This window comes from Sylvia atricapilla, chromosome 5 (assembly GCF_009819655.1).
Source record: "Sylvia atricapilla isolate bSylAtr1 chromosome 5, bSylAtr1.pri, whole genome shotgun sequence".
NCBI lineage: Eukaryota > Metazoa > Chordata > Aves > Passeriformes > Sylviidae > Sylvia > Sylvia atricapilla.
The window spans coordinates 8,500,247-8,626,279 of record NC_089144.1 but is presented as its reverse complement, the minus strand read 5'-3'; the positions used below and the strand labels follow the sequence as shown (position 1 = coordinate 8,626,279).

Below are 126,033 nucleotides of genomic sequence, written 5' to 3'. Positions count from 1 at the left end.
AGTAGGTCTATATTGTTAGAATACTTACAAGCAAAAAAAAAAAAAAAAAAAAAAAAACCAACAAAAAAAACCCCAGCCCAGATTTTTGGATGCAGCATTTAAATTTGTACTCTTATATATGTGAATATTGATTCCAGCCTCTCTGGACAAGGCTGAGCTCTCCCAGGAGGCTGGGAGCTGAGTGTGTGCAGACTCTCCCTGAAGGCAATGAGATGGGACTGGAGTGAAGGTTCACAGCACAGCCTCTGCCGCTGGGATTTCAGGGTCATGCTGTTTCAGAGTAAAAACATTTTCTCCTTCCACCTTTATTCCCAAACCAGAATTTTCTAGCCTCTCTTTGTCCATGAGAACCCTTTCAGCTTGGAGGCTTTGGCGCAGGAAGGGCCAGGGGAGAGTCTCTGCTGTCGCTGCTTGTGCAGGACCAGGTTGGGTTCTGCAGCCAGGGACAGCACAAAGAGCTGCAGGGGGATCTCAGCGCCACCAAACAGCCTCGGGTTTAATTTTAAAAACGCTTTCTTTGCATTTCTATGCATTTACATGCTTTAAAGCATCGAAGAAAAGGAAATTATCTGTGATAAATGCGATAATCACACCAACACGGTACGCACCAGTGATGCAGGGAAGTGATGTGCCATTTCCAGCTTCAGCACCAGGAGGCACCAGGGCATCACGGTCATCCCTCCCAACCCTGGGCAACGTTGTTGGGAGATGGTGGCAATTAGCACGTCTGTAATCGTGAGTTCTTCCCTTTTGTTCTAGATTTTTGCTGAGCCAGTCCATTGGAAGAGTTGCTCCTCGGTGGGTTTGCTCAGGGCAGGGATAAAAGCTGCCCAGGCATGTCAGCACAGCCATGAGCTGGCGGAGAAGCAGCAGCTTTTAAGAGCCAAACTCTCACTGGGGCTGGGCAGAGACCGTGGTACAGGTCAGCCAGAAGCAGGGAAAACATTTTTGTCAGAGTTCGGGTCCTACCTGCCCTTTTTCCCCTGTGCCACACTGTGCAGTCATTTGTTTCCTGGTCATGCTCAAATTTCATCTGGTTCTTGAATGGGTGGAGGTAAAAAGGAGATGTATTTTTTTTCTCTTGAGAACTAGTACCAGATTCTTACACTTCTTTAAATATGTGAGGGTTCTGATCAATACTGACTTTTGGGGTTTTTCTTTCCTAAAATGCCTTGCTTTTTACTACAGAAGCTTCAGAAAGCAACAAGTGAATGGACTCCTCATTCTATGCAGGTTTGCAGCATACAGAGTAATTTCTTCAATGCAAAAGAGTTATCCAACCCATTCTGCAAGTTTAAGGTGCTAGAACCAATGAAATGCATGGACAGCTACCCCTTAAACAAGACCCTACCAGGTGAAATTAAGGGGGGTTTGAGTGGCTGCCCCCTCTCTGGACTTGGATAATTCAGTGGCACCTTTCCCATTCAATACCAGTCTTGTAATTACATCATTTCAGTCCCTGTGGTGGAAAACAACAGAAGACCTTCCAGTAAGAAGATTCATCAAGTGAAAAATGACCTGACTACTCTGTCCTGGGTTTCTCTAGAAGTGCTGTGGGAGCTCATGGCAGAAATTCCTCTGGTGCCTTGCATTCCTGCAGGGCTCCTGTGTTTTGTGTCTCTGGGGTTGCAGGAGCTGGATGTAGTCTGCAAACAGCGTTGGTGGCAGTTCTGGCTGGCAGATGGGACATCTGGGTTGTATGAAAAACCTTCAGGTTGGACTCCTAGACAAATGGTGAATTCTTCCTTCAAGAATGCCCTAGGGAGGAAAGAGACTCAAGATGTATGTAGCACTGAGTTTGTGGGAGCCAGCTGTTTCATCCCTCCGTGCAGCCAGATCTCTATTTCAATGAAATGTGCTCAGAGCAGAGACAGGAAGGTCAGCCGTGTCCTTGGGAGCAGGGAAGATGCCCCATGTGCTCCTCTTCCCTGTGGCAGGTACTGTGGAGATTTCCTGTCTGCCTCCCAGTCTGCTGATGAACAGGGCTGATGAACACCAGCCCAGCAGGAAAATCCTGGGCTGTGCCCACTTCTCAGTGCAACACAGGAGAGACTGAGTAAAAACCAGTGATGGAACATTTCTCATTTGAAGGACTTCAGTGAAATTTGCATCTAAAAAAAGGTAGTACAGATGTCTTTGGAAGTCTGTCCATCTCAAAGGATCTGTCCTCAGCCTTGCTGCAGCTCCTGCCTGGGGCAAAGCAAATTCAGGTGGTCTGGTCTGGTCTCATTACACTGGATGAGGCTTTGTATGAAACTAGAAACATCAAAGATGATGGATTGTCAACACAAAATGGACTGGTATGCAAAAATAGGATAAACTAGCTAGGTAGCATCTGCTGGATTTCAGATTGGTGCTGGATTAAAGGTAGCTTTTATTTTAATCTAGTCACTTGATTACTCTTCACACATTTTTATCTCTCCTGTCTGAGAGTACACTAAGGACTCTATAAGCCATGTCACACTAACAGCTCCATGGCTATTAGTAAATTTGCTATATAGAGTAAAACTGTGATCAATCTATTACAATCACTTTACGTACTACTAGTACTTATTCATATAGTAACACCTTTAGAAATCAATCACTGAATAATCTACACTGGGTTTGAATATTAAAGGTGTTTTATGGTACAAGATTGCTACACTAAATTAGTTTTATGCCTACCTTTTAGGGTGAAGTGGACAGCACAAGAAGAATCTGTGAACTGATTAGTAGCCAGGTGTTTAGCCTTATTTAAGACACAACTATTTCATGGAGCAGAGACTGTCCTCATGTGGTGTGTCCCCTCTGCACTGCAATTCAACAGTGATGCTTGAACTCCAGAGCAAGCAGGGGAATTCCATACTGAGAGGAGAGCTGAGACTGATGACTTGGAGAGCTGAGGCTGATGACTTTTTAAGGTGACTCCCTGCAAGCTGCCTTCTTTCTAAGGCCAGAGGAGACCATCACTGATGGATCAGGAGAAACATGTAAACACTGTCTAATCACAGTAGATTGATCCTGGGAATTAGAACAGGCAACTCTGCTCCGGTGCTTCTTGCCACAACTGCCCAACCCTTTAATTACAATGGACTTCTGTAGCTAATGCTGCTGTACTGAGCACCTGCCAGGAAAAGCCAGCCCACTGGAGGCCAAGCTTGAACCTCCTGTGTTAAACCTCCTAAGAGGCATGTTTAATACAGATGGAGCTTGCAGAAAATCCCAAGGGATGCACAGTGTGTCTGTATCACCACAGAGGGAAACTGAACACTCTGCAAGAAACAGGAGTGCTTTGTTGATGGTCTGCCCAGCAGAGGAACAGCCTTGGCAGAAGCCCCTTTGGGTTCACCTCAGTTGTGATGGCACTGGCTCTGTCATGGCTCTGCCCAGAGGGAAGTGAGGCAGACTTCCCTGTGGATGACTGAGGGCCTGCCCTGTCACTGAGTGAGCAAGAAAGAAAATATACAATCAGCTTTTGGGTTGTGGTTGGCATAACCTAGGTAAGATCAGCCAGGAATGTTTTTCCTTGGACAACCTGGTGGAGAAAGCTGTGTGTCAGGTGTGCTTTGATGGCAGCTCAGTCTCTCCTGACCACCTGCTCACTCCCCTTTCTTTGGTTGTTTTGTGCCAGCAGTATGAACCCTAACCCCTAAAGCCCCTAAGCCAACTAGGCTTTTCCCTGATCCTTTCCATCCCTGAAACCTGTGCACCTGTAAGTGAAGGAGTTTACCATTCTAGGCGTTTCTGTTTGTTTTATTCAGGAAATAAACCTGTAATAAAAGGTATTGATTTTTCTCAAAATTTATGCCAAATTCACTCTTTCCCCTGGAAACTTGTTCACTTTGCTGGCTCCCAACCACAGCAGCTGCTGCACTGTGTGGAATTTGGTGGGATGTTCCTAACCTGAAGTGAATGGATTATTCACAGGGACCCTCTGCTTCAGCTGCCCTGTTTATACATACACAAGATTTCCCATGCTCACTGTTTTCTGGAGTGTATGAATATCTAACAAAAACACAGACCCAGCTCTATGTCCTCCACTTGGAAAGCACAATACAGGCTGAACATGCAAACAAGATCATTCAAGATGAACTTCCCAAGAGCTTCCATCAAATGACCAAAAGCAAGAGGTTTTCCTACACACTAACCCAAGGAGTTGGTGGTTTTGCAAACTGTTTTATCTCTAGAGGGGAAAAGCCCTAACCTGTAAGAAATAAATACAACAAACCAGCTGGTTGCACTGCAACTATTTTAATGAAAGAGTGGCAGCACCTGGAGAGCCGCAGCTGTGAGCTCATTTCTATTTCCTGGGTGCATCTCATGTGAAATGGAGACTTTGTGGAGGTCAGGAGGGGCTCCAGAAGTCAGGAGGGCTGGGCAGGGCAGGGCAGGGATGGCCCTGGGACACAGGGCAGCTGTCAGACAGAGCACCTCTCACCTGAAGCACAGTTCTCTCCCTGAGAGGTGTCTCAGCTCTGCTCCACCTCTGCTGTGTCTCCTGACCCAGTGCAGAGGCTGGGCTCTCACAGCACCTCCATGAACCATCAGTCCACAGGGAAATCAGTCTGGGCCTCCCTTCAAATAAAGACTATGTTCAGACTGTGCAAAATTAGAGTTTGTAGGAGAGGATGCTCTATTCAGAAGTGTCTTTGAGCAGGGGGATGGCAGCAGCAGATGACTGACCAAGGCAGATGGGGACACACCAGCACAGAACAGAGCTCCAGGGGGCTCCTGGGGGCACTTACAAATGCTCTGAAGTATTTAGAGGACAATCATGAATTAACACAGTCTCTTTGCCACACACACTTCAGATTAATGTAGTTTTCTTTAATACAGTGCCTGGACGGTGGATAAAGGCGTAGCAGCAGCAGATGGAACGTGTCTTCAGTAAAAGGTTTGATACTGCCTCACACTCTATTCTCACACACGAAACACTGTCAGTGCAGCTGACATTAATCAGTATGAGGTAGGTGGAAAACTTGCTTGGTGAGAAGTGTCACAAAAGTCCTCTTGGGCTTAGTTTTATTTGGTATTTTCATTCATGGTTTGAATGACAAAATAAAAGGTAGCTTGTAAAGGTTGCAGATGCTGCCTCCAGGTATCCTTGTGGGCAGGACTAAAATCCAAAATGACTCTGAGAAACTGGAGGGTGGATCCAAAAATCAATAGACTAAAATGGAAAATAGTTCCAGTACAAATTGCTTCTTTTAGGGAAGAAAAGTGAAAACGTGTGCAAACAGGAGCATAAAGGCAAGGCAGAGCCTCTGCAGAAGAGGCTGTGAGGCCCAAATGCATCCCAGACTGCTCCTGGCACTGCAGCTGGTGTTGGTGAGGACAGTGGTGATATCTCACCAGGGCTGCTGGGGGTCTCCTTTCTGTGATCCCCCAGACCTTGGCAGGAGCATCCTCTGCAGCAGAGAAGGCTGTGTGCCTAAGCATGGCCTCAGGATTCAAACAAATGAATCATCATCCTCAGAAATACTATTGCAGGCTATTGGCAATTCTACTGGAATTATTGTTTAGGACTGCTAGACAGAGCCCTGTGTGTATTTGAAGATGTTTGAGTGTGCTGAGTTGTTGAAGGGGCTGGGCCACATGACTGCTTATGTTACTGCAGCCTTAATATGCCAGGCTGCTGCCAGTGGTGCATCTCCCATGGAATTTTTTTCTACAATTTGCTTAGGCCAAATATCATGGTGAAGATTAGGACAGGAAAAGTGAATGAAATGGAGATTTTTTTTTTAATTATTTATTTTCTTTGGGGGTGCTGGCAGGCCTACTGCTTGCATTTTGTGGACTGCTCTGGTCTCTTCTCTCCCTGCCACCACCAAAAAGGCTATAGTTTACCTGGTAATGGCTTGAAGCAGAGCAAGAAGGAAGGCTAAAAGGTACAGCAGTGTTTCTGCACATGGAACTGTTACAGAGATCCGAGCTGCCCAGCTGGAAAGAGGTTACTCAAGTGCTCTAGAGTCTGTCTCTCTCTTTGACCTGGAGAAGGTGACTGAGATGATTCTCACTGCCTCTCCTGCTGCAAGCAACAAAGGTGTCCATTGTAGGGGACAGGAATGAAGCTGAAGGAAGAAATTTTTCTTGCTGCTTGTGACTGAATCAGGCAGCTCACTGTGTACTAGAAGTTTAAATGGATCCAATACAACATGAGAGATGTATGAGGGAAGTATCTAGGCTGCTGGAGACAAGCACAACCCCTCCCTCTGGGCAGCCCTGAGCTGCAGAGAGCTGGGGGCTGTGGGCCCTGCTGGGGCCACCTTGCCATGAATGTGGGGCTGATAATCCTCTTTTCCTAAACATATGCTGTAGGTTGCTGCTGGAGACAGGATCACAGGCTGGTCTCTCACGTAACTAACCTGCTTATGTGAAAGCCTGAGGCTTATTTCTGCTTCTCCGCAAAATGGTGAACTAATACTTGAGACAAAAACCTCAGTGTTCCACCAAATAATGCACTTGTAGGATAAAATTAAAACCAGTTTCCCTTTGGGATAATTGTTTGAGTTTGTTTAGTGGCAAGTTTTGGCAGAGCTGTTTCCAAACTGAGGATCCTGAAGATTTGATTTTGCTCCTAAATCAGTAGCCAGGCTCTCTCCACCTGGCTTCCCACTGACCAGCTGACACTGAGGAATACTTTTATTTCCAGAAAGCTGACAAGACACGTGCAGGTCACTGCTGTGCCTTGTGAGATGCATGAATGAGGACTTGCACAACAGCCTGGAAAAGACTGAGTGAGGACCATGGCTGGCCTCAGCCGGCCTGTGAGAGCTAAGGATGGAGCCCAGGCCATTGGAGAAGGCTCTGGTCAGTCACTGCAGGCTGTCGTGGGCTGGGCTGGCTGTCACTCCCCTCGAGCTGCTCTCACGTCGCCTTTTCTAAATCTGGTGCTTTCCTGGACATCTGCTTTGCTCTGGGTTAGCAGAGGGCATTTCTCTTCCATGGGCCATTTCCCACGTCTGAAAACTTCTGCAGGTTTGGATGGAATGCAATGCTGGCATCCTGTGCCAGCACAGGGCCCTGGGTGCAAAGGGGGTGTGCACTGGCTGCTTGGTGCATTACAGCCTCACTGAGAGATGGGTACCTTTATGTTCCTGCTCCTGCTAATCCCCAGGAAATGCCATTTGGACCCTCATCATCTGCACTGCACTTAAAAATAAACCACCAGAGGAAGAATACAAGTTCAAAAAATGTCTTAATTTATTGTAAATTCTCCTTTCATCTGTGCTGCAATTCCAGTGTTCTGCACATTAATAAATATACATTTGTTAAAAAAAACAAACAAACTTCCAGTGTCTAATCTGCCATAAAGCTTTTAAAAAGTCATAAAAATAGGTTTTAATTTTTTTGTCATTAATACAACTGACCCTCATTTACTGCAACAATTCTGATGAAAATAAAAACTACCTACATCTCACTGGGACAAAATATACATACACAGATGTAAGAACAACTAGCATGGGTTATACACAATGCCTGAGCACACAGCCAAGTGCCAGACCCTTAAAACATTCAAAATTTTTTTCTGTCAGAAAATGTCACACAATATGTTGCATAATTTTTAAAGGAACAGCATCTTTCTTCCCTCCCCCCTTCCAAAGGCCTCCTTGATACTTTGAAAATGCACAGGAATATAATGAAACTGAGATTACAGTGTACAGCTTCTCGTCTTTTCCTCAACTCCCGCCAAATTTTATTGAGCCCAATTTTCTGTTTCTTCCCTTTCACACACATTTGCACAAACAATAGCCAATATTTTCCCAAAAGGGCTGCTCTGGTGAGCAAGGAGCTCCTGAAAGCCTTGTCACGTGTTCCCACCACAGCAGCCACCAGCTGAGCTCTGCCTCACACTGTTGGATGCAAACTTTCACATCTCACTTTTCCTCTTCTTGTAAACATTGCAGGAAGGTAATAACAGCAGACAGGTCACATTTAACTTTCCTATACACTGAAACCAGCACATTTTGTGGGAAACATGAAAACTTAAGCCTTCCATGAGCTTTTTGAAATATCAAGAATGCCAGGGCTTTATCAAGAGCTGGGCAGTCAAATCTGGACATCTTTTAAGTCTCGTATTTCTGCTTTGATTAGCAATGGGCTAAATCCAGTGAGCAAAAAAGAGAAAAAAAAATGCTGCACCTGAGTCAGAACTTGAGCCACAAAAGGAGGGCCCGCTCCTTGGGACATGCAGAGTGCTGGTTTGTTGCAGAGCCAGACCAAGGTCAAAACCTACCATATGATCACACCAATTATTTTCTTGTTCTTGGTAAGGGAAATACTGATTTGACTTCTTCCAGACAAGGTCTGTGTTGAAACCTTACACAAAGATATGTGTAGTCCTGAAGTTCAGTTCCTGAACACTTCAATGCAGTTGTAAAAAGAGATCAAAATATCAAAAAATGAAAAAAAACCCAAAGTTTTGTGGGTTGTAGAAGAGGTTATGAGAAAAAAATGTACTGTGCCCTTAAGTGTTCCAAAATCTGTTAACAAAACTTATAAATTATAGTCATGGATTTTGATGTAATCTTTACTGTATTACTTTGAAAATTGCATTGTGTCTGAAGGTGGCTTCCATGCAAACCTCAGTTACTTATCAAACGCCAAATTCAAGTAAAATTGTGCAATGTTCATATAAAAAATATCAAAACATCTTTTTAATTGGTTTCCTATTATCAAATTAAGAAGATCAGTATAAATGTAAAATATACAAAGGAACTTTTTTCTTTAGCAACACCATACAAAATATATAAAAGTATCTACACTTTTTATATATATATATAAAGGATTTTTTTTTTCTTAAGACGACGTGTCCATAAGGGGGTGGACAGAGATGCTGGCGTAGAAACCAAAGGACACTTGTTGCAATATTCCTCCCTAGAGCTCAGCAGCCTCAAGGGTTCACGCTGTAGCCATCAAAACTCCACAAGAGACACCTCCTAGTGCTTGTCTTCAAGGCTTATTGTAGGTCCACTAGGAAACAATGTGTTTTCCCTTGGTTCTCCCTGTAACAAGCAACCCCTGCAGCAGAGTCTGCACCGTGCACAGGCGTGTGTCCATCACAGTGCATCCCTGTGGCCATTTCCATGCTTTCAGCACGGGTTCCTGTGGGAGGAGCGTACCACACAGAGCCCTTACAGCGAGTGCAGCCGGGCACTGTGTCCGCACCAGGAGCAGTCAGGAGTCTGCCAGAAGGTGAAACCACGTGGGAATGGATGCCCACCTCCTCCTCCTCACCGTGTGGCCACTGTGATGAAGTCTGAGGCTGGCAGGCGGTGACCCCGCGGCGAGGAGCCGGAACCGTGCAGAGCTGATCACAGTCTCCTGATGGTTCAAATTGAAGTTTCATTACTGCCGCTGTCAGTGAGAAGAAGTGACCATGCAGGTTTAGGGTTAAACAGGCACAGGCAAACCACTCCACCCAAACCCACCTAGTCGTTTTTAGTAAGGGCTCATGCTCTGTGAAGTTATTATGCCTTGCCAATCCAGAGCTTGCAAGGGAGGTGCTGTCCTGGAGGGGAAGACCAGCTGGGAGAAACAGTTTCAGGTAGTACACAACAGAAATGCTTTGGAGGAAGTTCTGCAGAGGGCTTGTATTTGTCTAATGCTTTGCTGAGGATGCAAGGTTCACACACAGATCTTACAAGCTGTTAGAAGCCTGGTGTATCAGATGGATTCGTGCAATCTGCTGCCAACAGCAGAGCTTTCCATTATGGCAAAGCTCTGGAGATAACACAGCTGCTTAGTACAAGCTGGCGAGTTAAACTCCAGTAATTGACTGTGTTACCTGGTAGCAGCTTATTCAGTAATGGCTTATTCAAAAAATCCATGTTTCCTGGCTAACCAGGATCTATTTCATCAGCCAACTCCCAGCAATCCAAAGATGTGTTTTTATAGTGAGGTGGGAATGGTCTGTGCACCCAGACAACAGGGGTGTTTAAAGCCTGGTGGGATAGTGCCAGAGTTAAAGCTGGGTGAGAAATTTCTCTCAGTTTGGTGAAAGAATAAGACTGTTATTCACATTAATAAAAAATGAGATTATAGGCATAAAATGCCTGGAGAAACTTTACATATGGCTGTTGTTTTAATTTGAGACGCAAGAATTATGATGAGTAATGAAGTTTCTGAAAATTGCCTTTGGCTGAGAGCTTGCTCAGCCTTTTGTTTGTATTTGATTTAGTTTACAATGGTAAATTCACACACTGATTGCCATGCAGCAGGTGGGAATCACATGCCTGGTAATTTAGGATCAGTAGCTTGGTTTTCTCTCCAGCCTTGGGGTCTCCTGCCTCAGCCATGGCTTCCCTCTGTCCAGATGGACACTCACTCCATGCCCCCCACAGCCTTGTGGCTTTCCCCACCTCAGTCCTGGCAGGGTGGCAGGGCAGAGCGAGGCTGCTCCTGTCCAAGTGTGCCAGTACCACATCAGCCTGCCTGTCCAGAGCATGCCAGGGTGACCCAGGAGCAGGTGTCTGTCACACCTGTGATACCTGTTCTGGCCTTCTCATGACTGAAACACCACGGCTTGGGCACATGGGATGGGCAAACCATGAACACAGTCACTGGTGAAGGACTCTGGCCACTCACCAGAGGAAAGTTTTGCTCATGTGTGAGTCTGGGGTTAGAAGGTGAAGGGTGAGACCACAGGAGGTCAGCCAGGGCACCCCGATGTGGCACTTACTCTGAGTCTGAGGTGTCAGCATGTCCTGTTCCCACGTGCAGGCTCATGGCCATGCCATTGAGCTGGTCTCGAGACTGCTCCCTGCGAACATTTTTTACTGTCACCCCTGAGTCCGACGGAGAGCGGACCCCCTCATTTGTCCCTAGGGAAGTAGTCCTGGATGAGACTGTGCTCTGATTGTAATCCGACAGCTTCTCCCGCAAACGATTCTTCATATTCTTATCCACCAGTGGCGGAGGGTAGGTAACTTTATTTTTTAAGATGCCTGTTAAGGAAAAGAGGGAATAATAAAAATTTTTCAGTGTATCAGTTATTTCATTTATCAAGCGTATCACATGCAAGATGTTATATTCTCTATTTCTTACTAAGACTTCTAGTTTGGCACTTCATTTCATAACTGAAAGATCAGACTTCAGCAGCTACCTACTAACTTCCCATGGTGTATCTGGCCACACAGGTTGGAGCCATTTGGAAAGTATTTTTCCCTGACAGAGCTACCTTTCAAACTAATTACTGCTCATTAACCCCCCAGTCTCCCAATCCAACTGTGAGGCTGGGTTGGCTGTGCTACCTTTCCTCTGTTCCGGCTGCTGGTTATTCTGGTGGGCCAGAGGTCTGTTCTCCTTCTGCTGCCCTTCGTTCTCCTTGTCCTGTGGTGCTTCATTGCTGTGGTTCACCTGGTTTTCCCTGTGAAGCTCTACGTTGACCTTGGTCTCTACTTTGAGTTTTTGTTTCCTACCGGGGTCCTCGCCATCGCTGGCTGTTACGCACTCTGTGGGCCAATAGGGTTTCACATGATTGGGAAGGGTATCAACTGCAATGCAAAAAAACACTAGCTCAAAAAACACTTTTGATATGTTCTCTCAACCACTGCCTGGCCTCTGTGGCTGGAGAGGAGCTGTGTGTCAAACCAGAGCAATCCTTCAGTCGGTCCTTGCTGGACTGCACTGCCCTCAGGGTGCGTTAAATCCCCAAAAAAATCACCTGGTAGGATGGAAGGGTGTCTAAACCCTTCCCAGAGCAAGGTTGCCAGCTCCATTATGGAGAAGTGAGGCAATCCTGTCCTCTCAGCTGTCCAGAGTCAGAGATCCCTCCTTGGGGAGGTTGGTTTCTGAAGGCTGAGGGCACCTCTCAACCTTCAGAAATGATGTTTATGATTCAAAGTTGTCTTTCATTAGGACAGGATCAACTGTGTTCAGAAATGCCTGCACCCTGCCACACAGAAATTATATTAATGGCCAATGATTGCCAACTCTTTAGGTCCAGGACCTCCTCATGCCTTTATTGCATGAGGAGAGACAGGCATTTCCTACCCTTGCCCTCAAAACAAGTGGCTTCTTTCTCCTCTTTCTCATATGAGATTTTGCTGGCTTGGTAATACCATGTCCAAGGGCTTTGGGGACCTGCCTGGAAAGCTCACTCTGCCTTAAGGCATTCAGCATTCTGTGTGATTCTGTGTGATTCTGTGTGATTCTGTGTGATTCTGTGTGATTCAGTACTCAGTCACCCCTATTAATCAGTCTTTGGAAGAAGAAAGGTCTTGAAGCTGGAAACTGTTGCCTCAAGTTTGCTTGCTTTTCACTGTTTGCATTTTGTTCTCACGCAGCTTCAAGTAAACAACATATATTTTAAAAATTTATCTGTTTTGTTTACATATTTCTCCTCTGGGAGGAAAAAGATAATTAATGGTGATGCTCACCAAGAAGGTTGAGAAGGTGGCTACCTGTGTAGCCAATCTGACCTACTCGTCAAAGTGTATATATTGAAGTCAAAGAAACAAAGTAGAGAGCTTTCCTGCTGACCTTTCTGCTGCCTGCTTCATTCTTTCGTGTCCCTAACAGCAACAGGAAACAACAAGGATCTCTATAGAAGCATGGCATAGAGGTAGAGATGCTGCCTCAGTTGCATGGCAGTGTGGCAAATTTATCCCATCTATTCTAAAGCTGTTTCAGAGCACCCCTGCCCTCCCCTCGCACTGGGGGTACCTTTGGGTGTGCTGTGGAGTGGGCCATGTTCATTGTTTTTGGAAGTAGATGTGTTCCACTTCTTCTCTGTCTCGAGGCCATCCTCCTCGCTGTCCGATGAGTGGGAGGAGGCGTAAGAACTGCTGTGTTCATCAAGGGACAGCTCGCTGTCAGAGTCTGAGTCGTGCTCTGCACATGTGGAGGGGGAGACACAGTGGTCAAAGTGTAAACAGGAGCTGAACAAATCTACCTGACAAATGCACAAGGAGGAAGGAAAGGCTGACATCTGGTTCAGGCCATGACAGGAATGAACTCTTACATGTGTAAGTGTATGTAGGATAAATTCAGAAGGACTGCAGCACAACCACTCAGTTCAGCTAGTGGGCAGGATCTTTTACACGTACAGGATGTGCAGAACAGAGAGGGAACATATATTTCCCTATTTTACATGCAGCACAGTAACTCTATTGGATCTCAAGGAACACAAAACACAGGCAAAACAAGGTATCTAGAAATATCAAGAACTCGAGATGCACTTAACTTAAAAACTGCTACAAGGAAACAAAATGGAAGGTCAAGACCAAAATGAAAGGAAATCAGGCAAGAGGCACTTCTCATTTTTTGTACAAACCAGAGAATAGGAGAATATTGCCTCAAGGTCTCAAACATTAGAATTTCTCCAACTAAAAATCAAGAGCAACAGTATGTAATTTGTGAGAAAGAAAGGGGACTCCATCAACTGTCAACAATTGTGATAGTATCAGATAAAAATTAAACTATCACAAGCAGCAGATATATGATACTTCCATTCTAGGATTTTCTTGTAAGGCAGCCATCCCATAGCTTGTTATGCCAATAGTATAATGAGAATGAGAACATCTAATTATTCTAATTATTCTTCCTGTTATAGAAGGCTTCAAAGAAAGCGATGAGAAGAAGGTGCACAAATGGGCCAAAGCATTTAGAAATTACCCTTACCATTGGATTTGGACGGATTTCTATGAAAAATGGAGGAATCTGCTTCAGTCTGACCAGCCCTTGCTTGACTTGAGGATCCACTGAGTTTATGAGCAGCCTCATCCCTTTGAGAAGAAAAACAGAGGACAACCTTCTTGGTCACTTTACTGTTCTTAACAACAAAGCAGACATGCAGACAGCTGCAGGGATGCCAGCCAGCCTGTGCTTGACTGCACAGTCACTTTATGAAGAGACAGAGGTTATCCTGATGTAGCTATCTGCCTTCCACCACATGAATCCCACCCTGAAAAAGCCTAAATATAATGAGCTGAACTGTGCTCCTTGAGACACATCTGAATTATAAGAGGCAAGCAGCATGGCCCATACAGGTAACATCACTCTTAGGTTAACCACTGTGCTGTTGGAACCCTGCCCTGAAGACACATGCAACAGAAAATGCACCAAAGAGATCGACAGTCACATGAAACAGAACTGTTAAAGACATAAACCAAGTAGCATTTGAACAAGAGCAATAATAAAGGGAAAGGCAAGCACCTGAAAGCCATGCACCTGCCACCGGATTACCTGAGAATATAAGCAAGGTAGCTATTGTGGCTCTTGGCTGACCTGACGGTGCTCTCTAGGGAGACAGTGGATTCCCCCATAGTTGTGCGATACATGTTTGGCTCTTCTATATATGTGTTGTTACAGTTCAGAGATCGCTGGAAGGGAAAAAAAAAAGACATAAAACAATAGTGAATGATCCTTCCAGAAGCTCAAGTTACTCACGAATGTATTAAATTTCAAAGAACCAAATGGGTTTTGATGCCAGGGAAAATAATTATTTTCTCTCAAATGTTTAAATTAAAATAATAGTCCAAACTTTCAAGAGAAGACATCAGTAATCTTCATACAAGTCACTGAAAGCAATCATTCAGTTCACTTAATTACAGACAAGCCACCTATAAGTTTATTTTAGGTAACTTCTACCAGCAAGAGGATGTTTATTCTCCCAATGCTTTTTTCCTTACAGTTAACAATGTAGCTCTTGTTGCAGTGGAATCATCTGGAAGAGGTTTCTTTCCAGTTAAAGTGTTCTTCAAGTGCTTTCTCACTTCTTTGTTAAATACGCAGTGGAAGAAGAAAATGAACAGCCCCTGGATAATTTTAGAGAGAGGAAAATGTAAATGCTTCACTACTACCACATTGCAAATATGGATATTAGAGAACACCCTCTAATTGTTTTGAAATAATCCCTGAATTCTAGTTTGTAGTCCATGATGGTGTATTTGAAAAACAATAACTATTTTCTTTCTTGACAGAAATGGCATTGACTGATCTCCTAGCACTTCCTCATAATTTGATTCCAATTTCAAATGTGCATTAAAGGCCTGGGAAAATATACAAAACTATGCATTTCTCCAGAATTTACAGAGCACAGCTTGATTCGGGAAGAAATCCAAAGGGAACCTCAATGTCCCACAAAAAACATTGCAGAGATTTTAGAATTTGGGATATTGGAGCTTTTACACAGATATGAGAAAAGATCAATAGCAGCACAGGAGAAATATCACAGCCTTTAGTGAAAGCCTCTAGAAATAGTCAACTTCTGTGAAAGGAGCCCTTAATACTGAGTCTAAGAGAATTTTAGAAAGCCTTGTGAGATGTGAAGAGGTACTGGGATCAGAGAGGTCCCAACTTCTGTCACCAAAGTTCCTTGGTTAGGCAGTAGCTCTGGTGGGAAAATCAGTGAAGTCCCCAGGGCTGGGCAGTTGTTGGCTGCCAGGAACACACATTAACAGCTTTTGCTGGGGGCAGGGCACACACACGTGTGTGCCTTCAGATGTACTTGCTCTGAGGGAATTAATGCAGCTGCCAAATTGTTATCAGCTTTGCTTGGACACACTGTATAGAAAAGCCAATACTCATGAAGTTGCAGCTGTACCAACATCATAAGAAGCCTGAATTTCAGGATTTCAGCCAAAACAATTGACTTAGAGTAACTTTAAACTTCAAGCTCACTTTCTTAACATTCAATCAAATGTGATGCTAGCTGGCACTAGCACTTTGGGATTATTCATTAATAAAGTTCACATAAATGTCTCTTTAAAAACACAAGTTCAAAGAAAGCAGTGGTGTGAAATGTCACATACCACTGTGCCTCCCTGGGCAGGTTTGGAGAATTCTGGCTGCTGACCTTCATCCCTCTCATCAGGTTGATGTTTAATTTAATTTTATTATAGATTTGTGGAAGTCTGGTTTTACAGCCTGAGTAGGTGCATTTATTTCAGAGCACACTAGTTGCAGTGGCAAAATAACCTTGGTCCAGGCTGACCTATCTGCTGTGCTTCCAGGGCACTGACAGCTGTCTCCAAAGGAGACTCATCAGACTTTGTTTCCTCCGTGGCTACAAGTTGTGGTTGTTGTGCTGTAGCTGAGTGTCCTGCAGAAGCTCTTTTAGGACTGCAGGCACCTGCTAGGGAAATTACTGTCATCCTTGGTCACATTCAAATTGTGACCACATGAAGACCTGTGACTACTTCCATGCCAGGTCTTCTACAAATAACTATTTTCTGTATCTTTAATCAATGATTGTGTAACCCAGGCAACCCAAGAAAACCCTAATAAAATTCACATTATATTTGAAAATCCTTATTTGTCTCATTTCTTTAAACAATAACTTAATTTGTAAAAGCCTTGAACTTGGACCCATTAACTTTGGGTGAAATAGAGCAGTCTCTTGTTTGTGATAGCAACAGAATGACTTAACAGTGAGCACACAGAACACAAAGACTTTGTCTCTAGAAAGACAGAGGTATGACTGCCTACTGTCACAGGTTACTGTGGTACTGCACTTACCTTTAGAACAACTAAAAGTGAGAGGCATAATTACTCAAAATTACAGTTTTGGTGAACAGAACCCTCTCCTTGAGAAGAGAAAGCAAAAATTACCCCTGAGATCTCTGTTTTTCTTAAGTTAGCTCATGCCGAGCAGGTTTTTGGAGGTCTGGGTTGTGGCAGTGTGCTCACCAAGTCTACCACAGGCAAGATGCTGCCCAGCTCACCTGCAGGCAGCTGAAAATGGCAAAGAGATAGTGAAATGTCATGACGTCGCTGTTGACTGCCATGAGCCCCAGCAGCCACGTGGCACTGATGAGCAGCAGGAGCAGGAACGCCGTCCGCAGCACAGAGCTGTAAGGCAAACACAGAGGGACATCTGCAGTCTGATGGGATACAAGAGAACAGCCCAGCTTCTCCCCGTGGATGGTGTTATGTGCCCAACAACTTGGCAACTAGGAAAGCCCTCTGGGAAAATTAGGGCAGTGTTCCCCAGCTCCCAGTTTCCAACTCTGTCACAGCAATACTACACAGCTTAGCATGTTCATGTGAAAAAAGTGATTTCTTTCCAAGTTCATTTCCAAGAATTTCTTCAAACAAATCTGGCTCTTTTACAAGCCCATGCTGTTCAGTTTTGATGACTCTGAGGAACACATCTGGTCATGTAAATGTAAATGGCCATGTCCATCTCATTTCAGCTTGTCAACTTCACTCCCACATTCCTTCCCAACTTTACTACCCAAGGTTTTGGATTGAGGGCACTCAGGGAATATTTGTTTGCTTCAAAATACAATTTCCACAAACACTTCCAAAAACAAACAAATCTAGTGGCAAAAGTTTTATATTATGAGTAAAATTGCTGCCATTAGGTAGCAATTATATTCCTTGGTTTAGGGAGACTTAGACCTCATCCTCAACACCCAGACACTATTGGGGTCAGGGTTCAGAATGCACAAAGCTGACAGCTGCATGGAAACTGGGGCTGGAAAGGGCATGCCAAGGGGGGCATGGCACTGCACCAACATTGCTCCTTCCACACTTTTAATAACTGGGCCACCCACGTTGCCAGGGAGCTCACCCTCAGATTCGTTTTCATTAAGCTTAGTATTAGTGTTACGGTTCAGAGAACCACAAAATCTAGCTCCAGGGACACCAAGGGTGGAAAAGGCATGCCAATGTGTACAAGCACTCCACAGCCAGAGCTGAAAAAAATAATGAAAAGCAGCCATATGAAATCTCATACAGCTACCTCGTTGGGAAAAAAAACCCCAAGGGGGTGTATTGCCACTAGCTAATCACATTTGAGTTCACAGGTAAATTCTGTGCTTTGGGCAAAACAGACATTAATGAGAACAGGCTGCCATGACAGCTCAGGAAGGTGGCAGGTTGCAACTTGTGATGAGCACAGGATCGAGGAGGCTGGCCTTCAGCACGGGAACATCAGTGGGTGTCTGCCATGACACACCTGGTAACCCAGACACTTGAGAGGGGGGACCTTTCTGGGCCATGGACAAACAACAGGGAGACCCAGAATTATGTCTACCTGGGCATGCCATGGGCAGAGATGAAGTGACAGTGTAGTACAGACTATAATGAAAGATCTGGAAGGACTGCAATGATACCACCTGGAGGACAGGTCTTTCCCTTCTCCCTTCTCCTGACTACATTTGGTGGTGCACAGCACCATGGTGGAAGTTTTACAGGATTTCCAAGGGAGATCCCCATGAGTGGGTGGGGTGAAGCAGCTCCATTTGCCTCTACCAACACTCTCCTCCAAAAAAAACCATTTTTATTTCCTGCTCCGAAACTTGATTTTAGGCAATTCTGTCTTTTATTATTTCTGGTCATAACTTTGCAGGTTTTGGAACTCAAACTTACGCGACTCCAGTTTTTTCAAATGAACGTTGCCTTCTTCTGCATGATGCTTTCATTGCTAGTATAAAGATGACAGTGTTTATCTGAAAGGGAAATTGAAATAACAGCATGGATTCTTTCTGTACATTTGTTACAGCTCTATTTTCAATAACAATGCAATTTTTTATCCTAAAATGGTCTGTGGCACTGAGAATATTTTTTGTTCAATTTACAGGTCTCTAAATTCCAAGATTTACCTTGTTTCAAGGCAACATAATCAAGGACATGCTGGCACTTGATCTGGATGAAGCTCAATAAGACAACCCCATGCAAAGATGCTTGAGGGAAAGATGAAAACCCAAGAATGGCTTTCCTTGTCCAAGCCAGTGTCCACCTCAGCCCAGCACCTTGTTTCAGTTGGGTCAAACTAGAATTCAGGAATATTTTCTAGCAGAGCATACAGTGATGATTACTCTGAATAAACCTGCAGCCTCCACTGATTTCCACGTCAGCTGGGATGTACTAGGTTGGTGGTGCATTTGTACTTAATCACTCACAGTGAATATTAATTCTGAGAATTTGTTTCATCATTCACTTTCCAAAATATGTAGAGATTTACCACTGCCATTGTCCTGTTTCTGCTAGATCTCCCACCTCCTGCTACTGCTTGTGCTGGAAAAGACCTTGAATGGCTGAGTCCATAGACATTTTCTCCAGACTAACCCACTGTTACAGGCTCCTCCTTCCCCCCTTCTCTGCACCTTTCATTTCTCTAGGCTTAAGACTCCTAGTCCACTTGTTGGTCCTCCAGTGAGGGCTGTCCCATGTCTCTGATGACCTGTGATCATAACCTACACTGCTTCCAGGTCTATTTTTTGAGGCAAGGAGACAAGAACTTGCATTTGGCATTCAAGATAAGAATCAAACCATGAATATTTATCTTCTGGTGTTACTTTGAGGAAGAATCTGTAAGGGAAAAGTTAAGCAGTGGTCCATTCTTTTAAATTCCTAAACTGGAAATATTTAATATTCCTTTAGGACTTCTGGATGAAGTGACTTGTTATGGCTCATTTTGTTGATTTGTTTACTAATCTCACAGAGCAGGCCTTCAAAAATGGAACAAAGCAAATGAGAAGTAGGTTTCTGGCCATACAGCCATTGCTCCACAAGCAATCTTTGTATGGGCAAGCAGCCCTCTGATTTCCAGGAGCTTAGCTCATGTCTTATCTATTTAATGAGTACATTTGCTTCAAATGTAAAGAACAAGGTTGCTTTGCATGACTACCATCTGACAAAACTTATGAGAAAAAGGTAAAGAAGGCAGAAAAGAAGAGACGGTTCTGGATGCCAACTCCCCCTACTTACAACGACAACCATCACAATGGGCCCAGCGAAACTCCAGATCAGGGTGTCATGAACAGACAGCCAGCAGAAATCAGGATTCCCATAGCCTTGTGGGTCCAGACCAACAGCAAGCCCTGTGTCACAAAACGGAGAAAAAGTAAATCAGAAAGGTGCCGCCTATAACCGAATGTAGTTTCAAATAAACAAAATGATAATGGCAAAAGTTATTCAGCAGGAAATTCTCTGAAGGCAAAAATTGAAATCAAACTTTTGTAAATCAAAATCTTTGTCCTGGTCACTTCATATCAAACAATACTCTGAGTTTTGCCAACTAGAACAAAGTTCAGCTACATAAAAATGACAAAAAATGCAAGCCCCAAATTAATTCTGTTTCAGCCCAGTTATACAGTCATTCTCACACAGCGTGAGCCTTGAGGGTGAGTGACATGTTGAGGAATTTCAATAAGCCTGAGCAGCAGAATGACATGAATCATAACTGAGGAGATGTCTATGCTATGAAAAAAAAGTGCATTCTTAACTTGCTGTCACTAAAATAACCTCAGAGACAAAGGAACATGGGAACTTATGGGAGTTAACTGCTTGATCTCAGGTGCGATTCATTTTGAACTGCCATCCCAGGTACTCACCTTGCTTTCTGCACTGTCTAAAATGGAGTTAATGCCCCAAGGCAATCGAGTTAAAAACACACCTTTTATTATCTTATTTTTCCAAACATGGCCATTTCCAAGGGGGAGTCTCTGAGCCCAACATTGACCTGCTGATTTATAATGCTGTCTGACTTGGTGACCTACACCTTGCCCATATGGTGATGGACTGGGATTTGCCTTTGACCTGCAAAATCATACCATCATAGCATTGTTTAGGTTGGAAAAGAGCTTTCAGATAGGGTGTCCCCTGAGATTTCTTTTCTCCCCAGCTCCCTCAGCTGCTCCACATCAGACTTGCATTCCAGACTCTTCACCAGCTCCTTCTGGACTTGCTCCAGCACCTCAGTGTCTTTCCTGTAGTGAGGGCCCCAAAACTGAACTGATTTGCAGAGTGGCTACACCAGTGCTGAGTACAAAGGCATGATCACAACATCGTTTTAGTCCTCCTGAATTGCCTGTTTTCTCCTCCTTTTTCCCCTGGGTTCCAGGAAAAGCTCCCTCTTCATCCCGACTGGTCTTACCCATCGGTTTGTCTTACACCACATGGGGGGTGGCCTGCTCCCGTGCCTTCAGGACCTCAGGCTTGAGCAATGTTTAGCCTTCCTGATGGCCTCCCAAGAGACTTTGTGAGCTATGCCTCTAAACAGGCCAAAGTTAGCCCTATGGAAGTCCAAGGTGGAAGTTCTGTTGAATCTCCACCTTACTCCTAAGAGAATTGAAAACTATCATTTTATATCACTGTGTCCAAGACAGTCTCAAGCCATTACATCACCCACCAGTCCTCCTCTGTTCACAACAAACAGGTCCAGTGGGGTATCTCCCTTTGCAGGCTCATTCATCAGCTATATCAGGAAGTTCTCTTCCACACACTCAGGAACCTCCTGGACTCTCTTCTGCTGTGTTGCATTCCCAGCAGACACCTATTAAGTTGAAGTTCCCCACAAGAACAAGGACTAGTGATGGTGAGACTTCTCCCAGCTGCTTGTAAAATATTTCCTCTGCCTCCTCATCCTGGTTAGATGGTCTGTAATAGACTCTCACTGTGGTATCTGTTGTCTTGTCCTTCCTGATGATTCTTATTCATAAACACTCAATTCTTTTATCACCAGCATCAAGCTCTAGACAGTCAGAACACCCCCTAACACAGGTAACCGTTCCTATTGTTTCTAACACAGACACAGCTGTGTCTTTGCTGCCACATGGATCTTCAACCCCTGCCTCCACTGAGATGGCAGAGGGAAGGACTCACTAGCACACTATCCCACAAACACTGGCATTCTGCCCTCAGTTGCCTCTAGTGAGCTTGGTTCTATCCCTTTCCCCCTCCAAACCTAGTTTAAAGCTCTTTTAATGAGCCCTGCTAATTCCTGTGCAAAGATCCTTTCCCCACTTTGAGACAGGCGTACCCTGTCTGCAGAGATCTTCCTTCCTCAGGACACAGAAACTGATCCCTGTGAGGCCTGTGGCCAGTGACATATGGCAGGTGGCTGCAGCATGCTGTCTGGGCATGGGGGACACCTCCTGTGATGAGCGTATGGCCTGTCTCAAGAGGTGGCCAAGGCTGATGGCAGGGCTGTTCTCTGCAAGGAGGGCTCAGGTGCATTAAGAGTCATCCTTTTTATGAATTGAAGCCTTAATGCTTTGATGAAAGGACACTGAGAAAGGGAAAGGTAGCTGCATTTCACTCTTAGAACTTAGAACTGGCCCACAGCCAATATTCACATCTGGTACAGGCCTATGGTCTATGAAAACTAAACTGGCTATTTGGCAAAGCAGAGGATATTGGATCTGTTTTCACTGAAATGTGGAATGAGATAGGACTGGTCTCCCTTCCTGCTCCTATCGGCCCTTCCACCACCCCCTTCAGCAGTTGCCATCCAGAAAGAATTAGCCATAAATGATTAAGGGACCATAAAGTATTTTATACAGATGTAATTCTATGCATACAGTCTGTTTCCCAGGACTGGATTTCTCCATTAATGGGGCTCTGGCTCTATGAGTAATTGGCAGACAGCATCATTTTTTCACTCCCAAAATCCTACCCTAAAGTTCTCCATTAAACAAATGGGGAAAATTGCAGTCTTCAGGTACATGGTTCAAATATTACTGCAGTCAACAACACGTGAAATAACACTTTACTCAAAGGCAGAATTAAGCCAATGCCATGTAATACTGAGAAATATTTTGGCACATCAAGTTAAATGCTGCAGCCCGGCTGCCCTTAGCAGACTGAGTGTGCAGGCTGAATGATACCATGCTGACGTTTGCAGGAACAGGGGCTGGTCCTATGGCCAAGAGTCCTGCGGGGACCAGCACCCATCCCCAGCACACACACAGGAGTGTGCCAAGGGCTGCAGGAGGGGCATGTTTTGACCCTCCTCAGCTCCTGAGGGCTCAGCAGCCATGTGTGACTCAGGCAGCTGTTGGGCAGCCTCAACTCTCTCCTGATTCATTGTTTTCCTTAGGATTTGCCAAGTGCCAGTTTCTGGAGGATATTGGTTTTAGGGGCTGCATAAGGACCTGTTTTAACACAAGTGCTGCAGTCTCCATGGCAAAGCAGTTACTGCACACATATGTCAAGCAGCTAGTGTGCTGCCACAGAGACAGGCAGAACTGGGGGGGTCTTGCTGAGTGCCAAATCCAGTCCTTTGCTCCTTTGGCAAGGAAGTCATAAAATCCCTCTCCAAGATGGATCAAACTATACTTTAAAATGAGCAAGCTTAAAGCAAATATAAAATGTTCCACTATCACTCCCAATGGAGGACTATTCCAGATCCACACTCTTCTGATGGCTGTAAGCCTTCTTCCAACTTCTACTGTACTCTTATGCATGGCAATTTGCATTTCTTTGCTGTGATTAAATGTGGTTCTTCCCCATTGGAGTGTTCCTCTGTAAGTATTTTACTACATTTTATCCCCCACTAAAGGCCAAGGTTCTCTTCTTCAAGTAGCTTGGTCCCATTATAGATGCCTTAGGACCACTCACTACACGCCAGCTTGAAATGAATATCAGTTTGAGCATAGAAAGTACAAAAAATAATATAGAAAAAGCCACTGCTACTGTAGTTTCAGGTTTGTTTGGTTTATTTTTTTTTTTCCCTCTCAGGATAGCTATGATGAAGATAAAATGGTATTTATATTTAAAAAAAAGAAGTTCTCTGCAGGTCCCTAAAATTTCTTCCCATATCTAGACTATATCACTACTAAGAAAAATAAACAATCCTTCTCTCACAAAGCAATTAAGATAATGTTTAGGATTCATGTAATGAAGTTGAAACCTTTTTACTGTTTAGAAATTAAAATTTATAAAGAAGCGTATTTAAAATATGTACAGTAACAAGTTATGTAGAAGCAAGAAATCCTACATTGTGCTATTTATGATGAAACCATTTTCTCTTCAGATGATCTATAAGCCTGGAAGGGCAAACTAAAGGCTTAGTTTTCTTTATCCTTCATTTCACAAAATCCCTTGACTTTCTCAGTAATAGCGATCTGACTTTTCATTTAAACAGAACTGCAAGTTCAGTAGATTCAGAGATTAAATTACAGGGCACGACCTGGAAAGTTTTAGAAGTGCAAAATAGTTCCATATCACAGAGAGCATATCTAAGTAGAAAAATGTAAAAATGGTATGCTTGTGATATTTAAATTGCATAATACTGCTTTTGAGAAGGTCTGAATTAATTTAGATTTCACAAGAGAAAGTAAACCTGAAGCAGAAACTCCTTCCAAATAAATTCTTCTAAAGACAATGAGTTCTGAAATGTAATTAGTTTTTGTTATTTAATGATACTTCTTTACTGCTAGAAATTATGCTGTCAAATATCTGATTGCACTTCAGGGTTCCTGAAAATACTGTAGTATAGTCCTGTATATACTGATAATAGTCACATAGGTCTGAAATGCTTCAGAAGTTCAAGGACAATTTCTATTTTAAATGTCTGGGGTATGTCTAAATTGGCAGAGCCTTCTGGGCTGTGCTTTCTACTATAAACTGATAGAAGTAGAAATTATTTAGGCACAAAATCATATGGAAAAACTTACCAGCTCCCTGAAGAGAGAATTAACCTGTACCCAGCCTACGCTGTGATTTGGAATCACAGTTTCTTAAAACATACAGAAAAAAAGAATGTAGAGTAGGTATTTTTAAATCTAACTTGTTCCATAATATTTCTGCAAGTGTACATGAGTGATAGCTATTTGTTTGATCTCAGAGGCATCTAAACCTCTGCCATTGCTGACAGTATGATATTATCATTAAAAATAAAGCTAATTGGAAAAAAAGTTAACTGCCTGCCTATGATCTGATTTCCCATATGGCAACAAATACATGCTGAAACAGTTGAACCAAAAAACCCCACTCCAACTGTTCCATGCAGCACAGTTCCTGAGGAGCTGTCTTCCTGAATTAACACAGCACCATGTGCTTAGGGTAACACTGGAAATGTCTATGGCAAAAATAGGCACGGCGAGGGCGGAGATGGATGTGCTCCTATGGATCACTCTGGATCACTTTGAAAGATTACTGCCTCCGGTTTTTCACTACTTTTCCTCAACTGCAAGTTACAGCCTTTGTATCTGAAATTAAGAAAAAGGCAACTTGAGTATTCCCAGCTTGGTTTTATGCCAAATGAAGCAGCCATTAAAATTCCCTTCAAGAAGTATTTACTGCTGGTTGACAGTAGGCAGTGGGAATGTCCAGTGAAGGGCAGTAATGTCCTGTGGGCAGGCAGCATTGCTTCTGAAGCCACTGCAGTTACCTCTGAGAGACTGTGTGTCTATATCTGGAGGTACCAGCACAGGGAAGGAAAGTTTCTGAAAACTACTGGCAAAGTTGTTAAAATAAAAATACTTATTAAAAATTATTGCCAAGCAATGTTATCAAGTCCTGATTTAATCTATGCAATTACATTTCTGTTCTTGGATAACCATCAGGATCCCTTCAGTTGCAGCAACAGGCATTTTGGTGCACAGATCTGCCAAATTCAGGCTGACTTCTGTGAGATGTGTTGCCCCATTCAGGAAAACACCCACGGCAGCCTGGGATAGGGTAACTTCCCTGAATCTGGCCAGTGAAATGGCAGGGAAACTAAGCTTTTTTGGGGTGGTTGAGGGTACCTGTTATGATGGCAGGAATGCCCCAGCCAACGACGTAGTAGAACCGCATGTGCCCGAAGTTGATGTTCCTCACTTCAGTCAGCATCCGGTAGATGTGGAGCTGCTCCACAAACATCCACGCGAAGGTGCTCATGTAGAAATAATGCAGGAGGATGGCAATCACAGTACACACAAACTGCAGAAGGGAAAGGGCAGGGAAATTAGAGTTGCTCTTCTGAATCACAACCTGGTGAGTCACCGGTTCCCCCCCCATGTAGCTAATGGCATATGAAATAAAAAGATTTTGGCAGAACAAATATACTGCCTTTAATTTAGTTTTTCAGAGTTTAAGAAGACCTGCTCATGCCATGAAAGATTTTGCTTTTTTAAAGAAATGTGGACCACTAAGCTCTGTCAGGCTGAAAGCAGCAAAAATTAAGGACCTGCTAAAACCAGAGACCAGGTCCACAGTGTGACTAAAAGTAACAGCTACAATGGGCAAACTGGTAGCTGAAGTCATCTTTGTGACCAAATAGCCACTGTGAAAACAATGACCTTCAGATACTTGCATTTCTGCAATATCTATTAACCATTTTTCTCTCCCAACTTAACAGTTTGATTGAAAACAAGTTTGAGTGAAAACAAGAATGACCACAAGCATCCGACACCTGAATTGTAATTTTGCAATTAACCTTCTCCTTTCAGAAGCTAAACAAAGAATTTGCCAAGGATCTCTTGGTAAACCTGAATTAAGAGAACTTTGTGCAACCATCCAGTTTTTGTTTGAAAATGTTCTACATTGTAACCTTTTGTTGTCGTGCAGCGCTGACCCTGCTTTCAGACTTTTTAGTGGTTTTTCATGGTGTAATGCTCAGAAATGTACATTTCCCTCTTTAATATACATTTAACCTCTTCGCTCAGCAAAGAATCATACAAAGACCACCAAATTCCTGGATTCCCTTACCACATAAGCGTTAGTATAACATCAAGTGTTACTTAAAATGTGGTTCACTAAATAAACTATCTTCCCTCTATGTAAGTAGTGCTTTTCTTGTTCCTATTCTCACGTGCTTATGAGTAGAGTGCTGCACTGAACATTAACTTTTTCAGGTAAGAAAAGAGAAAGAAAATAAATCACTTTCTATCAATACTCCATGGAAAGATTAAAACCCCACCCAGAAATGTGACTGTTAATTTACAGAAACCCATAAAAGCCAGGCTGGGTGCCAAGCAGCACTGCATTATTTGTGCTCCAGCATTCTTAACCTCTTTATGTTCATCAGTGCATGACTCGTTAGACAACTCTCATTCCATACAGACAGATGAATAATTGTCTCAAGCAGACATGGCTTACAGCCCTCCTACCTTCTCAAATTGACTGGGTAGGCTGTAAGGAGCAGCTTTCTGCTCCTTACAGCCTGTATGAAATTTAATTTACATTCTGTAAATTAAAGATCTGTGTAAATGGTTTAAAGGTCTGGGGTGTTTCATTGAGTCCTGGTAACACTACAGGACATGAGTACACCAGGAGCCCCAAAGCACAAAACTGAGAAGGAGCAAAAGAGAACAATCTCACCACGTATAACCATAAGTATTTGTGGTATTGATGTAATGAACTGTTTTACTGCTTTTATAAACCGCTGCTCAGTGCTTCATGATATGAAAGCAATCTGGAAATGAGGAGGCATCATTTACTGCATAATTTTTGGTAAAATTCTGTAGGGATGTAGACTTGACCCTCAACTCCTCAGTAGATATGTTGGAGAACTGAAATAGTATAAAGCCCTTAGCAGTGAAATGCAGTGAAAAATGAGTGGTGTGCTCAGCAAGGCGTGGGAAAGGTCAAGTTACACAGAGTACTGTGTATCAATTGGCAAGGTGAGCTCCTTTCAGCAAAGTTATTTCAGCATGCAAACATTTATATAATGAAACAAAGACAACACAAGTTCACACATGACATTAGACCATATCCCAAAGGGCAGGTCACTGCAGAAGATCTCACCACAACAGCAGATAAAGGACCTGAGTTCCTGGTAAAGAGCAATATTGGTACATGGGATTGGAACTGATGCAACCAGCTGGAAAGCTTTATCCATTTGGCATTCACAATTTTTCAAAAGGTAAAGTGGGAGAAGAAGCCCAGAAAAAAACCTGACAGACTAACCTGAATCTTAGAAGCTGAATAATTTCAGCAGCTTAATTTTGTACAGTTTTCCAAAAGCAACACTATTAAAGAGTGGTTTCCTGGCAAAACAATTTTTATAAGAGAGGTCTCTCAAATTTACTAGGAAAAGTTCTTGTCAGCACTCAGTTACTGGAAGCTGAAATTAGTCAAAGTCAGACACTTTTTAAAATGCATGTTATAGCTCAAGTGGATATTAGAAGCCAGAGTGCCAGTGTAGGATTAAGTTATACAGCAAATGAGGTTGCATGTTTAGGCACCACGGTGTCACTACCACGGTGGTGATGATATTCATTTGAATGTAGGCACATTCTCCTATTTCTGCTGCTTGGACCATGTGAAATCAGCATGATTTTTTTCTTCTTGTTGTTTTGTTTTGATCTCAATGCTGGACTTCTCTCTCAAAAATTAAATTGAAACATGTACAGTAATGGATTTCTAGAAGACAAATTTTCTTCACAGCGTTCAGATAATCCCTAAAGGAACATTTTGAATATTTTTCCTATCTGTTAAGGACATACTTTTTATTGTATGTCATCCCCCATCTGTGTTTGGCACAGGTGCCTGTGCAGCCTGGCAGTGCTGGAGCCCTTGCCTGTCTGTTACCTGTCTGAATGGTAGCCATGGCTTTTGGGATGGGTGCTACTAAGAAACAGCAGCAAGATTAGATATAATGCCACATGGTTAAGAGAGCAATGAGGTCTTAAATAAAGAACACACACACTTCATGCGTGGTTTATATCTATCTTGTTCTCAGTCTGTTCTTAACTTGCATTACTTGACATGCACAATGCTGGAGATGGGCTGAAGCCAACAAATACTGTCTGGAAGGCACAAAGCAAACTGACAGGTCTCCTACTGAATCTTGAACGTAGCAAGCTGTCCCATGCCTGGCAAGTGGCTTCCCCAGAATGGCCAGTGGGTGTACAATGTGCATATTAGCACCTGCCCAGCACCACATCGCTGACAACCTGTGAGTCAGCACCAGGAACCATTTGGGCTTGAAAGGTACCTGCTGCAGGAGAAACAGGAGTTTCCTACTGAACAGACAAAGCAAAACAGAACATTGAGGGAAAGGAAGGAAGAAATCAGTATTCAGGGTTCAGTTCCTGGGATAAACCTTCAACAGGGCTGCTGCCATACATTCTCCGAAAATAAGATATAGTCCTCTTGCCTACCATTGCTATTAATGATATCAACCACACATGGATATACTAAAAATCTGATGTTTTTCAAGTAAGTGTTGAAAGAAGCCAGAAAGAGAAGAAAGTGAAGTGAAACAGATGGCAAAAGGTAAAAGCTGCAATATCAACCCCCTGATTTAAAGCTTAGAACAACTCTAGCAATGAACACAGGGTAAGTCTTACCGGGTTTTCAGTCTGGTTGATTCCAATAAGAAACACAAGCTCAGAAAAGAACAGGGCAGCCACCAGGTTTTTGTGGATGCTGTGCAAGTTGGAACGTAGTGTGCGGATCAGGACCAGCAAAATGAAGGTGATCAGCAAGGCCGCCAGCGAGATGGACACGGTTGTGTAAGTGACAATCTTCAGAGGAAGCACCTCCCCGTTCTGTAGAAAGACAGCTTGACAGGATCTCTTGGGGTTTTCCCTTCCTTTTCCTCCAGTCAAAGCTACTACTCAGAATGCCAATGTTTTCATTACTACTGAGCCAAGATACAGATTTACTTAGGGACCAACAGGAGTGGGTGATGCTATCTCTTGAGTTGCTAAACATGTTGAGTGTGTATGGGCAGCACCCAGAGCATGCACCAAGCAGGCAAGAAGCTCCTTTCAGAAAACCCAATGGCGTGGGCAGACATGGGCAACTCTCTCCTGACATTGGGACTGCTCTGCTGACAATGCCCTGAATCACACAAAAGCTCAAGCTCTGAGTCAAAGCCCTTGAAAACCAAAGTCTCCAAAAATCATGAGCCTGACATCACCCACCTCTCGTTTAGAAATGTCCATCAGGACAGCAAAGCTGGTTATATGATTGCACTGGCAAGCAATATGGCTCTGGTTCCTGGAAAACAGCTCACACCCTCTGGAGGACCAGGCACCTGTCCCACCAATCCTGTGGGGAAAAAAGGCATTTCTGAGCACCATCCTCTGATCTCCCCCTACCTTCCACTTATCAGTGATTGATGGAGAGACGGGAAGACTGATTCATGATCAGAATTCGATTTTACTCAGGTTTTCCAAGTCTTATGTACCATTTCAGTGAGGTTAATAATTTCTACTACAAGAATTAGGTTAGAAGATCATACAAGCAACTTATGCATTTTACAACATCTTTATCGTAGGGGTTGATTGAATCCTTTCCCTTAAACGGGTTTTAATCCCATCTTCTCATAAGCTCAAAGTTCTGTTTGTCCTTGCCACGGCATCCTAGTCACCAGACTAGTTATGCTAATTATGTCTGTCTTACTCTCAGACTTGTGTATTCCCACATCCACTGCCCTGTGTGGCAGCTTGTGCTGCAAGTACCAGGACAGAATTATTTATAGCTGTCACCTGCCTGAAAGAGTATCATCAAATTAAAAAGGTCTTCAGTTGAAGCAGATTCTGATAAGACAACTGGCTTTGATGACCAGATTTTATGGAGTTATAACAGTCTGAGTCTAAAAAAAAAAAAAGAAAAAATTTGCTTTTGGGTCAGTGACCACACAATCAATATGGGAAAGAGATTGCACTGAGCAAACTGTTTGTAACCAAGGTAAATAATACCTGAACCTCAGAGGGACATGTTTTTGAGTCATGTGAAATATGTTTCATGTGAAATATGATATCATTATAGAGTTCCTCTGAAAAGTACACAAGAAAGGGTTAAAAACTTCTCTAATAAATAATATTTCATATCAGGAAATGTCTTGTATTAACAACAGGGAGGAGCTGCTGCCTTAAAATTCTTCCCTGTGCAGTTATGGTTAACTCCAGTGACTTCAGAAATTATTTTGTATCAATATTAATTATTCTGTTCTGAAGTTAATGAGTAATAAAAATAGTGTCGCACTTACTGAAAGATTTTTCAATTAGATATGACGAGACCTCTTTTTCATTCAGCAATAAAATATTTGTTAAATTTTAATATCATTTTCATCAAAAAAGTACTCACTTTATTTCTAAAAGCTCTTTCATTACATGCCACTTAAGAGCTACTTTTCAATTATGGCTGTAGGAAGAAGTAACACAGATAACAATGCCACTGAAGTTGCCAGCGAATAGCTAACAGATGAATCACTTTAGAGCTAATGAGTTATTCAAGCTCATACAATGTTCAAGAATTTATGGAAAACGACAAGCAAAAACACTACTTCACATGTAGTGAAGAGTTTATAATTGTGAGCATAAGAGATTTCTGTTGCATCTTCAACCCTTTAAATGACATAATCTCCTAAAGCATTTAACTAGGAGGCACACATTCCCTAGGTTAGTTTGCTGCTTTATTTCCAGCAAAGGATATTGCCTTTTAATGGATTTTTTCAATTGGTTTACTAGAGTTTTTTGGTTGTTAGGAAACAAGTAACAGCTATTCCCTTTTCCCTGGGCAGACCATGTCATCCTCTCCCTGTGTACCTGGGTTTGTAGCTGGAAAATGCAATATGCATGTAATAGTGACAATATTGTGAAAGCATAATATGATTGTGGTTACCTCTCAAAATGTTTTCCTTTGTTTTACCCACACTCTTGAAATATCTCCAACAGGACTGTGCTGTTTCCACATGCCATAAAACCAATGAAACATCAGCATATACAGTTCCAGCTCATATAATTTCTCATTTTCAAGAAAAAAGATGTCTTTATCTTGAACTTTACTGAATACGAAAGACCTAAATGAACCATTTTCAGAATATTTCATCTTTTTCCTAACACTTCCCTCTTAGAGAGTAATATTTTCTTCTTATATTCTGCTTCTATATTATAATTGCTTTCCATAAACTGAAAAGGTCTGATGCCCCAAAGAAGGTATTTCCTCTCCCTCCAATTTTTCACTAAAACAAATGAAAGCAAATCCACAATAGTTGAAATGAAAGCTAATTTTCTTACCAGTGCAACTGCCTTTGCATTGACTTTTGATTCAAAAATTTGTGATTCAGAAATTCATAATCTTTACTCCGAATTTTATCTGCAAAACCTCAGTCCTCATTTCTACCAAAACGAAGACTTGGTTTTGTTATTTTTTGCACTGGCCCTGGCTGAGGCACCAAGAATAGGTGCCTGTTTGCTATCTACTCTGTCCATAGTCGTTGGAGTGTAACAGGAGAAGATTCAGCCCATGGAAGAGCTGAATCATCTCCTGAAAATCCTGACTTGAAGACCTCAGACAAGCCATGAATTTAGACATTGGAGTTGGACCATGCCTGTCCAGACATACATCTGTGGGCAAAAAGCATGGGCAAATACAAGGAAATTGTGAGAGTTGTTATTTCTGGGTGAAAATGAACCTGCAGAAGGACAGGACAGCACCATGCTTCTTAGAAACTGCATGGCTAATCCTTTGTTTGAGGAGTTATGATAATTATTTTCATTTTTCTCAGGTTGGTGGGAAATGATTACATGGCTCTATTCCACCAAAAATCAGTTGTCATTTGAACTGACAGACCAAGATAGAGTTTCCTACAGAATTATCTTCCTGGGCAGGACTTTTCTGCTATTCAGACAGTTGTAACTCAGAGCCTAAAGCAAGCAGGAGACATACGTGATGGAGTGATTCCAGAAGACACAGACAGGCTTCGTTCTCTCCTCTGTTTCCAGCATGGCATACTCCACTATGATGGGCTTTTCCACCAGGTTGGGAGGAAACCCTCCATCACTGTGAATGGCTGTGCTCACTACAGGTGTGTTGATGATAGGGCGATTTGGCAATCTGCAAAAGGAGAAAAACTGCACAGTGATCTACACATCCAAATGCAAAGCTACCTTCTGCAAATGGAGGATTTCCAGTTGCTTCTGCCTTCCATACAGATGTGTTTCCAAAAACTGCTGGCACTTCTGGCATAGTTATTCTCCCACAGTGTGCCAGAAGAGGACATGAGACAGTTCTGTGGTGAGAACAGCAGCACTGATGACATTTGGCTGGTATAAAAGCAGCTCTGTCTCCCCCACGCATCCAGAGAGTAGAAGAAGGGATCTGAACAATTCACAAACATGTCTGAAGCTTACCTCAAGCTCCTTCTGTCAGGATCATAGTTTTCAGGCAGGAGGTGTCCCAGGGATCGGTATATAATGACCATGGCAACAGTATGATGTGTCTCAAGGTTGGGGTGTCGCTTCTTCCTCTTTGCAAAAGCACTCTCAGGGCTGAACACATCACTGTTCAGCTTAGAGGGTATTTTCTGATTTGAAGGTCTCATTGTAGGCACTGCTATGGACACAAATATTAAATTCTTTGCACACAGCTTCTGAGCTACCATTTAAACTGGTAATTTTGCTTTGCCAAGATACAACAATATTAGAGTTCTTACAACTCCAGGCTTACAGCACTCAGCATGCTCCTAATGTTATATTTGATATTTTTAGCAAAATTTCAGCACAGTTCATAGTTATATAGCTGATAATCAAATAACCACTGAACAGTGAAAAGCCATTTAGTCTAGCTATAAAAGAAGCAATTTCTAAGCTAAAAGGTTTGTAAGTATATAAGTACCCCATGCGTAACTTAAGGAGAGCATTAAAACATTATGCATGCTGTTAAATTGCATGTACCTTTACATATGGCAAAAATAGTATTAATGAATACACCAACTACTCACATAAGATCTCTCCCTGCTAATTCTGACATTTAATGAGCTTTCAGTTTTGGAAGATTCTCTTAAAATTCCCATTCCCTTTTCTTACAGAAAAGATACAAGCCACAGAAGCAGATGCTCTGTTTCTAAGCAAAAAGTCATAAAGCCGTATTAGCTTCATGTATTATTTTCAGAAGAGTCACTATTTCCCCATTCAGAAGACATTCAAATACATGCTGAAACAGTTGATCCAAACTGTTCAGCCATGATACATGTATTGAACTTTGAGTTACCCTCTTTCCCTTTGCTCCAAAAACTCTTGTGGTGCTTTGCAGAAATCTTGGGGTACTTCAGAGACACTGGGAAGCAGCTACTCCCGATTTATTCTCCCTTATCACGCAGCTCAAGGCTCTTTCATTGCTGCCTAGTTCTGTCAACCCCTCTCTCTGCTCCCAGATTTGTATTCTCTGTCTCTCACACCACCTCCCTCCTTCCCTGTGACTGGAGGAAGGTGGCTGGGGGACTGCAGGCGCTGGGCAGCCATCCCATCCTGTCGTGGTGGGAACAGAGGCAGAGCATTTCTCCTGCTTTGACAGGGCTTTGAGGGGCTGCAAGCAAGACCTGACAGACAGGTACAGCCAGTCCCACAGCCCCCCATGCCTCCATTGCTGCCGGCAGGCAAAATGCCTCAGAAGTATGCACAGCTGCTCCATCCCTAAATAATGTTCACTTGTGCAGGCAGTCGCCCTGCTCTCACCCTAGGACCACTCTGCTCCCTGAGGATCAATCACACTCCCTGGGAGCTGGCCATAATTGCTCACCAACCAGCAGCAGAAGGGTTTTACCTTTCCTTTCTGAAGGTCTGAATAAAGTATCAGGGAAGACAACAGATGACTCCAGATCTTTGGGGTAATCTTCTTTAATCTCATGAAATCGTGGTATTCTTGCTCCCGTGAAATTAGACTTGTCAAAGATATCAACAGCAATAACTGGGGGGGATAAAAGTTTCACATCACCACAGTGAAACATTAGAGAAAGGTTAAAATGACTGCACAATGCAGATGAAAAATTTAAACCCCAAAATAGAAAGCAAAATTTAGTTTTCTTCTGTTAACACCTTATATGATAACTAAAAGTTTATGTGTCAGCATTATGTTGTTACATTTATCAAATTATACATTTATTGTTCAGTGGAAAGGAATTCACAAGACAGTATTTTACACTATGAAAACACCACTGCAAACATTGGAAATAAAGAATTGTAAAATTGTTTAGGTTGGAGAAGATCTCCAAGATCAAGTCGAGTTGTTAACTCAGCACCCCAAGTCCAGCCCTAAAGCACGGCCCCAAGGGCCACATCTGCATATCTTAAATACCTCCAGGGATGGTGACTTCCCTGGGCTGCCTGTTACAATGCCTGAGAATTGTTTCAGTGAAGAAATTTTTCCTAATAACCATCCTGAGCTAGATCACTTTGCTGGTACTTCTCCAGTAGCAGCTGACTGGGGTTTCACAGAGGCTTTTTCCTGACTGCTGTTCAGTGAGTGCTCCTGCTTCACAGTTTCTTCACATGCTGCTGGCTTGCTCCAGTGTGTGCTGCATGTTCCAATTTTAGACTCGCTTTTTAATGGGAAGACTAAATCTACTGCTTCAAAAATATAGTTCTACATCTGTTGGATTGTGAAGTCAGCTGACCAAAGAAAATAACACACATTTTATCTGGGACTACTCCTTAGTCCTCCACTGGCAGCTCTTCCCTAGCTTACCTCATCATCTCTGCCTGTTCAACTGCCAAAATATTTAAAAGCAGTTGAGTTGGCTTAACTTTCTCATTTAAGAAAAATCACTGAGTGCCAATTTACATGTGCTGGGGGTGACCCTACACCAAAAGGTGTGATCCTCTGCAAATTCCTGTATGAAGAAATGTCCATGTTAAGACCTACAAATTCCCATTCCTTTCCTAGTTTCTAACTCACTCCCAAATGAGCCATTAGGAAACTCTATTAACACCACGTTCACCTGGAAAAACTGTTCATAAGAAAACAGACTTCTTTCAGGCCAGAGTTGCCTCATCCCTCTCAAGCTCACACCTCTTTACACAGGAAGAACTGGTTGAAAAAAATCATGATTTACCACCTGCAAGAAATTCTGGGGTTTGTTTTCATCTTAGTTCAGTTGGGTTAAAATCCTGAGCACACTTCTTTTCTGAGTATGATGATAAAAATATTTGATTCTCATAGTCCTGAGTCATAAGAAAGCATTTCAGTTTTGGTGTATTCAAGAAAAATCAAAGTGTTACAGTTTGGCTTAGTTCAACAATAATCTATGCCCCGTTGATGCAGGATGCTACAGCCTTTGTAACCTGACAGCCTCATGCGTTTGATTTTCTGCCTCTGTGATTGTGGACATAAAACATTCTTGGGACAAGGTTTCAATTCAAATTCTTATTATAACAGCAAGTGTAGTTGGTAAAATAAAGCAAACTTTTGGAACATAAGCCTTCTTTGTATCTGAAATAAACACAACAGCTTGAAAAGCTAAACAAGAGTTCAGGCTGATACAGTTTAGAGCACCTCTGACAGAAAGACCAAATAGCAATGCTGCTTGTGAGGGACTTCTGAAGGTCAGCTGGCTCCATCTCACCTCCCACTCAGAGCAGGACTATCACCAACAACCCCTGCTCACACTGTTTGTAGCTGGGAAGAAAATGAAATAGAGAGGGCAGGGGAGAAAATGGAGAAATAAGCTGACCAGGCTGTGGTTGCTGTGCTTCACCTGTATATGCACTTCAGAGATGTTTACGAAATATATCACAGTCCAAAGTGCAGGAGCTGCTATTTGTTTGTCAGAGGAGAAATTTCCTGTGATAGGTAGGAAAGATGTCTTGGTATGCCTGATGTTTTCTTCTCAGTTTAGACTCATTCTGGATATTTTGGATCCCATAGATTTTGCTCTGATTATGGGTTTTGCAAGACTGGGATGGTATTTGAAGGATTGGTGATTCTGTGAAAATACCTTTCAGCACAAGAATCTCTACTGATGAGGATTTTCTGGATAGGTTCCAGGTTAGGAAAGCATGTGAAAATCAGAGGCAGAATCACAGAATCATCTAGGTCGGAAAAGACCTGTAAGATCATTGAGTCCAACCTTTGATGGATCATTACCCTGTCAATTAGACCACAGCACTAAATAACACATTCAGTTTTTTCTTGAACATCTCCAGGCCTGAGAATTCCACCACTCTCCTGGGCAGTCAATATCTATGCAAGTAAATTTAATAATATGTAATAAAGTCAATAGTAGGGTTACTTTTGTTTGTACTGCAGTAATTCTTCAGGTGAGGTTGGTGTGATTCTTCCGAAAATGAGATCTACTACATTCAACTATATTTGCTGGTCTCAAAAGGCATTGCCTTTATTTAAAAACTTAGTTCTTCCTACTCTCTCTACACTGCTATGACTGCAACAAAAAGCCACATGGAGCAGTGGCATGGTCCAGAAGAAAAACAGATCAGACATCCCCCCGGAGGCCCCCATGGCAACTGAAAGTCATGGATCAAGGCTCGATGGATTTGAAATCAATGCAATGATTTTTCTCAATGGGTACTATTAAAATGAATAACTAGCACCTCTACTCAGCACATTTTAAAGACTTCAAGAATGGCAGTTTTCAACACAGATACTCACTCATGTTAGCGGCAACAATGACAAAAGGTCTCAGGTAGGTTTTTTCCATGTTCTGGGCCACATTGTTGAAATACTCCTCATAGTGCCTGAGCAGGTGAGCCGTGCCACCCTCCGTCCGCTGAATTTGCTCCCAGTGCTCCTTGTTGCCAGGGTCCAGTAAAGCACTACCCACTTGGATAATATTCTGAGAAATAAAGTACAAGCCTAAATTATGAAGCAAACACAGAGCTGAAGAGAGAAGCATTGAAAATGATTGGTCTGACTGCCTCAGGTGAGTATATAATGAAATGTTTAATGCAGGCATGTTCTACTGCAGCCATATAAAAATACACATGCCAGTTACTCACCCAGAGGTTTTTTGGTCATGTAAAGCAAATCTCTCCAAACTTTTTATGAGCAAAGTAAGCCAAAATTGGAGGTTGTAAAAGAACTGCCTACTTTCCTGCCCCTAATGACAGGAAATCAAGCAAGAAAACGCAGGAGGAAAACCTATACATGTTTTCTTTGTTTCTGAGAGATCAGACACATGAAAAGCACAGCTCTTAGCAGGTGCACTGAACTTCCCCAGAGAAATCAGAATTTTTTTTTTGTTGAAAAACAAAAGAAAGTCATAGATAGAAATACCACTTCCTATTTTACTTTAATTTTTTTCTTTTACTTTGTTTCCTAGATAATGAAGACAACTTGCAGGGTGAAGAATGATAAGAGTGAGTATTAGCTTGCATAGACAAACTTGAAAATACATAAGAAAACTTAAGTCATGTTATTGTCTCCCCATTTTTATGTTGCTTACAAATTGTATTAAAAAGGCATTTCTTTCTGAGGACCTGACTCTTCTGCACTTTCTTAGAAAAATATGCAAAGGGACCCTGAGGCTGGATGGAAAGAGATTGACCTCAAAAGAGAGTGCTAAATGGCTTAAATCAGAAAGATGCTAGGAAGTTTCTAATCTTGGTGTACATATGAACTGTGTTGTTGTAACAAAACCTAACTCCTAACTAAGGTAAAATTGGCATAAATGACAGTAGGAATTAATCACCACAAGCTCTAAAATAGCCAAGATTAATATTTAGGCTTCATTCAGAAGGAGTTATCTGTATCCTGTCTATATTGTTTGAGGCTGCAAGTGTCTGAGCTGAAAGAGACTCCCAATATGACCACCTCTGCCTAGGGTGAGAAGCACAACATGGTTCGTAGGAATGCAGGAGAAACACACTGTACTTGGTACCAGGCCTCCTCCGTGTTTGTGAACATTATTTATGGCTTTTATTATCTATTTTTCAGGTTTCTATGTGGAACTATAAAAAATAAATTCCTTCTCCCCTTGTACTTTCTCAGGCTAGGATGTTACCTCCTTTTATTCATGAGCTGTACTCATTAGTTTTCAAATTCCTGACCTATCCTAAAATATTTAGGGAGTTCTTGAAAACATCATCTGTATGAATTTCAGTGCCAAGTGCAGAGAACAATAAATTAAAGCATATGTCTCCAAACAAATTTTTTTTGCTCATTGTTTGTATTTCTACTCAACAAAACATGCTAGAAATGAAGTTCCTTTTCAAGATCTCAATGGCTTGCTTCACAGCCCACAGGAAAGAAAAAACTAAATCTCTTAAAATCTGGTGCATCTAAAACATAAAATGTTTCAGAAGTTCTCCACTCTCTGCTGACTGTGCAGCTTGGCTTTGCACAGGCTCTGTAATTTCACCCCAAAGTCTGCCTGACCTCTCTGGTCCTCCTGGAGTACTGTGAGCAGTGACTTGGGGGTGGCACACCTTCTAAAGGAGCCAAATGATCTTTGGCCAGCACAGATGCCAGCCTTGACCCATGGAGGGTCATTCCACATGCTGGTGCCTAAGCTCTGGGCTCTGCCAGCACAGATCCAAGCAGATGTTTTAGTTTGGACTCTGTGTTATGCCATGGTCAGGATCTCAGAAATAGTATGGGCAAGGGCAGAGAACAGTACCCCACTGTGCACATGGGATTGAGGCAATCTCTGCAAGCCTGACATGGCTCATCCAGCCTTCACATTATCAGACCACAGAAAACTCCCAACTGCCTTCAAATTTCACATTTTCCCACCACAACTACATATTTCCCAGACAGGAAGGGTGCTGCAGCTTGTTCTCTAGCCCTGGTCAGGTCTTTGGTAATAACTGGGTCTTTCATGAATGCTCTGAGTAGCAGAAGCTCTCTGGCAAACATTTTAGCATCTGCCTTAAAATATGTAAATATTTAAAATAAGTACTTAAAATACTTAAAATAAGTATCTGCCTTAATATATATTCCAATATGATATGGAATGTATTTCAATGTACCAACTCATGACTCAAGTCTTCTCAAACTGCATTAGAGGAAACCTTCAGAGTCAGTAACTGGCTCAGACTTAGTTTGCTGCACATTTAAATGAGCATGACCACATTAGGCATGTTTTACAACAAAAATAAATACAGTACACAAAACTACTTTAGCCAGGAAAAACATATTAACTTGATGATTTTTTTCATACGGGGAATATTGCTTTTGGCTGTTACCATGATCACATTTTTTAGAAAAGCACAATCTATTATATTAGTATTACACATACATCTGTGTGCATAGACACATGCATAACCAACTTTCCATTCTAATCTGAGAAGAAAGGCTTATTTGTGGAACAGATTAGGCAATGACACAATATTTGCTTCACCTTGGTCAAAGACAAATTTAATTACCCACTGCCACCTAATTTTTAAGGGGAACTGTAAGGGCTCAGCACAGCAGACAGTATTTCTCTTACCTCATTGAATTCCACATCCCTTGTGGCTGCCAAGTCAAACCCTTGCTGCTGGCTCTCATACTGGAGGACCCGGATCATTATCTGGTAGGCTGTCCTCACGTCGTTGCCATACAAGCTGTGTGTGTGTCTGGTGGCGTTCTGCAGCGCTCTCACGATCCGTATGGTTTTGTCTCCATCCAGCTTGGTCTCATTGTGGTGCAACTTCTCATTCTGAATCAGATGAAAAGGAAGAAAAAGTCCAATTATATATATATTTTTTTTTTTTTTTTCCATGCTATTTACAAAGACAATCACAATTTAGGGATTTTCAGCACAAAGGAATTGTTTCGTCAAATTTTGTTTGTCTTGAGAAAGAGTTGGCAACAAAACTCAACAGCAAATGCAACTGAGAGCCAAGGAAGCACCAAGATGAAAAATGAGGGTGTTCAAGGATGCAGTCAAAAGACCAAGTGCAGGGATATCAAACTGGAGTCCAAAGTGATCATTATTTACAAAATAAAGGGAAAACTGAGAAAATCCAGCTTACCATGTTTTTTAGATCCACAAAAGCGTGGGTGGTGCAGTTGAAAAGCTCAGGAGGCAGCCAACCCTTCTCAATGTTACAGTGGCGAACGGCGTTTCCTGAAGGAAACAAAGCATCCGTGGCAAAAAATGTTCTGAACTGTGCAGGGTAAACATTCACAGATTTCAACTATCCCAAACTTTCAGATTTCCTACATTTTTAAGTTGCTCAAAGCTACACATGTATTTCAATTTCCAAAGAGGAGATTCCTGTGAGAGAAAAGTTAAAGACTAGTAATCTTCAGGAGTTGCTTTCCCCAGGCTTTGGAGAAAAGTCAAGCCAACTCCAAGCTCTGCCCTACTGCTCACAGCCTCACTGCCTGATTGTTCTCAAATTAATTCATTCATTTCTTTATACTAAAAAAGATAAAGACTCTGCACTTCCTGAGTATTCCTGGAAACCAGCCCCTGCTGAGATTTCTGTGCAATAGCCTATATAGGAAGACCTCCTGGACAAATGCTTTCACATCAACAAATGTATTCACAGCAACACATGCCCACACATCTGCATGCTGCATGTGCTGAACACTTCAGCCAGCATGCATAATTGCCTTTTTGCCACTTGTAAACGGACTGTGAGCAGCTTACTGTTTAATTTAGCCTATTATAATTTGTACTATTTGTCAAATAATTTTAAAATATAATTCTTGGCTGAGGATCCTTCACCATGAATTGCCAGTAATCAAATTCAAATTTTACATTTGTGGTAGTTAATTCGCACATAACATACTGCATGTGTCTAAGCCATTTAATTACCAATATCTAAATAAGAACTATAATTAATTTTACTGTATCTAATTATATGATTTCTCTTCTATGATTAGGTGAATACAATTAAGCCTCAGGTTCTTAGTCTGAATATTCATTATTATAAAAGGCTTACATTTTTGAATGATCTGTAAAATTTACTTAGAATATGCAATTACTATAAGCAGCTATACTATATTGCCTGCTAGTCTATTTCCTAGAGGAGACACTTGGGTCAGCCACAAGAACAGTGCAGAAAACTCATTTTAATTCAACTTTATACTGTTTAATCATGAAAATATTATTCATCTAAAAAAATCTATCTCCTAAAATTTTTAGAACAGGAGCTAGGTTGACCACGAATCTTCTGCATACCAATAAGCAGTGGCCTCCCCCTAGAAATATTTGGGGCAGTCACATAACTACTTATAACTCCCTGAACACTCACAGCAGAGTTACCAGGTCTAGAACCAAGACAGAATTTTCATTTCCCACAGAACAGCCTTTGGAAAATATTGGGAACTCTGTTTCCAAAATCTGATACATGTTTTCAGAGATATATATAAAAAGGCAGATTGCCATTTGCCTGTTGTACAAAACAACACAGCTATTCTGCTTCTTTGTAAAAGGTGGTTTTCATCTGTTTCAGAAGATATTGTGTGGAAAAATGCGATTTTTGTTGCAACTCTTAGCCTTAGTAGGCTGCAACCCTAGTAAAGCAGTCATCAGGAATATGATTTTCCTAATTTTATCTTTGCCCAGAGGAACTGTATGGCTAAAGAACACTTATAATATGTCACTAGAAACTAAAGTGACATGTGTAAGAATTACTTGATAAAGAGAAAATAAAAAATAGAAAATTGGACTCTGCTTTTTTGAAAATAGAGAATTTCTGTGCTTTCTACATGTTTATCTGCTGTACTGTTGTATTTATTTATTGCTAGTATTCCCAGTGTATTTTAACAGCTCTTTGATTTCAGTGAGCCATACTTTTCTGCTCATGATATGCATAAGCTATGCTGCAGTCTCTACACCAAATAAATTAATGCTATTCCCGATGTACACATCTTTTTCCTTTTTTTCTTTTTTTTTTAAAGATATGCTTGCAGATAAAGTCAGTAATTATTTACCCAGGGAACTTACCCACTGAGCCCTTAGGACAAGGCACAGCAGCTGGCTGGCCAAACTTGGTCTGTGGCCACCAAATACCAGCCTCGAAAGCTTTGGGACAGCCATTATAAATCACTGAAAGCAGAAAAAGAAATGATGCAATTTTTCTGACGAGATAAAAATCACAACAGTGAGACATTTCAACCTGCCTGAAGGACCTTCCTGTAATTCCAAAGCCCTGTCAGGATACGTGTCCTCTGCAGTGCCTTCCAAGCTGTAACCAACCAGTTGCTCCTTATCCAGCAGATTGGCTGGACAGGTACAGGCAGAGGAGAGCTCAGGATGATTATGGGGCTCTGGATTTTGGCTCTGCCTATCTCTGCCTGCTCCTTTATTGTGGGGAAACATTTCTCCTTCATTTCACCCACACACTGTGGTGAGATGGCTGTTGCAGCAGCTTTGTGCTGATCACAGGAGGACGGTGGGTGGGTGAGAGGAAAGGCAGGACGGGCAAGATGGGGAAGAAAGGCAGAGTGCACGAGGTGCACGGCACAGCTTCTGTGGGCTAAAGGTGTGAGGGCTCCCACCTGCCCCTTCAGCTCAGCAATACAACTCTGCACTGGCAGATGAACTCAGGGGCAAGGAAAAGTTGGTGTTAGTCTTTTGCTCCCCCTACTCCACCTCAGCTTGCTATATTTCCATGTGAGAAAAATTAAAGCGGTAAGAGCTTTTCCCTCATATCCTCAGCCCCATGAGTCCGACTGGCACATATCTAGGAGGGTGGGGTGTGCTTAGGCTGCCGCAGTCCCCATTGTCCCCACGGCTGGAGCCCTCCGGCCAGGCTCACAGCGCCCCAGGACACAGCTGGGACACTGTTGTGTCCCTCATTGCGGTGTCCCTCACTGCCGTGTCCCCTACTGCCGTGTCCCCCATTGCGGTGTTCCCCATCACGGTGTTCCCCATCACGGTGTTCCCCACCACCGTGTCCCCCCTCACGGTGTCCCTCACTGCCGTGTCCCCCATCACAGTGTCCCCCATCATTGTGTCCCCTATTGCAATATCCCCCACTGCCGTGTCCCTCATTGCGGTGTCCCCCATCACCGTGTCCCCCACCGCAGTGTCCCCCATTGTGGTGTCCCCCATTGTGGTGTCCCCCATCACGGCGTCCCTCACTGCTGTGTCCCCCACTGCCGTGTCCCTCATTGCAGTGTCCCCCATTGCGGTGTTCTCCATCACCGTGTCCCCCACTGCGGTGTCCCCTATCATGGTGTCCCTCACTGCCGTGTCCCCCACCGCGGTGTCCCCCATCACCGTGTCCCCCATCGCAGTGTCCCCCACCGCCGTGTCCCCTCTCACGGTGTCCTCCATCACCGTGTCCCCCACCACGGTGTTCCCCCTCACGGTGTCCCCCACAGCCATGTCCCCCATCACAGTGTCCCCCCTCACGGTGTCCTCCATCACCGTGTCCCCCACTGCTGTGTTCCCCCTCACAGTGTCCCCCACCGCGGTGTTCCCCATGGCAGTGTCCCCCACTACCATGTCCCCCATCGTTATGTCCCTCACTGCCGTGTCAGGTGGGCAGCAGGTACCTTCACAGCCCCTCACGGTGACCTCGGCGAACGGGTTGTCGCAGCGGTTGCACTGCCGCCCGATGACGCCGGGTTTGCAGGGACACTGCCCCGTCTCCATGTCGCAGGCGCGCGTGTGGGAGCCGGACGGGAAGCAGTCGCAGGGGAAGCAGGTGTCGCTGCTTTGGGGCCTGTAGTAGTTGGCCTAGAAACAACAAAATGATAGACATGAGGTATTTGACTTCTAAAGTGCTTACCTTTCTGAAACCTGCTCATAAAAGGGCTCATTTTGCTGAGCACAGGTAAAAATTACATTACTATTATCAGAGACCCAGGGTTTGCGCTGCCATTTGCGGTGGAGCCACAGGGCCCACATTACTCCTCAGGCACTTGTTACAAGTGCCCACCAAACATATTCCTGCAGGATTTATGGTTTTCTCAGCTTTGCATTCCGCTCTTGTACGGCACAAATGAGCCACTACGGAAACTTCCTGCACTGTGCATTTGTGTCTCATGTAGAGGGTGGAGAGCACGCAATGATCCCACATTCAAATTTCCTCTGCACACGCTTTTGATCTGAGGCATTAGGATTGCACAAGAGCCCAGAGCTGGCACCCCACTGACTCTCCATTTAATGCAACAGTTGCTGTGTGTCCTGCTGGCGTTTTGGAAAGGAGCAGGGGGCCAGATTCACAGCCGCCAGTCTGCACAAGCCCAGCTCCTCTGATGTCATTCAAGCCAGTTGTAAAACCTATTGTGAGAAGTCCTTTGTAAAACCTTCATGACGAGGTGCCTCCCCTCCCATGTCCCCCATCTGTCCCTGCCTGTCCACGGAAAACTCAGGAGATGGCAGTGAGGAAGGCATTTAGCCCTCCAGCTCTGTCCAGCTGCCAGGCCTTTTGCTGGCCATAGCACAGGGAAGAACTTCACCCAGCTGGCCCAAATTGTTTCATGGCAATTACTCACTTGTGATACACAAAACCCCACTGACACTCCTCTGCACCCCAGTCTGATCTCCTCCAGATAAACCAGGCTGCACTTCAGAGATCAGAGCCAGGCTTTCATCCTCTCGGTTCAGTTTTCCAAACACAAATAAGATAAGAGCTGTACAGTATGATTTGGAGAAGGGTGATGCCAGCAAAATGTTTTAGGTAATGATTAACTCCACTGTGCACATACATATATATGTGACACAAAGCACAACTGTGTGTACTTTGTCTCAGATACTCACTTGTATTTATTAGTGGTACAGTTACTTTTTAAACTAAAGACATTTTGACTTAAGACTGGTTTCTTTTGCTTACCTTGCAGTGGCATTCTCCATTGGTCTTATTGCAATCAGAATCAAACCCTTTACTAGTCTCACAATTACATGGGCCACAGATGGGATTTCCCCACCAACCTCTGGGACAAGGTAGGTCGATCCTATTAAAGAAAATCAATTGCAAGAAAATTATTTTAAGTTCCCTCTTAAAAAGTGTGCAAAAAAGCTTTAGGCCAAATCTGCACTCAGCCACATCAGCTTACAGACAGTAATGTATCTCAAACAACAACCAATACATATATAAATACTATAATATGGGAAAAACTTAGAATATCAGTGCAATGAAACCCTAGAGGGAGTGTTTCTCTAAGTATTTTCAAGCGCAGGTGGCTCTGGGCCTGTGCCCTGGTTTATTTATCATCACAAACTGCCTTGGAGTATAGCTCCCCAGCACTTTATATCCCACTCCCCACCCCCATCCTGCCCCAGCCCTGCTGTGGGCAGCAGGACTTCTTGTTCAGTCCACAGGGACACCAGATCAGGTGCAAAGCTGTCTGCAAGCTCACCCTATGAAGAAAAGCTATTACTTTCAGCCAGCCTGGCTTTCTCAGAGGGTTCACTACCAGGTCTGAAAATACCTGGTCTGCCACAGGAGAGACAGAGGACCCATGATTAGGGACATAGAAGAGGGGAGGGTGGCAGCCTTGATCTGGACTAGGATCCAAGACCGTGATTGAGACTAAGTGCAGCAGCACTGGAAGCTAAGCAGCAAGCTGAAGGCAAAGCCTCATTCTCACTGATACCATTTCCCTTTGGTGAGCCTCTGAGCAGGTTATCCAACAGATGCCCCAACACTAGCTCTGGCAAGGAGATCTCTGATTCTTTGATAGCTGGGAGTCTTTGTCGAGCAATAGACTGAAGGACAAGGGCTCTGGGACCAGGATCATGGTAATGCACAAGGTATCCCCTCCACTCTGCTCATTTTAGGAAAGAAGAGCTATTTGTGTCTGTTCAAAGACCACTATCAATTTTATTTACATTAAATGCTAGTTTTGTACTTCTATGCTTTAGAATATGAAATCCACGATGTTGCATTTGACACAGTGTCAGCAGATAATGACAAGGGACAATGTCTCTGCGTCGATAATCCAGAGGAATGAACAACAAATCTGGCAACAGCATGGCCAAGATTTGCAAGCCAACACAACAAAAGGCAGAGGAAGAAGCTTGCAGTTTTCAAAGGGAAGGAAACATCACATGAGCCATTCCTAAATGGGCAGTCAAATGCACTTCATTTGCACATCATGAATGCCCCATATTGCAGCAAATCAAAGTGCCGCCTCTGGGATAAGGCTGGTTGCTGAATGCTTATCTGAGACCAGGAAGCTGCTGACGAGGGAATCAGCACGTTTCTCCCACAAAGCAACAGACATAGGCTCCCAGACTGTCCAGAAGAGATGGCTCTTTGCCAGCCCAGGGACTGGACATGAACAGAAAAGAGACTTTATCTTCCTACAGGCCACTAAACTGATGCATCGCTCTGTGTGCTGGGGAAGCTGCAGGTGTAGAGCAAACTCAGGCCAAGCCCACCACAAAGTACAGGTGAGATGCAGTGCTGTGTAACACAGCAGAACTGGTTGAGCCCCTGAGCAGCTAATGAAGAAAACTAGCTCCTGAATAACATGGAAGATTGCCTAGTCTCTGGGAAGAGCTCAGGAATGCCAAAAGGCAATGGAGCCTAAAATACCACCCAAATGGTAACAGGAAAGTTTATTGGAGCAGAACAGGAAGTGGGAGGACTGCTGCCTTAGATGAAGAGCTACCTGGAAGGATCAAGAAACCAAGAACAAAATAATTCTCTTACTTGCTTTCGCAGTACTGTCCATAGTAGCTTTGTCCACATTCACAGGTGTAGCCGTGGGATGAGCTAGGTTTGTGCACACATGTGGAGACATGCTCACATGGGTTCAAGTTACATACATCAACACAATCTCTCCCAAAGTACCCTGGGGAGACAAGGCAAGAAAATTACAGCAACCATTGTAATTTATGATTTGCATGTCTCCAAAAGACTGCCTGTCATAAGCTTATACACTAATAACATATTTTTGATAATCAGTAGATTGCCCCTGAGATACTGTCAGAAATGAAGCACTCTTTTCCCTCTCAGACAAAATGATAGTAAACCATTTTTTCTGACAGTCTGTTACCATGCTTGAGGCATCCTTGTGCCTTTGGTTCCCAGTTTTATATTCGGGGCATGTGCTACAAATAGTTTTGTATTCTCTTGCTGCATGTATGGGAGGTGACTGTGCTGGGTGCTGACAGCATATGCTGGCTACATGCTCAAAACAGAGAAAACATTCAAAGTGTCTTGATTAGGATGCAGAGTGAGAGACTGACATTCAACAGCAGAAAAGGCTGAGAAAGAAAAGTAAAGAAAAAAAACACAAAAAGAAAAGGGGAAGTGCACAGGAGTCCTTTGGACCAGAGACTGTATTTCTGTTTGGTGTATACAGATACATTGCCTGAATTCTTAGCCCAGGACTGCAGCTTCCAGGGTGCTACAGTAAGAGTGATAAGGGTAATACTGATTGGAAGGGGAAGAATCAGAAGATGAACACTTTGCAAGCATGCTGCTGCTGCTGCTGTGCTGCTTCTGAAGGTGTGATCCAGCTTCTGTATGAGTGGTCACCAGCTTACCTGGGTCACAGACACAGGAGTAGCTGTCCCAGTCGTCACTGCAGTAGCTGTGCTGGGGACATGGGTTGGAATCACAAGGGTTATCCACTTCACAGCCCTCCCTTACATTAATCTTGATAGCCTGTTTCATGTTGAGTGTCGCTATGTTTGTAGACGTCTCTCCCATTCTTACTCCCTGGTGACAAAAGACAATTGTTTTAAAATTAGAGTCTCCTTTCAGAGTACAGTATTATGTGTTTCACTATTTTCATCAATTGATGAGGCTACGTTTTAAAGAAATCACCTGATGAGCCAAACCCAGATTTTTTTTTTTAATGTTTTTTCCCTATGTGATCAGATTTGCACCTGGCAAAGTGGGTAGACTTTAATATTTTGATTCTTAGATAACTTCTTGGAGGAAACAGAAATGTTTGAGGGTGGATGAAAAAGAAACCTCCCACATTTTCACCTGGGTATCTTCTCATGAGTTCAAAATTTATTGCCACACTTTTCATTTCATACCTGCATACATCCAGAAAATCCCTGCTGAACAGAGATCTGGTCTCCAGAGACACCTCCCACAATGATGCTTTTCATTTTCAATCCAGGTAGTTGATTTCCAATCTGCACAGTGCTCTGCAAGGAAGAGGACAGCTGATAAGAAGCACTATCATCCTCTGTGACACAGCTTGCTTTCTGTAGTAATGGAGTCCAGCAGTAGCAAAAAAGTACCAAAGCAGTGAGGAGCCAGACATCAGAATGTGTCTTTTTACAGACTTCTTTGAAAGATATTTTATCATAAAGCTCAATAAATTAATATCAATGATTAGGCATAAATCACTGCAGTACATGTCTCACAGCATAAGTACTTGCCCACAGTACTACTATCCTACTTTCTCCTAAAAGCATTTGTGCAGTGCTCAGTGGCAAAGTTATGATGCTGCCTTACCTGGTACATCCCATAGTCCAAGGACATGACAGCAAGGTACTTGAGGTCTTTACCATCTTTTGCACTCTTCAGCTCTATTAATAAATGATGCCATTCCCCATCACTGACCCGTGACTGGCTCATCTTCAGACTAGCAACCTGGCTGAGGCCACTGTACACCTCAAACTGCACGTAATTGTTCAGTATCTGTTGGGGAAAAAATATTATGCCTTTTTTTGCTACATATTTGTACTTGATGCAGAAAGAGATAGAGGGTAAGATAATATCATTTCCTAAAACAACCCAAAAGGGAAAAAAATGCCCAAAGAGTAAAGATGGGAATGCTTGCAAGAACTCCTTGTATAACTTTGGACATTCAGACTCCAACTTCCCTTATGGGCAAAAAAACCCCAAAGCAACAGACCCATTTTTTACATCTATATTAATGCCCACTACTACCTCTGACTAGAAAAATAATCTTAAATTAATATGATTTTTATAATGATATTTTGATCATTCACTTTTTGATCTTTGTAAAAGGCTAAAGAAATTATTTGTTTTTATTGACATGCATTTAATTAGGTGGATGAAATGATGTAGTTCATCTGGCCATATCCACTGCTGGGGGAGTATTAATTCTTTTCTAACCAAAGGCAGCCACACTTTTACCTGAATGTTGATCTTGGATGCAGCTCCAGCATTGGCTTGCAATAGCATGCCATTGACTTTCCGGGTTCTGAACATCAGCCCAATGTACCAGGGCACAGAGATGGTAATGTCAAGGTCACTCCAAATGATAATGCTCTCACCACTGAAACGCTGAGGAGAAGGCATGGCTGTGAACCAAAATACAGAAGAGAAACACTTTTTATCCTTCAGGACAAATGTTAAGAGGAAAAATGATGCTATGTCACAGTGATGACACAAGGGAGCTAGTCCCTCTTCCACTGAGCTATTTTCAGTCTACCATGGATGAAGAGCTGGGCCAGGGGAGTTACTGTGAAGCAGTTGATAATACTGCAAATTCACAAGCTACCCTGGCTGTGGGGTAGGCATCTTGTCTTGAGGCCTGTACTCAAAAGCAGCACCTCCACACTGCTATGGCATTATCCACATGAGAGCTGTTCCTAGAAAGGTAAGCTCAGGATCTCTGCTGATAAGGTTCTACTGGTGAGTGGGTGGACAGAGCAGGAAGTATGAGGGCAACATTTGCTGCAGATGTTTTCAACATAACCCTGATTACCTGCTTCTAATTAACAGACTGAACAGAGGAAAAGGCTGGGAAACAGGATATATGAATTAGTTATGAATACTCCAGGGCCAGATTATTCAGCTGTCCCGGCTACACAGCCTTTTCGCAGGGAGATAATTTGTGTGGAATTGCCTAAATCATTGGCCTTAAATATCCTGAAGTGACAGCTGCAAAATTACCCCCCTCTCTAACCTTGCACAAGCAGAGCTCCTACAGGGTGACACCAATGTCAGGCTTCAATAGAAAACACTTTGCTGACGGAAAATAGAGGAACACCCATCCCCTTGGACTTTTAAAATTGTTACCCTGCGTAACAGGAGCTACAGTCCCAGGGATTAGTTGATCTCACTGATTAGAAGCACAAATTAAGCCATGGGAGATCTGTGCTATTTGTAACACCTCATATGACACCTCTACCACGTGTGCAACCTTGCAGTGGGATCTGCAGTCAGCCCCTGCCTGGCATCCTTGCTCGTGGGCATGTTGGTGAAGTCTAAGGCAGCTTTTTGCCAATGGAAGCAGGCCTTAGAGACTGGGTGCAAGCACCACAGATTAGCACCCAACCTTTTATTTCATCATGTGCTGAGTCCATGTTGGTCTGTGAAATGACAGGGCTTAACAGTCTTTCCCCTTCTGCTCCACACTACCATATCTGGCTGACACTTTTTGGATTTTTTGTAGTAGGAAAGATCATGTATATACAGATGCTTATGTGTTACTATGAAATGGTAAGTCCTTAAAAAAAGGTTGAGGGATGACACCATAGCAGAAAATGGAGTAAAGTTGATGTAAGGTTGCATTTTTTTGAGGAAAAAAGCCAAACCCCAAATTCTCATTTGTCTGCCTTGCTGATGTGTATAAAGGAAAAGGCTGGGGAGTGAAGTTGCAGGGATTGGAGTACAGTGCAAGCCCTTTAGCCCCTTATTGGTGAGAAACAAAAAGTCAGGGACTAGTAGACTACCACTAGTCAAACCAGAGGTGTAACTTGACTTGCCCTTCCTTAAGATGTGGTTACCCAACCAGCCCACATCAGGCTGAGGGCAGGCAGTCCCAAGGGGCAGCCTTTCTCCTGCTCCAGCCTGTGATCTCCCCTTTGCAGTCATACCACACAAATGCCAGGGAGGGCATATGGTGGAACAACTGCAGCATAGCCTGCTCTTGAAAACCAGATGGCAACTTAAAAAAAGATTGTCAACAGATACGGATGTCCTGAGGTTGCTTAAAACTTGAATGCAGTGCTTGAGTTCTGGATGTCTGGGCCAGGGCACAATTCATCAGCCCACACTGCACCACATCAATGGAAAAGCAACCAGGACATCAGTGTTGAGCAGGATTATTTTCTCTTGTTCCACCTGTGCAAAAGTCAGCCTTTGCCTTTCCTCCTCTACCCTGCTGACCTTCACAATGACATCAGATTCCAACTTTGCTGCTGGTTTTCTGGACTGTTGCTGAGATCTTTGAGCCCATGTGCCTCTGGAGTGCAGAGGCAGGATGCAAACTTGTGGGCTTCCCACCTGCGGGAGGCTGGGAATGCTGTTTACAAGCATTTTGCCTTTGCTCCTGGGAGAACTGGACTGGCATGGCAATTAGCCACCTTCTTCCTTTTCTCACTGCTGGTGACTTTCTGTACTTGCAAATACCATTCCCTTCCCACACCTTCTCCCAACTTCCCTCCCTTCCCTGGGGCCAGGGTGCACCTTCCCCTGCTGGTTAAATAGAAATCCCCATTTGTCAGCCCCCTCTGACCTCTCTCTTTCCCCCAGCCCTTCCTCATGCCTGGGAGCAGGAGTGTCCATGGAGGGGCTGGCCACATGCACTGTCCCCAGCTGGGACCTGACCTCCCCTGTCACCACAGAGCCCCATGTGCTTCCCAGCAGCTCCCTGCCATCAGCAGTGCAGAGATCCAAACTAATTAATTGTGTGCTCAGGGCTTGTCACTTGGAAGCACTGCCTGCATCTGTTCACTCTAAAGAGGGTCCTACATTTAACAGGCCAGCAGGAAGATGTGAGGGCCGTTCCCTGTGGAGATAGAGGGCCTGGGGAAACATGCTGCCAACATCCCACTGGATGTCACCTGCAGTGTGGGTGTTGGACATGTGGAAGCTTATTTTTAGGTGCAGACCTATGGTGTTTAGCCCAAGGCTAGTGCAATGACAGTGGCCATCCAAGAGTGAGTCAGACACAGCTGCTAGGTCTTCTTCACAGAATTGCAACACCTAATAATTTCGAAGAATTAAATTACAATAAAGGTGAAACTAATTTTTCCTAAATTTTATCTCGCCTCTATATATCAGCAGAGGGAGATGGGAGCTGCCAGAAAGTGAATTAACAGGTTCTAGGAGGGGGGGTGAAGGTAAAACACCCCATCCCCACTAGTGCAGACCAGATCCCAGAGTTTTTGAAGAGCAGGAAATGAAAAAAAAAAGGTTTACTGGTAACTTGCCAAAGTCTTTATCCTCTGTTAGCCTGATGCAGAACCAGCACCACCAAAGGGATCGAAGAAATGCAGCACTCCTACTCAAAAATGCAAATACTCTATCTAAGACTTTTTAAAAAATAGCTGCCTAATAATAGCTCATGCTCTTAGGATCATAGCTGAGCATTCAAATAAGCAATTTAAAAGACAGGAGTGTAGCATATCTGTGATTCCTCCTGACTTTAACTTTGGGCTCCTGAAATCTTTGGTCACATTCCATTTTTTTCTTGGCATGCAATTTTTCCAGGGAAACTGGCCCACATCTATCATCAAAGAACCAAGCAGTCTGCTGCCTTTAAAGTGTGAGAAAATCCCCACAGATTGAAGCACCAGCAAGAACACGGGGGTTTCAGTGACAAAGGGGACAAGCAGGAATGCACAGTGCTGGAGGCAGAGGTGACAGCTGGGATGGGGGGAAGGCAGTGCTGCTGTGAGTGACATCATCTCTATCACCTGAATTTAAAATGAGTTTCCAGGGATGGCTACAGGGTAGCTCTTAGATGATTTTCTAAATCCCAAACTTTATGGATTGGTCTTGAGTTTGGTATAAAAAAATAGTAAATAAAACAAACATTTGATCAAATTCTGAATTTCCTTCTGAAAAACAGAGGGAAGGATAATCTTTGCACATGATAGCAGTATTCCCCATTTACACCTGAACAGGACACACCATAGCTGGGCCCTGGCACTCCTCTCAGGATACATCAGAGTGGGTTTGTAGCACAGAGAACAGCCAATCATGAAAAAAACATAAGAACTTCACCAGCACACTTGACAATGAGACACATGGAAAAATCAGATCTTCATACAAACCTGGGAAGCTCAAAAATATTTGAGGAGCTGCTACAGAAAGCAGGTACCAGGCTAGGGGCAATAATAACAGCTCTGGGCTCTGTGTGAGGTGGAGCATAGGAAGAGGTTTCCATCATTCCTTCTCCCTGTTCTTCATTCTGCAAACCTTTATCTCCAAGACAGAAACTCAGCCATGTGTCCTCTTTAACTAATATTGCTGCTTCTCAGGAAAGGGAAGAGAAATTGCCACTACGTAGACCTGGCCCAAGAGGAGCACGTCTTCTCTGCTGGGAGCATCCAGAAAGACTCCAAAGGAGCAGCCACCTTACAGCACCAGCCCCATGGGACTCCTCACACAGACAACTCCTCACTTCCAGGGAAAAAGCTGACTGCAAGTTCTCCACACCCTGTAAAACTCACCTGCTGCTCCTTCCTTATCCTTTAGTAATGAGTTTTTACACATACATGCACATTGCGTTCAATCAAAGAGAAATCCAGTAAAACTGAAAGTGCTCTCACTTAGCACAGAATGCCTTCTTGCCAAAAAAGTGGTGATTAAAACAGCACATTCATCCCCAGTTTGAGTCAAAGCCCAGAAAAGTCAGCAGGATTCTTTCCACTGATTTAAAGGGGCTTAGGATCAGGCATTTTTTACTATACACAAATTACTAAATACAGCCAAGTTCTTTGGAACTGCTTTGCTTATGTAAGTAAATCAATGAAAGCCACTCTTATTCATGACAATATGTCACCTACTATATAGGGGATCTCTAAAATCATCCATTTCAAACAGATAATGGGTGACAGTCTCCACTGCAATCTTCTGTTACTCTCAAGCATCACAGCTGGACATGGACATGGAATGGGATGTGAATGACAGGGAGTGGAATGTGCACACATGGCAGTGCACATAGAGCTCTCTGCAGCCTACCTTGCTCACAGTTTTTGCCCCCGTAGCGCACGGGGCACTCACAGATGTACGTGTTCCACTTGTTGATGCACGTGCCTCCATTCTGGCACCAGTTGGTTTCACAGTAGTTCTTCTGGGCTGCACAGCCTGGAATTCAGGAAAACCATCACTTTGTATGGTTTTAATAAGAAAAAGGCCCCAAATGATTGTATTTGAGGTTTTATGTAAAAAAGAAGACATAACTGTTATAGGTTTGGGGTTTTTTTTCTTTTTTTTAAAAAATACTTTTGAAGCCAGTGAAGCAAAATGTGGATGGCAAAAGTTTATGTAAGGTGATCATGTGTCAAATCCATTAAGACAAGTCTGCCTATCAATGGCATATGCTATGACTCCCTCCTTAATCCACAATCAATGCAACAGACTTTAGAACTGCAATTTAGCTCTTACACAGACTTTCAGCAGCATGGACAGAAGGGACTTTCCATTTTTGTGTGTAAGAGCCATTTTAGGATGATGAGAACATTCTGTATACCTAATCACCAGAACTAATCCTGGTCAGGGATCCAAGGACTAGAAATCAAATCAGAACCTTCAATAGGCTGCTCCATCAGGCAGGTTTCACATTTGGGGGATTGCAGAATTGTATTTACAGAACAAACACAATTTATTAAAAAGTCATTGTAAGTGTAGTCTTTTTCATGAACTAATCCCACCGGCTTTCAGAGCAAAATGACATTTAATAGGTAGTTAAAAAATAGATGACAAAAAGTTAATTTAGGAGTAAATTCCTGGCTGAAACTTCCAGCAATGCAGAAAGTCTAAACAAGCCCAGCCCTTTCTGATGTGCTGCTGAATCCTGGAAGTGTGCCCTGTGCCAGGGGCTATTGTATGCCTCCTTGGCACAGGTGTGGACTGCACCCTGCTCAAACAAATGAGGTCTGGCCAGAGACACTGTGGCAGCACAATGCCATACAGCACCCAAAGGCCCTGTGCCACAGCTGCTTTGCCCTCAGCAGTGCTAACAGAGGGACAGGGGTCATTTCAGAACCCTGTGTCCCCTTCCCCTTCCTGGGCTTCCTTGCAGTGCCAGCCTCCTTGGCACCCTAAGCCATGCCACATGCACGGCTGTGGCAGAGACCTTTCTGGTGGTGGCCCTTGGGACACTTGTTGCCCATACCTGGCAGAGTACCATTATTGGCAATGAAACCAGCCATGTCGATGGGCTTGCTGTCGATGGACAGGTTCCTCATGCAGCCAATGAACTGCCTGTTGTGCACTGGGAAATCCTCAGGCAGGTTTGGGACGCCACCAAGCAGGAGAGGGCCAGTTAGGTCCAAAGATCTGAAGAAACAAAGAAATGTTATAATTTCTTGCAAAGAGTTTGTTTTGGGTTTTGTCTTTGTCTTACTGCTTTCATAAGCACATTTAAGCTGCACTTCCCTCTGCTACATGAGCACTTCCAGAGTTTGTAATCAAAGGACTGACCAGTAACACTCACTTTTAACTTAAGAGCTGTGATGTGCATACAGAATCCAGTGACCTGTCCCTAACAGTTGCTAGCATGCAGAAGAAAATGAAAATTAGAGGAAAATGTGTAGCCACAGGACGCTTCTTTCTGACCCCAGTCATGCAGGGACTGGCTGATACCGCTCAGCACGAGGTTGAGAAGCAGTATATTTTTATATAATTACTTAATTATTATAAAGTGCCAACCCCTTTTAAATCCTCTGAAGATCTTAGTCTTAATGATATTTAGTGGATGTAGGTTCTACTAAATGACTCCATGCTGTGTGAGGTGTTATCATCTGGTCATTTGGATTAGCCCCAGTTTTTATAGTGTGCCCCTCTCTTGGGATATCAGAGGACCATGTGTATCTCAGTGGTCTCTTTGCTATCACTCATTACTTTATATCCCCCCATGTTGCTTGCTGTTCCCCTCCTCTTTAAACTCAAAAGTACTGTTTTTTTCTTTCTTTCTTCACAGGAAACGTTTTCTCACACCCAATGATTTTCAATGGTTGTTTGTTTATATCCTTTATTTCTACCTTCTTTTAAGATAGGACTCAACTTAAATGATGGAAGTAATTCCATGTCCCAAATTAAACTTTGTTACTTTCTCTTGTTAGGTCATACCTGTTTTTCCAACTTACTGGTTAATCACTTAGTGCTCAGTGGTTAATTGCATACTGTTGACTGTTCACTGGAAAAAGAGAATGGGTGGGAAACACAAATACAGCAAATCCTTACTTTTTTGAGCCAGTCTGAGTCCCCTGGGCAGCGCAGGTGTAGTTCCCAATGAGGCTCCCGAAGCGCACGGCCACTGCCGTGTCACAGTCATCCACAGTCACCACAGCCACCTTCTCTCCAGAGGGCCCGTGGGGAATTCCCAACCGGCCAATGTTGGGCTTCAAAAAGTAAATGGCACAGGTTATATACCCATTAGATATGTGCATACACATGGGATTTAAATGCTGGTTCAATCAGCTCGACAACATACTTCTTACTACCCTCCAAAGGGGACAAAAAAATAGAAGATGTAAATAAAACAGCAGAAGTTAGGTTGTTCCATGATATTTAGGCAAGGAAAAACCCTAAAGGATGACTTCAGTCAGAGCCCACACATGGCCAGTATGATACACAGGGTGGTCAGAAGTGGCTTTGGTCTTTTCCACAGCTGAACCACTTTGGCCCAAATCACATCAAACAGGTGTTTTCTCACTTCTGCAAAGTAAATTCTAATAAATTATGCTCATTTTGCACCTCTTCACTTCAAGGGAATGAAAACCCCCAAAATGATGTATTATTACAACTGAGGCTTAAATTAAAGGCTTAAATCACATTTTCTCTGAGGGGTGTACTCTGTCAAGGCTACCAGAAACTGACTCCAGGCCTATATAAAAGCTGTAGTGAGGAGTTTTCTGATGACTGGGAAGGAACTTAGATTAAACCTGCTTGTTCCAGCTTTAAGATGGAGTACATGAAAAACCACTGCCCACTGCTGGGTCAGCTGAGAAGCCCCCAGTTTCTAGTTACAGGAGAACAGAGACCAATGACCTGTGGAGCTGGACAATCAAAAATAATGGATGTTTCTGTGCTTGCTCTGGTGCAGGCACACAGACTGACACTGCAGGTGCAGCATGGAGGATGGAAAGAAAGTCTATTTTAGAGAAGCAATAAAGGCTCTGGCATTTCCTCACCTCTGCTTCTCCCAGGCAGTAGGAAACTCCTGCCTAGCCAGTCACAATGTGCCCTGGTGAACATGAGCCACAAATTATCACACTCATATTAGAATTATCACACTCAGCTTCACAGCTCCACTGTTACTGGCTCACTCTGCCAATCAGCAGTTGTTGTTCTCCCCACTTGAGCACCCACTGAGTGGGGAAATTCAGTGATCCCAACAGACAGGCTTTCCTATGGGGCCACCAGGAATCCAACACCAGCCATCAAACTTCTGTGCTTCCACCACAAACAGATCCTTCACCATCTCCACTAATTATGTCACTGATGAGAGTGACTGACAGAAGATGATGTTTGCTGTGCAGAAACTCAAGAGACAGATTTGTCCAGTGGAGAAGTACATTATGACTGTTAAAAAGGGTGCATGTATAAACAGCAGCACAGCAGCAGTGAAGAAATAGCAAACCCTGTAAGAAAACTGTTTCCATGTTTAGTGTTCATACAGAGCTGAGGGGTCTTCATCTACAACTGGTGCAAGATTTCCGAGGACACTGTGGGTACAAGAGAAGCACTGGGATGAACCCAACTGGCTTTGCAAAGGGACACCCCACAGGAATGAAGTCATCAGGATCTGACCAGATACACTGAAAGTCAAAACATATTTATTGGATGTGTTCATCAACAACAACCGTATCCATATGAAAGTGAAGATGGCTGGGCATCTGTAGCTTGTTGTACACTTGCTTTAAAACATGTACTGCTTGACTGCATTCTGAAATTCCTTATTTGAACAGCAAACAAGGAAGCAGCAAGGGGATAAATGACTTCTTTCTGTTTCACTTACACACACATAAATTTGTTAAAATACTTCCAGCCACTTTCATCATCTGTATAGAGAGAGATTTATTTTTAAGGGTAATTACCCCAATGTATAAAAAACATTTTTAAAATATGTTTCCTGGTGTCAATTCCAGTTGGAAGGTATTTTCCATTTCCTCTATCAAGAACTAATGTGATCACATAGTTTGGCAGTTATTCAGTATAAGGTTTTGACCTCTCTTTAGTGATTTTATTAAGGCAGATTTTATTTTTTCCGATACTCCCTGGACTTTGCCACTGCCTAGCTTGGAAAGACAGGAAACATACGTATTTCATGTGCTGAAAATGTTATTGTAAGCACTGATGGCAATATTAGTGAGCAGCTTTTCAAAGTAAATAAAAAAAAAATAAATGGAAAACTAACCAACTGACAGGCAGACCTTCCCTTCCAAAATTAAAATGTTTACATTCTGGGTGCTACTTCTATTCATTTGGAGGAATGATTCGATTAACATTTATGTTCTTGTGCTTCACTGAAATAATCTATTGTTTCTTACATGGGAGCCTTGACAAAGGCAGCGTATTTATTCCCTCAGCAGGGGGGATCTGCCCAATGTTAATCATGATTGCAACCTGATGAGACTCAGCACTTTGCAGCTGCTCCTTCACAGTCACTAGCTGCAGTAGCAAATTGATTTTTTTTTCTACTTTTATTTAACATAGAAACTGAAAAGTGTTTCTGTAGATGTGGACTGTTCATTGCAGCACAGATCTCTGGCATCTCTTTGGCTCTGATGGCCACACATGAACAACGGGAATATTCCAGTGAGTGAAATCAATTGGCAGTTCAAACCATACTTAGTTCAAACACAAGGTGATTTTCTGACCGTGTTAAAAGGCTCATTTGACAGAACTTGACAGGCCTTTCCCAAAATGCAAGAATATGTTACTGGGAAAGAGAGATTTTCTGACTGATTTAATGGGACAAGAACTCGAAATATGAGGCAAATACCACACAATACTCATCTTCTCAACAGCTAACATAGGGTATACTCTATAATTGAAATAATGGGAAATAAATAAAATTCTTTATCAGTGAAAACCCAAGTTAGGAGCTCCTTCAGCCATTAATCATGGAAGAGATTTTATTCATTAAATACTTAGATTATTGTTAAATATAGGTTACTGGTGATGCAGAGGCTATTTAAAGTATCATGCATTAAAAAAACCCCACTTTGAATAAGTTGCATGCATGGAAGATTATTAATCCCACAACATGAAACGTGAGATCTGACGACAAGAATTCCTATTGCAGACTCTGAGACTCTCAGCACTAAATGATGAAAAATAATAAAACAACCCTACTAATTAACTACAAAACAATGAGGAACCATAGTGAGATTAAAAAGGCAATACAACACTGGGCTACTGCACAGATGCATATGAGAAAGTTTCATGACACTGAACAGGATAGAATGCTTGGGCAGTTTTGTTTTCATTTACTAAAAATACTTTCCAATTACAGCAGGTGCACAGAACAGCAGCCAGAGCAGTGCCAAGTTTACCCTATCAAACAGGCAAAATGGACTTGGCATGTTTAGCCTAGCAAAGTAAAGCCTGGAGAAGAGTTTTGGAAATAAAATGCTGTCACTACAATGGACGCAGTACAAGAATAAAGGGGTATAAGATCCCCATGAGCAGTGTAGGCTGGTAATCACCAGGTGATCTCAGCCATAGGAGGGATCATCTTCAGGAAAGTAGCAGGGGTGAAAATGATAAAAAGCCACTTTATTTGTTTATGATTATAGAAGCTGGTGTTAGCAGAGGACTGGCCTACGTTTGAAAGAAAAGAAGTAACAGTAATTAGTAACAGTAATTGGAAAGTGAATCGCCAACACTAAATGACAGCACACACATTCACATTTCAGGCATGGTCTTCACCTCAATGAAATCCTACTGGAGCAAGACTGACCCCTAACAGTAGGAACAGCTAACACTAACCAGCATTAATTCACACTATTATTTTCTGGAAATATGTTCAAGGAGTTAAAAGCCAGACTTTCATCTGGGTACTTAGCAGTCCTTTCTGCCTGTCAGACCCATCTCCTGAAACACATGCTACCCGAAAGGCAAGTTTCATTAGCTGTGCCAATTCTGCACTCATGAGTAAATGTGCAATGTGGTGTACAGGAATTTACCAGCACGACCCCCATTAATAGTAATGCAAGTCATGTAACTGAGTTCCTGCTCATGAAGCCGAAAATTTACCTTTCGCTGCCTAACCCTAAAGGCTGCCTTTTCAGTTAGTGCTTCTCCAGAAAGGAGTCAGGATTCAAATTTCAAAGACCACATGCTGAAACAGTGAGTAGCAAGAAGAGGTACCAAAAAGTGCCAGAGAGAAAACCTGGTCTCCTTTAAACAAACTATGAAAGAAGTGGATTATTTCGGGACTCAAATGAAAGGAAGAAAAAGCAGCCCTGAGTGTTGCAGTGTCTTATCACCATCACATGATGACTCTTCAAACATTCTGTACATCCCATAATGAGCTTCATTTTGTTTGTTATCCTGAGCCTTATGTTTTTATTTTATAGTCACATATAGAGTTGCTTGGAGAAGAGAAAGAAACAGTCCTGTCTCAGGATCCACGTGTGACAGCGTTAATCCCCTACCTTTTTGTCTATCTGTAAACCAAGATGAACCATATTTATGGTCCTCAAATGACAGCAATTAGTACCTGAAACTGTAAACAATGTAATGAAACTTTGCCTCACTGAGCTTTCATGAAGATCATGGTCTGATCTGTGAGTGACAATCTCCCATCTCATTTCTAACCCATTACATTCACCCTTGCCCAGAGAGAGTCACAGGCAAAATGTGACTACAGGAATGACAGCCTGCTAGTCTTTTGAAAATTGCAGCTCCCTTTCCTCCACAGCAGAGATAACAGTGAAACTCATCTCCTGTCCTCAGCAGTGACTTGGAGGAGCGACCTTCTCAAGCTGCAGTGGGGTATGGAAGTCCCTTTGGCCACCTGCAGTGACTTTCTCAGCTTGCAGTAAGAGAACACCACTGTAAAGGTGTCTGACTAATGATGCCAAATCTGATTTTCATGAAACTCAGTTAGGGAGCAATGTTTGGACTTCTCCCCATAAATTCAGCAGCAAGAAAGATGTAGCTTCTCCCAGGTGAAAAACTCTGAAAAACTTAATCTGTGGACTTGTGTATTGTAAGTGGAGACCAGACAGAGGAGAGAAAATCATCAAAACACATCTGTTTATAGTTTGCAAATCTACTGTACAAATCCACTCTGACTCCACTTTGAACATCAGACGTGGATATTTTCATGTATCTCAGTTTCATTTGGATTCTCTATTATGTTTAAGTAAATATTTAAACTGTGCGAGCCCACACAGTCACTTATTAAAGACACAGCTGGTGTAACGATGCACAGTGAATGGAAAAGACATACAGATCAAGAGACAATGGGAGCCCTTGTCCTAAACACTTAACCCTCGGATTTTAGATCATATGTCCTACTGTTTCCACGTCAGGATGCAAAATTATTGGAGAGCTTTAAGCAAGTAGTCCAATCTTTGGCAGACTTATTTTAAATTCAACCAGACTACAAAGTGTCCGTACATGTAACAGTAATACTGCAAAGTTCAAATGTTTGTTTAGTAAATCAGCAGCAGTGGTGACACTCAGATTCCTGGATCTCACCCTTTTATTAGTTAATCTGCAAGATAATAGCCTGTTCCAGAGGTCTCACAAACATTTCCTCCACCAGAAAACTTTTTTCTCAACTTCCATTCTTAGATAAAGACTCGCCACTTGACTTTTCTCACAGATAGGAAGAGGGAGAGTGGTTTTGGTCAGCCATCAGAGACTGTTCCAACACAACAGGGATATTCCTTGAGCTCAGACTGAAAGCTGTGCTCTCCAGCCCAAACCTTGGCCAGGAGGTCTTCCACCAGCTTTAGCCACCTCACTGAGTCTTTTGAAGGAGCTGAGGAGATGATTCAGCAGCAGACTGTAAGTATGGCCAAGAGTTAGAAAATGCAAACCCGTATTGCTTGCAGATAGACACAGCCTACGTTGTTCCACTTGGCACCAGGAGGAGACCTATTTTCTTGGGGGTCAGACGTTGCATATTGTAAATTCTGCATTTGCTCAGCTCACTGCACACATTAAAACATATTTATTTTAGAAAGTCGGTCTTTTAGCAAAATGTTTTGCATGGCATTGCTTAATATTCAGAGCTTGGCTTGTTTGTCTTTTTAACAAGTGCGAATGTGTAAGAAAAAAAGCCATCCTGAAGTCAGTGCCAGCCTTTCAGCGATTCCAAGAGTTTCCCTACCAGACAGTAAGTTACCCTTCTGTTTTTGTTAATTAGTAGCTAATGATTTATTAGCTGTTTGGAGTGGTTAAAGGTTAAAAAGAACCTGTTTCCTACTTATTTTTTTTTCATACTCTCCTCCTCATTGTTAACGTGCTGGTTCAGACCCCCACCACCCCCAAAAGCGCTGGGTGGAAAACGCCTTACACTAGTACCTTTTGGGGCTTTTTTAACGCTTCCAGCTCCAGGAATGAAGGGGGAAAGCGGGGCGAGGGGGCTGGGGCGGTGCTGGAGGCTGCCGCTGTCCCCTGCCCGGTGCCGGCGCTCATTAGGCCGGCCGCCAGCGCTTCGTTAACCCGCGGCCCCGGAACGGAGCGACCCCCGCCATTCCCAGGCCGGCCCGTGCTGCTTCGCTGCTCAAAAAGCTCATTAAAGGCCCACGGTCTGCCGGGACAAGCTGCCGGAGCCCAGCCCCCCTGCCGGCAAGGAAAAGAAAGAAATAAACAGGAAAAAATAAACGGGGAAAGCACGCTGCTTACAGCCCTGAGGGGAGAGAGTGGGACGCGCCAGAGGAGTTTAGCGGGGACTGGCAGACCGCTCGGATCGATCAGGAAACTCCAAATTAGGCCAGATTACAGAAACCACCGAGGTTCATCTTTGTTTTCTAGAGTTTCCCCTTACAGATTTCCAGAGCACCTTGAAAATAGGCGGTGTGAAGAACAGGTCGTGGTTAGTCACCAGGGAAAGGCAGGACAAGTCATTTCACATAACCCCCTTACGCCTTTGATGTATGTATCCCCTTTATTCACTGAATATTTTAATGGCATTTCTTTATACAAATTTGGCTCAAGTCTGTACAGAAACACGAGAGTCTGTGACAGTGAAAAGGAAAACCAAAGAGCTTCCCATCAGTGAGTAAAAAAAATGCAAATCCTGAAAAGCCACCAGACCAGTTCCTTTTCCTAGAGAAACGCCCTGCAACACCAATCATCAGGATCTGGGCTGGCCCGCAAAGTCTAGCGAGTTTTACTGGCCTGATTTGTTATCTCCTTTAGGGCTGCATCCAGAGGCTAAACTTTGATATTCAAAGCAGGAGGCTTTCAGCACAGCTATGAGACCTGGCACTAGTGAATGGCACTGCCAGAATTGCTGCTGCTCTTCCAGCGCTGGGGCAGAGATGAGGAGCAGCCCCTCCTGTCACAACATGTGGCAATGGCACAGCAGGGCTGTGAAAAGCCATGGTTACACATGCATGACAACTAGATACGCTCTTTGCCTCTACAGCATGACCTGTATCTTCACAAATATCACCCAGCTACTGCAAAGGGTATATTCTTAGCTTTGACTAATTTTGGCTGCTGTAGTGCTGATGGGAAGATGAGTTTTTCCTGCCTGTGAATGGAAATTTTATCCTCAAATGTGTATTCCCAGATGCTTCTCAGCTCTTTGATGCTGAATCAATGACACAGCAAGACAGACCTGTTTTGGCTGTCAAGAGACCATCCTCCCTCTCCTCAGACAACATTCAGTTTTCCAGGAGGGGGACAGCACTCACCACAGAGCTCTGCTGCTGTGGGTGCCCTTGTCCTTCCTCTGCAGCTCTCTCCTCGCCCTGATCTCCTTCTGTGGCTGATGTCCCTTCTCCCTGATCTCTCCTGCCCTCTGAATGCTTTTTCTGCCTATTTTGCTGTCTCATTCTCTTTGCACCAACAAGGATGTTCTCCAGCCCCCTTGGAGAACTGGGAAAGAAGAACACATCCTTTGATATTGGAAGAGCCCCCTTCTTCTCCTTCCCCTGCTGTCCTCTCCCAGTTCAGCAAATCCTCTCTTTGCCATTTGTCTCTATCTACCTGCCAAAGAACTGTTCTCAAATATTTTTTGGCTTTATATAAATCTTGTAAGCTCTGTGACATATTTTTGCATCCAGGATGTCAATGTTGCTTCTCTCAAAGTCCAAGAAATACCTGTGACACATATGCACAGCAACTAACTCCTTCCTAGAGAAATCCCTGTCAATCCAAGCAAACTGCTGCTTAGTGTGGGCAATGGAGTCACATTTCAGCCTGTAAAATCCAGGAATCCCACACTCCTATGGGCTCCCTCCCAGCCCCCAAGGCTGGATCTTTGTGAGGGTCTCCTGGCACACAGAGATTCCTGCAAGGCCAGGTAACTGCGAAGTGCTGCTTTCTCTCATTACACAGACAGATACAAAATACCTGAAGAGTTACTGTAAATCAGTGAGCTACTGTAATTCACTACATGATTTAATGGAGATAACAGTGCACTTCAAAGAACTACACCAGATTCCTGAGGTGCCATTCCAGTGAAAGCCAGCAGAGTGCTGGCTTTGAGCAAGGCTTCACCAGGCTGGGCTGCACAGCACAACCTTCAAGCACTGTCCTTAGGGCGAGCCAAGGACCATTCAGATTCTGCCTCAGAGTCTCATGGAGGTCCCTTACATCTCCTTAGCCTTCAGGAGGAGCCAAAAATCACCATTTTGGGAAGTGCCACTAAATTTCTTCAGGTTTTTGCAGTGCAGAGGTGTCAGATGGCTTGAGCAAACTGGGCTCGAAAAGCATTGCTGGGTGCCAGGTTCCCCAGGATGACCTGAGCCCCACACCAGGAGGAAAAGCCACACAGCTGACACCAAGTTCAGGTGTGGGGGGCACACTCTAGATGGGCACACAAGCCTCTAAAACCTGAGTGATGTGAGAAGAATAAGAACTGAGCAGCCTTGCCAAGGATGAGGCTTCCAAAAGAGGAGGGACTCAGGCTGGTTTTGCCAAGACACGGTCCCTCACCGTGTCCCTCCTGTAGTAAATTACAGTACCTCACTGATTTGTGAGATGTTTTCTGAAAAGTTACTGTTTGTGTTTGCATATAAAACCACCACCACAACAACCAGTGTTTTCAGGTGGTGTCTGCAAACTGTGAGAGCAACAGGTCCAAAAGCAGGCAGCGGAGAACACAAGCCAGGCACACTGGGTACAAGCTTTCCCTCCCTGCCCCAGCTGTCACTGAGAGCCCAGCTACACAGTGCTGGGGAGCAAGTCACACTTTATGTCTCAATGACCTCCAAATGACTTTCACTGCTTTACACTTTAATTTCCCGAGACACAGATTTAGAGGTGAGTTATTTGTTATTTTGTGTCAAGACAATGGAATGTGGCTCCACAGCCAAATCCTGATTTCCTTTCCCAGATATCAATCACTTCACACTTACCCTCTACCAGAAAAAAAAAAAAAAAAAAAAAAGGCAAACAAAACACCAACAAAAACAATTACTAATTGAAATCCACATGAATAAATATCGGTGGAATTGCAGGGAGGGGCTTTTAAAGTCCAGGCTCACATATCTTTGTTCCACAAGGGCAGATCAGCTGCCCACCCCCCATCCCTTTACACCCACTAACACCTGCAAAGGCTCCACAACCAGCCAGAGCAAGAAAAAGTAAATATTAGCCAGGCAGCCCTCCAGTGCTTTTCAGGAGCTGTTAGGAATGTAAATGGTTGCCATAGGCCAGACCAAAGTCCCACTGAGGGAGTGGTAGATGCTGTGGAAGTGTTCAAGAACAGGGCAAATGTGGAGCAATATTTCTGTTCTCTCTAAGCTTTCCACCTGTAATACTGCAGGCTGGAACTCAAGACAGCTTTTTACAGGATTCTGTCGTATTTTTTGAATCGATGGGACTCATGTTCTCATTTAATCAGTCTTTTGCTTTATGAAACCACAGAACACAACCCAGTGAGCTCTGCTCAATAACATCACTTGCATCCAAGTGGAAATGTTCCTTTAGAAAGGGAAATATTGACTTCATTTAAAGATTTCAAGGGACAGCAAGAACATCAGAACTGTGGGCATATTAACTCTAATCAGTACCTATCAAGGTTCAGTTTCTATACAATCTGTGGGCATACCTAGAAGAGGTCTTTTATTGATGAGCCTCTGGATTTGGGTGGAAGAGGATGAATTTGACCTCAGCAAGGATGTGAATGTCTGAATCATGAGCCAGAAAGCCAGGAAATGACTCATAAACAGAACTGCTTTTTCTGAGGTTACCTTTTCTCATGGCATTTTAAAAATTGAGCGCTGAGCATGTGGGAAATGACATCTTTTGCATTCAGACATGAAGAACATATTTTATGTGTTTGATTAGAACAACATTCTGAACTTTAAATGTAAAATGCAGAATGCATTCAGCAATGAAAAATCTAGTTTCTTTCCTTCCTCTAGCTGCTTGTAATTTTAATTGATAGGGTTTTTTTTAAAATGGCCATACCCAGTAGCACCAAAATACATAGTACAGATAAGTAATACAAATGCATAGCAACAAATTCCTCATACTCTCATATTGTACATGAGCTTCCAGCACTACCTACAACCAGTATACAAGCCTACCCACCAAAAAGTACAATAATCTGCTGAAACACTAACTTCTGTTCTTGTAAGAAAGCTGTGAAAAAACTGTTATAACCTGCTTCTAACACCTCCTTGGTGTTCCAGTCAAATTTCCTTTTCTTCTTGAGCTGAGAAGTAAATTAAACTTCAATGTCTTTCAGGATGCAGCTTAAAAATTTTGGTTGTGGCTAGAAAAGAAAGTGACTTTTACACCTGTAAAGCTGAAGAAACCCTGGTAACTTTCTCTGTGAAGAACAGGTCCCCCAGTTACATGGGTAAGTACAGCTAAGTCCTCAAAAAGTTGAGCTAAAGAATTGACTGTGGTTATGCCCCCTGTGGTTTTGTGTCCTGCAAGCTTCCCTGTGCATAAACCATGGCAGAACTTTTGATCCCATGAAAATGCCATAGAAGGAAAGGCATCCAGCACAAATTGATGAACTGGTGAGGTGCACCATCTGCACTCTGCCAGAAGTTAGCACCATCCACCACCTCCTCCTTGCTGCAACACCACTGACCTCTGGATCCTGCTGTACCTTCTGCTATTAAACAATTCACAATAAGATAGTTGGTAAAAAAATGATAAAATTGGAAGAAATATGGTTAAATCTTAAGTAAGAATACATGGTTTCTTTTAAGAGGAAACATTACATTGTCACGCGCTTTCTGCTTTGCACACTTAAGAGAGCCTTTAAAAGATATATTGGCATTTCTTAGAAATATTATGATTTTAGGTTTTTGAAATGCCACGAAATTCTATTTCTTTCTGGAAAAATATGCCCAGAGAAGTAGGTTGCTCCTAATGGAATAACATTTTCAGTATTTCCAGTACCTCCCCACCTCCACTGTTTGCTTGACATGCAATTCCTGTTCTGCATTTTTCTTTATCAGACAATGCCAAGCAATGCTGGAGCAGGTCTGTGTCAATCACAAATGCTGTAAACACAGCAAGTCAATCTGAGCCAGCAAAATCCAAACTCTGGCAGTGCCCACATCTGATCAACAGTGGCATTACCATAATCTTCAACAACTGCATTGTTTATTTAGAAAATCTCCCTCAATCCCTTAACAAATTAGTCTGGAAGCCACCACGAGGATTAACTTCAAAAATTCTCCCTCAGATCACAGTTACATCTGCTCAGATGTCACCAGTGATAGACATTTGCATAAGTCATACCCAATTGTTATTGCTAATTGTTTTTCAAGTTATTTGACTTCTGTTGGGGTCTGCTCAACACTCAGCAGGGGCAGTCCTGCTCGAGTGGGAGAGATGCTCCCCAGCACAAGGGGCAATACCAAATACCTATCAAAGAATTTAATTGCCAACCACTTTTCCTGACCGTTCAGATTAAGAAGCAAATGATACTGGGTGGTGTCCTGGATACTGTGAGGGCAGTGTCTTTCACCCAGGGTCCAATGACTAAAGTTATGCCTAGCTGGTGGCAGCTATGTGGCTTCTCTCCAAGGAGCTGGCAATCCCTATTCAGCTGCAGGCATGTGCCTGCCTCATAAATCACCCGCAGCGCTGGCAGCCTCCTTGGCAGGCTCAGCAGGGAGACCAAGAGCTGAGCAAACAAGGTGTTTGTGCTGGAATGCTCCCACGAGGTGGGAGTGGGGTGGCACAGGGAAGCCTGTGCTGAGCATGATGCTGCCTGTTGGTCCTGGGGCAACAGAGTCCTGAAAACCCAGAACTTCTAACAAGGATTGGTTCTCTTCACGGGAAAGAAAGCAGTAACCAGTGCCATCCTTGTCTTTTGGCACAATTGTCACAGTCTGAGTTTCACTACAATGTTGTAGTGAAAGGCACCCTGCCTTTTTTTTTTTTTTTTTTTTTTTTTTCCCAAGGCAAAGTGGCACAATCAATTGTCAGGCCTGGATATGGAATATATTTCCATAACAGGCGAATTTACCATCATCAGAGAAGGTCTGTGTTTTCAGAAGGAAACGAGATAACATATCTGTCAGCTCCAAAGGCACCTCGTGTGCCAGAGGCAGCAGGGTCTGTGCTTGTCTCTGCAGCAGACCATCAGAGGTTGCTGCACTCATCCCACCCTATTCAAAACAAGCTGCTACACTAACCTCTCCAACACAGACCTGCACCACTCCCACTGCCTGGGCAGCCCCTGTCACTTGTGTTTATGCCCTGGGATTAAAAGGCACATCCTGCCTGCCCATGGCAGGGGATTGCAAGTGGCCACCAAGCTTCGACTGCCCACAACTACAACACACAGCCCTGTAGATCTGGATTTTTGGTGTATGACTGTGTCACTCCCTCCTTGGTGACGGGGGACTGCATGAAACTTGGTCCCAGCTGGCTCCAGGGCGGGAGAGCAGGAGAGCAGGGGTGGACATAAGTTTTTAAAAGAAAAGCTTTGTGTACACATCCTCAAGTTGATCAGTGCTCTGCCTCTGGCCACTGTTAGGCAGTTGTGTGAGACAAGCTCCCAGAATCAAAACAGAGGCTCTAGTAAAACAAAGGCAGTGATGAATGTCAGAGATTTGCTGTAAAGATAATCCTGAAGATAATTCTGCCAACGAGTGGCAGACAGAACACGTGCAAGAGTACAAGAAATACAGGGGTTGTACAGGACTGTACTTTGCAACTGGTTGATTTTTCTTCTTAATTTAGAAAATGGGGGGATGCACCCTCAACTCCCAAGAAATGCAAAAACTCAGCAAACCCCAAACCCAATAACCTTCCCTTTATATATCCAAGCTTGCTAGGTAAACATCGCATTTTTTTATTTCAAGGTCTTTCCTTCTTATAGAGGAATTATAGAAAGTCTTTATCCACTAAGCCTCACATAGCTGATGGGGTAGAGAATCAGAAGGATAAAAGCGAGAAAATTTGTGGTTTGAGATAAAGACAGTTTAATAGGTAAGGCAAAGGCTGTGCATACATGCAAACAAAACAAGGAATTCATTCACCACGTCCCATGGGCAGGAAGGTGTTCAGCCATCCTCAGGAAAGCAGGGCTCTATCACATGTAACAGTGGCTTGGGAAGACAAATGTCACTACTGTGAACATCTCCCATTCCTTCTTCTTCCCTTCAATCATATGGCATGGGGTGCCCTCCTGGTCAGCTGTCCTGGCTGTCCCCTACCAACTCCTTGTGCACCACCAGCCTCCTCACTGGGGCACTCTGAGGAGTAGAAAAGTCCTTGGCTCTGCATAAGCCCTGCCCAGCAGCAACTCAAATGTTCCTGCATTACCAACACTGCTTTCAGCACAAATACAAAACACAGCCCACGTTGGCTACTGTGAAGAAAGTCAGCTTTACCCCAGCCAAACCAAATACACTTGGGCATGACAAAAATTTCACATGGAGATGAAGAGTGTACATGGAGTGAAGGTGGGTGGTTCAAAACAGACCGGCAGATGCTTTTTGTTTTAATATTTTAACATTTTTTAACAGATTTTATCTTCAGGTATGCTCCTGATTTTTGCTTGTTTGGACATCTATATTCACAGAACTTCCACACGACATTCCTCTTTCTGACCATCATATTGCCTGACTAGCTACAGGAACAGCATCATACGAAACCCTGACCTGGCCTGGGATTGCTTTTTTCCTTCCTGACTTTTCCTCCATGACCCTGCCCTTCCTTCCACCATATCCTAAGTCCCTAGCAAGTGCAGATAAGATCTGTTTCTCTGTTGCAAACAGCTTCATTCCAAGTTTACCTGAGCTGGCAGCAGTCCCACATCCACACCCATCCTCAAGACCCTCAGCTGCCCGCAGCTTCATCTGGATTACAGCAAGGCACACAAACTCTGTCCAACAGTGCTGGAGAGCCACCACTCAGATGGGATGAACACATGGGGCTCACTGAGGTGTCCCAGACATGGAGGTGGTGGGTTTTGCCCAGAGGCTACCCCTGGCATCAACAGCCAGTCTGTGGGCTCTACTAGTGATGCACAGGAGGATTTGGGGATGCAGACTTCAAAAACTCAGCTCTGCTGGTGCTGCAGCACAGCTGTATGGGCACAGTAAAACAACCCTTCAGGCTCAGCTTTGGCCGAGGAGCCCTCAGGTGAGGGAGGGAGCTGCCCTCCCGCCCACTGCTCGCCTGCTGAGCAGCACAAGGGGAGAGCTGCAGTACCCACCCCAGGTATGGAAAATAAAATACACTGCAGGACTTGGCACTGAAACACAGGCTGTTCTGGCACCTGTAAACAGCTCTCAGCCAGTGGATGAGGGATAAAACCTCCACAAAATGGGAAGGTACTGGCAAATTCTAGTGCCTGAGTGGGCTGAGAGCTAAATCTCTACTCAGTATCAACTCAGTCTTCGGTGATATTCAAGCTGCAGCTTGCCCCAGATGAAGGCCAGTTAACTCATTACTTACCACAGGCAGGAAACTTTTGAATTCATATGTGAGTCTAATTGAGAGCAATGCATCTCCTGTTCTTTGAATTCACAAGACACCAAAGATCAAGCCTAAGCAGCCCTCGCTTCTTTCAAGTTTATCTCTAACTGAAGAATTTGCCTGTTTTCCCCAGCAGTTGTCTTCAGGCTAAGTGCAGGTCTGGGTTCTGCCGGGTGGGAACACAGAGGGATGAGAATCAGCAGGTCCCTACTAACTGCAATCACTCTGAAAGGGTGGGCTACTCCCGAGATAGCCAAGTATCTGAAACAAAAACCATGGCACGTCTCAGTTGAAAGACATTCAAGGAGAGAGAGAGAAGGAATAGCAGCTTACTAAGGATTATCAGATATGAGAAGAAACCTCTTCCCAGTTATGGAAAAAGAGAAATATTTGTCCTGAATAGCTCCTCCCAGGAGACTGTAGGCTCAAGAGACCAGTACAGTGGAGACACTCTCCTAGGCACCCATCATTTTATACCTCCTGACCATGGAAGTGGATCCCACCACAGACACTGCCTAACAGCACACAGAAGCTGTTACTTTTGTGAGTCATTCAGTGAGTCATTTGGGGCTTTGTTCCTCCTATCCCCCAGAATTACTGTACTGCACATCAGACACTGATAGCTTGTTTCTCTAAGCTTTTCTCAGGTTTTCTGTCATTGAGGTAAATTTATTGTGTGCTCCCTTAAAGAGACGCAGAAGGAACAGTAACATCCTTAAGCAACTTGGATACCATGTGTGTATAAGTAACACATAATATACAGAGCATATAAATACAAATATACAGGTACATGCCCTCTATAATTAAAGAAACATGTCCATACTCAAAATATTTTTATGTTGTGCCAAATGATGAATTCTACCCTGAGGCAATGAGTCAGGTAAAACATTAACATAAGTTTGATGGTATATCTCAAAAATTCTGAACAAAACTGTGTTTCTACCAGAAGTTTGTTAGAGTGGCTTGAACTTTGCACTTTATTAAAAAAACACCACTCACCACTGGGTTCAGGAAAATCTGCTGTTCCAAGTACTACCTACAATCATACATGATGCTGTATGTGCAATGAATGCCAGACAGTTCATATGATGTCATTGCTACTGAGCATCATTACCATCAAACATGGGTTTGATCCTAATCCAAACAAGTATCAGCATGGCTAAACCTGGTCACTGTCACTCATGCTGGTGGGCTCAGGAGAGCCAAAGGCTGAGGACCAAACTCCATCAGAGGCTGAGCATATTCTTATCACCTGGAAAGGAAGTATGGTACTGAGGCAAACAGGGCAGCTGACATTCCTGCTGCCCCTTACACCAGCTATCCAGTGGACAAGCAGCAAGCTGTTTCTACTATTTTTTAATCAGTTTTATTTACCAGGCTGAAATCTTCCCCCTCCCTCCACCTTTCCTTCCAAAATAATTTTTAAAATTCCATTTCTTCTAAATTTCTTATCAATATATATACCTCTTGAGAAAGCAGGTCACCCATGGGTTGCCTTTAATTCAATACCTCCAATTGATTTTAATGGCTGCAAGATCAGGACCTCACTAAATAATGTGTCTGAGCTATCAGAGTCAGCATGTGGCCTTCCTCCCTGTCTTCCCCCACTGTCAGCAAGCATCTATAATGGCAAGCAACAGGTAAACTGATACTTTGCTACTGGGAAGCTGGAAAACCTCTAATATATAACTGAAACTAGATAATGGTTATAAAACACTCCTGGTTTACTTCTGCTGTGTTATAACTTCTAATTCCTCTGCCTTGGTGTCTTCCCTTCCAGAAATTCAATACAGTGCCAGCACTTAGTACAAGTTCCATGTGCTTCCCTCAGGCACTTCTACTGAGACCAAGTGTGTCAGCTGGTTTCCTCCAATGCAGGGAGCATCCATTTCCATCACTACACAGTAAATGAAATGACATTGCTTCCCTTCTGATACAATCTGTTTCCTTACTGCAATGTTTCACAGTGCTGCCACATAGCAGAATTGGCAAGAAAGCATCAAATACTTGAACTGACAGAGAAATGTTTTGATGCCTTTCTGCAAATACAGTGGAGCAAAGCAGTTAATTCATGATGTGCAGTTAATTCCAGACCATCATTTTTCAACAACACTAAAGCTAAATATTACCAAGCACATCACTTTTGAGCTAAGTACAGAAATACTTCAGAGGAGTCACTTCTACATTTGCTTCTTGTTTCGTTATGGTTGTTAGCAAACTGACTTTGTGCAGGGTGACTTTGCACATCACCAGGATGTGTCTATTAAGAAAATAGCTGCTGCTGAAATTTTTTAATGCAAGAAAGACCGATCAATAAATTGGATCTCTATGGATATCTGTAATGATGATTATGCATTTCCCATGGACAACATTGGTAAGAGATGTCTAAAAAGGAGCAAAGACCAAAAGCTCACCAGTCTAACAGCAGAATGGAAAAAGGTGCTTGGAGCACCAAAGGGATGCTGGTGGAGGTAGCCCCTGTGGCCAGGAAAAGACAGAGGCAGACAGGAGGAAGGAGAGTCCAGAAGGGCCTGAGGATCAAACATGAGCCAGAGGCAGAGAGGAGGGAGACAGCTCAGGGGAGCTCTGCGTGCTCAGAAAGGTTGGGCAGTGTCTGAGCAGAACAAAGGGGCTGTGTAGCCTTGGGATGATGAACAGACATTGCAGTAGAATTTTGGAAAGAGCAAAAGGATGCAGAACCTGCAAACTAATATGTGTGCTTAATTTAAGAAAACTCTTAAGTTTTGGTACTCCGTCGTTCAAACATCTCAACTGTGTCAAGTTTAGACACAGAATCCCATTTATCTTGGCACAACTCAAATCCCTAAATTATCCCTGTCTTTTCAACCTCCTCACAGGAACTTTACTTGCAGCTTTGTTAAAACATGAAGTAGCCAAGAAACTTTTGTACCAACAAACACCAGCTGAGGTGAAGGCTTAGCCCTGGGGCAGGGTGCAGGGGCAGCCTGGTGGGCAGAGCTGCAGCGCTGCCTCCATCTGTCACTGCCCTGCAGCACCCACTCCCCCTTTCACTGCTGGAGAGCTGGTGCAACATATGCACTTCTCAGATATGCTGGGAAGTCCTGAGAGCATGCTGAATAAGTCCTGGTGAGCATATCCCACTTGTGCCATTTACTCAATGTTGTGAGCTCCCCCCTCTAACCCAAATTTTACCATCCTGCAATAAATGCTGCTGAGGGGAAGGTGATGACCTCAGTCTGTCACACGGACAGCAAAGGGCACAGTGCTGCTCTCCACACAGTGACCCTGCTTTTCATCACTTTCATGTCACACAAGTGGCAAAGGCAGTGAAGTCAGCAGTGTTTCCTGGTGTTTCACTCTGCTCTCCCTCTCTGCCCTGAATTTTGTTCTGTTCACTAGAGACCGGCTCATTTCACTTCAAAACACTGGGGCAGAAGAAGGAAATGATGACAGGGCACATGTGTTAACAACGAGAATGCACCAGCTGCTAACATGGCTCACCTACCAGTCTGCTTGAACCACAGCAAGCCCTGAAAATGAGCCAGGGGTTTATTTTTAACATCCGTGTCAGATCTCCTTGCCTTTTAAAGAGTGTTCCTCTGCTGCTCGGCCCCTTATCTGCTCACTGGCACTTCAGTGAGCTGGTCCAGTGGCTCTCCCTGCAGCTGTGCCCAGGAGCCTGAAAGCTGGAGTGTCCCTCCACTGCCTCAGCAAGTGCTGCTCACTCTGCCAGAGTAATCCTCTAAGAAATACGCACACATGGAAACAGAGGAAGAGCTTCACAGAGTGTCCACAGATGTGTGCATGGCAATGCACCAAGTTTCACTTTTATTTCTCTGGGTTCCAGAGAGCAGAGAGTATATTATGTATATTAAGCACAAAACTTAATTAAGTTTTAATTTTTTTAAAAAAATATAAAATATTAATAGGAAGCTTTTTATTACCTTGATAAAATATCTTTAGGCTAGGAGATCCTATCTAGGAGTCAAAATAAAATTTTAATCCTCCCATTCAAACTGCCACACAAACTGTGATGAAAGGATGCAGCACTGGGAAATAAAGAACTTGCTGATCATATTAATCCTTCATCTTCCATTCAGCTTCCTACACCAGTATCCTGTTTCCTTTTTAACAGCCAACAATGCTTCTCTATTTCCTTATGTGATTCCCCAAAGAGCTATCACGTCAGACTTAAAAGCAACACTTCTTAGTCACTAAATGAACTCTTTAATTTTTGTTATAGTTTATAGAAGATCTCTGACATCTACCTGTAAATAGTGACACTGTACACTCTAAAAGCCTGCTTTCTGGTTCACCATGAAATGGCTGCTCTGCACAGAGAGCCTGCAATCCTTTCAGTTCAGTCAGACTGATCCTGTGACCAAGTGGCAGTGACCAAGGGGCAGCTGAGGGACAGGGACCCCACAGTCCAACACTGAGTGCCATGGACTGCATCCAGTGACAACTTTTCCATTTCTCTTGTGTATCTTTTTGTATAGCAGACCAAGAATTACTTAGTAAGACAGTGCTTTTATTACTGAAAGGTGTGAACCATTTAACAATCATATTTTCCAAACTGGAGAAGCTAGTGCTAGCTAAACTTCTCATCTGACAAGAAAAGATAGCTATAGGAAAGAATTTTCTTTCAGAAAATTCTACAAAAATGTTAGTAGTTATTACACTGTGCATAGCACAATTTTTTTTAACAAGATACAAGTGAATCAATTGGTTTAGATACACTGACACTTGCAACAGCTTAAAAACTGAAAATGAAAATAGTTCCAAGTACCTGAAGGTTTCCCTGAAACCTGAAAAAAATGTTTTACATCTAGTTTTGCCTTCCTGGGTCAAAACTAAAAAGTCCTATAAGAGAATTTTTGATCTAGGCAAGATAAGCAAGACCAGTACCATTTGTGCAGAGCTGTACCAACATGCCTGGTTAAACAAATGAAATTCAGTCACCTGCATATGTCAGGTCAGAGCTAGATGACCCACGCCTCTGTTGCTGTATAAATAACAGGGTTATCACCAACACAATTAGTCTTACCTTATTGTAGTACTGCACCTGAACCGAGTGCCACTGCCCATCGCTGACCCCTCCCACAATGAACGGTGCCACTGTCGTGGTTGTCTCCCCTGCAAAAACAGGCACAAGGGAAAAATAAATCACCATCACTGCAAGAAACACAGAGAGACTCTTGCTGGGCACAGGATGGACCCACCTTGCTTCATCAGGGAGGAATTTGGGTTTGTCCTGCAAGACAATCCCCAATTTCATGGGGTTACTCGGGTGCACAAAAACCAGCTTGTTGCCTGAAGCTTGCCTGCTTTTTACTGCTTGCTTTTTACTGTTTGCATTTTCTTCTCATGCAGCTTCAAGTAAACTATGTATGTTTTTAGAAAATTATCTCTTGTTTACGTACTTCTCCTCTGGGAGGAGAAAGATGATTGATGGTGATGTTCACCAACGAGGTTGAAGAGGTGGCTGCCTGTGTAGCCAATCTTGGCCTGTCTGTAAAATTGTATATATGGAGTGAGAAAAATCAAGTAGAGAGCTTTCCTGCTTAACCTGCTGCTGCCTGCTTCATCCTTTCGTGTCCCTAGCAGTGACACCAGCTTCTGGTACATTTGGGGGAATTATGTTGTTTTTTATCATGCTTCTGCAAAGCATGGTAGCAGATGCATTGGGTAGATACAGCTGTTGCTGAAGTGATCACCTGAGGGAGAAATGTACATTAATTTTTCTGCATTTTTGCCAAAAGCACCCTTTGAGGGTTTTTTAGTATGATGAGTAGTGTGATGGGATATGTTGTTAGGGAAGGGAAACGACTCCCTGCTAGAGCTGAGAAAGCAAAATCCAAAAGTACTCTAGCATAAAACCCATGGTAAACTTGGGCTCAGCAAAATTTTACCAGTAATTAATGAAATTATTGGCAGCCTTTCAATGTTTAAATTTGAAAGCAAGACTTTGCCATTGTAATTGGAAAGCTGAAGCTTTTAAGCCAGGACTGAGTCAGCAGACCCAGCTCAGTAACCAGGCATATCTGTTTCGAGGTAGCAGCAAAATAAACATTCCTGTTGAAAGTACATAATAGGCTTGGCACAGAGAAGGGATTGCTCACTTTTTTTTTTCCCCTTTTTCTTTTTAAAGTTGGAAAATTCTACGTAATAAACTCCAGGAAAAGTAACTCACCCTGTAAACTAACAAAGCTCATAGTATTGATGAGCTTAAAATGTTCTTTCAACTCTCTGTATGCAAAAAATACCTAAGTCAAGTATTATTCTTGTGTGTCCTACTCTGCTTTAACTCCCATCCCATATATTTCTGTTATTTAAACAATACATATTTCAGCTTAGCATGTATGACATCCTGCTGTGATGTTTTTATCATTTAGTGATAAAATCTATACAAATAATTGGGCTTTTTATTCAGCTATCAAGTGTCTGCAAAAGGAAGATCACTGTTCTGCAATCCTTCTGCTCTGCTTTCTGTGAAAAAGTTGTTGCGACACGTAACACAGTGAGATCAGGTGTCCAAAACTTGTACTGTTTGTTAAAAGCCACTTAAAACTATAAAACATAAACCATTCCCCTTCCAAAGAAAATACCATTTGTAATATGCAGGACCAGACCTGCTCTCAGGTGCAGCAGTGCAAATCTAAATTTAGTTTCATGTATCTTAAAGGAGTTCCTTCAAATTTAAATGCATATAAGTGCAAGCAGAATTTATTTTTTTCCCATTCATCCTCAGGGTACCTTCCAAGCAATTTGATTCAAGTTTAGACAGGTGAAGCAGAGCTACAGAAGAAAGCACATCTCTCTGCAGCATGTTATTTCCTTACACTAATCCATTCAGAAACCTGCCTTAAAATCTAATTTGGAGAACTTTGAGGTAATAAAGGGTAAATGTAACCGGATATCTTCAACCCAAAGGGTCCACACATGCACTTAAGCATTGCTGGTAAATCAGTGGGGTCACACAGGATTTACCATGGGGTCTGAGGGCAGCAGCCATCACTGGTGAGGTGTGTGCAACACCAATGTGGGGCTGTGTTTCTGCTTCTATGGCTTTACTGCTTGCAGTGTCTCACTCTCCATGAAAACAAATCAAGAATTGACTGGATCTCACGTGTCTATCCTGAATGAGAAATAGCAGGATTATTTCCTGAATTATGTGCCCAATTCAGAGGCACAAACATCTCACTTGACCTACACATAACTCCACTTGAGTAGCAGGACAACACCCCTTTCCAGGTATTTGTTTTAGTCTCAATAGAAAAACACCTTAAACCTGTGGCAACCAGAGTTTGTCTACACTACTGAGATTTCATAAAGTCACCAAAGCCTTGCCATGGAAAGCACAAATCTGCTTCTGGGCATATGTCCTGCCTGAACTTTGCTTGTCAGCCCTCCCCACACCCTTCTCCTACAAGTCACTGGCTTAGTTCTAATGCAGAAAGCAAGCAAATGCCAAAGCTGCAACTTGCTGTTTCCTGTAGCAATGAGCATGCAGTTCTCCTAAATTCATTGTTGTTAATGGCTTCTTCTAAGAGGAGGTGCTTGTCCAGGGCAGAAATGCCTTCTAGAGACACCACTGCTCCTACCCAATCCCTACTGAATGGCAGGCAGTTTTCACTTCTGCTAGCTTTTCCTTTGGCTTGCATAGATTTTGTAGATAACATTTATGCTCCTACATTCCTCTGATGGTGTAGCGTAAAAACGCATAAACACACAACATTTATCACAGTATGATAAAATGAAGGCTCATTTAAGCAAACATTGGCTTGGAGGCCAACACTCAGGCTAGTGCCAATCTTTTATAGTAGTCATAAACTCTGGCTTTTATAACTGATATGTTGACAAGCTCCTGCCCACGACAGTGAGTGTAATCACCACAAACTGCTACAATCTGGAGTACACCCGGCATCACTTGTTTACTGTGCAATGTCAGCCAGTAAATTAATGAGGCAGCAAATAGCCATATAAAATCACTGAAGTGCACTTCCAAAGAGCTTAAGAAGATCTCCTGACTTCAAGCAGAAAACGCTTGACTCGAGTGAAACCTCACCTGCAGAGAAGGTGAGCTGGATCTGCTCCTCAATGATCTCCAAGGCAATGAAGTCGTGCTTCTCGTTGAAACGCCCATTGTAGAGGAGGAGAGCATTCCTCTCCCTGGTTGCAAACCTGGAACACAGAGACATGGAGTTAGTTTGTGCTCAACAGCTTATGGATTAAAGACTGACGGTCAAGTCACCCAGAAGAAAGACAGCATTGTGTTTAGCAGATAAACAAGCCTTTGAATCCATCTTCAGACAGAAAATTGTAAAACTGGGGAGTCGGCCTCAGGATAAATCTACTCTTTCACAAACGAGATGGAAATGATAGAAATCTACTCTGCAGAGATCTGCTGACCCTCACGAGGGCTAAAATTAGGCAGACACAAGATGCAACAGCAGTGTCTGACACTGGCCAAACAGCAGCACTCACTACACTGTGCAAATAGTCTGACAGCTAGAGAGCATTTTCACATCAAAGGGGGGATCCTTGCTGCCTGCTTGCTGTCCAAGTGCCACAGGGTCCTAGGACAGTGATCAACTGATGAAAAAAGCCTGATGGGAAGGTCAGGGCAAAGAAAGATAAGGGTTACTTTAATAACACCATGTAGAAAATCAGAGTTAGTCAATCAACAGGTTGAGAAAAGAAAATAAACATTTAAATGCTCTCACTAGATCAGCACCAATGGGTGCATTTAGGTTCTATTTTTCTTAATATGGGATGCATCTTTCTTGCAGAAAAAGGGGCAACCTCACTTTTAAAAAAGCCTTGTTTGGGTTTTTTTTGTCAGCACAGATAATTTTTTTCAAATTTCTGCTTGTATTTTATAATTTTTAATTGAATTGTCTTATCTCTGGAGAGTTGCACACAGCTTTCATCTACTCAGAAATGCAAAAAAAATTATTACACTTCACATAAACATTTTTACGAAGATTAATATTAGATAAAGAGTGAAAAAGAGAGAAACCATGGGAATTTCTTGCATTTCCCAATGGCAATTTAGTCTGATTTTGTATCTTGAACTTCAGGAAATATGCCTGATTTAAATTAACCCACTTTTCCTACAAATGAATGAAATACTGAACACAGCTAATGAAAACTGTCTTCCAAGGACACAAGAAGTGACTCTTGTGCCTGTCATATCATGTCTAATTGCAAGACTCTCATTGATGCAACAAAACCTGCACTTTGGAGAATGGGAATGAAGCAGTATTTTAGAATACCAGGGTTGGTATTTGAAGAAAAAAGTTTCAAAGACAAAGAATATTTTTTACCAGAAGGTGTTTGTCAGACACATGTATTTTGTGGATCACACTGAGTAGAGACCTTTCAGAATTTGACATGGAAATGGGAAATTTTATTCATATATTTTTAATGGTTTTGTAGGATAATGAATTGTTCTGGTTCAAAAAACAGAGGTACAAAATTTGATATTTCATGTAAAATTCGCATTTCAAACAATATGCATTATAGTCTATCAAGATATTAATGTTCTGATTACTTTAAGTAGTTTTTATATACATATTTATTTCTAGTTTTGTTTATTATAATATAGTATTATACAAGTAAAAGGTAAACTAAATTAATTACAACAATACCATTGAAATATATCAAGAGTATCAAAACATGGGTTTAATTTTCACTTTTCACCATCAAACATTTCATCCAAAGGAATACAGTTCCTGTAAAACACTTCCCAAGACTACTTTTTCATGGACAACTGCTTCATCCAAATATTTTGATCACATCTCTCCAGAATATATATAAGTAAAGGAAAAGAGAATAATACTAGTGGTGATTCTTCAGTGGGCAGGAAGATTTAGCAACAAAAGGAAGTTTAGCTCTGTTTGAATATATTTTCTCATATTTTTACAATTTCCTACTATAATTTTAAGCATTAAATCATTATTTATTAAACTATTACCTTACTAAGCCATTTTGTATATTTCTTTGCTCTATCTGTGCTCAGTTCCATTCTTTGCCACTAGTCAAAAGCAACTTCTGCATTATGCTCGTTGTTAAAAGCACTACTGCATTTGAACTTTTCTGGTTATCACCCACCAGCTGGGGGGAAAAATATACTGTTTTTTAATAGATGGGATATGTTTTATTTCATGACACAGGAAGCAAAAGACTCTCTTTCTTACAAAATTTTGCATAAATAATGAGAAAACCTCTCCACTAACAGTGTCTCTTGGAGTGAAGGAGTAGTAAGTGTTGGAATTAAGCAAGGAAGATACATAATATTGGGTCAGTAACCTAATTACTTTAAAAAACATTTGTTACGAGACTGGACAATGCAAATATTCTGCTCTTTTCTAGGAGTGGGTCATGAGTCACTTGAGACTGAGGGAAGCTGGACACCATGGGATTTTATGAATGCTCCCAAGTCACAAAACACATAATAGCAAATCATCATCATAAGCAGTCAAACTGCTAATTCTTGCTGATCCTCACATAATGTTTTCCTCCTCCACTGAAGGATAATAAAAGCCAAAGAAATAGCTGGTGTAAATAAAAGTGAACTTCAGGTATGAAAAGCTAAATGTGTCGCCATTCCAGACAGTGTGGGATGAACCTCAAAATGGCCTAGAATTCTTATAGTCACACTTGAGCGGACTAAGTAGTATTTAGCTCATGACTAAATAAGCCATCGTGGTTCTAAAGATGGTGAAGAATCCCTGGTGTAAGGACTACCTTTGTACAGCACTTTGCTATTTCTCAATAACCCCTACATAGGGCATTTGAGTCATTTTAACTTGAAGCACCCTAAACGTCAAAGCTCTTTTTCCAAAAGCCTGAAAAATGACACCTCATGGCTGAGGGGACAAGTCAAGGGTAGCAGAGGCAATTCATGCTGGCAGCCAGCCCAGACCTCGCCTTTGTTTGCTCTCACTGTGGGTCTGACAAATCCAACAGAGCCTTTTGCTCCTCAGTTTTTCTGTGTACTCAGACCTGATGCTCTAAAACAATCTTCACAGGCGCAACTCTGCCTTGCCTTGGCTTCTGTGCAAACCACATCTGTGCTTTCTGATTTAACCAAACTTTTAAGATCCCACAAAAATTTGACTGTAGGATTAAGGCAGATGAAAGATGAAACGGTAGAAATCATAAAATGGTAGAATGGTTTGGAAGGGACAATAAAGACTATCCAGTTCCAACCCCCTGCCATAGTGGAACACCTTCCACTAGACCAGGTTGCTCCAAGTCCCATCCAGCCTGGCCTTGAACATATACAAGGATGGGGCATTACTTATGTACTAGAAACAGAAGCATTACCTGGGCAGTCTGTCTGGGATCTTTGTTCAGGAAAGTAAATTATGCTAAAGGACAGTACTGAAAAACATGCTGTACAAAAGTGACCCGGCTCCTGACAGATGTGAAACACCAGGTAAAGACTGGGTGCTGGAGGGGACATAAGCCTGACACCTGCCTGACCTCCCTGAACACTTTCTCTGGGCAGACACAAAGAGGTATGCCCTTGCAGCTGTTGTTGTACCTATCAAAAAATCCCCAGCTCTGCTCTTTGGGGTCAGGACTAATATTTTGTGCTTTTTACTCATAGTCAGCTGTGAGGGAAAGCCAAGAGTCAATCCTGACTAGCTAAACCATGGGAAAGCTGCAAACCCACCCCCTTCTCCAGAGAAGAGGCATCTGTGCTCCTGGAGCTCTGGCTCCACACCAAGCAAGCCCTATGCCTGACCCAAGAAGTCTTCTCCAGAAGAGAGGTTTTTCCCAGGTGAGGGGAGAGCTCTTGCCCATGATTGTGGCTGCTATCACTGCTCCTTCTTGCCTACCTGAGCACCTCCAGGGGAAAAGTGAGAGCCCAGAAGACTGCCCAACATGGGCATGTTGGGGCAGATGGGATGGGGATAAGACTACTTGTGCCTGGGAGCTGGGGTGGGACCAGAAGCAGGACCTGGGTGTGAAGGCCAGAAGGAGCTAAGTGAAGAGCTGGATCAGTTGGGGTTGTCTCAAACCCAAGGATGGGGAACGCTTGAAAGAACCTGTGAAGGACCAGACTGTGCTCAGCCATGGCCTGACATGCCCATGTCCTCTCACAGGGGAGAAACAGGAGTTGGGAAGAGCGCTCCCAAACAAAGAACATAAATGGATTGGTTCTGAAGCTGGGCTAAAGGTCATAGTACAAGTGTCAAACCCAACATCCACCCCTGCTGATGGGTGGCCAGAGTGCTCCTGGTGTCCCTCCTCCCTGCTCCATCACCCTGTGTTACACCGGGGAAGGCTGTGAGTCAGCAACTCAGAAACATCCACAGCTGGGCAGAAAATCAAACGCTTTCAAACAGCCTGCCCATGGAGTCACTGTCAGAAACAGCTGCAGCGACCTTCAGGGGCAGGTCCTTGGTGGTATCAGAAGGTGACAAACCATCCCAAGCTCAAGGAGGAAGCCATCAGCCACAGAACCCTTCCCGCCGGGACTTACATGAGGGACACAGTGAAGTGGAAGCGCTGCCGCAGCCCCTTGAAGGTGATGAAGGACTGAGGGGGGAAGCTCCTGGTGGTCATCTCGCAGTAGGGCCGCTCGTACTCGCCCGGGGGGCACTCGCACTTGAAGCCCCCGATGAGCAGGTTGATGCAGGTGCCTCCGTTCTTGCAGACCCCCGGAGCGCAGCGGCCGGAGCGCGCGTTCACCTCGCAGTACTCTCCTGCAACGGGACAAGCAGATGTCAGGGAAGGTGACACCTCGCCCCAGCACCAAGCTGTGACACTCAGATACCTAAGTGGTTCTGCTACAGGTTAAGCTCCTTCCAGACTTCTACACCTGATCCCCTAAGCAGCTGTGGTACTGTGATAGCTGGGGTAAGGACGCTGCATCTTCTTCAAGTCTGAATTTTCAGGGAAGTGAGGAATATGATTTGCTGAGCAATCCTCGTGCAAATATCCAACAACATTAGCCTGTGGTTTTCAGATTCTTTGGCTGCTTCCAAACTGGGTGATAAATACAGAGCTGGTGACAGAGAGATCTAGAAGGGAGGAGGTAAAAACCCTGCATATTTCCTGTCAACCAAACTATGTGCACATTGTTTTGGTGTTTCGCTGTAGTTGGAAATTGTGTAAAACAGATAAATGGTTGCACTTCGTCTTGAATGAATTTGGCTTTGCTGCCCATGGGGGCAGCAGGACATGGCTGAGCTCATGACAAAGCTCTCAAAATGTCTATAGCAAGAACAAGCAGGATACAGATGACATAGGGATTGCTTCCACCTTTTCCCACACGTGCATCCTGCAGGTGATGACCATTTTGTGAACCCTTCAGAGCAGAGCATGTTAACTCTCCACAGAAGTTATGGATTCTGCATGCCACTTGTTAAAGTTGTTTCACCCCTAAATACTTTGTCTTTATTCATCCCCAAAGCATGTAGTAAGACGTGTTAAATACAATACTAAACAATGTGGTCTTTATATATATGCCATGGGTTTTTGTCTTGTACTTGCCCAAAATCTGAGAATTAATCCCAATTTTAAAAAAGCGATGTACAGAGGATATTAATTTTAAAAAATCTGCTGCAGTTGGGACAAAAGCAGCTGCTGAAATATTCGTTGTACAGCTAGCCAAACCCTCTGTGTGCATTAATGCATTAACATTAGTGTTTTGACGTGTGTCTTCCTGTGGTATAAAGCATGTTCTCATCCCACACGTGAAACTGCTCAGAGAAACTGGAGGTGGCATATATAGTTGAATTTAACCCAGTAGCGGTGTCTGATGAATAAATGTAGAGCAATACTACTCAACACAGCCAGCTGAAGGAATACATTTCTAACACTTCAAAGTTTGCATGATCACTTGCCACCAGATGATACAATTACATTGGGACAGGCTCTTTACAGTGGTGCTTAGCCACAGGACAAGGGGAAACAGGCACAAGAGTGAAAGGCAGGAAGTTCCATCTGAGAATGAGGAAAAACTTCAGTCCTTTGAGGATGACAGAGCACTGGAATGGGCTGCCAGAGAGGCTGTGGAGTCTCTTTCTCTGGAGATATCTGAAACCCATCCAGATGTGATCCTGTACAAATTACTGTAGGTCAACCTGCTTTAGCAGGGGTTTGGAGGAGCAGAGACCCCTTCCAACCCTGACCATGCTGCGGCCCTGTGATTGATTCCAGCACAGTTAAAACCTTGAAAACACATTCCTGCAGGAAAGCAAAAGCAGCAGGAGCTGTGGGCAGTGACTCATTAACAAAGGCAAATGCAAATGGAAAGTTTTGTTCCATTTGCTGCCCCACAGCCCTGCTCCCACAGGGTCCCATGCCAAAGCTGCCCACACTGGGAGGCAGGCTGAAGCCAGCAGTACTGCTGCACCCCGACCTGGATCTGCACCTCCTTTCTGTGCCAGGCTGGAAACTGCCATGGTTTGCAGCTGGTTTAGCCACTGCCCCAAGGGCAGTGATCTCTGAGATAAGGTGAGGTGGGCAGCTTTGTGGTTTAGGCTCTCCAGCTTTGCTGCCTTTTTCTTCTTGCATCAACATCACTTGCCTTGCAGACAGCTGTGGCTTCAGCTGGCAAAATGCAGGAGCAAACACAAGACTGCTGTGATCAGGAGCCAGGCCTGGATGCACACCTCATCCAGGTGGGGCTCTGGAGGATGGACGTGCTCTGGGCATTGCTCTGAACTACTGACCCACAGAGCCTTGAGCCCAGCCTGTGTTAAGAGCTTCTCCCATTCAGCACTGATGCTCCTATATTCTCACTTTAACATATTAAGTGAAATGCTGTGAAAATCACTTGATAAAGACCTTCCTGTTTCCATTTATCAGCTCTACATATCAGGCAGGATTATGGGAATATATTTTCCTTAGTATTTTTTAATGCTCTATAATGTGTTTCTTTTGGAAAAAATTGTATATATCATCCAAGACATCCCTTGGTATACTGCATATGGTGCACACACATATCAGATGTTTTATGAGGATGCTACAGCAAGCACTTGTTGATGATTCACTGCACAAGCACAGCCCTTATACATGTATCTTGTGTACCAAAACTCTCAAAAAAATGGAAAAACAAAATTCCTATAGAAAGACAAAATAGAGATTTGTTGCTTTAAAAAAAGTAATAGGATATTTTGTGAAATAACTCTCTGACTCTGAGAAGAATGTAATCCTCAAGGCTTTCTGGGAACAGAATGATGTATTTTGTAAAAGCAAATAACACGAAGGCTTGAATACACAGAGAGAAAAGGAGGAGCTAAAAGGAGAGATTCCTGGCATTGCAGCATGCTGTGGAAATGCCATGGCAATACAGAGGTAAAATGTAAAAGCCTAAGCTGGAAGTCACTGATGGTTCTGTATTAATTCTGTGATATAACAATAATGTATAGACCATTTGTTTAGATACCTATACAGGCAGAAAACTATTCAAGAAAAAAGCTTATAGAAAAGTTCTATTGTATTGTGTTTATTACTGCTTTTCATTATGATGTGTAAAGAAGTAAATTAAAAGAATATACTTCAAGATCCTTTGTCCTTTATTAATTCAGCTGTAGATCATTGATGTCCCAGTTACTAAAATTATTCTGAATTCTCTTAAGTCTGTAATGTAAATGAGAACTGCATTTGATGTATATTCTTTGATGTGAAATTTTCATATTTTATATGTATTTACCAAAATATATTAAAATAATGGTTTTGAAATCGCAACAGTAAATCCAAGGTGCCACTGTGCTTTGAGGCAAAAAGGTTACCAAAAAACCTTTTGTTTTTTACACTTAAAACCCTTAATTACCCTTTTCTCCAAAAGTGCTTGGAATTACTTAGAAACAGAGCATTTTTTGCCTTTTGGAGTAGCCATCTGAGCAGGAATTTGAAGCACTGCTTTGATCAGGACTGGCAACAGAAAGCACCTTTGTGTCACCCTTGGGTTTGTCCCTTCCAAGGGTAGCCACCTACCCTTGGACACTGTCCCACAGCTCTGCCCTGCAGGAGAAGGAGAAGGAGAAGGAGAAGGAGAAGGAGAAGGAGAAGGAGAAGGAGAAGGAGAAGGAGAAGGAGAAGGAGAAGGAGAAGGAGAAGGAGAAGGAGAAGGAGAAGGAGAAGGAGGAGAAGGAGCACAGCCTAAAAACCATCCTCAGAATCTGAAGTCCAAAGCCTGCGTGGACTTGGAGGAAGAGCTGTTGCTGGCTGGAGCTGGAGTCAGAAGGCCCCAAGGGAAGAGCTCCTTGGGGAGCAGGAAAGGAAGGGAGCTGCCTGTGCCAGCCCTTGGGAATGAAAAGTGTCTGTGTGCCTGCTTGTGGCTGGAGGTCGGAGGGCTGGGACGTGCCATTGAAAGGGTGGCCTTACAGTCTGGTAGGAAAAAATAGTACAGAAGAGGGTCTGGAGGGGCTGGGGTGATAAAAGCACAGCCCAAATAGCTGTCACACACAGCCTGGGGTCAGTCTGTGATGCTGGCAATGGTGGCATGGCTCAGCCTCTCACCCAGCCTATGAATCCCTCCTTTGCTCCTCACAGCATTTCCCTGACTAATATAATTTCATTTTTCACACTGGCTTGCATTTTAGGAACCACTGAACAAACTGGTTACATATCAGAGCTCTGTGAAATCCAAGCAGGGGATGTGGAGCTCAGCCCCTCCAGCTGCTAAAGCTAAAGCATGCACTCTCAGATAACACGGGCTGCCTCTTATCTGCCAGCAGATTCCTGGGCTTTGAAAAAATTCTGCCCTTGCCAGAATATGATTTACTGTGACATGACAACAGCTGATCTTATAAGCTTCCAACTAATATTGATGACTCCTAAAGCTATGAGTCCTGTGGCTTTTCTGCAGCCTTTTATGTAGTGCTTCCTGTTTCTATAGCCCTTGAGATCAAAACGTCATAGTTGCTTTTGACACTGCACCCTACTCACAAACATCCTATCTTTAATACATACCTATCCTCTTCGATTTTAGGACTAATGTTGCAAAGATGTTAAACATAAAGTTTCTGTTATTAAGTTTATGTAAGTGAGGACATCACGATAGCAGGTGCAAAATAACAAGAACAGGCAAATACAAAGGTTGGCCAGATTTGGTCTTCCTCTGACCTATTCCAAATAAAATAATGAAAGTTGAACTAATAAAAAATAAATGGTGATGAAAAAAGTGAGAAGAAATAAACTGTCTTAAAACTGAGACAATAATATCACAAATGCAAATGCCTTGTGAGGTGAACATTGTGGGTTTCAAGCAACACACTTGTGTGCATCTGTGAGCTGGTCTTTGCAGAAATCTGACTGTGGTTTTGCTGATGAGTTGTTTGACCTCACAACAACGATGTCTATAATGTTTGAAAGCTTGCTGGAAACAGGATGATGGCATTGAAATACATACAGTATTCCTCTTCACATCAGTTTCTTGCAGTGTGTTTCACCAATACACCAGTAGAGACTAGTCCTCAAAATCTTTCCTATTTTCTGATCATATTCAACTGAAATAGTACATTAAATATATATTTACATGAAGCAGCAGATTTGCACTGATGTTGTTTTTCCTTCAGTTTCCCTGGACACATTAATTTTTTACTCACTGTCTGTAATTGTTTGAACTGATTTTTTTTCTCCTTTCCTCCTCCTGCCACTTGCTCTAGACACATATTAATTTTCTCTATGTTTATAGTTGGTTTGCCGGAATAAAATGCATTCTGAGAAGCTGATTTAAGCAGCCCACCTAAAATTATATACTTTAAAGTGGAAAGGAGAATCCACAAGAATTAAGGCAAAAGGAGAAAAACCAAGAAATAGAACAACTAAAGTCTTCAAACAATTCCCATTGACTGTTTGCTCTAATAATAAAGAACCAACTACATAAAAAATGTATTTGCTGTCTTGCACATTATGGGAAATCAATCCTCCTTTTCCTCTAGTAATTAAAGCACTACTAACCTTACATGACAATTGGCACCAAAGCAAGCAGTGCACTAAGTAATAAGAAGGTTGTTAAAAACAAATTAGCTGCAGAATCAGCTTGGAAATCTCTACTGGGACAAGAGATAAAGAGGTTGGGATCCTGTGCTTTAGGGGTGGTTTCACCATAGTTCAGACTGAGTGGGAGTTACCACAGTCCCCTCCTTTCCCCCAGCATGCTGCAGTTTCCTCCCCCTCCCTTGTGCTGGCATTCATGTAATCCTGAAGTTGACTGATTTGTAGAGCTAAGATGGCAAAACACCATTCATTTCTTTATTGAAGAGTTAGTGATCTTCAGATTAAATCCCTTCTAGGACTGATGGGATGAATAGCACAGCACATGGGAAGGAGGCAGGACCGTGCACCCAGGAATAAGAATGAAGGAATGGTCTTAGAAGGTTAAGCTGTTATGAAAATACAGCTTTAGGCCATTTTCAATGGCTCATGTGTGAGTCTAGTGGCTCACTGCTTGCCTTAGGTGCACTGGATCAACATCTCCACCTCTCTCCATTGATTGTACACGGATGTACTGCAGGAAAAATTGCCTAAAACACAGGTGCAATTCAAATAGTACTGGATTTTGTCCCTGAATGGAATTCATCACTTCAGTGGCTCTGTGGTGCATGAGTCTACCCTCAGAACCTACAGGAAGATCAGCCTTACCTCCCAGCAAATTGGCAGCAAATACCAATTACCAATGAAATGTGATACAAACAAACAAACATCTGCTGGGTTTATGAGAGAAGTTCGAGAGCAGCCACCCAGAAACATCAGCCAACTCATTCTGAATCATGAAGCTGGATCAAATAGAAGCCACTGGTGTACTAGTGACAGAGATTAATTAGGAGGCAACTAAATTAATGTACCATTTTACATGAGTGGCTCATGTTATTTGAGTAACAAATATAAAATCTGGGTTCCTTAGAAAGCAAGGGCCAAACCCCTAGTGCCAGTTCAGGGAGGCCATGCAGACTCCATACCATTGACACTGATGGCCATGACTTTGTGAGGTTTCTAAATGCCACTGCTACTAAACCTTTAAACTTGAAAACACGTTTTGGTCTTTTCTTTTACTCAATTGTTTATGTTTTTAGAACTGGGACTGATTTAGGTAAATTAAAATTATCCCAAATCCTCTTACAGAGAGAAACAGCAGCTTAAGGTCTATTTAAGGTTTCCCTCCTTTCTTTTGCTTTCTGCTTCCTTTGCTGCTTTCTGACTTATAAAGTCATATATAAGAAACAGGTTAAAGTAAAATAATACATAAATACCTACATAGACATACTCAGCACATACATACTCAAACTGCTGACTTGCAGTGACAGTCGTCCTGCAGAATTTCAGTTGCTAACCATTCCAGATTTCATATTATGCATTCACAAGAGACTAACCTGACCTTGTAACAGTAAGCAAAGTAAGAGCAAAAACATTCCTGTCACACTATGTATATTGCTTGCCAAGTAGCTCTCTGAGGTGATATGTAGAAATGATTCCATAATAAGATAGTACAGAAATCACCATCTTATCTCTGGATCTGCTTTAGTTTTTCCGTGGGCATAAGCACTAAGCTCTGAGCTGGTGGGAAGAAAGTGTGTAGATCTACCACTGGTCTTTTGGATACAAATATATATCTTTTATACCTCTCCTTTACCATCACCCTTCTCCCTTCCCTCTGCTTTTTCCATAAAGTTCCCCTTAGGCATCCCTGATAACTCACAATTCAGATTTTCAAAAATCATGAGACTCAGCTAAATAAGAGTCCTAATATTTTCAATAATGAGATGCTTTAAAATAACAAACGTGAGAGGGTTTTTATTTTCTTTTATTTGCCCCTGAGGCTGTGGGTGTCATCTGCTGGCCCTGAGGTACGTGAGAGCTCTTGGTGGTCAAAATCCAGCCCAAACTGTCTGTTCTGAGGGAGCTCCTGTTCTTACTCACACCTCATCAGGATGATGCTACTTGAGCCTTCCCAGTTCCTCTTCCCACCAGGGTCCTCAAGGGAGGCATCTGCACCCTGACTGCTCTGAAGTCCTGCAAGCTTCTGAGAGGAGAAGGAGGGCCACCATGAAAATATCCTATGGGTCAAACAGGAGGGGAGAGGCCAGGACCCATTCTACAGGCTGATCCTTCCTCACTGGAAACCAAGCTAAACTGCATTTTACAAAAGGAAAAGCAGCAAAAGCAGGTCTCCACCTCTCGAGCTGCTTCAGGCTGTGCCCACTGATGCAATGCACATGCAGAGCAGCCACTGCAGCAGTGCCTGGTCCTTTGACAGCCCCAAGCCAGGCTCAGGATCCTAGAGCAGCATCAGCCTGAGCAAAGATGTTCCATTTTCCCTCGACTCCTCCCCTTCCCTGGCCACAAAACAAAGCAAAACAAAAGATACCCTGCAGAGAAGGATGGATGGATGGATGGATGATTTGGGTTGTTTTGTGTTTTTGCATTTAAATGAGAAGGAATAATTGGGGGAGGTGGGAGGGAGAAGAAACAATACTGAGGAGGATTAGTGATATTTGGGGCACATCTGTTGGAGAAATGAATTAGTCTGTGGATTCCAGAAATTATGAGCATGTTCTCAAGATGATATATGCTCAGCGTTGCACAATCACTGAACTTCATTCTCCTATGCAATTTCCACCAGTGCCAGCAAGAACAGAGCATAGACAAAAGTCACAACTGAATACCTGTGCTCTCTTCCTTGTGTATTTGTTGAGGATTTAAATTTCCCAGGCATCAAGTTTCTACTCTATCTACACCAGGCCACTCACCTTTCACCTTCCAGCCATGAGGCCAGAAAGGTATGAGCACCAGAAGTGCAACTGAGATTTATCACAAGTACTGGGATTTCTTTTTCCTGACAGCACCATGGTGGAGCAAGGAGCCAGATGCCAGTAAAATATTCTCCATTTAAGGAAACACCCAATTCTGAAGTCCACCTTATGGTCTGGCAAAAAGAAGAGGCAACTTATGATTTTACAGCCCATGGATTGGTGCCAATACCTCAAAAAAAAAAAGCCCCAGATTGTTTTGCAGAGGTGGGGCACATGCTCAATGGCAAACTCAGGAAGAGACATCTCTGTGTCAAACCTGGGCACTGGTGTCCTGCAGTGGGCAGAGGTGCACATCATGTGTCTGATTTCCCCCTGCTGCCTGCTCCCACAGCACCAGACAGAATCACCCCCAGGCTTTTGAGGAAATGCTGAGGAAAAGCACTTTTTTGGAATGCTTTAGATGTGGTGGAGGAGAAAAACCTATAGAATCACAGGATCATTTTGGTTGGAAAAGGCCTTTAGCATCCAAACCTTTATCCTTCCACACTTACTTAACAGCAAATTTTGCCCTATGGGGTCCAATGGGTAATATCTTAACATCTTACAATGGTTGCTATACTCTATAAATTATTGAGCCATTTATTGTAATGTACAGAGCCTTGCAAGGTGTCATCTCCTTCTGCATTTGACATGTAAGCTAAAGCTTTCAAGACTTTTTAGGTTCTGTCTCTCTCACAGAGCTAAACACAGTACAAATCTAATCAAAAATCAATTTTTTTTTCACACAAGAAAAAAGAAATGCACAAAAATTTCCAGGTATGTTGAACTCTGTGGCAGGTTTACATGTAAGACAATTCATCATAACGCAAATTGCAGTCATTTGGTGTAAGATATGGTGATGAAGCAATGTCTTTCAATAAAAGCCTAAGCTTTATCTCTGGATGTATTATCAGGGGGATAACATTATTATAGATGTCAAAGATAAACCTCAAACTAGATTATGCCATTGTGTCTGCAATTTGCATTATGACTTGGAATAAATCTCTTCCTAAAAATCCCACCTTAAAACTGGTGAAGAAGCTGGAGGTGTAAGAACAAAGCATCCCTTTGTTCACACATCCATTTACAGAGGAATATCCTTCCTTCCGTTTATTTTTAAGAGACACAGTCACCCTCTACCTTTACTATATATTCATCTAGTATTATATTTTGTTTTCTTGGCTCTCTGAGAGGCCCTTGATTCCTCTCCAGGAGTGTTACTCGAGGAGGGACACATGGAGGGAACCAAAAGCTGGGGTAGCCACCATGGTTGGCTGGACAGATTGTCTTTGGGACAACCTTTGCAGGCTGATCCATTTTTGCATCTCTGCAGGCACTTCAGCATGGGAACCACATGCCAGGCCCAGATCTCACCTCCTGCCACGGGCAGCAGTGAGATAGAAGAAGGGGACAGACTCATTGTGCTTCTGCTCAGATGACAAGAAAGATTATTTCATCCCACAGAGTTGCCATTTTTCCTGGCCACCAAATGCCACCACCAGCACCATTAACTCCATGAGGCTGCTGTTCCACAGGCTGTTTTGGCTTCACGCTGGGCTTTTCAAAGTACATTAAACTATTTATGTGAATGAGGAAAGCAAGCAAGGCGTGGTGGCAGTGGCAGGGGTGTGTGTGCAATAACATCTTTTATCAACAGGAACTCAGGAGCTGGAAAACCAGACACGCTTTCAGGCACCATCAGGCTTCCTGCTCACTTTCAGCCCCGTTTCCCTAAGCTGCTTTCCAGAGATCACCTAAGGGTTGTGATTCCTAGTTCCTAAATTGGTGGGCAAGAGCAAAAGTCTAGCACTTGTTTTTGATCAAGTTCAAAAAGGCAACACATCTGCAAATAACTGCCCTCAGAAAGAAAAAGAAAAATGAAGGCTAAAGAATATGCAGAAAAGAAGATCAGTGTCTCCCTTTCAAGGGCAAACATTGCTTTTTTCTTTAGGAGAGTCCAGCCCTTATTTCACTAAGATCCCACTTAATTTTCTCCATGTAACTGTGACAGACATGGTGATTCAGCTCACAGGAGACAACACACAGAAGAAGCCATCTCCCCTTGTGTCCACCAGCCCACTGGGACTGACTGCACTAACTCCACACATCTAAAGGCTGGTGAGAACCTGCATTTTGTCTTTTCCACAAACCAGAAATTTTCACAGGAAAATCTCACTCTCCCATTTTCTGTGTAATCCAATGCTATGGTAAAATCATGACAATTTAGAACCAGGCAGACCTCAAATCAAATCATGCCCCTTAACATCCCAGGTGGTCTCAGAAGCTCTGGTGGAAAAAGCATAATGGCCAATTAGTGAGAACAACTGAAGATAAGCCATAAAATATTAATAATGCAACAGAAAACTGTGCTTAAAGTCAATCTACTAATGTAAGTTCTTGTTAGGAAGCTAGGAGTTGAGAGCTCTTTATTTTATGTGAGAAGTATCAGCTTAAAAGAAAGGTATACCTAAAAGCACTGTCTGTCTTTACTGTGAATCATAGTTCAGTGGTTTAGCATCATGAGATAGGCAGCACTGGCAAAACAATCTGGTGCTCATCAAATTCTCACTGTTATACATGGAAAGAAAATTCTGAAAAAAAAAAAAAAATCAAAAATGCCCCTTTGCTTGTCAAATAAAAAGGATTAGGGTTAAAAAATAATCCCCTAGTCTTATGTTTTGGTGGCCTCAAAAATATTTAGTACACAGTGCAGGAACAGAAACTGAAAACAAAAAGCAACTTAATCAGGGTAACTGACTTTTCCTTAATGAGTCATGAAAAAGGAATTCTAATGTCACACACATCTTGCACAGAAAATCTCAAAATCCATGTATTTTTAAACCTACAGAACAGATGGAAATTCAGAAATTACTTTCTTAAAAAGTATTTTTAAATAGACTCATAAAAAATTAATCCAGACAGCTTTCACAGCTTGTACTTAACTCTGCTTACAGTAGTCCAGTGAATTAAAATTCAGCCTTTTTTGTTAAATACCATTCAATTTTAAAGTAAGCTTAAATGATTACCATCTTATTAGAGTTAATACACTTCATTGTGTCAATTAGAATGCGTTCACTTATTAATCTAAGCCATTAATCTTCATATCTTCATCTTTCTTAAAACATGCACATCAGTTGTGCTGACCCTTTGAAGCTGCCCTATCTAATTAAAACATGCTTTTTAATTACACTACACGAAAAAGTTAAAGGTCTCATGTGCTCCTCTGTGAAGAATTCGAAGTAAAGCATCTTCATGTTGGTTTTTAGGAGCTGAGAACTCGGAGTGGTGTCTGCTCTGGAAGCTGCCTTTCGGGGTCCCCGGGAGGAGCAGGGCTGGGATGCAGCCACTGAACCATGATGCTCTAAACAAAAGAGCATTTTGCAACAACAATGAACTTGTGGTTCCCACCACAACTGTAATTATCTTGATGTTCAAGGCCAAGTGCCTCAGTCTGGTGCTCAACTGTCGAAACTTTCAATCATCGTAACACAAAGAAGAGAGACACAAGAAACTATTTTATGCTTTTTTTTTTTTGCTTCCTAACGGGATATCATCTTGATACCCTCATCTCTGCACCTAACCATCCCTCCTGCCACTTTCCCATTGTTTATCCACTGATGAGAACAAAAATGTCTAAATTGGGAATTATAAATATATATACAGAAGTCCAACATGTTTTTTGTAATTCAGTCCTACTGCTTCCCAGTTTTGTTTCCCAGTTTTTTGTTTGCAGACAGGAGAAAAGGAGCCCCATTACCTTGATCCTTGGAAGCTAAACCTCTTTTGTGTTTTCGAAGATCTAGAAGATTTCACTTCAGATGTTCTGGAATTTTTTTTTTTGTTTGTTTTCACCTCTGTTCTGCTGTGAACACTGTGAGGGGATTTTCAGAACATAAGGTATACTGGAAAAAAGTACTATCTTGTTATGATTTTATCTTCTGCACAAATAACTTATAGGCAAATATTTGGGGTTTTCTCCTCCTTTCTCTCCTTTTTTGTTATCTGATTTGTTCTCAGTGAGAAAAAGCCATGACCACTTAAGGGCAGTGTAACATATGGGTTAGTTTGGGTAGTCACTTAAGGAGTAGTCTAATATACAGGTTGTTTTGACATTTAGCAAGTGTATGTTTGAGCAAGAAGAATGCACTTGTGCAGCTTAAAAATTTATCCAGCTAACCTTTTTGAAATTAAACAATGGCGGGGAAACCCCCCCCCCAAATCTTACATTACACAAGGCTCAACTTGGCTAAATTAATGAAAACACAATTGTAAATTACGGTCACAGATAATTTGCTGTTGTTTAATAAAATGCTATTTAAAATATTTTAATGAAAACAAACCTTCATGTGTGTAATTTCTGTCAGACCACTGATCTGCAATGCATATATATGATCACAATTATGACAGTGTGTGGGAATTTAACTGCATCAGTGAGGAGTGGTTTTACATGTACCTATAAAATTATAATATCAAATACCTCCATTTTGATTAATTATGCTTCACTTCCCACCTTTTTTTTTAATTTTAGTTTTACTAATGATGATAAGAAAATGCTCTATAACAAAGGTTTTCAAAAAGCCTGGGAGAACTGTGGCTCCCATTTAGGTGTGGTAACAGAAATACCATCAATATAAAACCAGGAAAATAATTCAAGAAACTGCTCAAAATTGGCAAAGCAGTCATCATACACAATGAAATACAATAAAAGTGATTTCACACGTGCTACAATAAACGGAATCCTGAAATTGGAGCAGTCTGTTGCTAACCAAGATGCCAATAGGAAACCCGAGGTATCCACTGTGTATCTCTGTCACTGGACACCACTGATAAGCTCATACTTGCAGCACATTTCCTTGCCAAGGGGTGGGAAGAGAGGTCAGGTGGCAGAGGCAGCAGGTACCCATGCCAGGTTACCTGCTTGCCTTGCTCACACAAAGCCAGCTGCAGCAAACAGGAGCTTAGCTGGGCACGGGGTCAGGGTCACAAGTGTTATTTTCACAACAGGTATTTCATGGAATTCGACTTGGAAAAAAAAGAGACTGAACCAATGTTAGCCATGGTAGAGGGGTTGGACTAGCTGATCTTCAGAGGGCCCTTCCAACCCCAAACATCCTGAGGTTATACCTGGCATCCTCAGGTCATACCTGAGGTTATATACCTGGTTATATACACCTGGTTATATCAGGTATATATAACCTTATATATAAGGTTATATATACCTGATATAACCTTATCCTGAGGTTATATCAGGGCTAGATACTAAACACCTGCACTGTAGGAGAGCTGGGGCAGCACTTGGCCCACAGCTGCAACCCTGTCCCACAACAGTCTGTGCTTGCAGGGCTTGACTTCATACTGTACAGCCCACAACCAAAAACCTGCCTTCTCTCCATATTCCAACATGATCTCATGGACACCAAGGGCATTAAGAGCCAGCAAGTGTAAAAATGTAAATGAATGGAACCATCCTGAGACAGGTTATCTGGTTACTGAATTTTAGCTACATGCTACTTTTACTTTTTTAAATTTGTCTGTTTGTTTGTTTGGTTTTTGGTTTTTTTTTGTTTTTGTTATCCAAATCTGGGGAGAAAGTGTAAGATCAGTCACAGACTCTTCAGCTGACGAATGAGGGGAGTGACTAAATGAAGGGAAGAAGAAGCCAGCCCCACAGCTGTCTTATAGAGAAGAAAAAGAAGATAAGCAGTAATCAGTAAGGAGGATTTCCTAGACACTGAACTGTTTGGAAAAGCTGAATTCATAAGTATATTGGAGATTAATTACTGAGGTAGCTCCTGAAGCCAAAGCTAAGTGATTACCTTGGTGTGTGATCTGCTACTTGCTTCTACAAAGCATCATGCCTCCACTGCAGGAGCACCCAGGAAGAACATGAGTCCTGTCAAATAATTCTAAAACTAATTTAAAAAAACCCAAACACAACATTAATTCTGTAGCTAGGCTTCCACATGACAGCAAAGGACTTTGACCAGTGCACATATTTCCATGGGCAAGGAAGACACAAGGCTCCAGATGAGGCATGTGAACCCCCAGCACTTGCAGCAGGTCAGCTGAAGCAAAGACCATTCCACATGCAGCACTTTGGGGTGGGGGCAAAGAGGGTTTGGACATGACTGAGAAAACTGTGGAACTTTAAACAGTACCTAGTTTATGCACATCAGGATGAGGGCAATGCAATAAAACTCTTTGGCTGGGTTTAAGCAAAAGCATAGCAGATTGCTGTGAAGGCTGCAGGCCATGTACAGCATTTGAGAACTAAACTGTCAACAAATACACCACAGTAATCCAATTAGCAAAGGCTTTTTGCATCCTGACAAGTGAGCGTAGGTTGAAGATTAGCTGAAGGACACATCCTCCAGATAAAAACCCACTTAGAGAAATGGTAGGCCAGTGAGTCCTGCAAATCTCATATCAACTCCTGATTTGCAACATTCATCTCCTGCGACTTGGTGACACACATGGACAGGGATATAATCAACAGAAATATGACAGTAATAGACTTTAGGATTTGACTGAAATAGTTTACTCTGTTTTAATTGTTTCACTTATCTTCTGGAGGAAACAGTCATGCAGTTGTTATATCTGGGCCACTGGGCCACTGCAGGATCACTGGGATCCAGCCATAAGGCTGTGGTGTGCTGGCCTCATCCCTGCATGTGTGAACAGCAAACCTGGCCACAAAAAGAAACAAGGACCTGTTTTAACACGCACAGCAAATCTCAGAGTTAAACACACCAGGTGAGTGGGCATACGGACTTTGGCTGAGAATCTATGTCAGGAAAGAAATGTCTTTCACATGGATCCCCCCCAGGTTTCCAGCCATGGGCAGCCCAGGAATGGCTCTTCCTCAGCTGCTCTTGACTTGCTTTTGATGCAGCCCAGGACACAATTGACCTCCTGGGCTGTAGGAGCACATTGCCAGCTCATGTCCAGCCCTGCATCCATGAGCAAGGTGGATGAGTTCTTCCTCAGAGCTCATCCCTCAGACCATGCTGATGCCAGGGGTGCAGGACCTTGCTCTTGGTCTTCTTAAACCCCATGAAATTCCCATGGGCCCATTTCTTGAGCTTGTCCAGCTCCCTTTGGATGGCATCCCATCCTTCAGGTCAAATGCACCACTCAGCTTGACATCATCTGAGAAATTCTGTAGATCATGTGCTCAATCTCTTTGTCTATGTCATTGATGAAGATAATAAATAACAATAATGGTAGCTTTTTCCAGCTTTTACACCAGTCATGCTCTGAGAAGTTGTTTGGAGGACTTAACCTCTGCTGTAAGCACTTGGGGGCTTGGAAGGGGCTGGGAGGAAACAGAGGAACCTGGCTGTATACAGCCATGTCTACACCAACAGAGATCCCTGCTTATTCAGCAAAGGCAGAAAAGGGCTGATGAAACACAGAAAGTTGAAGATGGATGGAAAAGGGACATCAGCCAAGGAGTACTAATTGTAAGGATGAATCAAGCAAACAATTATTTCTCTTTCCATCAGATGTGAAAAGAGAGTCAGGTACATAGCAATCAAAGGGAAGGGGTGATGCTGTTATGAAGACCTAGTTTCACTACAAGCATCAGAATAATGGCATGGCATAGCACTGCTGAAAAGGAAAAAAAGTTTAGAAAAATGTCTAAACCTTCAACACTGTCCAGACCTTCACTGGGATGTAATCACCCTCCACAAGCTTTTTCACAGTATTGCCATACAGAAACTGCAAGGTAAGGCAACCAGGTATGCTACTTGGGGCACTGAGAAACAATAAAAATTAGCACTATTCTTCAATTTTTTTTCCTGAAGCCCAAAATCAGCAGGAAAACTTCATAAAAACCCATTAGGAGTTCAAATACTGCAAATCATCCAGCACTCTAATAACTGTAATTGTATTTAAACTCTTAAAATTGACTATATGTTTCTTAGAGTATTAGACCTTGTTAGGTTTTTTATCTCTTTAATATGTAAAGAGATAAAAAATAAAAGAGATACCTGGTATCCAGTAACATAACTGAAGAACTAGACTAAAAGATACTGTTAAGGCAGCAATGATACAAAACATTTCAATATCTTCATTGTGTTCCCTTAATATTTGAATTAAGTATCAGAGAGATGACCCAGGAAGCTGTCACATGGCAAGGACAATGTCCCTACATTCATGGCAGTGTTTGTGAATGACAAAATTTCTTGTTTGGTGTTTTGTATTAAAGAAAAACTTGGTCATAGCTGCTTAAAAGTCCCACGGGGCTGTAAGGATAACCTTTGTTCATAGTTGCTGTCACAAAACCACAGCCTTTCATAAGCTAAACAAGGAGTTAAAGATGCAGTGGGGAAGGAATCAAATTTAGATTTGCTGTAAAGGATTTGGCTGTTACACACCTGTGATCCCACCAAGCTGCAGAAGTGAAACTGAGCGTGGAATTTCAGACCCTCTTGCACAAGATAAAACACTCATTATGACTACTGTGGCTGCCTGAAAGCTGAAATTCCCTGAAACAAATCTCTGTGGCCTGAAAAAAGAGAATCTGGTATCAGAGTGAGTTGAGAAATTACTATCTGAAGAATGGATATAAGTAAAGATAAAGCAGAAGATATCCTCACATTCACTTTTATGTTCTGTTTGCAAGAGCCAGACACTGAGAACCTTCTAAGCAATATGATTAGGAACTTCTGGCAGGATGCTGAGAAAGCAGCTCTAATTACCTTCTCATGACACAAAGTTTAAATTCATAGCAGGCACATTAGATGTCATGATTCCTCATGTCAATATGGTATCACAACTACAAATTAGGAGGGAAAAAAGTGTAACAGGCAAAAGATCTCTAATTGCTGTATTTGATTACTAGAATGATTTACAACCACGCAAGATTTCTCTTCTCTCTGAAGTGAAATCCAAGGAGAGATGCAAAGGATATGGGAAATTCCCTGATGATCTTTTCCCCCTAAAAACTGCTCTTTGCTAGGGGTTGCATAGCAAAGGAGGCAGAGAGAATGTGATAATGCTAAGGAGAACTGTGGGAACATTAAATCTCTCCTTTATTTCAGGAGTTGGTGTGTTTGGTTTTTTGGGGTTTTTTTTTCCATTACAGCACTTTTGTTCTGTGTAAATTAAATTCTGCTTTTTGGGAACATGACCATAGAGGAGAGCAGTCTTGGTGGCTGCTGAGCAGGAGGACCAAAAGAATAGCACTGGAGGAGGCACCCACCCATGGCAGGGCAGGAACAGTGGGAATTCATACCCAAAAAGGTGCTGCCTTATGGCCACAGTGCTGTGCTCTGTAGGAGGCACCAGGATGGGGCTGGAAGTACAACTCATGCAGGAGCTGCTGTGGCATCCATGCCCCCAAAACTGGTGTGGATGACATGATGCATTTGAACTTCAGGGGGTTGCTCCCTGGGGAGTACAGACAATTCCACCTAGGAAGTGTCTAGGCCTTCACCTATAGCTCATCTCAGCTGCTTCTGCAGAGCTCAAAGATACATGAAGCTGGAAAAATTATAGAGGCTTCATATAGTGTTCAATAAATTTGTTTGCTTAACTAAAATTACATCCTTTAACCTTCAGTCATGCAAACAGCTCTCTGCCATCAATGGCACAACTATTAGTTGTCCACCTTGTTCACTTCTCTACATTCATTTGTATATAAAGAAATTAAAGAGGTTGTAAGTCTGAAAAAAAAAAGGATTAAAAATATATGTACTTCCTCATTCACCTCCTTACATCACAGGAAGTGAAGTTAATTCCAAATCACCCCAGCCTACCCAGTAATCAGGTTTCAGAAATACCTTGCAGAAGCTCAGTTTACCTTTGCACCCGTAACAGAAGACTCCTGAAGACAGAGAAACTTTCATCATGTATAAATGACTAACAATTACATCAAACCAAATGGAGGGCTTCAAAGCAGGGTGGAAAAATGGAGGGAAATTCCATCCTATTAAGATAGGACATAATTGTCTCATACAGGAAATAAACACTATATTTTTAGCAGGTGAACAGTCAGATAGAATCAGTACAGGCTTATGATTGTGTAGTGATTTCTCATCAAATTGCAGCCTATCTCCCCAAAGAGATGACAGATCTTAGAATTTTCTTATAATTATTTTTCTATATAGGCTCTTAATTGGGAAATGGAAACACGAGAACTCCCAAAGCAGGCTGCATTTCATAGACTATTACCATTCATATTTCATCTTTATTAAAAGATTAGTAAGTACCTCATACTGGTATGTTGCTACACTAAGTTAGTACCATGACAAAATTACAGTAATACCTGAATCTTCCAACCTTCAGACTTAGAAATTCTCTTCTCATTCCAATTTATGGCCACGGCATTCCTTGAGCCAACACACACTGCTGCCATTGAAACCAGCCTATGCTAGTTACATATCAAATAGACAGAAAATCTGGATTGTTGTAAACAATAAATTCACATCCAAGCTGAAAACACAGTGTCACAATTAACAGATGTAAACTGAACTTGCAAATGGACATGAATGTATTTTAAGAAAGTATTAAAATAATAGGTGAAATACCAGTACTTAAAGGAGATTGGGACAAAATTCAATAATGCACCTTCATGAAATATTTCTGGTAATAGATTTCTTGTTGGTAACATTTTCAACCTTGCTCTGTAAAGGGGATGAAAATCAATGAACTAATGGCCACCATATGTGGGTAGATGTTTGGGTTTGATGAACAGAACATTGTTCTGCCACATGGAAGGGATAGGCATCAAAGTAACTTCAACCAAGCACAGAACAGATACTAAATTTCTACTGCATTCATTCAGTAATAAAACAGAAATATTCCAACAATATTTGTATCAATTTTTGGGATCAGGTATTCCAGAGACATCTTTATCATGGTTGGAAGTGTTTTTCCCTGGCCAATCTGAATGTGATCAAACTGTCCTTCCAAAGGAGAAAGTGTTTCACTCAAGTGTAGTTAACTCTGAAACCTAAAGACAGCAAAGCTGTAAGCAGTGCTCACTCCTTAACTTCTGACCACTCTAATATCCTGGCAGCAGGACAGTTAAAAATTAACTCAACAACTATGCACTGAAAATAGACTTACAGATCAAATCTTGCTTTGTGTGTGAATAATGTGGTGCTTCTCTTCTAAATATGTACTGTGTTTGGTCTGACTACAGCATTAAGTATTAAACACGTTCATCAATTATTAATATAAGCTTATTATCTTTCATTTTAAAAGTATATTTAGCCTTTTTTTTTTTCTGAAGATTTCTGGCAAGCAATTCTAAAAATGTGATGGAATGCATGTCATTCCAAAACTAAGACACGGATGTATTAACTTCATTTTTATGCATAGCTTGGGTTAATGAATCTTGCTACTTCTAAGCACTTCTATTTACAGTACAATAGTATACATAAGTTGAAATGAAATCTACTGACCATAAAATCTATTCTGTGATGCCCAATTCTGTGTGTATTGTGTATTTACGGATAATGTCTTTAAAATGTATTTCAGTGTGGAATTAATTCATGAGAAGCTTGGTAGGAAATAACTCAATGAACACCAAATACTCCTATCTCTCACAGTTGTGTTCAGGGTTTCTCCCACCAGGCAAAAAATTTGTCCCCATCTTCTTAGAAGGTCCTGCTGCCCCAAGCCCTGCGTAAATTGGAGGGAGCATCTCCTGTCCCCAGTTCCTTTGCTGCCATGTCCCTGCTCACCAACTCCTGGCTCCTTCCACAGTCACATTTTTGATGACAGCCCTGAGGCAAAAGCCAGAGACCGTGAAGGAAAACCCTTCCATCTCGAGGGCTGGATCCACATCAACCAGATTTTTTTTCCATCGGAATTTAAATAATTTATGTTTTCAATTTTTTATCACTTCAGGAGTGAGAGGCAGTGTTGGGAACCAACCCCCTCTCCTTCAGCCCTTGTTTGCAGGGGTCACAGCAGACATTGCTGAGCTGTCAGTGTAAATTATAGCTGGCAGCACGTCAGTGCACAACACTTAAATGCGTGTGCAATTTCAAATACATAAATAATCCCACTGACTTTACTGAATCACCTGAAAACATTCACCTAATGTTCTTTCGTAACTTCTCAGGAGTATTTGAGAAGCAGCACTTTGATCTTTATTAGCTGTCAAGTCCATGATGAGGCAAAGTACGTTCCTCACTGGGCTGTGGAGACAGGCCTGGAAGCAGCTACCTCCTTCTGGAGTTTTATCTGAACATTTACAAACCAGAGCTGACTTAGAGCATTTCCATTAAGTGTGTATTATTGCAGCTTTTTGGGAACAAGAACAATCCTACTGCTCCGTGCTGGCTGATGGCCAAGGGCTGGGGAGTTCCTACCGAGGCTGTGCACCACCCACACTATGCCTTGGGATGGGTTTACATGCAAACCCAGGAACTGGGAGTTATGTCCCACTGTCACTGTTGGGGACACGAAAGAACGAAGTAGGCAGCAGGAGGTCAAGCAGGAAAGCTCTCTACTTTATTTTCTGACTCTATCTTAAATTCTTTCTACAAGCAGGCCAAAGATTGGCTACACAGGTAGTCACCTCTTCAACCTTGTTGGTGAACATCACCATCCATCAATTATCCTCCTCCTCCCAGGGGAGAAATATGTAAACAATTCTAAAAATATACGTAGTTTACTTGAAGCTGCATGAGAACAAATGCACACAGTGAAAAGCAGGCAAACTTGAGGCAACATCCCACCTTTTTCCTTCCAGACAGAAGAAATATGTTTGCATAAAGCATTTTGAGCAGAAATTCACACCGTGCAAATCCCTTCAGCAGCTGACAGACTCCCTGCATGACCTGGAGCAAGGCATGGCTCCTACCACTGCACACACACACAGAGACAGGAGACTCACCCCAAGTGACACTTCTCCTGACTGGAAGACAGCGTCTTCCTCCCTCTGACTAAGAACGCCAGCAATTTCAGCTCGACACAGAGCTGACGGTCTACAACACATAAATCATGGGCCAAAGAGAAGATAAGCACATACCCGTGTAGTCCTCGTGGCAGTCACAGGTGTATCCCCCCTCTCGGCTGCGGCAGAGCCCGTTGCTGCCGCAGGGGTTGGAGTAGCACAGGTCAATCTCTGTCTCACAGTAGTCCCCCGTGAAGCCGGGCGGGCAGCGGCACCGCAGCCCGTTGATGGGGTGGATGGGGCGGAACAGCACCGTGTTGGAGCTGATGAATGGGGCCGAGCTGTCAAACTTGAGGACGGAGACACACTTCATGTAGTTCTCGCAGGGCTCGCGCAGGCAGATGTTGTCGTCGAAGGGCAGCACCCTCTGCGTCGAAATGGTGGTCAGCAGCGTCCTGTTGAGGTAGATCTGCTCCTGCAGGTCCTCGGAGGGGAAGAACTTGTTTCGGATGCCACCAGGGAGCAAGGCTGAGAAGGTCACGTTGAGGATATTGGAGCTGACATCCGTGTCGTTTTGGATGTTGAAAACGAAGATGCCGTCCTTGGCGGTGGAGAGCACAGTTGCCACGCCCTCCACAAAGAGGGCCAGCAGGGGAGAAAGGAACCTCTCCTGGGACATGTTCTCCAGCCGCACCGTGATGCTGTTGGTGAGCATGTCGTCGGTGATGATGGTGACACGTAGGGTGCACACTGCAGTGACACTGTGAACACCATCTGCAGGGAAGAGAGAAAAAAACAGGGATGTCAGAGAGCAGGTTTCAACCTATGCACAAGGAGGCTCCCACAGTCTCCTGAAAACGAAACAGACTCACAAGGCAGTCAGTTCAGGGCACTGGGATGAGAGAGGGAAATGCACTCACCTTCTGCAGTTATTACCATTGTCTTTTCTCAGGAAAACAAAATTTAATTTCTTAAGAGCTGTAACTCAAAGGACCCGAGACATCTCAGAGGCCAGAACATCTGGAGAAGATCTCAGGCAAATAACTAGCAAGGATTGGTGTGGAAACAGTCTGAGGGCTCTATGATGGCCAAGGGAAACCAAAAGGAAGGGGACTCTCATGACAGTGTCTGCTAGTCTACAACTGGTGCTGGGAAGCTGCTGCTTTTCACAGCACAATACCAAAATTATCTTCTTCAGGTGTGGCCTCAGGCTAAAGTAGCCAGAACTCTGCACAGACAGAAAACTAGGACCAGAGCTTCAGATATAAGTCATCTAAGGAAACAAATCTTCATGGTTAAGTGCTGGAACTTCTTCATTTCTCACATATAACTTCTTAAAAAAACAAAAATGGATATGAGAAAAAAATTTAAATAAAATACGCCTGTAGTGAAAAGCAGACATTTAAAAACTCTTCCATTTTATCCTTCCTTTAAGGCATTTCTGATCCTGCTGTGGCTGTTCTGCAATAAAACCCATAATTATAAAAATATAGCACTAATACCTGACACTGGACTGAGAGATGCCACTGTAAAATTTCAGTACACCCTGAGGCTTACAGTAGTGCTGTGAATGTTCAAACTCTAGATTATTCTGTCATTACAGAAAATCATTATGACACAGTGCCTGCTAAATTTAATCCAACCTCAATGCAAGTGCAGAATGGGAAGTTGCGTCATCACTGAAATCAAATCACTTACTTTAAATCTTTCTCCTTGCTAACATTAGGGACTCATTAAAATACAGATTGTATTGCAGAAAATATGATTAGCATTAGAGCAGCATCTAGAAATCCCAGATGAGATCAAGAGTGGCTTCCGATAGGAAATGTTCCTTCTGGAAGATGTCATAGTGTAAACAAACAACTTTAAATGGGCATGAGTTCATCTCATGAGAGAGATTAATTGGTTTCAGTGGCCAATATGAGACCCAGAGTGGGGTTAAGAATGAAGCCCAGTTTCCTTAGGCCACAGCTCAATGTCACAGCCTTGGTCTGAAGTATCCCAGTGATAATAATTACATAAATAACCTGCTATTAAGCCTGATTTCAATTAAACCACAAGGTGTGTGCAGAAATGGATTTTGAGTCACATCAACGTAAAATCGCATCAGGAACGGCATTTAAATCAATCAGTGTGAATCAATCAGCACAGACTGCTGTTAGAATGCCATTTTGCTAAGTTTTGTTATCTCAAAGTGTAACTTTATGACCTGTTATGGTCATGCAGAAATAGAACAGAAAAAATCAGAATGATTTCTTTCCTACTCACTGTCACCACTTAATCTCAAGTGCAGTTTTGTCTTAAAAAGAAATTGTTGGAAGATTTTCCCTCCAGTTTTACAGCAGCAATATAGTAAATCACAGCAGCTTAATTAACAAAATGGCTTTTGACTCCCTCCTCCTATCAAGTTGTCTGTAAAAGCTCAGCTGTTGACTTTTCCCCATTGAAGCAACTTTTATGCAAATAGAAAAATCTCTTCTTCTGTGTCCTGCTTTAATTGCTGTCTGGCTAAAACAAATCAGCCAGGAGGGGTCATTGTCTGGAGTGTTCTGTTTGACTTCTCCCAGGTAACAAGAGACAAGAGGAAATGGCCCCAGGTTGCTCCAGAGGAGGTTTAGATTAGGTATGAGGAAGAATGTCTCCACCAAAAGGGTGCTCAGGCATTGGAACAGGCAGCCCAGGGAAGTGGTGGAGTCACCATTCCTGGAGGTGTTTAAAAGATGTGTAGGTGTGGCCCTCAGGGACGTGGTTAAAAGGTGGGCATGGCAAGGCTGGATCTATGGTTGGACTCAATGATCCTAAAGGTCCTTTCCAAAATAAACAATTCTGTGAGTCTATGTGCCCATCACAGAAGCTCACAACCCAGCTTTCATTTTCTCCCAAGTTTGCAAAAATCTTTATCTTCTCTCCCTTAGACTCATTCTAGAAATGTATAACCTCAGCTTCCATCAAGACCCAAAGCAACCTTTACAAAGATTAGTAGCCAAAATCCTCATTGCAACTCCTTCTACACAGTCTGTGGATTGCTGGCCAACAGACAATACAGGATAGCAGTATTTTCATAAATGACATCCTCAGACTAGTTTACCCATGTCTATCATTTGCACAGCTCATTCCCCATGAAAACTATTCATGTTTTTTTTTTTCCTAAAGCAATTGACATTTGCCTATTTGTCCCATAGGCTGCCTGAACGATTTTGCTATTTGTTGCACAATATGCTACAGAAGTTCTCCCATACCAGCCAGAATGCTGGACAATGGGTCCTTTTTTTAGGAAAACACTATGATCTGTAGCCCATGGTATGTATAGTAAGAAGACAAAATACGATCCACTGTCTGACAATGCAGTAGAGTCTACAAACTGTCATAATCAATATCAACTGTCACAATACCCAAGAGCTTCCCAGCATTCACAACAGCTATTCTGACACAGTTAATAAATCACTGGAAAAAGCCTGGTGTCAGATACCACACAGCCTCCTTGTTCCACGAGCAGCACAAAAGAAAACTGGGCACAGACATATAGCTGCAAAATGAAGTGGTGTTTTAAAAGCCAACCCAGCTTTGTGCAACCCTGTTGCAGAGCATTAAAATAAAAAGAGAGTAAAAAAGGAGCAGAGCATGTGTACTATAGGCAACAAAAGAATGGCACAGCTATAGAGCTGGCTGGACAAGCGCCTCTTTCATATCACCAGTTAGGCTGAGAGCAGCATCACAGGATCTGATCATCTATTCATTCAGAAACTCAAGGAAAGTTGAAACAATCTGTGGTTTTATGAGACCAAATTAGTATCTATCCTACTTTCAACAGACAACATTCGCTTTGAGGTTGGGAACAAGTACGATAAAAAAGTGGATTTTTTTGGTCTTTTCTGGGAAATTACTTAAGCCCTAAATACCCAGTAATGTATGTTTTTTGAGATGTACAGTTGAAACACTCCATGAATGTTTAAAATGTTTCCTGCCAGAAATGCCAGATAATTATCATTAGGAAGTACTATTTTGAGGAGTGGCAATACTATTTTGTGTGGCCTTCAGTGTTTGGGATGCCCACCATATGCAGCTACCAATCTGCTAAAAAGGCTCAAACCATCTGAGTTTGCAAAGGTCTTATGACACAGCTGTAAGAAGTCCCTATCATGTTATGGCAGGTGCAAGATGGTTTCAGTCAGGGGTGTGAAACAACCTTCGAGTTTCTACACTGGAAAATTCTGGCTACACTTTACTCTTTGGAGGAGATCGTGGAACAGATGAGTGCACACACATTCCCCAGGCTTAGCTGTCACCATCTTGTAGGGCTTCAGCAAACCAGCTGGATGCAGGAGTCTTCCTGAAGGAGCTCTGAACACTCAGATCATGCTGGCAGATGGGATGTGCAGGCATCCTGCAAAGAGCAATTTGAGCAGACAGCCTGGATCTTAGCAGCCCAAGCCCGCCTGGACAGCCTGGAAAGGGAAACACGGGACAGACCAAAGGGAAAAATAAGGATTCAACCAATCCTTTTGTTGGCTTGACTCCTAATTCCCTGTACCAATGGCTTTTGTCACTTTGTCCTCAAGTTTTTCTTCCATAAAATAGGGATAAATAGCACTTAATGTGTACACTGTGAAGTACAAATGATGTACAGAGGGTACAGATGATGAAACGGTGAGACACTGGGGTAACAAAAGCAACACAAATGTCCCTAAGAAATCATAAAAGGTTCTTTTAAGAGCTGTGGCAGCCAAGTTTATCAAAAACAAGGTGGAAAGATTAAAATAAGAGTCTTAATGTCTCACAGACCCATGAAAGAACAAAGAGAATTCTGAACAGCCTGGTGGCTACACCAAAAATGTCTTCATTACAAATGTGGTCCCTGCACACTGAATTTTTATTCTGGCAATATTATTCTATGTATAATTTCCACAAAAGTGCCCTCTAGAAGGTGGATATCAAAGCAGACTGTTGTCTTTTAAATCATTGTCACTGCTGAAGAGGAGAATTAAAACTAGAATTACTAATCTTCATCCTTCATCAAAGTAATGAAAAGATCTAATAGCAAACACATACCCTGATGCATTACAAAGTAAAGAGAAAATAAGAAAGGCTGATGAAAGCCTGACACTCTCTGAAATACATTAATTACTAGAAAATTGACTAAATAGGCATTGTTTCACTATTACCTTTACTTTACAACAAACCTTATCAAATCTGATACTTTAATCTCAGCTTTCTATCTTCTGGCAGTCCATAAACCAAAGAATTTTATTATCTAGAAATGTAAACACAGCAAAGTTTAACTGAAATGCATATTTGGCAATGGCAGCACCTGGCCAGAAAGGTTCTTTTGTTTCTTTTTTGCAGAAATAAAATAATTAACACTTCTTTTTAGCTTATTACATGCAAAGGTTTTAGTACCAATTTTGAAAGCTGCATACTTTACACAAATACTTTAGCATCAGAGCTTTCTTTCACAGATACACCACCCCAAACCCATTCTAATTTTGCTTTATAACACATCTGGAAATACCAGATGTCAGTCTTTAGGACAGTCATGAAAAATCCTTGGCTAGCAATCCACAGGTTCAAATAACCTCTTGTTCTTCCCAAATCATAAGAAGCAACCGTGGCCATGGGTAGCAGCCATTGCTGGCTAACAGGCCTTGGAATGATCAAAGGAGCATCCCCATTGCTTCCAGCCATGTCTGTCCATGTGGGAGTTAACACACACCCAGTGCAGCACTAAACCTGGAATTACTGATGAGGATGCCGTGTTTTTAGTGTCCTCTCCACTGCTTGGGTGGTAGTGGCACATCAGCAGCAGAAATGAATACTGCAGGCAATGCTTGGCTGGCTGAGCAGGGCTGGCACCCAAACCACACTTCCCACTGAGCAAACAGCAGTAAAAAATCAGCAGGTGTCAATAAAAGTGAGACAGAGTGCACAGTCCTGCACTGAGCTTTAGTTTGCCTCAGAGAATCTGCCAGCATTGCAGGGCTGACTCCTTTCCTTGCATTGTGCTTCTACCACCATGGAAGCAGATCTAAAATGCATAAAATATCAGTGTGCTAATATTGTCCCTTCCAAATCATAGCTGTAGGCACTTCAAAGCTTCACTTCCATGAGTAGAAATAAGAAGTCTATGAACACCCTTAAGATAAACTCCTTAAAATATCTTCTGTGTTATGGAAAAGTTCAGAAGCTTATAATGCAAAGAAAATATCCTGAAAGAAAATGAACTGCACAGAAAATGGCAGGTGGAAACTTAAGTAAGATTCCTTGCTGAAACACCAGGAAAACATGATCAGAATGGAAAAGGAAAATGGGCATAATTGTGAATTTACAGATACCCCATCTCAGGGTTTTCCCAGTTGGCAAGCAGCCTCACTGGGGAAGTGTTTCAGGATAGAAAGTGTCTATGAGCCCAGTTTTAGTGTCCCCTCAGGGCACCCTAGAAAAGGAAGCAGGGGATGGTTTTGGTCTTAGCTTTCAACAGACAAGAGCAATGTCCAGTGGCAAATATTCTTTCTGCGTCCCTAAAGAGTCTCTGTTTTGTAGCAGGGACAGCTCAAACTGTAAAGGCCTCTTTTGTTAGAGAAAAGTGATGTTAAATGGTACAGTAACAGAAAAGTAATATCCTTGAAAAAAACATTCCACCACTTTCTTTGTAAAAACATAAATACATTGTGTATAATACCCTATTATTTCTTAGACAGGCACTAATGAATTCTGTCAAAGCCTCACTTTCCTTGGAATTGGAAACACTGCTGATGAGCAGTTCTGTCATTACGTCACGTCGGATGCAACTACAGGGAGATGACTGTCCTTGGCCACATGAAGCTTAAGTTATTGATTTTGTCCCTTTGTTTCAGGCTGCCAGTCAGCTCCCTGCATTTAGGAGCACTGACTGCCAACACAAGCTGTTGGCTTTGGAAACAATATATAAAAATAACTATCTATTATCCACACAATGCCAAAGGTTCATGTTGGAACCACTGCTCTGAAGAATGTCAAAGTCCAGATCTGCTCCCAAGCCCATTACACCAACAGGAAGATTCTCATTGACTTCAGTGGGCCTCACTCCTTGCCAAAATTTGGCCTAGAGCCTAATTCCTAGAGTCACTGCCAATGCACTCACACAGAACTTCACTCCCAACCCTGCAGCCTCAAAAAAGAACAGTCTGCCCAGGAAATGGCTCTGAAAAATCAGAAGGAAAACATGAGGGATGAGCAGGGCAAGCATGTGGACACTAGAAACATGCCACATGGACTGCACCTCCTGAGTTATAAAGGTGGTAAAGGTTTTCCTAAAATCAGGTGTCTGAATGTGAACCTCAACATCTCTCAATTTCCAGGAAGGATGAGCAGCTGCAGCAGATGCTCTGTTTTGAAAACATTGGCCAACGTTGCCCAGCATCATTTGGAGGAAAGCAGGTTTGGAGCACTCAGAGGAAGAGGGAAGACAAGGATGTGCTACCTGGTGTTACAGGGGTATTTTAGATTAAAGGGTGAGGCAGACCAGGAGGCAGCTGAGGTACATGGTGAATGCAAATGCCTTGGCATACCCTGTCCTGACTGAGCTGCAAGGAAGGGGAAAGTCCTGGCTAAGACATGTCTTTAGGAGAAAAGAAGGTATCTGGAATTAACCACAGCAAGACTGGCAGACTGAGGGAAGACAAGCAGTAGTCCACACTGGCAAGGTGACTGTGCCAGTGACCAGCCCTCCTTAAACCAGCATTAACCACATTACCTCCAGCACCTTCCTGCTGCCACTGTGGCAACTCAGAGCACCCCAGGGGTCTGTCACAGGCCACCCAGGCCGTGGGGTATGCACCTGGGTCATGGCTATGCCAGGCTGTGCCTTGTCACTGCACTGTCCCACGGCAGCATCAGCCACATCCCACCTGTGAAATGATGTCAGGGTCATTGCAAGCAATGGATCCCAAGAAGTGTGTTCAGACACTTCCAGGAAAAGCCACCTCTTCTGCTCACAGGCTGCAAGCACTCTTAATTTCAAGTCAAACCTTAATGTACTTCTTTCTGCAAAGAAAATGAGGATCTGGGACACCTGTGGAAAGTGGGCAGTGGCACCTGGGGCTCTCACCCCACAGTTCCCTCAGCAGCAATGGCTGTACCAAGCTAAATCAAACAGCTAAAAATATCCAGATTGTGGGAGGATAAATTGTGCATAAAGCAACTGTGAATGCCCAACGTGCATAAGAGAGAAAAACAAACCAATTTTGGCATCATTATCTTTAATGTAGCCTGTGCTGTTCAGGATTATTTACTTTGTACACAATACTGAAAAGAAAAAGAGCATATTTCAGTCTGCAGCATGAACAGGGAATTAAGAACAAATTGATGCCAACTGGATTGCTCAACATTGTACAAGATTGCTGTTCTGAAACCAGCACCTGCAAGCTGAGAATTTTGAAATGTTAATTGGGTTGATAACACTAGTCTGGGGGAACATTTCCGGAGGGTAGGAGGTAAAGCAAGTTGGATCTGCTGGCAGGAATAAGCACTCTTGAATTCTAACTGCAGCAAGGCTGAAGATACATCTAATTTCCTTGAACACCTTCCCACAGAATCACTTCTTGCTTTTCAGGTACCTGGTGCTCATGGGCCATAGCTTCTCCAGGGGATGAGATGCAGGCAGGGGATGCTGACAGGGATGCAGGAGCAACAGGTTGAACAAGGAAACAAGTCCCTTGTCCTGAGCAGAAAGCATGAGTAGAAGAGATTTGGGATACTTAGAGGGAAGCATGATATGTGGGAAGATAGCATGCTAACAACCAGCTCCTTACAGACTATTGAACTAAAGAGATTTTCCTCCTAGCTAAAATGTAAAGCAATTTTCCTTCTGGGCTCTGCACATCTCCCTGTACCTCAGCTGGTTTTCCTTGTGAGCAAAGACTGGCCAGACTCCTCTGCCCAGCTGCACACAGCAGTGGGGCTGGTTCCCCACCTGCACATCCTGCCCTGGGCCATGCCAGCCCCTGTGGGGTGTACAGCCCAGGAGCCCTGTCCCACTGCTCCTCCACGGCCAGCTGCAGATTCACAATGCAGATTCCAGACTCCTCCTGAAGACAAGGATTTCCATTTAATGCTAATGTCCATGGAAACGGTGCATCTTACAGCACTCATCTGACCTGTTCAGCTGAAAAACCCCACTCCAGATAAACCGGATAAATTCACAGACTGACTTGCTGGGGGCTCCAGCGCCTCCCATAAATCTTCATCTTGTTTCATGTATAATCAAAACTATTGCCTAATTACTGCAATAATTTTCTCTGAACTTTAAAGGGAGAGGGGTTTAATGTCATTCACATTTTCATTCTAATTAAATGCAAAGCTAAACGTTGTCAGCCAGAAGATAGTTTCCCAGCAGACTGGCATGGCTTGCAGCCTCATCTCTGCAGCAGTGGTGGCTGCAGTGGTGGTTGCAGTGGTGGTTGCAGTGGTGGCTGCAGTGGCTTGGGTCAGCTGTAACCAGTGATATACAGGAGTCAAAAATCCACGACAGCACTGGACAAACAACTACAGTCATGGGATGTTCCAGCATTAAATCTCCTTTCAGACCATGGTGTTCAAGTCAATGATGCATTTTATACAGAGGACATAAGAGCAGCGTGTTCACCCCGTGATGCTTTTACGTCACTTACCCCACTTCAAAAGGGACATCCCCTGTGTGGGGTGCCTGGCTGTGCTGCTGCGGGGACAACCTAGGGGTCACCACAAAAGCCTCCATTCTCCTCACAGCCACACATGCCCTGCAAACACTTTTACTCACTGTGTCTGATTAAAGCAAGAACTTTCCCAAGCAAGCCAGAGCTCTATTCAAATCTCTCTCTTTGCAGTTCCAAAGCAGGAATGGATGAAAACTGTTTTGAGGATGGCAAGGGTGAGGTGGGAAGAACTGGGGTGGGGACCTGGGAGTTTCAAAACTGGGAGCAGTGATAAGGAAATTGCTTCTCTGCCTCACTGTTTGCACCTATACTGCATATTAGTACCCTCAAAGGTACCCTTTCAAAACAGCATGAGCAAAATGAAATCTATCAGGTTTATTTTTCTAAATGTCTCCATGTTCCCATGTTGCTTTTGCCTGGAGATAGGCTCTGCTCCTTGCTGTGACCCACAGTGAAATCACTGTGGGGTGATGGGGGCACTTCCTGCTGGTTCAGGTTTGCTATCTTGAGTGGAAAAAACCAGAAGGGAACAATGAAAGAAAGACAACAGTTGCGTTTCTCTGATGTCATTTCTGTTTACAGACAAGCTTTCAAAACAGTTATGTATCAACTGGAAGTTATTGATATATGGGGTGATGCAGACTTGCTCAGCTGTCTGAAACAGGAAAACCACCACAAAATTCAGCTGTAGTAGCCCAACAGGTTGATGACTGTGCTCATGTACTATGGAGGTCCAGCTTGGGGAAATAAGAGGGTTCTTAGGCATATGGGCACTTCTTGGTTTTGGTTTTCTGTGGTTTCTGTCATCCTAAGGCATTTGCAAATTAATACAAGGTAAAAACAGAGGGCTATCTCTCAGGGACAGGGCAAGCATAATGGCTACATGTCATCTTCCACATGCACTGGGCACAGGAAAAGTTGCTTCAGCTACTCCTTCTGCCCCAGACTCAAACATGAGGGACCCACATAAATGAGGTAACACTCTCAGGCTGCTTCAGTTCTCAAATTTTTTGATGGGAGCAATGATGGGGTGTGGATGTCCCACCTGCAGCACACATGTTCAAAAGGAAAGGTTTCAGAGACTTTATAACTCTCCCTTCCTCTCTCAAGCTCAATTCATGTTTAAGAAATTTTAATAAGAAGTAGATGAAATTCAAGAGAAGAGATAGGGTCCATCATGGTCCATCTGCTGGGATCTGACAAAAAAATACACCCATCTCCCACAGCCTCAAAAATTTAGACTTTCAACTAGCTTAATTCCATTAAAAATCCCCAGAAAGAAAATATTCAACAAAATATCATGCTTTCCTTCATTTTTTTGGTTTCAAAGGGAATAGATTTTCCTTTCTCTTACTAGATTTTCAGCTGAAAAAGACCAGTTTAGCTGGTCTTTTCTGTTAACTGAGGTCTGCTGACTTAAGCAGAGTAAGAAGCAAATAAGCAAATCAGAAACTTGAGGAAATAAATTTAAGCAAATAAGAAATGTAAATGTAAAAAAATTTGCTTGCATCATGTCATTAAAGAAGTAAGAACACAAAGACAAAATAAACAGGGAAAACTGCTCTCACCGAAGTTTCACAGTTTTGGGAAAGACTCACCAGGCACTGGGAATATTTATAGGGAAAACGCCGTGCACTTTGTCTGGACTCTCTGTTGATAGGCGACCTACACAATCTTCTAAAAATGTAATGCAAAAACAACCCCCTTTTGATTAACTAACCACCTCCACATCACTGGCCACTGGCAGTGAGATCATGGTGGGTTTGGCTGCATGGTCAGCTGAGATTATTCTTGGACCCCTGCCGTTAAAACTAGAATGCTGGACAAGAATCAAAAGAGACAAGGCACTTGTTTCCTGTTTCTACAGTACTGAACCTGCAGTGGGTATTTTACTCCCCAAAACTTTTCCAAAGACAAAAGCAGCCACCCATATAAAATGTGGAGGATGCAGGAGCTGGACTGCTGTTGGGAAGCCGAGGCAGAGAAAGGGCAGGTCAGGTTATGACAGATGAGAGTGGGTAACACAGTGACTGGGAGCCCCTGGTGAAACACAGAAACTACCCTGATCTCCAGAAATGATACTGCAATCTCAAATGCCTATCTAAGGATTCCTATTCAGCTGAACTGTAGAAATGACGTTGTAAGTGCATGATTCACTTCTTTAAGAATCAGATAAGGTTTTCTGCCAGACACTTTGTAAGACACAGATCTGGAGCAAAATTTTACATTCTAGGACTAATGCAAGACTATCCAACAAATTCCATAAGGAAAAGATTTTCTTTAAAGGAATTTACTATAATGGATAAACAGAGAAAAAAAAAATTGTGCTCTGGACACATTGATCTTAGCACAGCATCATCAGGGCATCACCAGGAGTGTGCCAGGCTGGGCTCTGCCAAGCAGTCACATGTTTCTGGCTAAGGGCAGGGTGACTGTGTCTTTATCTTCTGGGTGATGGTTCTTTCCTTCCTACTCTGCCAAATTTGCAGATAATCCAGGTGTGTTGTATCTGGTGAGACCGGCAACAAATTCAACAGCAAACAGAGCCTTACCAGCAGAGCATGTGCCCATCACAAAGCAGGGCAGGATGACTCCCTGTGACACCTGCATCATGGACAGCACGAAGTTTTTCCAGTTCAGTGAGAATTAATTCACCATTTCCAAGTGTCCCTTTGAAACTAATGCTCCCACCAGATCACTGGACATCTTAACATATGTAGAAAAGCCTTCTCTTTCAACCTAAACAGAATTTCCAGGTGTAGAAGAGGACACACAGAGTGAAAAATGGATATATGATGATCTTAATGGTGCCATGGAAGCAGCACTTTTCAACTAGCATGGACTAAACTACCCATGGAAAAAAAAAACATTTTGTTGTACATTGAATTTTCCCAGGGCAGTTTGTATATTCTAAAAGAATACAAGATACATAAAGAATTAATGCATCCCCTTCATTATAGTACCAGTAGGTTCCTATTTATATCTTTAAAGGCATTATTTTTCATTGTTTTAGTTATGTTTTTTGTGAAAAAATATAAAATACTGAGCATATGTAAAATATACTCAAAAACTGTCACCATTAAAGTTGGGCCTAAAAATGTAAATAACTCTGAAAATCTTCATTTTAGGAATCCCTACCCCTATAACCTCACTGACCTCAGCACAGCCTGAGTATTACAGGACTGCTGGACATGAAGCTTCAGCCTGAGCTCTGAGACTCCTTTGGTACCACATCAAGAATGTTCAGCTTCCTGAGAAACCACTGAGTCACAAGGATGAAATTTCACCAAGCATTAGTAGAAGTTCATCCTATCAGCTTTCTATAAAACATACCAAACTCCTGTGTCCTCCATTTGTGTGCATGCAATATGAGATAAATGTTATCCTCAAGAGAATATAAATATTCATTTTATTTTTAAAATATAGTTAATAAAATTTAGTAGTACACAATGTGAAAAGCAGGATTTTTCCATGCAAAGACCTTATCTGAATTCCTGCAGGATGCTTCATACTGTGGAATCACTTCCCAAGAGCTCAGACAATTGCTGAAGTTTAACTAATAGAAAGCATTAGTGTTTCAGTGTCCAGAGCACATCTTTTCACCACCTGAGCTCTGAGGTCAGCTGAACAGACAGTAAATCAGCTCTTTGGACCATGCCTTTGAGTCCAGACATTAATTCTCTCTCTCCACTTATAAAATTAGGCTTATGCTATGGCTCAACTCAATGAAAAAGTCCTCAGAAGAAAAATGTATTTTAGCTATTTTTAAATTTCCTCAGTTTTCAAAAATCTCTTTAGTCCTGTTTATATTTAGTCTGATATTTCTCTATTCAAACAGTGCTGAGCATCTTTATGAAAGAGATTCCTAAATGCAGAAAAACCACTCAGTTTTAACACCTGCAGTCATTGTACTGCATTAATAAGCCCAAAAAACATCCTAAGTGGGAAAGATTCCCTCCTTCTCTCCACAGGGTCTTCCAGAACCCTCCTTCTGCTTCCCAGTGTGCAGGAAACCTGCTGATCCCTGAGGTGGGTCCTGAGACAGCCAAATCCTACCCTTAGTGGTCCACAGCTGCAGGACCTCACAGCACTGCCTGAAGCACTTATTTCCATGAATGTCTCACAAGTGGGCTCATGCAAAAGGGAACTAGAGCTTCAGTATTTGCATGCAAAGAAGTATTTCTCTCTGGATGTGACAGCTGGTAATGGGGAGAAAGGCAAAGCAGCTGTAACCCAGATCAGGAGGTTTGTAGGGCTGTCAGAGTGCCCGTGCAGCACGGGAAGCAGCAGTTCAACACAGCCCAATAAAAGTGGAAAGAACAGCAAAAATTCACATAAATATGTGCCAGGCAAGGGAGAGCTTCAGCACACTCCAGGCCAGAGGGAGCACAGGCAGGAGGCTGGGTGGGGGCAGCCTGGTGACCAGTGGCAAAGCCCAGCTGTCACCCAGCCCAGCTCCACAATTTGTCACACAGACGTCGTTCTTCCTGCCAGAAAACTCAGAGCAAGATGCACATGGAAGTGTCAAGGCAGGTCACTGCAATGTCTGGAGAAAGCATCAAGTGGATAAACATTTCTACCAGAAATCTTCTAAAGGAGTAGAACTTCTTGATCTCCAGCTCAGGCTGATTCCTGTGGATGCTAACAAGAAGTGGATACAGCTCTTCCTCCATCACCCCTAGAAGAACAGAGAATTGTCCCAGAGAAGCTGGCTTTTACTCCTCTATTTTTTTTTCTTCCTGTGTTCCCAGGAAAAACAAACTGCTGCATTTGTAACTACAAGCACATGGAGGTAGAAAAGGACAGCTCACATGGGCATTCTACTCTGAGCAGTGATGCAGAAGCAAACTCCAAGAGTGCATTTCATGGTGGAAAACTGTTCATGGGCATGAAGCCCATGGGGTGAGGTGAGTTTGGTCAGACTCAAGCTTTTGTGAACTCTAACTTCATTACACTAAAATTTAAAAGTGCTTGCCCAGTTGAAAAACATATCTTCAATTTTGGTTCCACTAAAAAAAGAGAAAGATCTTCTATTTAAGGAGGGCTGTAAAATTAAAGCAAAAAATCATTAAAATTTTAGGATGGATAGATGCATAATTAAAACAAAACAAAACCAAAATAACCCATGAAAATTTCAAAGAGTGTTCAAGCTCAGAATAAGATATTCCAATCCTGAAAAGATTACCAATTTGTCTTTATGTCCTTTTTAGAGACCTGTTTGGCAAAGAGGACATTTCACAGTCTCCTCTTACAGAAATCCAATGCCATGCTCTGCTCCAGGACTGCTGCTGGCTGTGTGTTTAGTGGATAAACCCTTTCACATTTGTCTTTGAGAGAGGCTCTTGTGCACAGGAAGCTGTGCTGTGACACCAGGCTCCTGTGCTCTTTAAAACAGCTCAAGCTCTGTAAATGACCTCTCTCTACTTGCTTCCTCAGTTGGCTCAAGACATCTCCTACATGTTGTTTCTCCAACAGTAACCTGAGGCTTCAGAAAATGCTGTAACAGGTGGTCAAAGCTAAGTCAGCACCCAGAAAAAGGAAACATTTTAATATTACCTACCTGATACACCTTTTTGTCTTTAGATGTGTACACTCATAGTCAGAATTTAGGGGGTTTTTGTGGAGGTCCATGACTCATACCCAGACAGTACTCAAGGCCAATAAATATGATATTATAATTTCTTAAAATACAGCTTCATTTAACATCTGCTACATTTTACTGACTGAGTCACCTGGAAAGCACAGGGTACTCTGGAGATCATGGAAGTACAGAGGGGCTCCTTAGGTCTTTGAGTGCATCTTGTATCTCTCTTTCACTGTTTTTATTTGCCAATCAAGTAATGATATTTCTGTAATTGCTTTAAAGTACTGAGCTCACTCGGTTCATGCTGTGCACTGCTGTGCAAGGCAAGGGATTTGAATAATTATACTGTCCCAGAAAATACCAAACCAAAATCCCAAGGCATCAGCAGAAGCTGAGAAATGTCAAAAGAAATAATGTGGCAGCAAAAAGGTCATATGAGCATGAAACAGACTATTTCTCTATTGTCACTTACCACTGTAAAATAAATTGGGTGCTTCCCTCTCCTCTTTCCAAGCACAAAGTAACACACTTAGCAGTACTGAGCTCAAAACAGTCTCTACCCAAAGCAGCAAAGCAACTGCTGTGCTCTGAAACACCTTTGGTGTATTGGAGTTATTTTGGGCACCAGGAGGCAGAAACTGGCCAAATCACTTAAAAAAGACTGAACTGCTTGAAATAAAGACCTGGGAATCCACCTCTTAATACGCCATTGCTCTAATTTCTCTTCTTAAAGCATTTGCACCAGTAATCAGAGGTGATCACTGAGCTCCATCCTGCACCTTTAATTAAAGTCTGTTTCTGAAAGCCCTGTCTAGAGAGACTAATCCCTCTCTACTCGGCTGCTAAACTTGCACAGCAGGGCAAAGAGGCAGATGTATGTTTGAGGAGGTGAACAGGCATCCCAAAATGTCACAAAACATCTACTGATACTTAAGCCAGCTACTTCAAATGCAAATTGCCAACCCTCAGTAAAGAAGTGGGCAGAGAAGCACATGCAGGGGAAAACCATGAATGCAGATATGAAAACTACAAGGGTGGCTACATACTAGTTTTTGTTTGGTACTATCAGTGTGGGCTCAGGTCCTGTCAGCCCTTGCCTAAAGCTGATGCTTCTGCTGGAGCAGATGCAGGGAGCTTGCAAAGAAAACTGTAGGAAATCCTCCCTCAGAGCTCAAAGGGGCCAGGAAAGAGAGCTGTCACATCAACAAAACCAAATATAGTCCTCAAAGCAGTAGTGTGGTGGCTCATAGGATCCTCATGAGGTAAGGAATAACATCAGAGAGCTACTGTTCTGCTGTAGGCATGGCATATCAGGATTTCCACATCACTAAGGTCACTCTGCAACCTTTACTTGTGGTGCATTGCCACTTACCCTCTGCTCTTTCAGCACAGCATCAGATTTACCCTCCAATTCATGTCCTCTCAGTGTCTGTCCCTTTTCCCACCTTCCAGAGTGACCACAAAGTCCTCCCTCTGTTTCTCACTATAAAGTTCTCTCCTCTGAAGCACCGATGGAAACTGCCCTGCTGTGATGGCAGGTGACAGCAGGTGCAAGAGGCTGCAGCCACTGATGCCTTCTTCACATGTTCACGTGGCTAAGGGAAGGTCTCAATGACAAATGTAGGTGCAAATGTACAGAGACAAATGGCCTCACCCTGAGTGAGCCTGGCAAACTTTCACCATCTCTTTTTTCAGCCCCAAGGGCTGCCTGTTTTCAGTGTTCCTACACCTGGCTCTGGGTCTCAGCAGGCTGCTAAAATGCAATGAGATAACAGTAACAGAGCAATGATATCTCTTGCAGAAAAGGATTTATGGTCCTGGGGCATATGTTTGTGGAGAATTTACTGTGTGGGCTTAGAGCCTGCTCAGACTGACTGAGCCTCAGCTCCTGCAGAGACCAGTGCATGGAAGGGACACACGTAACCCAAAACTCCTCTAACTCACAGGCAAGAAACAAACAGGAGCCAAAGCCTGGAGACAGAGAGATGACCCAAGTGACCGTGGCTGGTATTTCACAGTGAGGAGCCAAAACCTGGCTGTCTGTAACAAAGAGAACGGGATGTGATGTTACCTTCTGGGAGTTCAGGATGGGATTAATACAATAAACATATGGAGGGCAGATCAGCTCAAGAATACCAGGGAATCTTCCGAGTCAGTATTTTCAAGTGAAAACTCATGAGAAGGGCAGCAGGGAAGTCAGTGCTTAATAGGATCACGTCAGAAATGTGTGATGAGAAAAGCCAAGAAGAAGGCCCCTCTGGCAGCTGCTCTGGTACCCACTGCAGGTCAGCAGAGATTGCACAGCATCTGAGGGATGCAGGAGCATCACAGAAATGAACCTGCAGTGGCAGGGCTCACGGGTGCTCTCTTCAATGGAAGGTTTGTACTAAGATTAAAAGGCCTTAAGCAAAGAGGGTGCTAACCTCCCTGTGTTCTCAACTGAGAGTTCAGAAGAGCTTCAAGATAAGTGCAAAACACCAGAGGAGGCACTTGGGTTAGAGGTCTCAGTACAGGCTCCAGCATAGTGTAAAAAAGAAAAAAAAAATGTTTTTGTAACTTCCTAAATATACATTCTTGCTTCTCAATTGTACACCACAATATACATCACAAGAAGCCAAGCCACACATGGCACACTGATGGCTGGTGTTTGCCTCCACTGCTGACAGGCCCCCAGTGGGTAAATATCTTCTTAACACAGACATACCTCTCAGGTCTGTGTAATCTGGGTTTTCTGCAAGCCTGGGGAAATCCTGAATATGTAACTCTGCAAAGACAACTCCCTTCTCCTTTTTGTGGCTTAAAGAAACCCTGAAAAGTCAAAATGCTTATTTAAAAAGTGAAATATAAGTGCTTGGTGACACCTTCATTGATGTGCACACACACAGTGTAGAGGGTATGGGAAAGAAGTGAGCTATGCAAAAATGTTAATAAATGATGCAATTTGTGACCTAGGCAACATCCCCAAACAGGGAACAATGATTCTTGGACTAGCAATGGAGAGTGAGAATGGAGGCAGAAGGGTGGGTGATGCAATGCTAGATGTTGCTAACAAAAACCCATATGACAATGAAGAAAATAAGGAGGTAAAACATTATGGGAGTGAATAAATGGGACAAACCCAAAGCAGCTCTAAGAGGAAACCAAAGTTAGACATCAGGAACAGACCACAGCACAATATGAACTTGCTTGGCTTTTCACACCTTGTAAAGAGGTAGGGAATTTTAACACACTATGCTAGATTCTGCTAGCAGATCTATAGAACAGCTCTGTGATACAGAAACAGTAGAAACTAAGTACAAGAAAAGAGACTTCAGACGACTTAAGAATTAAAGGAACGATTAGCTGGTAATGCAACATGTGGCAGTTTAGTGCTAGTAATGAGCAAATACAGCAGTCAGCATAGCTAAAAATGATTTGCCAAATACAAGTAAATTGTTAATTCTAGTAATGCTTCCATCTGCAGGATACGGACATGACAGAAGCCAACTTAACCCAACATGAACTTCTCTTTACATATTGCACTTTGATATATTGCACTCTCTATATATATTGCACTTTTCTTAATATAGATTAGTTACTGATAAAAAGTATACATGATAGAAGTGGAATATCTTCAGAGTGGTTTTACTGGAATCACAGAAGTAACTTCCAGCCCGCCTGGACTTGAGTGATGCTCACAGCGTGTTGAGTTCACAAGTGCTGCTGTGCCAATCTAAATGGGCGCACCTCAACTCTTACCTCCTTCCTCTCCTTCCATCCCTCTCCCTGTCCCCCCTGCCGGCGTGGGACTGGCTCCCAGCACTCCATGAAGTCACCTGGATCAGGCACATTCAGCATTTCAAGCCGGGGCTCCCAGCCAGTTTTCCAGCTGAGCCAGATGCCTGTCCTGCAGCCAGGGCTGCTGCTCCCCAGCCCTGGCCCCTCGAGTACCAGTTTGTTCAGCTCAATTAAACAGTCCCCTGTCAATGTGGGAAAAGACAAGCTTTCCCTTCCAGTGAGTGACAGAGATGGAAGCTCCTGTATTTATTATGTTCAGGCTGGTTTCAGAAGGACATACGCCTCTGTTTAGTCTGGTGACATCTTGACAGGCACCAAATGATGTTTGGGGATTTTACAAGCAGGAAATACTTGGTTTCTCTCCTTGATACCTTTGTTACAAAAAGCTACAAAGTGGTTCATGTTCAACTCCAGAAACACTAGAACTTCTAGTTAATCTATTGACATATTGATGAAAGTAAAAATAGATGACGTTTTAACAAGTGGGTATTTACAGTACTTCTGAATCTTCCCTAAAGTCTCCTCTTGAGCCACCTGATAACACCTTCAGATTTTAAGCTCCATTTCACCAATAAAGGATACTTTAAAATTATTTTAAATCAAATGCCAGCCATCCAGAAGGCTCCATCCAACAGGCACCTCATCCTTGACAAACGCACCCTGCTGTAATCCTCCTGCTGCAGCACAGCAGCTCTGTCCTCATCTGCTGTCCTCAACCATGAGAAACCTTCTTCCATCCCTCCTCCAACTGACACACTCAAGAGCCTGTTCCTCTTGACACTATTGCCCCAGAGGGAAAAAAAATTACAAACATCGGCTTACTAGCTGGAAATGGTTTAAGTGTACTCCTCCTCCTTGCAGAGCTGAGAGTGAGGAGCTGAAAGGTGATGTGCGTGAGAGTTCCTTTGATAAGAGGCCAAGAAGTGACATGAACAAGATAATCAGGCCTTCAAACCAGACATGCACATCTGGGACAACTATCTCCAGCTTCCATCTGACAAGAGAATTATGCTGCTAATAAGAGTCTTTCACATCAGGTTGAGTGCTCCGGCAAAAGAAAAAAATTAAATTAGTTTAATTGAGCTTCTCTCTGGCTCTTAGTGGTGTCTAAAACACCGACTCATGCCGTGCAAGAAGGGGTGGGATTTTGCTACAAGGCTTTTGCCATGGGTAAATGAAATCCCAGTTTGGTCCTCTGGGACCTTTTGCACTAAAACTCCAACTACAGTAATTTTGGGTGCAAAGAAAGTGGCCTCTCAGACACAACTGCTGAACCGGCCATGAACCATCCAAAAAGCCAAGCCCTGCACATTGATCTCCAGCTTCCCATGGTGAGGGAGAGCAGGGCTGTCCCCCACCACACAGGGTGGGACTGTTCTCAGCACCCTGTGTGGTGCAGGGTACCACACACCGTGAGGATACCACCAAAGGCATGGCACAACACCTCTTGCCCAGTGCTATATCCAGCCACGGGAGTGTCCAGCTGGGCCTCACACCACGCTCCTGCCTGGTGGACTCTGTGGGAGTGGTGAGCTGTGTGACACAAGAGCAGAAGCATATGAAACATCTGGCCCCAGCTCATGTTGGCAGGGAAGGAGGGTCGGCCTCCAGAGCGCAGACCGCGTCTGTCGGGAAATGCGCTAACTCCGAAAGAATGAGCAGCTCGGCTCCTGGTGGTTGATGTCAGCTGCTCCTGACTTCTCTTGCCTCAGGTGAGTTGATTCATGTGTTTTATAGACATGAAGCATGAAGTATGAAAGATGCTATTGCTCCTTCAAGATTCTCACAGGCTGCAGCTTCCACCCTGGTCCTGGTTTTGCCTCCTTACCAATAGTGCTGAACCACAGCTCTGCAACCCAATACAACCAGTTTTTGAGAAGATCAGGTCGAGGTCATTCGTTATCTGACCCTTATTTTCTTTCTCCTGAATCCAACTAGCCACACCTCTGAGCACACAAGATCATCAGCAAAAAACTGAACACAGACTAGGCTTCTGCTTTCAACTCTTTCCCTGATCTGGTTCTCCTTGTCTCCCCGCCTTTGTTTTTTTCTCACCAGTCTGGTGTGGGTAATGAAGACAGAATATGCATTTTGCCTCCAGCAAGAGTTTTTTTAGTTCAGATCAGCTGCCTCTGACTGGAGTAAATAATTCTGGTTCAAGAATGAGATGCAATGCACAGCAAACTGAAATAAGGAAAACTTGGTAAATTTACTGGCTGCTTCAAGGACAGACTCTGCCCTGACCCTTTGTTGC

The 126,033-nt window shown here is 42.9% G+C and overlaps 1 protein-coding gene across 1 annotated transcript; it reads right to left on the bottom strand.

Moving 5' to 3' along the window:
* Positions 1-7,158: 7,158 nt before the first annotated feature.
* On the bottom strand, positions 7,159-105,689 carry LOC136361307 (cadherin EGF LAG seven-pass G-type receptor 1-like). Its single transcript, XM_066319130.1, has 31 exons — positions 105,671-105,689; positions 104,886-105,524; positions 83,632-83,854; positions 63,938-64,121; positions 62,598-62,858; positions 48,639-48,983; positions 48,212-48,325; positions 47,711-47,885; positions 46,872-47,013; positions 45,048-45,168; positions 43,765-43,948; positions 42,209-42,310; positions 40,284-40,378; positions 39,758-39,967; positions 36,979-37,162; positions 34,138-34,281; positions 32,727-32,928; positions 32,263-32,430; positions 29,511-29,637; positions 28,932-29,132; positions 25,404-25,578; positions 19,639-19,751; positions 18,298-18,377; positions 16,647-16,773; positions 14,613-14,738; positions 14,167-14,303; positions 13,603-13,706; positions 12,646-12,813; positions 11,232-11,474; positions 10,661-10,925; positions 7,159-9,336 (listed from the first exon to the last, which is right to left on the bottom strand). The coding sequence occupies exons 1-31, from the start codon at positions 105,687-105,689 to the stop codon at positions 9,312-9,314; spliced, it is 5,403 nt and encodes a 1,800-aa protein (XP_066175227.1). The 3' UTR covers positions 7,159-9,311.
* Between the last annotated feature and the right edge of the window lie 20,344 nt (positions 105,690-126,033).

Coding starts and splice junctions, on each gene's coding strand:
- LOC136361307 (XM_066319130.1), bottom strand. Junction 40,379..42,208: donor TTGTCCTAAGGGCTCAGTGG/GTAAGTTCCCTG, acceptor TGTTTCCTTCAG/GAAACGCCGTTCGCCACTGT. Junction 34,282..36,978: donor CATTGTTGCCGCTAACATGA/GTGAGTATCTGT, acceptor TATCCCCCCCAG/TTATTGCTGTTGATATCTTT.